At 40.8% G+C, this 121,896-nt stretch overlaps 3 protein-coding genes across 3 annotated transcripts; all 3 read left to right on the forward strand.

Moving 5' to 3' along the window:
* Window positions 1-52,673: 52,673 nt before the first annotated feature.
* LOC115036163 (ALK tyrosine kinase receptor-like) lies at window positions 52,674-76,224 on the forward strand. Its single transcript, XM_029494300.1, has 5 exons — window positions 52,674-53,043; window positions 68,765-68,896; window positions 73,717-73,851; window positions 74,564-74,667; window positions 76,219-76,224. The coding sequence occupies exons 1-5, from the start codon at window positions 52,674-52,676 to the stop codon at window positions 76,222-76,224; spliced, it is 747 nt and encodes a 248-aa protein (XP_029350160.1).
* Window positions 76,225-76,858: 634 nt separating this feature from the next.
* LOC115036165 (ALK tyrosine kinase receptor-like) lies at window positions 76,859-99,950 on the forward strand. Its single transcript, XM_029494301.1, has 10 exons — window positions 76,859-76,891; window positions 79,087-79,181; window positions 84,161-84,277; window positions 91,867-92,032; window positions 93,444-93,591; window positions 96,397-96,507; window positions 97,188-97,329; window positions 98,435-98,602; window positions 99,241-99,339; window positions 99,784-99,950. The coding sequence occupies exons 2-10, from the start codon at window positions 79,163-79,165 to the stop codon at window positions 99,948-99,950; spliced, it is 1,137 nt and encodes a 378-aa protein (XP_029350161.1). The 5' UTR covers window positions 76,859-76,891; window positions 79,087-79,162.
* LOC115035495 (ALK tyrosine kinase receptor-like) lies at window positions 98,588-121,543 on the forward strand. Its single transcript, XM_029493343.1, has 14 exons — window positions 98,588-98,602; window positions 99,241-99,339; window positions 103,271-103,426; window positions 104,535-104,645; window positions 106,086-106,272; window positions 106,815-106,905; window positions 107,196-107,260; window positions 107,345-107,474; window positions 107,952-108,049; window positions 110,728-110,820; window positions 117,473-117,574; window positions 117,900-118,034; window positions 119,016-119,106; window positions 119,646-121,543. The coding sequence occupies exons 3-14, from the start codon at window positions 103,273-103,275 to the stop codon at window positions 120,753-120,755; spliced, it is 2,367 nt and encodes a 788-aa protein (XP_029349203.1). The 5' UTR covers window positions 98,588-98,602; window positions 99,241-99,339; window positions 103,271-103,272; the 3' UTR covers window positions 120,756-121,543.
* The last annotated feature ends 353 nt before the right edge of the window (window positions 121,544-121,896 follow it).

The raw sequence follows: 121,896 nt of genomic DNA on the forward strand, positions 1-121,896 counted from the left end.
GGAAGACCCTGCGGCTTAGTGGTTACTCGAAGCAACAGAATCCTGCAATTGTTTTGTGAGAACATCTCTTCACTAAGAACACCTGTGAAGGAAAGATATCGTTTTCCCTTCTTTTTATGTTATGGTATCTAAAATGATGTAGCATTGACATGGGCAACTTCTGTATATGTTTTCTAAATTAAAGATGGGTTCAAATTAGTGCTGTGAGACGATTAAAATTCTCAATTGTTTTATTTTTTTGTGATTAATCACATTTTAATGCTCCAAATTCAATAACGAATTCAAAAGCAGTAAATTACAGTCGTGCATTGAAAGTAATGATATATGAACAAAAGTGCAATAGCATTTGGTTTCACAACAATTTAATAAGAATACAATATTAACAATTGTTAATAATAACAATTTCAAATGTTTATTTATTTATTTATTTATTTTTTGCTTAGCAGCGGTAATGATAAGAAAATGCACCCTTGCAAAGCGCTTTGATGCTATCAAAGCCATCTGGGAGAGATTTAAAATGGAAATGTCCATTTAGTGCCAGATGAGTGATGATGAGGCTGCATCTGTAGTATTGTTACCTCTGCAAGCACAGCCCCCCCCCCCCAAGTATGTGTGTGTTTAGAGCCAATGAGCAATGGAAGCTTCACAAAAAAATAAAACAATTATCCACATTAATCAATAAATGCGTGAAGGAAGCAATAATGTGCGAACCTTTGTGCCAGCTTTCGTTTAAATGTGAACTGCAGAGGGATCATCATCTGTCTACACATCTTATAATTCTACCAATGCAACATGTAGATTTAGGAAGACAGTCAATTGAACCAGGCCTTGTGATGCAGTAAATGAGGGCATCAAGCTCCATTAGGCAGCACCGTTCACAGGTGAAGTTGAGGCAGACACCTGCTAATGGAATTACAGTCGTTACCTTGCATGGTTTTGTCATTGCAATTTTAATCCTTTCCAATGATTGCTCGAAAACAGTTATTTCTCCATCTCATTTTGAATGATCCCAGTTTACTGCTGGCTGTGTACAAAATGCGTGCAGTCCGCAATGCTTGATAAACATGTTGCAAGTACAATTTGACAAGGACCATCTCAGTCAATTTGTTTGGAACCTCTTCGTAAGAAGCATGCAAATGTGGACGAGAAAGCAAATGAGACGTCACGGCAGTACTCCAATTCGAAAGCCTCCAAACTCACTTGTTTTTCAGAAACCTCTGTGGCCATGAAAAAGCAGTGGCTCGCAGGGAGAGTATGTTGTGAAATGCGTATCTAATTATCCAGGTTATCCAACATATAGATATGTATAGCACAAGCATATTAATGTTTTATTCAAGGCTGAATAAGCATCCACATGCTCTCACCATGCCAAGCAACGGCACTAACACACCAACTAAGTACCCAACACGCATTGCATATACAAATGGCAAAAGTCTGTTGCAGATAGCTTGCACAAGCAGACATGCCCCAGTTAGAAAAGTAAACCTTAATCCAATGTGACCCTCTGGAAGCTGGTAGGACCATTATCTAGAGGCAGGAAAGCACCCGGGAAATGGAAACAAACTAAAGAAAAACAGCAGCTCTGTTTTCTGGTGTATTCTTGCAGCAGCGAGTACTTCTCATGACACTTTCACTGAACAAGATAAACAGTTTCCTGAGGATCCTGAGAATAATGGAAAATCAATTATTCTGCAATATTTGTGCTTTGCTTTTTTTTTTTTTTTGCTTCCCCTCATCAACACTACTATTCTTAACTGAGTACATTAAAAATGGATTTTCTTTCTTTCAAGTTGAGATTCTTTATGCGCCCACCCCACCCCACCCCACACACACATACACACACACACACACATACATAACTTTTAGCTTCAGATGAACTTCCTGCTTGAATGAGCGCAATAGGTTTGAAAGTGAAATGGAACGTCAATTCAAAGCTGCTTTGATTTTTTTTTTTTTTTTTTGCTTTCCACTCGCTACCCCCCTTTTTTTTTTCTTTTTCATGCAAGGGATGTCATCAACTACTGTTTTATTTCATCCTTTTTCATCAAGTGAGGCTCTCCGCCACTGCCTCAAGACTATACCATCCTTCATTTGGCCTCTCCACATACTGTGGCAGCACATCATGTTCATGAGATTATAATTTGGGATAGTTGTAAAGATCCTGATTAGGGGTGTTTAAATTCCTAAGTGTCTCCTCTGCCTTTTACACTTACATGTTGTTTTGTGTACTACAGTTCGTTTTATTTTTATCTTCTTTCTTCAGGTCAGTTCCTCTGGGTAAACAGTTCAGCCTTTGGAGGCCCCTGGGTGCTCAGTCCTTGGCTGTGGGGTGGGGGAGGTCCCTGTAGCCTGGACATGGCCCTGTTTCTCCACCCCAAGCAAAGTGGGCAGTACACAATATGGCTCATAGAGCGGGACAAACGACCACTGGCACTCTTCTCTACTGACACCCTCCCACACATTACAGGGTAAGCATATAACTGAGTTATGATTGCCTCTATGCATGTTGCATTATGACCAAGAGCCTCACTCTTCATGTGCTCTTCTCAAGCCTGTGCAAATGTGCTCAATTAGAAATAGAAGATATTCAGCAGAATCAAATGACACCCCCATTGAACTCCTTTTTATAAGCAGATTGTCTAAGACCAGGGAGAGCTGGCTGTGTCTGAAGGGAGGGTAGGTTGTTGAAAACACATGCAATTAACTTCTACAACAGCTGGATTCGAATCAACACTTTCTTTGTATTGTATAACTTTCCTGTGGGTAAAGCTTTAATTAACAGCAGGAATGTGCTTCTCTGCTTTCCCTTCTAGAGGTCTGTTTCACGCTGAGAGTAACAGGGTTACAGAGGTCAGCTAAACACTCAGTCCAAAAACCGCTCATCTATATGCTTAATATGTCTGGTCATATGTGGTTTGCTGCATCACCTTAATTAGGTGCATAGCTGTGTTGCTATGGACATGTTTCATGTTGCCCGTGTGTGTAATGTCTTTTGAGCTCTCTAAGGCCATTAGAATCATATGAATGTCACGCTGTATTTATCTCCCCTGTCTCTATAGCTGTCTGCATATGGGAGTCAATGTGCGTTAATATGTGTGTAGGTTTATGCAAAGACTCACACTGGTGTGTCATCTTAAAGGAGCATAACAGGGATGCACTCATTACATGCGTGACAGATTAGTCTGTGCGTCAGTGTGCTCTCATTTGTAGTCAGACGCTGCCACACACCCACGCCATCTCTGCCGTTGCCTACTCGCACAGCCAAACTGCCCACATTTCTGCTGTAATGGGAGGGTACTCATAAAAAGAGAGGGCAAAAACAAAAGCGAAAAGAGCCACCTGTAGACATGGGGAGAGTCAGTCAGTGTGCTAATTGCCAACCAGGGCCTTTGCCTTTGAATTTTATTGTTGTGTTTTGACACAGCTACTCATCTCAATGGTTAGGACATTTAGCACAGGGATGAGCCCAGAGGGAGACCAAAGCTCCCTTTACACATTAACTCGTTCCCTTAATGTGAGGGGAAACTTGAAAATTGCAAAAGGAAAAACATAGCAGGTAAAGATTCAAGCTGTGGGTCAGTGTGACATTTTAATTGCAGGCTTCAAAAAAATCATTCTCTGCTGAACATGGTTTTGAGATTCATGATTAATAGGCTTCACCACTGGCATGTCAAAATCAAACATCCTATACAGCAACTGTGTTACAAATATAGTGAGAATATGGCATGATTAAGAAGAGAACCACAAAGTCTTACAATTGATACCTATTATTTTCTCTATTGATGCTTTTGAACTGTGATCATATCAATCGAACTGTCAAATCTTGTCCAAGCGCAAATAGAAATCTTTGAGTTAGTTATCAATGGCCTATGTCTCATTCTCAACAGATATTTTTTAAGAGCTTTAAAAAATGAATTTGTTGTGGATTGAGAAACTGTGTGCGTGGGTTATTTCCAAGTCAATCAGCTCAGCCTACTGTGCAAGTCTAATATTTCACTTTACAGTTCTGCCCAAAATTTCCATTAAACCTGATACCACGGGTCTTTGGTCAAGACTAAAACATAAAACCTCAACAAGGGTTCTTTTATAGGGAAAGAGTCGCATCGGTTTACCCAAGAAAACTGAGCTAACCTTGCTGATTAGGATACTGTTAAAATAATCTGTCTTCTCACTATGATGCAAGTTGAATTTTATGCTGAGCTTTATTACCCATTCCCTTGAGTCCCTGCCTCAGATTTCATCAGATGGTGTCTAACAATACCTGAGGGAAGAATATTTGAACCTCTGAATGCAGCCAGTTGACTTGACTCATCAAACAGTGTCAGCTCTCACTGTGAATCTGGAAGGGATGTTCTTTACTGTGGATTGACTTTAAAAAAAATAATGAAGGAAGGAGTGTAACAATGGCTTACTTTTTTGGGGGGTTTTCATGAATTAATAAGGAATAAATCAAAACGTGCTCATTATATACAGGTGCAGATCAAAGCATAAACTAAATGAAACAGGGGAGCTCGGATATGTAGATTGAATGACGTGATATGACAATGATAATCAGCTGGTGACTAACTTTAGAACTTAGGCGAATGAACGGAAGGTTGTTTTTCAAATACAAGGATTTTTCTGAGGAAGGAGAGCTTTTAAAACTAAAATTTGGGTTAGCATTGTCTAATAGCCATGCCTCGCACCACTCAGAACAGCCAGCTGGGGAGCAGATAAACACAACCTAACTTTGGATTCAGTGGCCGCTCCGGACAAATTTTTCAGGGGGGGGGGGGGGCAACTGTTCTGATGATGACCAAGGTGATCCGTTCAATGGGAAAATTAATAGGCAGCAAGAGAACAACATCTTGTTACTTTCTGGTCAACTTACATAGCAATACCAAATGTAACAGCTACAGTGAAAAGTTACATCCAGGAGTCTTCAATCAATACAATTACCTTGGCTCTATAAATGAAGATCAACAGAGAGATAAACTGTGAATCAAAAACAAAAGTATTTTTTTTACAGTTCTTTAAAGTTTAAAATTACGAATATCTTATATAAATCCAAATAAAGGGGTAGTGCATTCAACTTACTCAACATTGCACAAACAATACTTTGTATTTGCAGAAAAATAGTAAATAGAATAACTGCACAGATTGCCATATCAGTGACAATATTTTAAAGATTTTGTGCAGTTTAACTGTCTAAAAGTGCAAATTAAAGTGCACACATTCAACAGTGAATTAGATATATAAATATCTCTGGCCAATTGTAGATTTGCAAAAATTAACACAAAAAAATATAAACAGATGAACATATTGTCTGAAATCAGCATTTGAATGAAAAAAAAAAACCAGCAACAACAAAAAAAAAAAAACAATTGAAAACCAACATCAACAGTTGCTGCCATCAGGGTGAAACAACGTTCAGGGGTAGCAGAACAAAGTGTTGGTTGCTTCACAGCCTGCTAGCCAAGTTTTCCGCTCATACCAGCTCCGCTCCCTCCCTTTGTAGAAACCTGTTTTATGTTTAAACTTGTTCTGGGAGGTCCTGATTCTTCCATTGCCAATTTATCTTCATTACTGCAACGACTGAAAGGGACTTCTTTCAGGGAAATGATCGAGTTGCTCTGTACACTTGCCATGCTGACTTTCATTGCGACTAGCGCGGTGGCTACGTGGGCTATGCTCACGTTACGTATGACGAAAGCAAGTTAGGGTGAGCCCTCCCGGAACCCATAGAGAATGCATTGTAACGACTGAAATATGAAAAAAACTGACATTACATGAGAGTCGATGAGGACAGGATTTTCATCCTGACTGAAATCGCCCAAACGTTGTGGTACTTCATGGAGCACAGTCCTTTGATGGTTGGATAATGTCATACAGAACAACTCCAGCTGTCTAGAACTGTCACAACCACTATAACACTGTAAGGAATATGATAAAAAAAATCCCCTTTGGTGGTGCGTCGCCTGATCGCCCTTATGAACAAACCGCCTCTGCTCCCAAACTAGACTGGTCCTCGGCTGAAGTGGCTGTCGGTCTGGCTCGTCCCTCTTCAGCAGCAGTGTTGTCTTTCGTGCGATTGGCTTGGTTATTGAGTCAATATCCGAATTATTCTTCTCTTTCCTGATGAAAACAGACTGGAGTGTGGGCAGCACAAGCGGCCCTGGTTACCACGGCAACTCGAGACGCTGGAGGCTGAGTGCTGTGCAGCCAAACTTGTTCCGGTTTCCAGCAGCCTGTCTTCAAATTGGAACTTAGCCCTTGTAGCTTAGCGGCTAAGTTCCCGAGTTTCTCTTTTTGTTGTTGTTGTTGTTGTTGTTGTTGTTGTTGCTCTTATTGCTTCGTCAGATCTCCTTGCCATAAAATTTAATTTGGACAACTTTCATTTGGGGGCCGACCCACGGGTGCTTTGGTCCAATCAAATGTCTCCCTTTAACCTCAGGGCATAGTTACTTCGGTGGACATAGTTTTATCTTATTCACTATAAAACACAATGAAATGGTTCTTTGTTAATCACGACATCACAGAACACAAAAAAATCATGCATGTCAGAATTGCAAGACTACGGACTGTGTATGAAGTTTATTTTTCTTTTTACAGAACAGCTATAAGCAACAACCGAGCACATAGATTACGGTGCTCAGGGAATATGCCACCGGTTCCGGTGGTTCGTCATTCAGGTGGCGCTGTTCGTTGTTGTAGATTCTGTCTCTGCCAAATGATCTCGTAGGAAAATGTTTCGAGCAGCTGTGAGGCCCTCTTCTCGAAGGGGAATCAGTTCGGCATTCTTACAGTCTGTTATTTGATCGGAATAGTCTTTTTTTTTTGTATATCAATCCTTGTGTCCTGTTGGCCTGTATGCCTTCCACAGCCTTCACCTGATAATGTTATCGGGAGGGACAGAGAAAGGTACCTTTCTGGGGGGTTAGGCAGGTTTTGCTGATTTGTGGCATGAATTGCAATTTATTTTTTGGGAAGGCAGGGTCTTTCGATGCCAGAGTCAGATAAGAGTCCGGGAAGGCACTTGGCAGAGATCTGGGAAATTTTCTTTGAAATCTGAAAGGTGTGCGAGATGGGAATCTCCACCCCCCCCCCCCCCCCTCCTCCCCTTTCCGGACTTCACAACACATGTAAACCATGACAGTATCAATTCATTCATTCAGTATATATCAGTGTATGACGTTCACACCTCCACTGCACTACAGGGATAATTTATCACTGTTTATTGGTGGGGATCTGAACAATACAGAAATGGAACAAGAAATAATACACAACAGCATGCACACATAGCTACACCTCTTACGCATTTATTTGCTTTATATGGCAATCAATACATGTGCCAGAACCACCCAGTGTGACAGACGCGTTCGTGCGTTACCGCTAGATGTGTTGGATGTCATTTAGAGCAAACCATTAAAGCTGTATCATCTTCAAAACTGCTCCATAGCCGTAATGTGGGAGAAGGAAAGGAAGCAAGTGGTAATGCAAAATCCTCATTTACAGTAGGAACATTATGGCAGTATAAAATAAAATGAACTGCAATGCACATTCTCTCCTACATCAAATCTACATATTCAAGTAAGTAAAGACCCAGTTTACTAGAAAAGAGTTTGATTAGCAACACTAAATCCTGTCATCACCAAGAAATTAACTGAGCTTAATTTGCCTGCCGCACAGCATGCAGTAAAAGCCTTTCATTGCTTGTTAAAAAAAAAAAAGAAAAAAGAAGGTATAAATACATGATCCAGTCTGTATGCACATGGCCAATAAATAGATTTAATTTTAACTTTCATGGTCATGATGAACATGGATGAACAATGGAGACAGTTGGCAGGAATAAAAAAAACAGCTGCATTCTTTTCTTTCTTTCTTTTTTTTTCAAATTGAACCAGCCATAATCCCTGTAAGTAAAAGATTATTCTTACCACTAATTTAATTATTGAATTTACAGTCCTGTAAGTAAAACAAAAAGCAGCCTCAACACTGACATCATGTTCGTCTGTGCATTCAAAGTAGATACACTTAGCAATTTGAATAATGGCCAACTGCTCCATTACTTAGCTTCTAAATGAAAAATAAACAAATCAATATATATTGTGTGTTACTGTAGATTTTTGGATTGAAGAAAATATTTACCAGTCATGTGTTCAAGCCCTACATGTGATAATGCTGAGCACATGCTCTTAAATGAAATTAGTTATACTTGCGTGGTCCAATCAGGCCTAACTTTGTGGCCACTGACAGGTGAAGTAAATACTGTCAATCATCTTTCCATCATGCCATGCGTTAGTGGGCGGTATATATTAGGCAACAAGAGAATATATGGTCCTCGAAGGTTATGTGTTACACGAAGGAAACATGGGCAAGTGTAAGGACTTGAGTGAGTTTGACAGGGGTCAAATTGCCAAATTGGCTAAACGACCAGGACAGAGCATCTCAGAAGCTGCAGATGTTGTGTGGTGTTCCTGGTCTGCGGTGGTCAGTATCTATCAGAGGTGACCCGGTGACAGCGTCATGGGTGGCTAAGGCTCACTGATGCGTGTGAGAAATGAAGGCTGGTCTGTGTGGTCTGATCCGACAGACGGGCTACTACTGATCAAATATCTGAAGCAGTTCATGCTGGCTCTAATAGGAAGGTGTTAGAATGCACAGCGCATCACAGTTTGCGGCGTACGGGGCTACATAGCTGCTGACCAACCAGGGTGCCCACGCTGACCCCCTTGTGCACCAACAATAACTACGTGAGCATTAGAACTGGACCTTTCTCCATCCATTTGCGTTTTTTCCATCCGTCTTATTCTTGTAAACACAATGTCTCAGGAGCACTTCTTCTACTTTCAAATTAAGTACAAATCAAGTCAATTTTTTTCTCAAACTGATAATATTTTGAAAGTGCTAAAGTTCATGGTAATAGTGATTTCAAGTTCTTAGCTGTGCCGTACATCAAGTCCACCAAAGGGGAGATTTTTATTACATTCGAGACATAATGCCAACTCATAATACATATCTGTACTCATAATTCACAGAATTTGATTCAATTGTTGAAAAAAAAAAAAAAAAACTAATAATGGAATGGCATTTTATTTCAAAATGTTCAAAGGTCAACTTCATAGTCACCTCATAATGTTTTCCATAAACACTTCTGGCCATTATTGGCAGGGAGTGTGTGGGGAGGTTGCTTCTACTGAAAGGCTCCTGTTGGGAGGAAATCTGGGAGGAAAAAATAAAACGAGATGATGATTTAATGTCCAGGGAAACTTCAGAAAACTGTGTGACACACTTACACTGGCAGGTGGGGGGGTGATTTGGCTGTTAGCAAATCAGGGAGGAAGAAAAAAAAAAATAAAAGAGATGGCCATGTAATGTCCAGGACTCATAACAAAACATTCTGGGCTAAAGCTCTGGAGGTCGAGGGCAAAAAACACCTTTGAAGTGTTATAGTAGATATAGATATAGATATAGTATTTTTTGTTTACATCTGCAAAAGACAGCTCATTAATTTTTCAGTTTGTTGGATGAATATCTATTTTGAGTTAAAAAAAAAATCAATTTTATGTGAAGATATTATATTTTAGAATTTTTTTCTCAGTGTCAATATTTACCGTTGCCGCACTACAGAGTCTCAGCGAAACTGGAGTAATAATACGTCCACTCCACAGAGAGTCTCTAAAAGCCATTTTGTGGTTCCTTCAATGAATGGAGCTAAACTGGAGTGAGAGAGATGGGTCACCTCGAGGCCCTCTCATTGGCAAAGCAGTGCATTCATCTCTGGCATGCCTTTCCAATGCCTCAGCTCTTCTACTTAGGGCTTGCCAGAGCTGACCTCCAGCTCTCGGATTGTGGTTGCCACAGGCTGATGAGATCCTCATTGCTCTGCATCTGGGAATGCTGCCAGCAAAAAAAAAAAAAAGCAACCGCTAAAGATCCTATTTTAACTAAGATTTTCTGTTCTTTGGCAAATAGTGTTGTACATAATGTCTGAAGGACAGGGAAGGAGCCCTAATGTGCCATATACAGTGGGTGATATACTAGTAAATCTTAGGCTGAGTCCCAAAGCTCTATGGATATTCCATAAAACTTCATGCTCTCTTTAAAGATGAAATTGTTCTAAAGTAGAATAAAAACTTCACAGATCTATCTTGTGAATCAAGCGCCCTGACGAGAAGTAATTTAATGTGAAACGCCAATCAAAAAAGTCTTCCAAACAAAACGATTTTTTTGATACATTTCGGTTCTGGACCTTACTGTGACATCAGTGTTCTGAAACCTTTAAGAGGAAATCCCCAAAAACATGTAGTCATTTCATCAGCCGTTAATCATTTATGTGCTGGCAGATCAACTTAATGAAGGACTAGGCTAAGTGGGCTATTTAAAAAATAAAACCATTCGCTAGTGTCACAAGCTCTGCTACAGTCAGCCATACACTGACTCTCTCAGAGAAACAAAGAGGAAAGTTCTAATGCCACAGTCTACAGTATACATTGAGTCATGGCCAGTCGGTGTCACCCCTTCCCCTTACCTAGTCACAAGGCGACGCCTTGTATGGATGATTATTCCCCACTTCTGTTTCAGTCCTCAAAGAATTGACTGATTGGATGTTTTGTTTTTGTTTTTTGTTTTTTCTTTTTCTTTCTTTTTTTGTCTATACAAATTTGTTTCTCTCAGTGCCTTTATAAATAGAATATAAAGTACGTCAGCAAATGAACTGACAGTACCCTTGCACAGGACAAGGAATAGAAGAAGGGAATCCGGAGGCAGCAGAAGTGAGAGACGATATGCTCATTTGCTTCCAATAGCAAATGGAAACGCTACTGGAAGTCAATTTTTGGATTACCATGGGAAGAAGCTGGCTACCCTTCTGCAACAAAAGCAGGACTTGGGTTTCGAATGAGGTTTATTGGGACTGTAGATGAGAGACCATTAAGGCAACTGCATGCAGAAATGGCAGCAGTTTATACTAATTGCATAGTCATGGAGGACAGATGGATGAGGTTCAGCCAAAGAGAAGAAGGTTTGGAAAAACAAAAGTTGAAAAGGAAGTTTTGCTGAAGCTTTCTCATGGTGAAGAATCCAGAGCTGGACTGGGAAGTCGAGAGATTCTGTGACAATCTGAGATTTGTCCCATGATGTTACAGAAGCCTCAAGTTCAGGCATGAAGTAGGTTTGTTTTGCATTTAGGTCAGTATTTTATTACCCCATTTTCAATGATGACATTGGCAACAGTTTGGCAACAATTTGTTTTGTGTATCATGGCATTTGTAGCACTGAAGACCTAGAGGCACGAGTTTGTTAAGTCCCTTTATCTGGTGGGATGTTAGAGTAAGTAGTATTTTTCGTTCTTGTTAGCACAGTTTTTACTATTGTAAATTTGGATGCTGTGTTTGAGAGCTCAGCCATGAGAATACGTGGGTGCCCACAGTGTGAGCTGATCCATGAATCTGGAGGGCAAGGGCAGAACTTGTGAACGAGGGACACAAAAAGGTGAGATGTATTTCTGTGGCATTAATTGCAGCAATCACCAGACCTTCTCCACAAAAAAAAAAAAAAAGTATCACGTATCATGGTGTAGGATAAACATTGTCTTGTGATCCATTTTCTTCGGCGTATGCTGTGTGCAAGGTAAGCATCGCGTTTAGCTGTTGATTTGATTGAATGCGAGCTGTGATGCTATAAAGCCAATATTCATTGTCACAGCATTGTAAAATCCCAATGTTAATTTGAATTTTGTTGTTTAAAATTTAGTTGAGCTACCAAAGTCAAATGTCTTCCAAATATCAACACCATCTGCTCGCAGAACCTATCATCTGCTAAATGTTTAAATGGCTAGCAGCCAATGCCTCGTTCTGTTTTCCATTTGTAACCGAAATTTAACACTGTGTTATTTTCAGTCTTTCTGATGTTACGTTCGTAGTGAGTGGCGCACAAAATGTTCCAAAAGGGTTAAAAAAAAAATCATAAATGAAAAGCGAAAAGAGTATTACATCACACGTTATAAATATACATTATAGATTTCTTTGGAAAATACTCTGTCTGGAATATTATATATATTATGAGCATCAGATATGACGACAGGACAAATTTAGATCCTTGTGTACACTACATCATATGTTTATTTTACATTGAATGAATCATTTGTATTGCATACAGCCATGTTTCAAATATTTTGAGACTACTTATTTTCTACCTTCATGTCTTTGTGGGGGCACGTACCACCATCTCCTTTTTTTTCCCTCTATCTCAACAAAATATTTAAAGTGTCTTTGTAGTGTATTGTTGACATCCCCCTATGAGATTTCTTAAAAAGATTCAGAAAAGCCACACTTGAGCCTAATGTAGTCTATCCACAGTTGAGTTGTAGCTTTTCTTTCACAGCTGCGTACACCACAGTCCTCTCCTCTCATGCACATTCTCCTCCTTCTTCTCCCAGACAGGTTTTTATTCCCACCCCTCTCCCCTCTGTTTGCAGGCCTTCTGTCTCAACCAAAAATCTCTAATCACATTTCCTCAAACTTGTGCTGTACATTTCTGACAGCTGAAGTTTTACACAAGTGTAGAGGAAGGTGGAATTTTGGGAAAGCAACAATGGCCTAGTTTTCATGAGGAGACTGAATTTCACTTTTCACCTATGGCAAAGTACTAGCAAAATTCAGGCTCAGACATATAAAGCTTAGCGCCTAAATCACAAAAGCCTTTTGCTGTGATCGGCATTTTGCATCGGAGCCACTGCTGGGATAGAGAGTGTTTTCTCTATGTTAGCCCTCGCCGCCCCCGCAGCTTGTTCTATGAAGCTCATGTCTCTCAGGCGTATGGTGGGGATTCAATGCTACATCACTGTGAAAATGGTGGCTGTTTAGGCAGAAACAACCACCACTTTATTTAAAAATGTTCGAATGATGCATCAATACATCAACAGAACCGCTGAACTCTGACTTGTTGCTTAAAACGTAGCTTCATATCACAAAGGTCTGACTGATTTTGGGTGCAACATAAAAAAGTGACATTAAACCTCCAGTGTAAAAAGTATAGAAATGTACGGTAGTTGAACGGTAGTCATATTTAAAAATGATGCAACCATATTTGGAGTGTTGCAAGTGGTTTGGAATGCAGTGTGGAGGTGGTCTTAAAGGTTTTAAAAAAACATCATAAAAACCTGTATAAAAGTCCAGGAAAAAAGAGCTTGGACCAGAAAATATGAAGGTTTTTATTTCTTATTTAATATGTAGAATGATTTCATTGGAGTTCCTCTTGTCTCTTTTTATGTCTTCTCATCCCACAGCAGGATAGCTGGTAGCTTTTTATAGTTTCATGCAGCAACCTGGAGTTTGGCTAAGTCAAAAGAAAACTATCACGCTCCATAAAAATCAACACAGCCCATGGATATGCAGCCATGTGTCACGGAGTACTGAGTACACTGAAGTCACCTGGTTGATTTTTCAAAGACATATTTACAAATAAAAGCATGCAGCATGCAGGCTCACTTTTTGGAGCACGGTATTCTGTTCTCATTGCAAAAGGCTTCTTTGCTCTTTGGAAATGGCAAAAATTTTATATCATAGCTGTAGATACAGTACTACAGCTTTGGCAAAAACCCAAACTGTTCTGGCCTCATGAAAACTGCAGTGAACTCAAATCAAATAGTGAGACTTATATGTTTCAACACTACCGCTGAAGTTCATAATATATAATAAATGTAAAAGTTCTTTGTTTAATGTGGAAGGCAGTAGTGTAGAGATGTGTAATGCAGAGCAGCCTCACAAAATAGATGAATTGAAATGATGAATCTTTATTTCTCTATTTCGGTAACTAGCTTTGGCCTGGAGATATGAGGGATATCTGTCAATATTTCAGCACAGGATGGAAATGTAACATTTTGAAATCCTTTTGACTTTGACTAAATGTCCAGCAGTTTAAATGTATTTCACTTCAGAAATATTGAATAGTTTATCCATAGCTTCTAGGCATCCTCTCAATGTGCCATTAGTTTAGTGTCAAACTGGAGTGGCACTCCACTGGAAATACAAAGCTCCATAGGCTACAATTGCTGTAGTTATATGATGCCATTTGAGTGTAATTACACAGGTCAGAAGAAGCTGGGCATTCATCCAAGTACAAATATAAAAAGGCAAGATTAAGCCATTTGAGTATGTTTCAAATTTAAAGTTATATGTAGTATTTCACTGTAGTGTGTTCAAGACTTGTTCAAGAGCCAGGGTTAGCCAGGCACTGGTTTAAAAGCTAAAAGGGAAAAATCCAAGTAAATACTAAGAATAATAATAATAATAATAATAAAGACATGCATGCATCTGGACTTGCTCTAAGATTTTAGAGATCAACCATGTCAGCACTCGTGACACCACTTTGAGGTTATTAGAGATGTGAAGCCAAATGTCTGTACGAAGGCCAATTTTAGCTCATAGCTCCGACAGTGGCTCAATAACTCAGGCCATGGCGAAGAGGAAGTGTGACCTGGTCTCCGGACCAATTTAGAGACAATTACTTGAAAAGACTTTATCATCACACAATCTGCTGCGACCCTCAGATTGTCCTTGTGGAGATGCATTAAAAGGGTTGGCTAAATGATGATAAAACCAGTAAGCATTTACATTTATGTATTCATTGGGGTTTAGTATTTTGGGTGGGTTTTAAAGTTGAGCTGATGGTGTCTGCATTCTTTTTTTACTGACAAAAAAAAAATAATAATAACACCTCAAGCTGCTCTTGCAAACCCCAGTTTACTATAATCTATTGACAATTACAGTGTTTATTTATTTATTTTGCATTTCTGAAACAATATGTTTTGATTGTGATCAGGATTGCATGAAGATAGGTTGTTTGTAGGACCTGTCTGCCACATTTGGTGTTTGCGGTAACAGCGTCATGGTTAGAAAGTGTTGACCAAGCAGTAGTGATTTTATTCAGTGTGTTAGCAGGACCTGTCATAGTTCAGTTAAACCCCATACAGCGGGTGAAGCTCTCAGGCTTGTTAAGCTTCTACTTTGTCTCACTCTTCATTCCCTAACAAGGCCTGGGAGCGCAGTGACACATGGTTGGGAAATATTCAAGTTCAAAGTTTATTGTCATTTGCATTTTTGCAAATGAAGCAAAATTTGTAATCAGGCCAGGAAGGATACTACATAAATAGAAAAACATCTAGAAAATAATTAGTCTGTCAGCAGCACACCCTACAGACTAATTATCAAATTAGTCTCTTCCCCGAGGGGAGGGGGGCAGAGAGTCCATGGGCCGGGTGGGTAACGTCCCCGTGACGCAGGCTGCACCTGTTGATATGGAGGGAAGGATGTTGCCGGTGAGCTTCTGGCTGGTTTGCGGTCCCCTCTGCAGCACTTTCCTGTGCTGGTGGTGATGGAGGAGGTGAGCGCACTCTAGACCACACAAGCAGCCAGCACTGAGAAAATAAATTAGGTGGTGGGGCTAATTTAAGATGGTGGAGGTGTTTATGGTCCACTTCAGTTCCCTGGAAAGGCACTTCAAACTGTGGACCATTTACACAGCTGCTCCACTGATGAATCCAAACTTTTAACACTTCCAGATAAAGGTGCAACGGTACGTGTAGCCGTACTGAACCATTCAGTCCAGGGCGTTTGGAGCAAATACACATGTACCTAACGTCGCATTCCTTTTTCTTTTCTTTTCTTTTTTTGGGTTGTTTTTTGTTTTTTGCATATTTCTGTACTGAAAATATATTGAACCGTGATTTTAAAACCAAGGTACATCACAAACTGTGTATACTGTTACAGCCCTACATCAAAATAATGCTTTATGTTGATTAGTTTAATTTTGACTTAAGTTTCATTCCATTTCTTGCTCAAAGAAGTGAATAACTCTGGGAGAATTTAATCAGTTGTAGTAATTTCCTATGACCAAACTAAATGCAGAGCTGTAACTGCCCACAGTTTAGCTACGTGTCCATTGATTGTTTCACTTCAACTCATATCCAGTTGGGAACAGCAGATGGTTGTTATGGCCATCTCTTCCTGAGGTTACTTCCCCATAAGTAGTTTCCACTTGAGCAGCACACACACATATGTTCATTATCTCCGAGCACACAATTGCTTCTCCACTACATGGCCCCTGGCATCCATACCGCCCATCCGTCTCCACCAGCAGCAAAAGTACATGTACATGAACTGATTTCTTATTTTTTATTCCCATATCCACCAAAATAATGTTAATAGCGGCTTGTAAATGTATTTAGTTTCACCCAGGAAATAAAAACTCATGGATCCAGTGTGTTGTTTATACTAATCTTTTTCACTATCACGTCTTTCATGCCTTCTATATGCAAACCACATTACGCAAGTTCGTACCGTCTGGCACTTCCACCTATGAAGTATGCAGACAGTCTTTTGCATTAAGATTTTCCAAAAAAAAGTAAAAGAAATGAAAGAAACTGATCCACTGCAAAGCAAGTGGAGGGTTCTGGTTGTACTGTCTTCATTATGGATATTTGAGAAAGTACAAGACAAAAATAAGTTTTTTCATCCAAAAGGCCCTTGTGGGTGGGTGAGAACACGCCATTTGTCCCCATATTTATTCATTTCTATAGTGTTCTAGGGTTACAGCTACCATGTAACAATAACTTTGTTAAAATAAAACAGACAAGTATCATTAAACTTAAAGCTTATTTGTTTAGTGATGTGATTGTGTTAACTAACCCTAACCCTATGGGGGGGGGGTTGATTATTTGATGTGTTATTATGGATTGCAGTTCCATTATTTGTGGTTGAACAGCTGTTTTATTTTATGTGGTAAGCTGTGTGTGTGTGTGTTTTAACCGTGAATTAGTGGGCACAAATAACATTTTTTGCTTTTTGTATTTTGTGAGCTGGATGCTCCTTTTCCTTTCTAATTAAAACGCCCTGTTGCTACCTGGACACTGTTTCCGACTCTGCCTCCTACCAACATCCATCCGCGTGTGGTAAGGCTCCCGCCACATCCTTCACTAGATGGTGCCTGGATATGCAAGTCTCACTTTTTAAGTTGATGTATCCCAGCCTTTTCATAAGTTCGTGTTTCCGTAATTGCTGATTTTGATTTTTTACTCTGAGCTTCATCCTCGAGGAAACTCATTTCATATTTCTGTGAAAACTGTGCACCTCTGCACAGTTTCCCTCCTACTTACCTGGAACAAAGTTAGGGGTTCAAAGACTGATATCATCTCATATTCCAGTATCTGAAGTTATTATATTATGTACAATACCTGTGCAATTATGGCATCAAGAAAAGAGATAGACACCCATCTTGTTTGATGATGTCATTTATTTCAGTGGCAGATGAGATATGTACAAAGGGAATAAAGGGATAAGGGTCGACTAATTCTTTAAAGATGAAGTAGTGCTTTCATTGGACTGATGACATGTCCCAGTTAAGAAAAAATGGCAGAAAAGGAGTAGATGTCTATTGGTTGTTGCCAGTGAAATGTATTCATTATGTGAAAATGGGTGGTAGAAGGCATATGGGTTGGTCCTGTAAATTTAATGTCTTTCGTTATTTTCAGCCCAGGATTCTCTTTCTTGTAAAGCTTGGGAAATTACTTTTGATGTAAAGTAAGAATACGGCTCATAGATTAGTAAAAACTGTTTAAAATGAAATCCAGAGAATATTGTGTCGCAGGCCTGAACATCTGACAATTTCTACCAGTACCACCGCTGCTTTGTCATTTGTGCTCGTTGGTAAATTTAATATAGCAACAATAAATACATACATGTGATGCTTGCCATTGTGATCCCTGGGCCATATTGCCTATTTCCTTCAATATAGCTTACAGAGCTGCAAAGACATTGCTGTCTCATAGTGCCACATGGCAAATATTTTTAGTTGATCTGTCTTTATTAAAATTTAGGCAAACATGAAATGACATAACACAAAACAATTCACAATCAGGTGTCTTTGTGGCCAAGTGGAAATTTTAGGTTAGAATGGCAAAATGACCTCCTAATAATATATGAAGTGATGCATATTTTCAATGGAGGTATTAATGTGATCAAGAAGACAGCTCCAGTTTTGTTTTTCTGCAACAGCCTGAATTACATGGTGTCTGTGGTCGTAAAGTAAATAGTAATAATAAGAATAAAAAAAAGACAAATGACTAAAGTTAAACTAAAGCTTGTCTTTGCAGAAACAATAGCCCAGTTAGAACTTCACATCCAGACAAGTACATGAAGTCCAACGAGAGCCTTTCCGCTGGAAATGACGACACCCCCAGAAAGCATGTTTCTCTCTGGCACTGTACTGTAACGCCTGAGAAACATCTGACTGGGACGTAAATTTGAGAGCGCTATGTTTAATTATTTCACAGACACAAAATCTGAAAGGGATCTGGCGATTATAAAAAAATATTTTTTGAGCTGCCGGTGTTCATAAAATCGAAACAGAGTTCAGACAACTCATCCTTGTACATGATTCTTCACTTAAATGGCCTTACCAAAGCCCACATAAACCAACAGTCAGTGTTTTTTAGCTATTATTTTTCTTCACAGAGGCATAGTGTACTGTAAATATCAAGGTTATACAGCACCTCTCTACATACCGCAGTAATAAGGTCTCTCATAGGTGTATGGCTATGTATGAAGTTTGTTTTTGTCCTGTTTTACTCTTCTTAAGCTTTCTTAATCTTTCATTAGACCATTTGGAAGTTGCCTGTAGGCTGCTGAGGTTGTTCATCATGAAACATATCGCAGAGGCTTGGCACAGGGACTTACCGTGGGCAGTCTGGCAGTTTTTTCGGCTTTGCGATTGAAGAATTGGCAAGCTGTTTGTTTTCTATCAGGCTTTCATATGGCTGCCTTGGTTCTGTAAAACAGGGGTGACCTTTTTTTTCCGATCGAGCCCAGGTGCAAAAGAAGCAGGCTTGTGATCATAATGCCAGTTAAGCAATTTTACCACATCACCATGACAGGCTGTGAAAACACCTGCCCACAAAGGTACGCTCTGCTATAGCAAGCTGTGGACAAGCAATGCTCGTGATCATAGCCAGCCCGAACAGGACAGTGCAGTGAACATAATATTCTCATTGCACACTCTCACTCTCATTGCCTCTGCTTCTCTCTCCGCCCCCCCACCCTGATCAGCCTGGTTCTGCCTGAGGTTTCTGCCTCTTAAATGAAGTTTTTCCTGGCCACTGTCGCCACTGGCTTGCTCTTGGAGAGTTACGTTGGGTTTCTTGAACAGCTCCATAAAGAGTTTGGTCTAGACCTGCTCTATGTGTAAAGTGCTGTCATGTAACTTTGTTATGACTTGGCGCTACATAAATAAATTTGATTTGCATAAAAATATCCAATTGCTCATCAGTACACCTTTACAATATTCCGTTTCAATCCGGGCTGAGTGCTCTGTAACGAATCTTTGGCATGGTAGGAATGACATGGTTTGACTACCTGAACACAGCAGACATTGCATTTAGATTTAAAGAAGCACGTGCAGTGTTGCTGTGGCACATTTTCAGGCACAAGGCTGATAATGTAACACAGCCATTATGAGAAGAGACTAGATTTAGTTTCAGAGAGAAAACAGATGGAAGGAAGCTCAGAATGAGGTGATGCAATTGGATGACATGTCATAGCTTTGATGGTTCTGCTCCTTTAATATTGGAGCTATACTTTGTTATCCGGCTTTCAGTTTATAATGTGTGTGCAACGTGTAATGCACTACATGAACACATAAACAGTGCATCTAATTGCATGGGTGGCACTCCACACCTAATATGCATCATCAAAATAAGTAACGATGAATTTTTATATTTTATATTTTATATTTTATATTTTATAATGATGCACATCACATCATAGTATAACAGGAAATAGCAGGTGAAAGAAAGCAGGGTACTTTTGGGAGTGATATACCATCAACAACTGACCAAAAGCTAATGGACTCCATGCTTCAGACTAGGAACAGCGAGTTAGGCAGTAATAGCAACATTAGATAATAAAAAAAAAAAGCCCTTAGAGCACTCATGCATTTCTTGAAATATCGGAAAAAGTACAATTCAGGTATTTGATGCTCAAACTTTTGTCCATTACTACTACTACAGTCATAAATAACCATCTTCAGTGACAAGTACAAGGAGTTTTGTAACAGTTAATGGGGACCGCCAAAGAATTCAGAGCTCAACATTATCGAGTCAGATTTGCCTGAAGAGACAGAAAGCACTTAGACAACCTAAAACCACAAAATTATGGTGACTTATTCAGTGTGTTGTAACTCTACACAGGTGACTGCACAGGTGCGCTGAGGAGAACTGATATAACTATATAATATAGATAAAAGGCTTGTCACCCCCAAATAGTGACTTGGTTTTACTCTGTGCAACTTGTATAAAACATTAATAGAAAATTATGTGTGTGACATTATTTTTACAAAAGCATTCTCATTTTACTTTTCCTTGTGTATGTTAACACTGAAAAAAGAGAAAAAATGATGGGAGTAGTTGTTAGTTGTAGTTATTCTTTCCTGTGGTGACAGCCTGTCCATCTTGGTTATCATGACAAAGTACATGGACAATGTGGACCGCTGTGCATGGACACAGCACATTAATGCAGCTTTATCCACCACTGAAAGTGCTGCTCACTTGATCCTGCTTTGGCATTTATCTTTATTTCAGAAACTCTGCATTATTTATATGACATTCTTGATACTTTCTCATCAGAATCGAAGCAATTAAAAAGGCATTTGTTCCATGCAAAGTTGTCAAGGTAATTGACGAAGTAAGTTAGATTCCCTACATAGAAGCTTTGTTTGCTGCAGACAAACCCCTCAATCTCGTCCTCTGTGCCACCATGTGCGTAGCCAAGTTTCAGTCCTTGTTCTGCAGCAGTTAAACAGTCTGAGAAGACTTCAAATTCCCTATAGTCCGATCATTTTTCCTTGACATGAACAGAGAGGAACTTTCTTCCTTTGTGTTATTTCCCACTAATCCAGGCGCTTTTTCTAAGTTACCGCTCAGCTTGTTTTCAAGGAGCTATTCAAATTTCAGAGTGAAGAAAGATCAGTCCACTTTTGTGTTTCTTTGATGTTCATTTTGCAATAAACCAAAGTGTCACATAAAAGTATCTTCCAGACAGATGACAAAAGGAAGACATCCAGGCCCTCTAACGTCTGAACTCGGAGTTAGCCACGAATACAAAGCAGAGTCTACTTTTTTTGCTTTATTTTTAAAGGATCTGTCTCCAGTTTTTGTTTTTCATGTGCAACTGAATTACTGATCCAAATAAGTAGGCTGCTATTTTCTCTGTTTTCCGTCTACGTTGTGTTTTGGGCGTTGAAAAACAATGTAAAATGGAATAGCCATGTTTACTATTTACAATAATGGAAATATTTCCTAAGTTTTCTGCTCTAAAGATCTGTTGAGTTTTTCAGATTTCTACTTATTATTATCACCTGATGACGACATTATATTATTTCTGTATATCCATTGTGGTCATCAGTGGAAAAGACTACGGAAGCAATTAATTACACTCTCTTCTCCGCAATTATGCACCTCTGCTGTGGGTATACTCACAGGCCTCCTCTGTTTTTGGGTTAACCCTCCATCACCTATCATCCCCGGGGGCATATTTTACCAAAGATAAAAGCATGGCAACTCCTTTTGATAGCACAATTTATTACACGAACCCCCCAATAACTACAGGGGAAGATGTGAAGGAAAGCCAGGGTATTCACCCTGCCAATGCTGAACGCAATTTTCATTGTTCAAGGATGCTTTCCAGGTTCAAATGAAATTATTCTTAACAAATTTTAGGTTTGTGAAACAGCAATAAGCCTGGTCTTCTCATTGACATCGTAATGTGTTGTCCATTTTTCTGGATTTAGTAATAGCTTTATAACAACCCAGAATTTAGTGTCATGGATTATATAAAAGCCTAACGGGGTTTACAGCTTGCATGTGCAATAAACTAACAAAAAAAAATAAATAAACTTCCATGAAAACTCAAACAACTGGAGGAGTGGCATTCTCCTGTCAAGCGACATGCGCTTGACAGGAGAATGCCACTGGTGCTGAGAATAACAATTTGATGCACAAGTAGCTTTTTTTCCCATCAAGCACAGAATTCTTCACTTCAAAAGTCAAACCTAATGTGAATCACATGAATCATCCAAGAAGCATGAATCACGAAAACTCCCACATTGGAAAATTGAAAAATCCATATGAAAATAAATGCTGACATATCGCGTTCAGCGTCCCTTGGAATGCAGGCCAGTTCATTTAGGCCACTGGCCAGAATTTAGAGTGATACCTGTGGGGGGCTGTGGCGGCTCTCTGGGATTGGTGCCTCATGCGCTCACCCACACGGTGTGGTGGGCATGGGGAGCTGGGGCCCCTGACTCGACTCTGGGCCCTGGTGACAGTCTCACTCATATTTAGGGAATGCCCACATGCATGTGTGGTGTCACTTGCCAGCCATCCTGAAGAAGTTTTGAATCCTGCCTGCTCTTTCATTCTATCACTATCTTTGACTCAGCTCCTCTTTTGGGACACCTTCACCTATCTGGACGCTCTTAATCCTGAGCGAGGGAGCAGGAAAAGCACAGCATCCTTCACTCCACCAGTTTGCACCAGCACCACCTGCTTCCCTTCCCCTGTCCATCCTTCTGCATCTTCTCTGTGCTTTATTCCCCCCAGTATTCACTGAGGTGGAGCACTGCCCTCCCTGCCACACAAAGATCATTCAATTTAATACAGATCCGTAATCTAGCTTCCAGGGAGGGCTGCTGATGGTCACATACACACACTTTAATTACACTTGAATTAATGAACTATTAAGATGCAAGACTATAAGTGCATCAATCTCATATAATGTTGACACCCTGCGGTGCTAAACTATGAGGACAAATACAGACAAAAAAAAAAAAAAACAAAAAGATTGATACCTGCATCATGCACTTCCCCTTCCTGATCTGTGAGTGAATGGCCCTGCCCACCGCAGCCTATTTAACAGACTGGACGAGCTCTCTCTCACACACACACACACAAAGCAGACTTTGGACTCCTCTTTTTTTATGTTCTGCCTCATACAACTGTAACGCCCACAACAAGAATGATGGAAAAGGATGCGTGAACAGATATATTCAAATGTAACCACTTAGAAAAAACTTAAATCGCGGTAGGTGGGGTAAGTGTAAATATAGAATGTTTTATTGATAGCACATTTCCAATTGCATGTTTGAGCCCTGTCTATTTCAGTGTGTCTTGCTGAAATAAATTGAAAAGTAAAGCCACAGGGTCGTTAGATCAGTATTCATCCTGCTCTACATCATGTTGTTTTCCCACTGTAAACACACCCACACAGACATTTAATCATTCTATGGATAATAACACTACTGATTAGATTTTTATGAGTCTGATCATTTTGTGACATTTTAAAGTGAAATTACATGGTGCACATTTGTAGTAGCCATCTGGAATGGCTGTGTTCATTGTCAGTAAATGTACAGTAAAGAAACATGTTCACCTGTACAATAAAATTCTTTTTTTGCCGTCCACAATGAACATGCGCCTATATAGAAAATAGATAAATAAATAAATAATAATAATAATCATAATTAATGTAAAAAAAAAAAGATTTAAAAAATAGAATAAAAACAGCAATAGAAATGGATAAAATAGAGATTGGTGTAAACAGTTACATGAGGTAGTCAATGCAATTACTAACTTTTGTTCAGGAGTCTGATGGCAGCAGGAAAGACGTTTTTAGTTTGGTAGTCCTACATTACACACCTCTGTACCTCCAGCCTGAGGGCAGAAGTGTGAACAGTCCGTGTTGGGGATGGGTGGGGGCAGCTCTCCTGTGGACTCTGTGGTGGTATATGCTCTGCAGGGAAGGCAGTGGAGTCCTGCTGATCCTTTCAGCAGTCCATGGCAGCAGTGCTGCCGTACCACACGCTGATGCAGCCGGTCAGTATGCTCTCAACAATGCAGCTGTAGAAGCTGCTGAGGCTCTTAGGCGGCATGCCAAACTTCCTCAGCTTGAAGCTCCCAGATGAACAGTGGCTGATGAGGTCCACTATCATCTCCTTCGTCCGGTCCGTGTTGAGGGTGAGGTGGTTGTCCCTACACCATGACACCAGACAGGCCACCTCCTTCCTCTAAGCTTCTTCGTCCCCTTCAGTGATGCGTCCTATCACTTCGGTATCGTCTGCGAACTTCAGGATGATGTTTTCCTCGTGGGAGACGACACAGTCGTGGGTGAACAGGGTTCAGAGGATGGGGCTGAGGACACATCCCCGTGTGGCGCCAATGTTTGTGGTAATGCTGGCTGAAGTTCAATTGCCAATCCTGACAGGCTGGGGCCTGCCAGTCAGAAAGTCTAGGAGCCAGTCACAGAGGGTGGGGTGCAGACCGAGGGTGGACAGGGTGTCCGACATGCTGCTCTGAATGTGGGCCAGCACCACTCTCTCAAAACAGTAATATGAAGTTTGTTGATGAGATAGAAACGTTTAATATCGTGTCTGCTGGTTTTCCATGAAATCTGTTGCTGTGTTGTGTTTTTGACCACATGGATACCATCACCTGAGTGATGATTTCGCATATTGCCTGTTTTGCTTCATGACGGTGATGCAGCAGTCTCTGGCGAAGGCCTTTGGAAGATTGAAATGTGACTTGGAGCTATCAGCACAATGTGTGGATCCTTCTATCTGATTCGTGGACTGTATGCAAATGCTAAAAGCACTACAGGCCATTCAACAAATAACAAATGCTCAGATTATTGTAAAGCCGGAGGTAAATATTTGAATGAAAAAGTGTATTCAAACCACCCTTTCCAAAAACAAAATACAAGGAGTTGAGGGTGCCTTGAGGCAAAATTGCTGTGAAATAGCAAACCTGCAGAAAGTTTCAGCAGGAATTCATTTACTCCCTTCCCGAAACTGCCTTAATCACACTTGTTTACCTTTGGCTGTTGATACATATTACTTCTAAAAGGACTGGTCTCAAACACAGCTTTCCCCAGGCTAACTGACTCACTGTTAACACCGAGTCTGGATGTGATCTGCAACTTCATTCCATCTGCTGGATGGTAATGATCACTGTGGAATCACCAGCTTGGTATGCAATCACGAGACCCCGAAACAAGATTAAGTCGATTTGAACCAGTAGGATCGAAATATCAGTGTGAGGGCCGGCCTGGCATAAAACAAATTTCCCTTTTTGCAGCCTCTGGCACGCCCTGACTCATGGAGCAGGTCCTGTTTTTTGTCAGTCGTCTTTGTGGCTACCACAATTAGATTACGAAGATGTGTAATTCCTCTGACAGAGATGTTTCAACAGATGGGAACCTCATCATTTGCAATTTGCAAACACACACCTGCCTTCTTTTTCATCATTAGGAGCCGACAGATCTGGTCCGCCGAAAGTCTCAGCTGCAGACCCCACCGAAAGAATCTGAATGCTGTTTTCCGTCATTCATTAGCGAACACAGAGACCTATCACTCTTCATCTCTGTCGTCAGGAGGGTTTGAAAATTCCTTTGGAAATCCCGAATAATTCTTCATTCTTGTTATATTTCAGTTATTTCATTTCCCACCACCCTTATGGTCTATCATCTTACAGTCCTTCCTCAGGCGCACTCACACGCTGACCTCTTTCAAAGCAGAGATGCTCCCTGCGTTTTGACCATGCTAACCTCTCAAGGCTGGCTTAAAGAAGTCTAGTGTTGTGTGAAATTCTAGAGGCCGTCTCCCCTGCTGTGAAAACCTTAGCAACAGAATCAGCTCAGGGAACATACATCTTTTTCTTCCCCGGTGATCCTTTCATTCTACTGAGCCGCAGGATGCCACACACAACCATGCTGTTCCTCCATCACCTATTCTGACCCACCGTGTTCATTCCTGCTGTTCCCACCATCTATGCACTCTCTTTGTCAGTGCTTCCTTTAGCTACACCCTGCCTCAGCGAAGCAGATGTACCTGTCCTCTGAGCAATATTTGGCGTCTGGACGTCTCTCCTGGTAGATGCGTTTGTAACTCATCAAGTGCTCTTTTGAAGCTCGCTCAGTGTTCAGGCAGTGGGGCATGCCTGGGATCATCAGAGGTGAAACTGTTTCAAGCGCTGGTCCGATTCAAAAGGTTAAAGCTGCCACAAGCACTTTTACTAGTCAACAATCTTTAAATATAGAAAAGCACACCGTTCTTCACCATCTACTCTATCAGGCATCAGAGGGACGACTCTGCTGCAGCACTGTTTGTTCTTTGACATGTCCACGTCTTTGCCACTGCACTCCCACTGCAATGCAATCTGCAAAAGCCTCATGGAAAAACTCTTCCACTGAATACTTGTGATTTCCCCAACACTTATTCTTCCTCAAAGAACTGCTCATTCATAAAATCCATTCGTGGTTTTACACGCTCACTGTCATCCTTCATGCAAATGGATATAGTTATGGGCCTGGCACTGGCCATCAGCAAATTCTTCAATATGCCTTCAGGTTAGGAAGAATAGAGATAAAAACTCAATTTCCATAGTATATAAAATTTGAGGTGGCGACAAAAGCAGAAAGTAAAGCCTTAACCTGAATCAGAGAAGATTTTTGTGTGAGTGTGTGCATTTCACATCAATCATCGATCATTTAACAGCTAGTTTACCGTTCCATTTGTGGAGCTGCTTAGTTACAGTTTGCTGTAAGCCACATAAGCCTGAATGTACCTATCCGGCTTATGGGTTGTTTGAAAACTTGATGTGCATTAGCAGTGAAACTGAGTAAAACAATATATAACATAAAATCTGTCCCCTACTGATGTAAATATGCATGTTCATCTCTCAAGCATATTGCAACAATTTTCCAAAACTTTCATGCAGTTATATGAAAATACTACAAACAAACAAACAAACAAAAAAAAAAAAAAGCAAACAAGAAATTAGCAATGATTATTACTACTGTGACCAGAGCAGGAGGAAGTTGCCGTCATACAGACCAATTCTCTTTTTAATTTAGGATATTTTTTGTCGTTGTTTGAACAGAGGCATCAGATAATTTGGAGGCAGCAGGCTGTTGTGTCTCGAAGCTGGACTGACTACTCGCCGTAGCGTTAATACCTTACAATGTTCCATTAATGAGGCTTTGGCTGCTCAAGTGGAGAAGGGAACATCATTTTGTTGCAATTTTCTTTTACAAGCGAGAACCCAAAAGTCTTTGAGAGGTCTATAAAAAGGTAAACAGTATGAGGTTTTTTAGGCCCCACTGTCAGCTATCAACATCATTTCATTATACTCCTGCATAATCATCCTTTCTAAGAATTTACTCTTTCTTTAATCTGTTCGATCAACATTTCTCGCTGTTGCTTATTTTATTAATGAATTCAATACATTGACTCACCTGTTTATGTTGTCTTTGATTTTTTTTTTTTTTTTGCTTGTTTCTCAATGTTCTTTATTCATCTTGCATTGTATTTCCTCACTTTTAGATGACTCAGAAGGAACTGGTTTGTGTATTGGTGCATTGCGCTGTGTGTGTCTTTTTTAGAGAGTGTTGCTTTGTTGTCAAGGTGAGTCTGCAGCAGCAATGATTTCTGTCTTCCGTCCGTGTTTTCAGATGTAGGAGATGTAAGATGTTGCTAAGATGTCTCATATGCTGTTGATATTCTGCTTGCAGTGTGTGGATCTGCAATAAGTTCAAAGTCAACTGTAGAGAGGGGGCATGTCATAAGAAATTTAGAAGTACGTCAGTATACAAGATGTACTATTTCCAAATATTATTTCTCTTGCTTGTAATATTAATCCTATGACTTTGAGTGAATTCGTGGCATTAGCATAAGGCGGCAACAAACTGAACCAGTGATGATTTCTGATCAGCTCTGGGTGCTTTGTCACGCCATCAACATGTTACCTGGCTGTTTTTTCATAGTTTTTCCAGGATATGTGAAAGTGTAAAGTCGATACAGCTGAATAGTGCACCTCCTCACCGCAGCATTGCTATGTTGAAATGAAGCCATAAACCCCTGCGTCTTCCTCAGTCACCATTAAAGCAACCGCACCTGATTGGGCTGAATGACACCCTGCACTTAACAATGTGTTCTGTCTGTTAAGGCACAGTGTGCGCACTCACTGCCGGTTAAGAGTTTTAATGCTGCCACACTGTATGTGTTTTAGATTAGCTTTAAAAAACATCATGAAAATCAAATCTTGGGAACTGTTATTTACCTTAATAGCACTTCTTTTACTTATTTATTTCTTTTCTACCATGGAGCACTGAAGGTCAATCATCACCTGATTAACTTGTGATCATATATATGATACATATATTGTCATCCAATACATTGGAAATGAAGTAAGGTTGAATAAAAACCTCAGGTTAGTTTTCTGCCCTTTCACCTGAAGGGATCACAGACAACAGCCAGAAGTTCGGACTTTGAAACCAAATCTTCTTTTTTTTTTTTTCTAACCAGACATCTGTCCACTGCTGTGGAAAATAACTGTGCTGTATCTGCACCATGACTGAACAGGCAAACTGCAGGCAATTTATTCTCTGTGAATCAGCTTCCAAGAGCAGCGTGGCCAAAAGAAAGTGAAGCACAGCTATTGGTGCAGAATGCTTAATCACAATGTAAAACTTTTTTTGTCAGTACACAAATACAACTCTGTGTTCAGCGGTTGGTGTACCAGTGAGTCTTTGGTTCTATTAGAAACCACAAAAAAAAAAAAAAAACTAACTAATATTTTTCAACCTCGGTATTTAGTTGCGAGTCCAAGATGAGTTTGTTTTGAGTCGAGCTCAAAACCTGAGCAAGAACTGCATCGCTGAGATGAGACCCATTTATTCTGTCTGTGCAGGCAACACAAGGAGATTAATTGGATCTTATCATCCGTATTAATTACTTAATGGGTAGATTTCATCGGGTGCAATTAATGTCAAGCTGCACACAAAAACATCAGCAGGTATTTGGCTTTCGTTTTAATTTTGTAGCTCTCATGCACAGGACTGGTTTTGCTTCATTTTCATTGAAACCAAACATTTCATTACTAATTGGTTTGCACAGACCATATAAAGGCATTGTTGAATTCCTGTATTTCTGTAAATTAATTAGAAACATGATAATTTTCAGGGTTTATTTTTTCTCTTCAGATTCGGCCATACACCTTCTTTGACTTAGAATATGAGCTGCTCCGTCAGTAATGCAGGAACCAAACCAAGAGAACAGATAATTAACTAATGCAGCGTCCCGATAAATGGCAAGTTGATTCATACTGCGCCATTCAGAGTCAAGGCAATTCAACGTGCTGTACATGGAAATATTTCAAGTACACATCAGTAATAGCTCGCACGAAAGCAGAAAAAAAATCCAAATACAGCAATAAATTAAGCTTGCACGAACTTCTCTTTTTCTCTGAAGTAAGCACTCCTCTACCAAATGGTACCTTGGATCTGATGAAAACAGCACTCCAGATTGTTTTCCCAGTGGACGCAAATGCGCCATAGGTTTTAATTGCACTGGGGTAGGCCTCTCTCAGCTGCCTCACAACGTTTTCCCGATGGGTGCAATCACACTGTGGGTTTTATCAGCACTGGGCACGGCCTGAAGCTGTCCCAGATATAGCCACCCTCTTTGGTGGTGCTGTGGGGCAGAACATAAATATGCGCACATACAGTAAACCAAGTAGAAGAAATAGCAAGAAGTTAAGTGTCTAATGAGTAAAAGATGTGAATTAGTTATTGTTGCGAAGTCGTGGCTGATAAAAGTGAAGAAGTGTGTTATTTATTGGTGCTGCAAACTGTAACGATTGAAGCCCTCATGGAGAGTTTGGCCAGATATCAGATATTAAGGTGGGCTGTTCCACTGGTGGAGTACACAGAAGCTGAAAGCTGTTTCACCTTAGTTGATTTTGGTTCCGGGAATGCTGACCTGTAGGGACTGATCTGACCTGTTCCATACAAACTGAGGTCTCTGCTGTTGCTTCACAGCACACAAGGAGATTGGGGAAGCATTTGGCCCCAAGACCATTTAGCACTTTGATTAACCAAATTTCTGGCAAAGGTTGAGGTGCAGCTGTCTACATTTTTTCTTTTCACCAAGACCTCTGAAAACATGAAAAAGTTTTTATGTGGAAGCTTTCGTTAATATTTCTATTATTTTTAAGATGGCATTACACTTGGATTGAGCATGATGGTAGACGTAATATTCCATAACCTGAGCAAAGACTGGGGGCTGGATAGAAGAGACCCATGAAGGAACTTCATATATGACCATTGTTTGTTTAGACTCTACTGCCTAATTACTAATTGCTGATTGACAGAGCATAATCCCCATCTTATAAATGTCACTTGAAAGGGCATCATTTCCCACACAGCATGATTATACAATAGTGGTTGTTCAATTACAGGCAAATATCATACTTCGTTTTTTAATCAACATTCATGTCACCGTTTAATTCCCTGCTACATTGATCCCTGTGAGGAAAACCATCTACATTTTTTTAATCTTCGTGTCCAATGTGGAATCTTCTCACAGAACAGAATAAAATTTTCCCCGACTAATGACTAGTGCCTTCAGACCTTCATATTTCGTTTGGGGGTTTCGGCGATGTCTGAAGTTGACGGCTCACGTGTCAGTCGCTCTCAGGAGAGTGAAAGGCAGCAGGGCAGGCTGCGTGATTGATTGCGGCGCTAATCTAAGATGGACTGGATTATAATGCTGCAGTTCTGCAGCGGCACCAATTGTGGGCATGGTATTTAAGGGAGAGAAAGATGGAAAGATGGCAATGCAGGAGCGATGTAGAAAGAGAGACGGGGAGGACGATGGTGAGTAACAGGGCCAGGAGGATCAGTCAGGTGTGAAGGGCTGTTAACGGCTGAGCTTGAGCATTGATGAGGAGCCTATGTGAAGAAGAGGCGAGCAGTTGTTGCTGTTTCAAGAGTTGATGCAGGAGATTAAATGATGATGGCAGAGAATAACAAGAAATCTGACGTCTGATTGGTTTGTAGGACTTTTAACAGTTGTGTGTCACAGTAAATTGCAGGCTGCTTTGGGAAAACAGCAGCTTAGCCTTACTACAGTGGAAACATAATGAGTGTTCTGTGTTGGTTTCATTCATGTCAGTGCACTGAGGGCCTCTTTTCAAGTTTACATTCAAAACACACGTAATAATAACTTCAAATGTGACAGTAAGTTTGATAAAACAGAAGCTCGTCAGGAAAGGAAACGCATTTTTTAATATGCACAGTTTCACACACGACACGTTTAAATGCCATGCCGTGGAACAGATAGTCGTGCTCAGATTGTTCCACCTCATCTAATTACACACTAATATCTGGGATCATTTTGTCATACAATTAAAAAAGACAAATTGTTTTCGCCTCTGTGAATTATTTCTTTTTCTGACAATAACCGCATTAACTTGAGTTTAAGTGTAATCTTAATAATGAGCACATAAATGAAATGAAGAGTTTATGGTGGGTTGGACCCTCTGGGTGACCTTCAGGCCTGGCATTCTACCAAAAGAAACAAATGGGCTTCATTATGAGTGTGAATGAAGACTTATGGTGAAACACGTTGTTCTTTGATGAGTACATAAACATTGAGAGTTAACGTGACAAATTATTGCTGTATTTTTCAGGACATTGGAAATGCCACTATTGTTTTGTCTTTAATGGATTGTTTGGTAAGTGAAAATCACACATTTTTAATTTTAGTATACTGGTAGTGTAAAATGTTCCAATTTTCAGCCATTTTTAAGATAATCATAAATATATTGTATGATTCTCATAATTAGAATGAACATTTTATCACAAACAATCAGCTAATATAGATTAGCTGTTAAATTAAATGTCATTGTGACATTATTCTATTGACTATTGAGCAGTTATTATGAAGTTAATGTGTAAATAAAAGCATTATTCACAGGACTGTAGATTGACACGCATGGTAAAATAGCAATAGATTTCTGTTGTATCGTACATACATGAACCTCATCAAGAACACCAGTGACCACACACCAATACAGCCGTCATGCTGTTACTGTGCACTCAGGCGTTTCATTTACGGAAAAGTTGTTGGTTCGAACGAGCAGTCCTCGTCCAGATTCAAGTGGACGCGACAGACAAAGGAATCATATTGATCATTTCTGGGTAGGCTCAAAATACAAGCTTATGCAAGCTGTTACAAAGAAATAGCACATTCAAATATAAAACCTGTTGCTTTCTGGAAGAAATGGATACAGGGATTCAACAGTGGTTCGTAGCTCATGGCCTTGGGTCCCTGCTGCCTAATGTGACACGACATGGAGAAATCTGGGGGGACTTCAGAGAGCAGAGGCAATACTGTAACTGCAGGGCTGTCGCTGCGCATCAAATACATGAGTCAGCACTGGTTCTCAAAGATTGGTTGTGAAAGGAGCCCTTTTCGTTTAATGGCAAGTGACAAGCCGAAGAATTTCCACAAGAGAACAAAATGAACAACTGCAGCATTGTAGCTGCTCCCACAGCAGAGCTAACTGAAGCCTGATATCGGGCTCCTTCTTTTTAGGAGGCTGCTCCTCCCATCAGCCCCAGAAGCAGGCGGCAGAGGCTCTTATTTATGGCAGCAGTGTTGATTGTGGCTTAGCTCGCCAACAATTAACATTTTACTCAGCTTCGTCTGAGAAATGAAACCCAACGGTGATAGATCTGTTCTGGGTACAGTTTCCTTCTCCGGGATCTTATCTAGGAATTGAATGCATAACGATCCGTCCTATATACATAAAATAACATTGCAGTGAGAATGTTAAAAATGTTTACTGCTCCTTACTGAATGTTTGATGAAATAGGGCTTTTGATTTTCAGTTTTTCGGGAGACATGCAACAACACGGATAGAATTACATCAGAAGTTAGGTCAAATCCATGTCTAAACTTTGCTTAAAAGTATTACTTTTATAATTCTAACAGATAATGAGACACATGAGATAAGAGGTATTTAAGAGTTACCTGCTTGTCTGTTGGATTAATGTGTTCTATCTTTGAGAAAATTACATTTTCAGCATTTTTTTTTTTTTTTTTTAGTATTATTTTAATTGTGGCCGCACAGTCTACAATGATCGACATACCAAATCTGTATACATTGTGTTACTGAGAATTTTTTTTTTCCTTTCATCAATTTGTGGGGTGATTTGTGTGCTATACTGTTGCTTTATTTTTTTTTACAGCGGGATGGAAACCATCTCTGCAGTTATGTGCTCACTATGTCTATTTCATCCCTCAGGCTTGTAATCTCTTTTGCCTCTCCTATTGCTAAATTTCACCTCAATGATGGCAGGCAGGTTTATGGTCAGCCATCACTCTTAAGAACAGCCGGATCAAGGGTCACCCTTAGCCTTTCTCTCAGCAAGACAGTGCAATACCGCTCTGGGGACGAGTCCCACTCTTCCTCCACCCTTGCTTATTGGCTAAAATATCTGCTTGCTGTGCCACTTTTGACATGTAATCTACTGCTGGCTGCGGCAAAGAGGGAGCCTGATGATAAATCTTCTCTGAGACTGAGTGTGTTTTATGGGTTTCACGTTCTTAGCATTAAACTTTGCTTGAGCGCTACCTCAACACCGAGGCTGAATGTAAAACAGTCCCGTATGCAGGGCCGTCTCTGAGGAGAGCCATATGTTTTCTGGTACCCACCAGCTGACTGGAAAATGAAGTCTATTGAACCCAGCAGGGCAAAGTAAGCTGCAGCCAGGACATCAGCCAGTCAGACAGGAGGCAATCCAATTACAAGAAAGAGACACGGTAGTTTATATAGCATACGGCTGGTATGTCTGAAGGGGCCATCTGTTGTATAAAAGCGATTCATACTTTGAAGAAATGTCTTGGAGTCACTGTTTGTCACCAAAGGGCCACTTGAGGAATTTAGTATTTGGCATCTTAAAATGGGTTATTTTTTCAGTATAGAGACTTTACTAAGGTCCTACAGACCCAGGTAAACCCCTGCACAGCTGCTTTCATGGACTGTGCATTTGCAGCCATGCAAATAAGTGGAAACCTCCTATATTAGATTCTAGTATCAAAATGAAAGTAGACACATAGTGTTGTAGAAAATGTCTTAGTTACCATAATGTGGTGGGTCTACTGAATGCAGCTGAGCCAATAGGCTGGCAGAGTGAAGGGCAGTGAAAGGCAAATGGGTGATGGTGGGGGTGAACTGTATGTAGATATAGCAGATCAGTGCATACAGATGTAATCCTATGAACGTAAGAACAAAAGGAGTATCACTTTCAGTTGTCAGAGGTACCACAGTTTGCAATTTGCCAAATGCATATATTCTTCCTGAATAGATACACAGTACAGCACACTACTCATACTCATACGCTCTCCTAAACCTTTCTTCTTTTTCTTCTCTTCCTTTTTTTTTTTTTTTTTGCAATAATTCAACTTTTAAATATACCCAAGAACTATATAAAAAAAATAAGATGTACACAACAAACAACCCGTTTTGACCCCATAAAGAAATTCGTGAAAACACTGCGGGATCTGTTTTTCACGCTGCATGGAGGTTATACTACTCGCTCTCGCTAGCAGAAACACTCCAGCAACCGACTCCAAATTTTCCATGCGTGAACAATTCCCTTCACCAACATCAACCTCTGTCTGACGTGCATCAAAAAGACACTGAAGATGAACTGCCTCTTTCTTTTCTGAAAAGAAAGTGTTCTTGTTGTTTTTTTTCCAGCCTCGAAAGCCCTGAAGATGTTTACATTTCCTATCATTAAGTTCTATGCAAATCATAAACATGTGCAATTGCAGGCACGCACACTTTATGATGAAAAAAAATTATATTTCAGCCTTTCGAGATGAAGTTAGATTGTTTCTTTTCTTGCAAACACACAAGGCAAATTAGAGAGACAGAAAACTGTCGCGCAGTTGTTTGTAATGACAAAGGTTATAGCAAAATAGAATTATTATTCCTTTCATCTTCCCACCAGTTTCATAAAGTTTTCATGACAAAGTGCTCTCAGTGTCTATTTACAACAAGGTTTCCTTTTTTACTGCGCTGCATGTCACTCACCCTGGCCCAGTTTCATTGCATTTAAATGACAGAGGTTTTTGGGATATTGGAATGAGAGAGTGTGGCGATTGAAAATCTAGTCTACATGATTGCTATTTACCGGAGTGTTTACGCCAAACGTGCAAAAATGATTTGAAGTGAAGTGAAACTGCACCTTTTGCTTAACAGCAGTAACACCTCTGCAGCAAAAAACTCTTGTTAACCTCCATTGGTAAAGGCTTCTGGAAGCAGTCTGTTCCCGTCAGCCAATAGCTCACGTTGGGAACACGCAGCCTGTCAGTCTGTCAAACGTCGTCTCAGTTCAAACCAGCTTTCCATACAAATCAAATCAACGTATGGCAAATCTAATCATAATGATGGAAAAAATCTGAACTTTACGGCGGTGTCATGAAATGTATTTGTTAGTTTTAGGACTGACTGTCTTGCAGCTTCTGTAGCCGTTACTGAAGCCTAATATCTAAATTCTAAATCCATCAAATATTCGTAGAATCTGAGCTGTTGTTCTTCCCCTTATGAAATGAAATCACAATTTGATCCTCTCACCTCTGTGACGCCAATGAGCCTGAACGGTGTTATTGTTGAACTCCGCTCAGCACATACCAAAACACGTCTATGGGACTGAACAATCTTACTGAAGTCAGTAATCAAATTTGTTTTACCACACAGAACCTTCCGGAGCAGGGTAATGAAATAATAACCAATCTACGGTCTATTTTTCCTCACAGTTTCTTTCCGATGTCTTTATGTACTGTACCATGGTGTTTTCACGGCGCTACCAGGAGCTGCTGGTGAAGCAGAGCGGGAGAAAAACAGTGAACTGCATTTAATGAACTGGTCTGAGATCCTCGCTGCTCCTTTCATCCAAGAAAGGTGGAACCAAGACAAGCTGGACTTGGTTGTGGATACTTCGAGTCAACGCAATGCATTGCCAAAATTGCGTTTGTTGTGAGCACTTCTAAAAAGGCTTGCATTCCGTGCTACCGGCTTCATGCTGTTGTTTCTGCCAATATGTGTGAAAGTGCATGTTCCCCGCACACAAAATAAGCTGCCAAAATCAGATGACGTCCCGCATTTAAGACAAACGTATATGTCTTTGCACATGCAGTGACGCATGCACATTTTGATTTGGAAGACAAAGATTCTCAATAATTGCATGTGCAGTGGCAGCAAAACTGAATTACAGATTATATCCTACCAATTATTCATCGCAAAGCATACTGATCAGTGGTTTGTGCGTAATTTAATGAAGGTACATTAAAGTAATCATTTTTGGCCTGTTGACATGCAGACTTACATAAAACAGAATGTGACTGTGAATCACTGCTGAAAGCCTTCGACAATAAGAATAACATGTACTGTTTGGCACACACGAGACTGCTGTTGTTACAGTTACTAGTTACTTCTCCCAAAAGTAACTAAATTAGTTGCTCAGTTGCAAATGATAAAAAAGTAACTAGTAACTATAGAGTTACTTTGAAGTAAACTTTGAAATGCTCAGATGTGTCTGAACGTGGAGCCACCTCCACCTCCTCTAACGAAACTTCCATTTAGAGAAGGCTACCTTTGGATCATTTGGGCTCGCCATTCCTGCTTCTCGCTCCCTGACTCACTTCATTGTGTGTCCGACTCTGCGTGCTTTCGAATTTCTGTAAACAACCTCTACCTCTGATAGGCTCACCATGAAATTTTACTCCACCTCAGCCAATCGTCATCATTCATGCGATTGCCTCGTGCCCGCTAACCAAGGAAGAACAGTAAAAACAGTCTTTGCCTATCAGCTCAGAGATCTAGTTGGTCTGATTTAAAAAAAAAAAAAAAAAAACCTGCTTCAGTTATAATAACAATGCTGCATTTTTTGGCAGTAACGGTAACTGCGTTATAAAGATGGGAAGAGTAATCAATTAGATTATTCGTTACTGAAAAAAGTAACACCGTTATTCCCATCACTGATGCCATCCAACAAACTCCACACTTTGTTTCTATGTTTCCCTATACATTAATTTAGTGACCACAATGCTGAGCTTGTGCTGCAGGGAGGAACAAGATTAGTGCTTAGACACCCAATATAATGACCATAATATCATAAAATCAGTTCCATGCTGGCTGCCCTGTCACATCAAGTTTTAATAATAATCACAGCTGTATCTCTGCTGGGAGATGCAGCACTTCTTGATACTAACATGCTGTATGTGTCTTCAAACTGCAGCCCCGAGTTGAACCAAATTTAATCATGGTACCCGCATGAGGTGAGTGTAATTGGGCACTGTTTTGGTACGCAGCCTTTGAATTAGAAACTATAATTGCAACAAATATACTTTCCTGTTGCCTTAAGACTGGCTGAAGATACTCAACCCTAACTGAAAGCTTCTCCATTGTATGGGACATTTTAGATCACAAGAACAACCCCTGACAGAAGAACAAAAACGAGCACAGGCTGCGTTCCTTTTTATCGTTGGCTGATATTCCAACAAATGTAGTCATTTATCATGTTGAAATTTAAAAAAAAAAAAAAAAAATCATACATGAAAGGGATTTATAGGATCTCAGAGCAGACGATGTTTATTCGGTTCCACCTGCTCAAGATGTCCCAGCAGCATACTGTAGGCCTAGCACATCTGCATCTGTGTGTACAGTAGCGCCAGCATATTTTTGGAAACTAATATAGCTGTCCCACTAAATTGTGCGACTCTACATTCCAAGAGCTTATTAACAACTATATTTCAAACAATAGAGAAAAACTTTGAAATAGGTGAGTTGTTGAAGTCCGCATACAGTCACTGTGTTTCCAACTGTCGTTCATTAAATTATCATCACAGAAAGTTTCATTGTCATGTGAAATATGCAAACATCTGTAAGGTTTTGTGCACAACAAGCTCACGATGGCAAGCAAATGATCATTTATCTTTTCTGCGTGGTTGCATTGATTATTCATGCACAGTATCATAGTTCCAACAAACAAAGCTCCAATATGCATAAAAAACAGTTCATGTTATGTCTCTGGTTTTGTACGGTTCTTCCTTTTGTTATTTTTGCGGTTCACAACAGTTTATTTTTCCTTTCCTTTTCATTTCTTTTTTCCTTTTTTCTTTTTTTTATGTTGTTATGGATGTCAGTTATCCAGGGTGGTGTTTTTATGCTTCCACTCAGGTGGGTTGTCTCGCTGTCTTTTCCTTTCAATTCTTGTGAACTGCAATATGACATCTGCATGAGGGATTTTTGTCAACTTTAAAACAAACATTCACTTGCACACAGAGATGAACTGTTGACACAGATAAAGGTCATTATTTCCAAATGATGTCTGTCCAGTTTTGTGAATGCAGTATCACTTCTGGACAGACTAAAGTTGATGAGTCTGAAAAAAGAACAAGCTAAAAAAACAAAAAAAAATACTTTACAACAATTTAGGTAACAGTAATAACAAAATGTTGAAGGAATTGTTTTAAAAAACTGGAAGTGGGTTTGAGCATTTAGGCACCTGAACACCTGGACCATAAGAAGTATTCACCTGTGGTGCCTAGAATGTGAAACAGTATTTCTGTGATAGATTTCATGCATATTGTTTTCAGTTATGTGCATTTCATATGAAGTTAGTGATGAATTTTTAATCATGTAGGTTCTTAAGTGTCACAGATAAATTTCTCTCCACGTATCCAGAAGGGGCAGTGGTTAGAACTGGTGCCCCACAGCTAGAGCATGGGTTCCTCTATGTGAAGTTTGCATGTTCTCCCTGTTTGTTTAGGCTCCCTTGTCATATCCTTTAATAGTATTTTGATGGAGATCGAATGTTTCACAGTTTAATGGCTGGTTAGAGCGGATTATTCATTATATTGATTTTGTTGTAGGTATCAGAAAAGTTGCTTTGGATCAGATTTTTAAATGGGATAAATTAGTTATTTTGGCTGCCAAGGACTTGAAGCAGGGAATTAATTTGCTCAAAGTGCTTTATCAATTTGCATCTGTCATTCTGAAAGTTTAAGTGGAGCATCTAAAAAGTCTGTTATCTTTGGTTATTAGGGGATAAACACAGATTATCTAACAATATGTGAATAGATTCAGGATGGTGGGTGGCGGGGGTTGCTTGTATATTAATTTATAAAAATATGTTCTTCGCCCATGCCTGTTGAAATGTGAGGAGCAGTGAATAGATGTGCCAACATATGTCCATACGTACACATACTGTATACTGTCGCCAGCTTCATCACAGTAGCACCATCAAATTTCCTTTAAACCAAGTCTGTGTCAACTTTCTAATTCATGTACATTTCAGTTAACTAAATGAAAAAGAAATAATGATATCTTTTCATAGCATGTCACCTGCACAGAAGCTAAAATAAAGCCCATGAAAAATTTAATGAAAAGAGTTACAAAATGTACAAAAAACAATTACTGAAACCTGGTTGGATCAAAACATCTCAGATTCCTGTGTGGAACTAGCTGGCTTCACTCTCACACAGATGGACAAGCTAGTGGAAAGAAGAAAGGAGGAGGCGTGGCTTTTTGACTGTCAAGGAGAAGATCTGCTGTCCAGATATTGAATAATTGGCAGCTGGTATGAGACCATACTATGTACCAAGAGAATTCAGTCGTATCATTACAATCAATACATGCGTACATTCCACCCAAGGCAAGTGCTGACGTTCCATGTCAAGTTCTCCATGAAACCACCACCAGGATACGGACTAAACATCCTGAGGCACTTGTATTAATTTCTGGAGATTTCAACCCCTGCTGACTGGATAATGTTTTGTTTTATATTTTTTATTTTTATTTTTATTTTGATGAACTCCTGCCGGGTGAATTTCCCCTTGGGGATTAATAAAGTCATATAGTAACATAGTTATATCTATCTATGACTATCAGATAAAGTCATCACGCCTTGATCAGGTAACTATTTACCTTTGGCCTCACAGGCTGGCATAAAAGGAAATGCATTCTTTTTAATGATAGTAAATGCATCCCACTCCGTCACCAATCTCATATCTCCACGTTGCTGTCTGCTTTCTAAACTTGCAGCCAAACAGCCATTCCCTTGTGGAAACTATTTAAACATGCAAAACATTCCTTTTACACAACCCCAGGCCCAAGGTTTTCAAGTAAACACCACTTACATATTCTGTTTTAATACACTGCTAAAGACATGAAGTTTAGAGGGAAAAGTGCTGAATAATTTTGGCTGTCAATTTAATGAAAACATAAACATACATGTAAATGCAGTGTCTTTGCCATCATTTTGCTAACAGGCTTTACCGATTTAAAGTACACCATTCTCATGAGACACAGCTGCCCATTATCCAATTAAAAGAAATATCCTTTCTTTCTTTGACTGCAACAAAGAAAGGTCAAAATCCATCCTACTGTACGGATGCATCATTTTTTGTCAATAATGAATGAAGCTCCTTGAGAGATCCCAAAAAAAAAGAAATGTCCTCTACATAAATGCAGATGTTCTTCATTTGGCTGACCTTTTCTTCTGTCTTTGTCGTAAGCTAAGTTATGATCCACTCAAGGACCTTCTGTGGGTCTAAGGAATTGGACAGTGATTAACAGCTGCTACAAAAAAAAATCTGGGTTTTTTATAGTCAATTGTTGCTGCATTCACCTCATCAAAGTGCAATGGTTCAGTTGAACAGGTAATTATTGCTCTATTTAACAGGTTGCACCGCTGAACGACAACATGTTGAATTATATGTTTTAAACAATCTTGATCTCATATAATTTTATGCTCAGTGTTGTTATGTGCGTTATGCTCACAAGGTTTGTACTTTCCCTTGGTCCCGTGGGTCTTTCTTTTCATCAGTGCCAGCTGCAATAGTCTAGATTACAACAGTGGTGACATCTCAGCAGCACAGATCCCTAAGGCTGCCAGCATCTTAGCATTCATCTCCTCTCAGGATGATTAGTGGTCTGTTGTGCCTCCAAGCCTGGTCTCCGCCAGGAAGAAAACATGGATTCAAAGACCATTAAAATGGCTTCCTTTGCTATAAGAAATTTTCAGAATGTGATTATCTTCAGGCTGTCTGTACCGTTGCTTCGTTTAAATTCGCATTTGTTCTCGTTTACTTTGCACTGGCATGTTAGCGATACCGTAGATGAGCAATCTAATCTTAGAACTCTAAAGTTTCTTCTATCAAGCTTTCTTATTTATAATGTTTGCAGTGGAATACCCAGAGCGACCAAACTTTAGATCTTCCCCATGTTCTGGGTGCAGGGCAAATTATTTCAATCACACGTCTAACATGTGATGTGATCTGCTGACATGATGTCAGTTAGTTGAAAGAGGGGAACTGTTGCCTGTTGTCTTGAGCTATTATCAATTTCCTGTAACCTCAAAGCTTGAACAGCGACATTTTTATGTCACAAATTTAACATGTTTTAATCACAAGTGCTGTCACTGGATTGAAGCAATTTCCTGTGGCTCTGTAAAGTATGAGGTAGCAAAGTAATTGAATTTGGGTCATAATTAAAAAGTGGAAGGGGCCATGTGATCTCTCCTCCTATGCCTTTCATCTTTGTAATAGAATAGCAGTTTATGTTTGAGAAGCAAAGATTTCCTCACTGACATTTATAATTTATGAAGGTTTGCCGCGCTTTATGTGCCATGTAGGGTACAGCCGAAGCCATGCTTAATTGGATATGCAGTTTAATTTGACATTGATGAGAAGAAAACATAAATGTGTTGATTGTCAGTCACGGAGGAAGCCTTAGATGAATCACACGATCAGTAGAGACTCTTTGTAAGCGATGAAGTTTTCTAAAGTTAAACAAAATTCTGTTTATCGTGTGTGAAGGGAAGGTTGTTTCCATCCCTCTATTTCCTTGGTGCTGCGATGGCCCCAGCCCTCATATTTCTCAACTCAAAACTGCAGTGATAGTTCAATCAGCACAATATCATTACACAGTGCTGCAACTGTAGAGCCATAACCTCTGAATTATTTAGAACAGTATTATAGGGGGATAACACATCTGATTTTAGAGCTGTATGAGAAAGCAGACTCAAACAGTCAACAGGAGAGAGTAAATATTACAGAGGGTATGAAGCAGTGTAACAGACAGTGGAATAGATAATGAATGGCAGTATGGGAAATGAAATTAGATGTGGTAAAATGAGAGAGAGAAAGCACCTGCTGTCACAAAAATGTCAACATGTAACAGTTAACGATCATACATGACAGGATCATTTTTCATGTATGCAGTGTTATCTAAGCCGTAGCTTGAGCTGGTACGTGCACTGTTGTGACGATGCATCTGCGTCTGTGTTTACACGGTTCATCTGTCTCTAGTTCTGTGGTAAGGACACCAGACCGGGACAACCTAATGTCTCATCATTTTCTAGCACATAGCTCTATTTGTTTGCTGTCTACCACACTGTTGAACGGACTGACAGTATGTCCAGATACTGAGCTGACATAAATATTTCAACAACTTACCGAAAGGTGTGGCACAAATTCGTTCGTCCATTCGTCTTCAACCGCTTTATCCGCTTCCAGGTCGCGGGGCGCTGGAGCCAATCCCAGCTCACTCTGGGTGAGGGCGGGGTTCACCCTGGACAGGTCACCAGTCCATCACAGGGCCAACACACAGAGACAGACAGAGACCAACAACCACTCACACTCACACTCAGACCTACAGACAGTTTAGAGTCACCAGTTAACCTTTGGACGTTGCACAGAAAGGCCCCAGGCCTTTTGGGAACTGAACCCACGGCCTTCTTGTTTTGTGGCAACAGTGCTAACCACTATGCTGCTGGTTGCTTGGTTTTACTGTGTTGTAATTGCTGTAGTTAAAGTAAGGCTTTAGCATACAGTATGTGGTTTTTAATTATTGTAACCAATTTCTGTGAGAGATATATAAGATGAGGCTGTTAATAACTTCATACAGTTGAGCAAATCGGTTAACAGTCCTTCCTATTTGGTTGTGTTGCGTCAGTAATATGACGTATTACAGCCTTAAGTTGGGCTGCGTCTGAAGGAATGACAATATTTCAGCCCTGTTAAGATTTGAGACTGCTACAGGAAATCGTGCTCCAGATTGGTTCTAAAAAGAAAAAAACTGTATGTGAAAGCCTGCTCTGTGGTGCACTGTCCTGAGTGCGGACTCTTTGGCAGCCAGGCACTCAGATAAGCTTATCTAGGAACAGAGAAGTCAGTATAACACCACCGAGAGACACTGAAATGTCTATAATGGAAGGTTAGTCTTCCTGTAACTGCTGTTCTCTAATAGCATGAGTGGGTTTCACCAAACACACCAACCTTTCACGCACTGAGGATCATTCATTCTTATTCTGAATATTACACTGCGTCAGTCATTTAAGAATTTGCTTTGTGATAATACAGAAGCTTCTGAGGACCATTCAGTGCCGTGAAACACCACGCGCGGATGAAAAAAAACGTGGGGTACGGGACAGATAACCTCATGTTATCTCTTTTTTAGTTTTAGTACTGAAATACAAAGTAAAAAACAAAGCTCAAAGGAGGATCAAGTCAATCACAGACTCTCTAACCTTTGTGTAACACAATGGCACATTTAACCCAAATTATTATTATGAATGTATTAAAGTAAAGTGAGGGAGATGCATTCACTCATAAAATGTGAGGAATCTATTCCCATGTTACACACAAACACACTTCACTGGAGCCAGCTGGTCAGTTTAATCAAACAGAATGCAACATTTGTTTGTCTTTTGGGTCAGTATTGCCTGCATCGTACATGGATGGACATTTAAACTCATGCTGCTCCAGATGGCGAGACTGCCCTGGTTCTTAAGGTTCTACAGACTTCTGCTGGGATTTCTGAGGGAAAAAAAAAAAAAAAAAAAACTAAACATGAAGAACATCATGTCGTAGACCCAAAGATAGTTTGGACTTCATGTCGAAATCGTATTTAAATTCCCAAAATTGTGTCAGTGCTGCCTCTTAATCCCTCCCTGCTGTATTCAATTCCACTTACACAAATTATCTACTGGAGGATGCTCATCAGCAGATGCCAAAGAGCTCACCTCATTACAGGACTTTGTCAAGCAATAACCATCAAATCACAATTACAATGCTTACTCAAAACATACCCACATTTTATTAGCAAAAAGGAAAAACAGATTTAGTTGATAGCTTGTCCTTATTTTGATGCATGGTTGTAATGTACATGTAGTTCCAAGACTTCTGTCATCTGTTTCCATCCATTTTGGCATCGCGTTCAATGCTCCTTTTTTCATTTCTGTTGAATTCTTTCCCAGTTTCTGATGTAAGCCCTGATGGTCAGCCAATATTCTCTGTTAAGTTCACCTCTATTAATTTTTATTTTCATTCTGATTTGGTCTGAGTGAAGAGTCACATATCAATCTCATAATAATAGGAAAATCGATATTGTGTCCCAAATGAAGCAAAGGCGCTTAAGAAAAAATGCATTCACTTGTGTTGTAGCCCCCCTGCTTGCTCAGACCACATGTTCATTTTCAACCCCTCCATGTCAGTAATTAGTATCACAACTATGAATCTCTGTGGATTCGATGCGTTCCACTTTCCACATGAGCACTGCAATTTTCGCCACATTTTCAGTTTTGTTCTTCCTTTATAAACAAGTTCTGTGTCAGCACATGAGGAGGCAGAGGGCTAACTACTGCGCAGTACAGACTTTGTGCGTGCCAATTCTCTCCTAAGTTCTCCACAATGTGCCATCTGTGGTTATCTCTTTGCTCTAATCACCAGTTTCATGTCAGAGAACCTGGTTTATATACTTCAGTGGGCAGCAGTCCCACGATTTAAAAGGCAAGAGTTTGAGTCAAGACCCAGTACATTATCAATGGCAGCTCGCTGGTAACATTAGCCTTGTCATTAAATAAAATGTGCCTCGGTTATGTTCAAATAGCCATGTACTGGAGTTGCATGTCCTCCTTAGGAGGTTAGCATCAAAGGGGGTGTGTCTCCCCCTCACCGCTGAAATTACACACACGGTCCAGGTTCACGGAGGACTTGCATATTTTTAGGGCATGTTAAATTGCCACACTGACACGAATCCCTGGTGGACTCACTTGCATCTCATTTTTTTCATTTAGGTTTGTTTATGTGACTGGGTTTGCTTTCATCCTCTGCAATTTGCTTTTAGCAGATTATTAATTTTTTAGTCACAGAATAATTTGTGTTGCACTGAAATTGAAGATTGCTATATTCAGGTGTGACTCATCTGAATATACAATGACTAATGCTCGCCTTCAGTGCAATCCCAAGTTCAACGTTTTAAAGTCAGGTAAAAGGTTTGTCGTCACTGTTGGCTTATCCACCTTTTAACATTTTGTGTGGAAAATGTTAATAGTTTTATCACTGATTGTTTCGGAGGCACTTGTTTGATGTAGTTTTCTGAGAATGTGATGTATCGTGGTTTCCCCGTAACGGAACATTTCAAGTTTGGATCAGTCTATGAAAAAAATTGTTCAAGGTTATTTAACCACTTTGGCTAAACAAACACTGAATAGTGATGGGAATAAGTTCCCGATACAAGTCAAGCCTGCATCCTCATTTCACCTCATCTAAACTATATCATTACAGCTGCATGAGAGCATAACAGATTTTGCTCTCAGTGGATAGCATTTAAATGTGTTCTGTTTAGTTCAGGGACGTGACATTCATTCTGCCAGGCGGTTTCAGGCCATTCAACCTAATCTGCACTTCCTTTGATATATTGGTTCACACCTATTATGCTCTATAGCCTACCATTTGACAGGCAAAATCAATGTGGCTCAGGTGGAACTCCTGATCCAGCAGCAGCCCTGGCAGTACCGCCACATTTCCCATTTTCTTAACCCTTACTGCCTCTACATCTATGCTACATTCATCTTTCAGCTATAAGAAAAAGCCACTTCAATTTAAAACAGCTTACATATCCTATTTTAGTAAAACAGTTTCCATTTCTGTCCTCTCCTTCCTTCAGTTTTACAGAGCCATTCGACGGGGTACTTGAATTCCGCTACGATTGAAAATCTTTTCAATTTCATGCAGTTCGGCTTTAAGATCTTACTTAAATGGCTTTGTCAATACCATAGACTGTATTTTGTTGATACCTTGCACGTTACAAGTCCGTAGTTTTGCTATAGCATCAGCAGGTTGTTTTACAAACAGCCATTTGGACAGAACAAGAAGACATGTTGACTTTGTATTTGGGGAGGTCCTTTTTTTCTGGCGTGAGCGTTGAAGTTGTGGCATTAACCAGAACGGACCCAGAGGGCCACAAGAAAATGCTAATTTTACATTTCTGTCTTTCTCTGGTTGACTTAGATTAATTCAACAAGTGCTATATGCAATATTTGATCAATGAAGCATTTTATAGATTAGAATTGTTTTTGAATAATCACTAGCAGTGTCTCATATTAAATAATTTATCTCACTCATTTATAACAGACCTGGGCATTGTAGGGCCTGCAGGAAGTATCCGGCCCTCATGGTGGTTCTTTCCAGCTCGCCAGGTCAAAGACAAACCACACCATTTCACTTATGAGGATAAAGAGACAAATTAAATCATCTAAATCAGCTTCTATTTGGAAATGGTTGAGTGGCACAAGTGCTCTTCTTCCTGCCACAATTGATTGGCATGACCGATGTTTGCGGTCACTGCATCATTTGCTGAGGTGACTGACTCACCCACGGCTGGTTGAGCTTGTGGGGATTTTCATTTTGCTCCTGGAACGCAGTTAGCAGAGTAATAGATTAGTCATTCACTACAAATTTCAAAGACTTGTATAGTTAAATTGTCTTAATAACACTAATAACGATAATATTTTAAGTGATTTTTAATATAATAAATGCTGAAATAATTGCACTGTATGTTTTCTATATTTAATCTTCGCTATTAAATTGAGGTACAGATTGGCAAAAATTTGTGCGGCCCAGGGCAACAATCAGGGTTTGTCATTTGGCCCCCTGTGAAAAATAATTGTTGCGTTATGGTGTTCGAGCAATTCTTTGTGACTGCCACTAACACGAGATGCTCCACAGTAATTTGGTCTAAAGCACATGTAGCCAGTGCATTTAGAGCATGTCTATATCCACCTTTGTAAACTGAAAAAGCCTGTTCAGAGGTCTTTTTTCTACTTGGTGGATTGCTATTATAATGACCCAACTCTCCCATAGAATTCCACTGTATTTGAATCTGTTCTGGAGGGTTGAGTGACCAGTGAGTCCATTCCCAACTCTGCACCCAAAGGGGCAAATGTTGAAGGGATCAATCTGCTGCACACAGTTCAATTGTACAATTTCCTTTTGTTCCCCCTCCAAGTAAGTAATGCAGCAACATTGGCACTGACTGCTCATTTGAAGACCAACACACTCATGGGCACGCAGATTGGCGCCAGTTAATTTATTATTTAATCTGTTCTTGGATGCTTTTGGCAAAACTTTTCACAGTGTTTAAAACAGGACTCATCATGTCAGTGTCAACACTGAAAAACGTGACTAAAATGACTGTAACCATTTGCCAACTGTTGCCTGCTGTGTTTGCCAGAAAACGGGCTATAACCGGCAGTGTTTTCTCTCCTTCAGTGACCCTGTCGCTTTATTCAATGTACATCTTCTCTTTCTGTCTTCCTTTCTTCATATTAGTTTTCCAGTTTTCTGATTTAATTTGCAGTCTGTAATTGTTTCCGGACCAACGGACAGTGACAAAAACTAACCAACCCAAACAACATGTGATGAATCACTGAAGCAGAGCCAGTAAACACACAAGGGAAACACTTGATGATGCGCTCGGTGTCATCTTTCAGTTCCAAATGAATATTCTTCATGAAGACATTTGTTTTGAATGGAACTGGTTTCTGGCCTCTGTCATAGTTGACACATTTGCTCATGCACACATTCAACTAGACTAAACATAAACAACATAAACAAGACCCAGTTTCTGTCTCACAATCTTCTGTAACATGCTGGGCCCAGTATTTTATGATCTAGTTCAAATCAAATCAAATCAAATCAGATTTATTTGTATAGCGCCAAATCATAACAAAGTTACATCAAGGCACTTTACATATAGAGCAGGTCTAGACCAAACTCTTTATAAAATTTATTTAAAGAGACCCAACAGATCCCCCGATGAGCAAGCACTTGGCAACAGTGGCAAGGAAAAACTTCCTTTAAGAGGCAGAAACCTCGAGCAGAACCAGGCTCAGGCTCAGTTAAACATAGGAACTGAAAAATAAACAATCAGTGCAAAAGGAAGAAATACCCATTTTTTTATGGCTTTTATTTTGGCGTCTTAGGCCATTTTACAAAGGGGAGATTGTTCAAAGGTGGGTGATAATTTTCTGAATAACACTGATTTGTACTCAACTGCACCACATTTTTCAAAGAAATGCCTAATCATTTTTAAATAATATTTTCATGAATAAAAGATTCATCTTTCACATAGACACACACACACACACACATGCATACTGGAGGGCAGGTAGAAAGTTGCATACTGGCATCATTGGGGCAATGTGTTCATTACCATGATGCAATATACTTATTCATGCGTTGTCCTGATGGATGAGTCTGACAGCTAATGCAAACCAGAACCCACAAGAAAAACAAACCTTAATGTGGTTAGGACATAGGCATCCTATGTCTCACCAACAAACTCACACACTCACTCTCTCGTTAAATGAAAATTAAAAGAGCTACATGAACCAGAGCAGAGCACTGAGTGAGCATAAATGAATAGCATTATGAAATGAGAATTGTCAATTGGCAACCGAGATTAGTTGGCCTCAGCTGTTTTTTGTTTTTGTTTTTCAAAGCTGAAATAAACAAACCATTCTCATCATGGGAGAAGCTTTCACCAAACTGCATTCTGAACAAAGGTCAGGTGATTTTAAATAGCAAACTGTCTGTGAGGACACAAAGGACCATAATGAGAATTATTGGCATTCGCATTTGGATTAGTCATGTATATCTAATTCCTGCATGACTTTTTATCATTCATTTTCATTCTATTTATTTATGTGCTAGACTGGGCCTTGCATGGTATGGTACTAATTATATTTAAATGCTCGAGTGATGTGTTCTGGCAGCCCTGCTCTGATCCATTGCGCTGTTAATCAGTCCTGCGTGTGCCGTTGCAAACATAGCATGATAATACATAAAAAAATAATTCAGCAGTCCTAGAGATGAAGATTAGGTTTGAATAGATCACTTTAGAATGCACGTGTTACAGTTCTGTCCATTTCATTATCAGTCTATTGAGTATTTAAAATGCCAAGCACAAACTTTGTTTGAACTTCTGCACCTCTGAAAATCTGGATTTCGCTGATTGTTATTGTTTCATATTTAAACTCAAAGCACTTTCATTCCTGTTTCTTTGTGTTTATGCAGACACTGGGTTGCCTTGCATTTGCTTGTGTTTATCTCACATGTTGGGAGACAAACATTTCTGCACATTTATCATTCCGTCATCTTCACGCTGCGTAATCATTGAACAGAAAGGGCATTTCAGCCCTAAGCTGGGCTGCTTGTGAATTCAGACACACCATATGTATATTAGCAATTTGGTGAATCATTTCAAGGTTATCGAGCAGCATGGTGGCATACTGCTTAGCGCTGTTACCCCACAAGGAGAAGGTGGTGGGTTCGCTTCCTGGCCTGGGGCCTTTCTGTGTGGATTTTGCATGTTCTCCTCGTGCCTGCGTGGGTTTCCTCCCACCATCCAAAGACATCAATTTTGGGTTAACTGGTGACTCTAAACTGTCTGTAGGTCTGAGTGTGAGTGTGAGTGGTTGTTGGTCTCTGTCTGTCTCTGTGTGTTGGCCCTGTGATGGACAGGTGACCTGTCCAGGGTGTACTCCGCCCTCACCCAGAGTGAGCTGGGATTGGCTCCAGCGACCTGGAAACAGAAAAGCAGTAGAAGATGAATGGATGGATTTCAAGGTTATCAAGGAGACAGTAGTAGCCCTTATCTAGAGCTTCATTTCCTTTCTATTATGGGATATGGCAGGGAGCAGGTCCCACACTGCACAAAAGTGTTGTGTAACGATGTTCTGTGGTGCTATAAAAAATCACTTCCCATCTGGTCAACACCTTTCCTCCGCTTGGAGCAAAATCGTGGTGCAGGGGACGGTCACTGAGATGAAGCGAGGAGGGCTTACTGAAAAGGGAATTGTAAAAAAGTGAAAGAAGATAAAGGAACAGGATAAAGGTGACGCAACATTAATAAATAAAAAAAAAAGAAAAAAAAAAAGGTAGTAATGCAAAGCCTGTTGAGACACAGATATTGGGGGAAATAAGAAAATCTCAGAGACTCTTTGTGTTGTAGACATTGTGTGTGTGTGTGTATTTACGTTCTTTTACCTTTACTAGCTCAGTTCCCTCCAAACGAAGCACAAAATAAACACATTTTCCCAGGATACTTGTCATAATCAATCTGAGATCTGCTAGAATAATGTTTTATGAATACCACAAACTGAAGGGGATTCACTATAGATCTTAAGCAGCCACACACCCAGCCTGATGGAAAAATAAAACAGTTGTGAACACCCATGTGCAGTACTTTTATATAAAAAAAAAAAAAACACACATTTTTTTTAATTCATCTGCAGAGTCAGTCAATATATGCAGAATTAAGAGGTTAAATAGGTTAATTAATAGCTTAAATACAGGCTTCAAGTGGTGACACCTAATTTCAGTTGAGGCTAGTCAGTTTTGGCCTGTGTCTGATGTCTCCACATGATAAGAAATGCCAGAACAAGTAACCAGACTGTGAGGCTGCTGCAGCAGTCAGATGGTCCAGGAAGAGCCACACAACTAATAACAGCACCACAGCTGTCCTTGACAAATGATGGTATACAATTGCTATTCCCGCAACCTTTTATTTAAAATCAGACAGTTGAGTGCCCCTGACATGGAATGAGCTTTGGTGTTGGTGTTTCCCTGTTTCATCAGTTTAAAACACACCCAAGGAGAAACCCATTAGACAAAAAACAAACAAACAAGCAAAAAAAAAAAAAAAAAACAACTCACCAGGTCAAACTGTAGATGAGGATGAAGTTTTAAAAATGACAGAATTTCTTTTGCTTGGACGGACCTGGTCAGAAGTAGCACAACACAAAGGTGGGACTGTGCTGTTGTGGCCTTTGTGAATCTCAAAGATGTAGGCCAGATGACACTTTAAGTGCAAAAAAAAATTAAATAAACATTCTTACTGAATATGCAATTTACTTTTACAATACAAAGTTAAATCAGCCCACCTGTCACAGGCAGCCTGTGAGCCCCCTGCTGTGGGATACCTGTACCTACTGCAATGTAACAGGCAGCGGTGGCAAATGTTGTCAGAACCACACACCTACATTTACAACCTAAATTCTAATATTTGTTCAATGAAATTGTATTAATTTATCCTAAACAGTCTATTCTCCTCATTTCGTAGCGTTTCTCCTGGCTGCACAGCTTCCAGCACGTGTTTGTGCATATTCAATGTTTTTGTCCAATCAGATTTCAGCGTCTATGTGTTGCCATGTCTAATCTGCCCAGAGCCTTCAGAATCAGTATGGCCAATGTAACTACGGCTATATTAGTAATGGGACTGTGTCTTTACACAATCAGATTTCAAAAACGTCAGCCTTTTCCCGTCCTCTAATTGGTTGTTCAGAGCAAAGGTGTTACAGCCAAGTTCTACTTCAACACTTCTGCCGCAAACATTTCAGGTAGATTTTTTTTTTTTTTCCTCCCACAATGACTGACGGAGGAGGAGAAATTGATTTGGTCTCGGCCATAGTTAAAAATCAATTTTCAAGGCGGACAATTTCAGAAAAGCCAGACATTGTGAGGAGAGGTTGGCCAACCCCGAAGCTAGCTAGCTTGTCTCAGCCCGGGAAAGGGTTTGTTCGCCACTTCCAGAGCAGTGCCAAGGAGCGGTGTCACTGCAGGTGATACTGCGGGGTAAGTCCCCACTGAAGGCCCAGGTGTCGAATGCACGGCCCACCACAGTTAGGGCGGAAATCTGATGCCTCAAACATCTGCCTCAGGCCAAACTCCATTAAGATCAGTGGATCACATGCAGATCCACCTGACAACATTGTCTATAACTTTACAGGTGACTTGAAATACAACCTGTGTGTTGATGGTGTGACTAATTGACTAATGATTGTCTAAGTTGTCAGGACTGGAGAGAGTTGCATTTTCTCTGTTGCAAAGTACACCGTTTGCCAACATATAATTTGTGTTGTGATGGGGTTGTTTCACGTTTGGGTATGTTATTGTGTCCCTTTGTGATTGACTCTGTAACTTTTGAGTAATCAAGCATTGTGTAAGGCTTCCATAACACTGTGACATTGAACAACAACAATTTTACAGTTCCTACAGATTTGTCTAAATGGATATCCGAAGAAAAAAAAATAAAAGAAAAAAAATATGGACATCATCAGAACAAAAGCGTTATAACTTGCACGTGAAAATACAGGGATGGGAAAAACACTGGGGAGGGGAGAGAGACAGAGGGAGGGAGAGAGAGGCTGTTGATGAGCTCTGAGCCAAAGAGAAATCAGCACAATTTGCTTAATAAAATTAGGTACAGTTGAACTACACAAAGCCAGCCACTGAGTGAGGGAGCACAGCATTTACAACAGGACTGCAGTCTGCCTCCACACAAGGGTTTGACCTGGGTCTGCGCACACCTGCTCTGAGAAGGGCTTTAAAGTCAAGGCATAGAGCCATTTCCACACAGAGCTCTGAACTGAGGTGGGCTCAAAGGCTGGGCCATGCATCACCAGACCAAGGAAGAGGGCAGCCCTCCCAAAATGGAAGAGAACGAGGAAGCCCTAATGACAGCTTCCACTGAAGTCCTGGACAGTCCCTCCTTACAAACCTCGGGAGCTCCGGCAGAGCCGACCCAAGCCGTCCTGACACCCAATCCCCACAGTGGATGCGGGTTTTTCTGTCAGCCATGGTGTCTGCTCCTTGCACTGATCATGCTCCTGCTTTCTCTCCTTGGCAGCTGGGCAGTGGTCCATCTCACTCTGGGCACCCACGGTGGATCGCCTTTCCGGGTGTCAGCCAGCTACGATCAGCGTATCCCACGTGATGATACTGCCACCATCGAGCCCCACTTCACCACCAACTGCACTATGGGTAAGCTGGCACATCTACATCAATTTGTGGCGCTTATCTGTGTTTACTATTATTTTTTCCTTTTTTTTACGAGCCATGCAATTCTTCTTTAATACAGTGATTTGTAGGAATTTATAAAATGTTGCTCGGTAAACACAATAGTTTTTAGTATTTTTTTTTGTGCGTGTAAATTTAAGTGTGAGTTTATGTTCAAATATTCACTGGTTGGACTTTGGTAATTGTAAATTGCTGCTTCATTTAATCTCTATCATTACAAACTGAATATTACCCTGGAACTGTCTATTATCAGTCCAGTTTTATTTAAATTTAACATCAGTTTGGCTTCTGGTTTATCTGATCAAATATAAAGCTTTCCAAACCACAGTTTTAGGTAACAACTGAAAATTAGGATTCTTTTCGGTAATTTCATGTGGGGTTTTTTTTTTTTTTTTTATATGTGCGTTTTGTTTTTGGGTTTTTTTTTTTCAATGACGGTCTCTGATACAGTGTATGCATTGACAGACTAAATCTGTGTCACATGCCTGCAGCTCAAATATGTCAAAGTTCAAATTGCGCAGCTACATTCTATGATTTTTAACTATATTACACCATGTTTTGGAATGAAATGTGCAGACTGCTCGAGACCAAAATAATATCGTTCTCTGTCACCCTCGAAAGCTCCTGAAATTGGATTAATGTAACTGATTCAATTTCCTCTGAGCTAGATGCAGATGTACAAAAACCCTCACTTGAGCATTTCAAGGGTACATTACTGAGGAAATATGAATAACTTCTTTGTTTCCTGATAGAGATATTTTTGCTTAATGTGTTATGTTGGTGGGATTATGAAATGTCACACCAAGCAGGTGATGCTTTAATGGAACTGACTGTTGTTCTGTGTGTTTTGTTATGTGTGAAATCCTGCAAAAGTATTTAAAAACAGCCAATGTCATCGTGTTTAATGTGTTGAATGAAGCAGGATTTTGTGAGTGAGAGACTGATATCAGACTTCTGTCAGTAAGGCTACCTTGTTTGCCAGACGACCCTAGAGTCGCCTGAACGCAAAAAAAAATAGTATTTAAGTAAAGGTTGTGCAAGAGAGATGTTTTACTGCTAGCTGCTTCTCAAAGAATAAGAAATAAATTAAATATTAATACCGGTGGCAGCACTCAATAAAGAACATTTCATTGATAACCATTGATATACATAATACGCTAATGAGACACTTTCTGGATAGTTTCATTTTTTCACAACTAGGGCTGAATAAACTATAGATACCCCTCTTTGAAAAATAATTCCCAGTCTCCAATAAATGCTGGGACTACAACTGCATTTGTCCTTTCAAAAACCAGGGATACCAAATTTATAGACCTTGGGGGAGAATGTGGTCCACAACTTCTGCTAGCATGTATAATATGTTACCTCTTTTTGAGTCCCATTATTATTCATTTGAAACTCTCCTGGTTATTTTACAAAGAAAACATATAAAATTGAGACAAAGTTTGGCTTGGTTTGTTTTTCCCATTTATAGGACAGTGGTAAAGATTCCGCTGCTGGACACATTGGACACCTGGGAATATTGCCTTGTTAAATGAACAGTTCTTCACCTCCCTGTCAACTACTGTCGTCCTCACTTGCCCTGATTTCTGGCTACAAATCCTGGGCGGGTCACTTAGAGAAAATACTGCCTCTGTGTACTGTATGCCATCTTAAAAAGTCCTTTTTATTCCACTGCTTGTTATGCTGCACACTGAAAGCTATTGAAGTAGACTATCGCTTGTATTTTTCTATAAAACCATACAGAGTATCTTCAGGAAGATGATCATTCCCCAAGGCCTCTTTTAAATTCAGACAGATGCTCACAGTCCAGCAAATTTAATCTGCCCTGCCTTTATAGAGGGGGGTAGTCTCTGTGAGCTCTGCAACAATGAAATAGCTTTTATGCTCAGTCAATATTTAGCTGCAGATGAATGAGGAACTTAATTCAACTGGAAAGATTTGTCTATTTCTAATTCCTCAAATTTGTTTCAATGAGATATTTGCACTTGAGGTGAGTTTCACGCGGCTGGCCAACACTGGCAGTCTGATAAAAATCAGCAGCACCTGACTTTGCTATTACATTATCTGGTTTTGGTCATCAAGTATGTAAATATGTATGAGTGTGTGAGCATGAGAAAGATATAATGAAAAGGAGAAGGAAATTCAAATTGAACTGTCCTGGTCCAAATGCAATTCTTCAAGTGATGACTGAGAAAATCAGTCATTCTTAAATTATCCTAAGAACGTATGAGCATGAGCGGAAAAGCTGCTGATAAAAACAGGTAACGCTAACTCACATACACACAAACAAATCAGTTTAAGTTGGGGATTTGCTTGTCTAACTGTTGTTTCTGTCACTGTAAAGACCGAGCAGAGTGAGTGCTGTTGCTTATGCAAATCAAGGCTCTGTTAAACAGTGCCTATTTGTTCACTGTGTTCACTGTGTTCCTCTTGCCAGGCAGCACGTTAACTGTGGCTAGTAGAGAAAAGAGCATGCAGGCGTGCCGAGCTCTCCTCCAGCAACACCTGGGTCGCCAGCGCAACACCCACTACACACATCCCACTACCAAACTAAGCCCTAATCCATCTCGGCACACTTGCGGCACGGCCTCTTCTCATTTTGTTGTACTTTAAACCTCCTCCTCTTTCCCTTGTAGCACCTGTCAACAGGCTGCGCTCAAATTACCTTGCTTCCTACCTGGCAGAAAACATGAAGCCAGGAAGCTTGATTAAGGCTCTCAGATGCCATCCCTGGCAGAAAGCAGTTTGTTTGCTTTATTTGTTCCAGTCAAAATTAGTTAAGTGCAGCTATTAATGTCCAGTATTGTCTGGCTATTCAGATGGGTAGCACAAAGACTGATCCAAACTTGATTCCAAACTGTTTTGAGGTTGTTCAGAAAAAATTTCTGTATTTCACACTGGCATGGTTGTGTAATGGTATCGCACAGACTTAAAGAAACTGTGAACATTCTCATATCAGTCAGGGGAAAAAATTGAAGGCATTAATTGTATTTCCAACAAAGTGTGGTGCATTGCATCTTGTCTCCCTTAAGATATGAAACACAAAAATAATCCTCAAGGGCTGTTGTCTGATTTTAGTTTCCTAAATCTCATAGATAAATTCTGTTTTGATCAAATTTGACAATGACAGCTTCCATGTCCTCCCTCCTACTTTTATTCTATATATATATATATATATATATATATATATATATATAAATAATTATTTTTATTATTATTATTAATTTTTTTTTTAGAAGAAAGGCCACAATTACTCAAGCCAGTGAAGTGCAAGGAGATATAGTCAATACAGGATAAATAAATGGAGCAATGTCTGACTTCTTTCTGCTTACCCCTCCATTTTAATTAAGTCATCAGTCACAGGGCCAACAAGTAATCCAATTTGTTGTCCCTAAAGCGACTTGTGTGGTTATATGAGCCCATCCTCCTGACAGGAAGTTAGAATTCTCCTACTTCTGCTAGTCCTTCTGTGATGACTGTGGCATTGCTGTACAAAAAAGCTAATTATTCAGGTGCAGCATATCTGTCAATGACACTCTTAATGCCCTAAAGTTCCTCATCCAGGAAGTAAACACAGACTATTGTGATGACTGAAAATCTCATTACCAGATTGTGGCAATAACAGATTTGACTTCTGTTTCTGTCATAAAACTGTGGCAAGGCAGGTCACATTTGCCTTTAGAGTTACAACAATGTTTGTCCACAGAAGAGCCTATTTGGTATTTGTGCCAATGTATTAACCTGCAAATTGTCACAATTCATTTTCCAATTGGACATGCTGCAGAGACAAGGCAGCAGTGAACCCCCTGGGAATTTGAACTAGTGACCTTCTCCTCCCTGGCCCATTTCCCTAACCATTACACTGTGCTGCTGCAGGCTCCTAATGGAGCGTTACAGCAAGTCTATACTTTGCGATTAGGTACACAGCAGAGTGAGGGTGTCCCTGGGCCCATCAATCAAACACGGCCCTGTGGAGCCAATGAGGGAAATGGGTTTGGAGAAAGCTGGTGGAGTGGACAGAGTGTGGGACATGTGGATGGATGGGTGACGGTGATTTGGGGAAAAGTAAGGTTCTGAGACTCACCTTTAAACACACAAAACATTACTCAGCATAATCAAGTTTTCAATTTCACTCTCACTGCTTGAATGACACATATAGTTGTGTGGTTGTGTGTAAAACACATTTCCCATACATTCTCCTTGTCAGGTTAAGCCGTTAGAATTGATTTTGTTTCCAGGATCAAATTTAGAAAGATTGCTAATTAATGCTGATTAATATTAATATTCACTTTTAACAGCTTCTACTTTTATGGCTACTAATAGCTTTTGTGAAATACAAGCATTTGTATATTGTATAGGTGAATTCATATGACCATGGTATCATGTAAGTATAGTGGAAACCTTTTTGTACGACCAGGGGCTAGATAATCACTACAAGCAAGAGAACAGATTTTTTTTTTCTCCTTTATTTTTACCTCTCATGTGGATTTCAATCTGATTGGCATTTGTATATTTATTCCATTAATAGAAACTAATGCAGGAATCCGCAACCTGTGGCTCCGGAGCCTTGGGCTCTTTCATGCTTCTGCCGTGGCTCTCTGTGGCTTTGAGAAAATAATGTGAACAAATAAATATCGATCAAATATGCGTCCCACCTTGTATGCGTTACCTGATGACTTACTTTGAGCTCTCAACCCCTCCCCCCCCTCCCCCGGTCATATAACCATGGATACATCCAAAAACAAAGAAACATTTCTGAAGAAAATAGATTTTAGTTCATTTAGAATCAGAATACTTTCGCTGAGGGGAAATTGCTTATTTCATAGTGCAACAAACTACAGTTCTTAGATACATAGCATAAATGTAATGAAACTATCTTCGTTGTAGCAGTCAAAACCAGGTAGGGTTTATTTGTTGGGAACTGTGGCCAAATGGCTCTTATAATGCTTCAGGTTGCCAACCCCTGAACTAATGAAACAGATAGCTTCATTAACACGAGCAGAGCAGAAACAAGGACACAAAATCACTCACTGAGCCATGATGAAGATATCAAATGACTTGAAATTGCACACAGCAGTCTCATGTAGCCGCACATACTGTGGCAGTCTGGAGAAGAGAGCCTAAGCGTATGGTGGCTCACTCTTGGTTTGTTTTTGTTTTTTTTCTTGTTGTTGTTGTTGTTTTGTTTTGTTTTTGCTGTTTTTGCTATGAATTGTCTTGTCTTGCTCAAAGGTCGTTGACAAATATATGTAACATAATTAGCACAATTCATTAATAAGATGAATACACGTTTTAGGTTAGAGTGGTGCAGAAAGCGGAGAGACTTATGTATGTGTGGAACAGTCAGGTGAGGCATTCCCTACAATTTTCTGGACAAGTGGATGTGCTCGTGCCGTGGACACCAAAAGTACACCAACAGTACAAGCCTGAATGATTGCCCCCTACAGTAGGGGCAATCTGGAGGCTCTACTGTACATTGGGTGGGTTTAAAGAAGCCCCAGGTTGCACCTGAGACACTGAGGCACTTCTGTTGGAAAGCACCAGTCTCCCTCAGGTGCAACTATTTCACTAAATTGAAAGATTAAATGTACTGCCTTCCTTCTCTTTGTTTTTCTTTTTGAGCCAGATTATGTTGCTCCCATAAAGCATGAACTGCAAACATAGAAAAGAAATGAAAAAAAAAAAAAATATGCTCATGAAAATGTATTCCTGTCTGTCTCTCTTCTCTCTACTCTTTTCCTATTCCACTGGCATTCATACTTTGCCTTTATAGTTGAAAGTAACAGAGGCATTCACTGCCATGTTTTGGGTACACTTTTCAATTGGCAGTTTTTTCTCAAGTACATTTAAAGACAGCTTAAGCTGACCAAAGTGTAAAGCATAAAGTGAAACAAATAAAACTAAGACAGCAAAAGACAACAGGAAAAGCCGAATTATGGACAGAGGTCCAAAATACAAAAATGTACCTTAAGCCTTTATTTAAGAACAAAGATAAGATAGCTACTCTCATCATTGATCACATTTAACAGTAATTCCTTCCACAATTGTGCAGCACTTGTCTTACACTTTGTAGGTTTTTATATTTGTCTTGAAAGTCTTTATTAACTTTGACATGTTTAACAAACAGAAGAATAATTAACAGTACAATCGCACAGGTGAACAGAACTGAGGGATAAGTTTGGAAACACAGCTATAGAAAGAAGTAAACACAGACAAGGTATTCATTCAAAGAATAAAAGTCCATTTTATGTGGTGACTGGATTAACATTGGGTAGGAATCCCCTCAAGGTACAAGACGAGAAATAGTCAGAAGAGTTTGTCCCAACTTCTTTGTTCCCTCCTAATCTGTTTAGCATGGGCATGTAAAATGCATTGCATAAATCCAATCTTTCAAACTGGTGTTTTTATCAGCTTTCAAAAGATATAAAATAATTCTAAATGCAGTGATCCATCTGGCCATAACAACAGTGAGATATCTGGTATTTAGGATATTTATCACCCAAGAGACCACAAAGTCTCTTTGACTTGTCTTCATTAATAAATAATATTACCTGAATGTTTAGGGGGCTAGGAAAGATGTGACCTGCTTACATTTTTAGCACCTGTCTGCAGGTGAGGAGGGAAGAGTTGGGACAGTCCACATATAGGGTAAGGTTTATGATTTGAAGTGCAATATCACTATTTGCTTGATTTAAGGAATAATTTGTCACTATTTTAACAATAAATGAGATTTACATGAGGTTTCTCATCCATCCACCAATCCATAGATATGGTTGTAAAACCAGTTCATTAGAATTGAATAACCTAAATAGAGTATTTGATAATTTTTTTTATCTTGGCTGGCAGCATTATATAACAGACCATATGTGTTTGTTTGTTTGTTTTTTCTTTAGGTACCTTTAACGGCTTGCATTTCATTTTTCTGTCAATGGCAGACATGATGTGCTTCTAGTCATTGTAGTGAGAATTCTGTTCCTGCTCTGTTATTTACTGTGTGCCAGAGGGCAGCATTAAAAGAACAACTAAAGCATAATGGCTGATCACAGGTGCATATTGCATCTTTGCTTCATAAGTACCTCAAGACATGAATGTTAAAAATGAGGAACTCTGTAGTTTAGACCAAGGCCTTCAGGAGCCTTTGAGGCAACCAGCATTTCAGCTTCCTGCCAGATCTGTTCTTTATTTAGTTTCTTTAATTCCTATTTTCTTCTTCTTCTTGTTGTGTGCAGTTCCTCTGATGGCAGTGTAGTGTACTTTCAACACCTTTGCAATCTGACTGGAAGTCACACATTATTAGCCCAAAGAGAATGCCCAATTACAAATTAGCAGGCAAAGCAAGTAAAAACAAAAAACACAGCTCATCAATTATCCAAAGGTACAACCTGCCAAGAGAATGCCCTGTCTGGCAGTACTAAGCTTCATCACATTTTACCTCTAATCTGTTGCCTCAGGGATTTCCCCCTGCAACATCCCCTCAACAAAAACTGGGTTTCTGTTGCAGGCGCCTTTCCAAGGCAATCTAAACAGGTAGTTTCATTTTAAGATATTGAGCAAGTGTTTAATTGCCTAGGGCACCAAGCAGTGTTCCCTGCCCACGCACGCCAAATGAAGCAGATGTCTAAATCAACCCTGACCTGGCAGGGAGGAGACAGTTTCTGGACAGTATGGACTTGCAGCATTGTTGACAAAAAAAAATTCAGTCTTTAAAATACAGTAAGCTTAAATCTCATATTATCCTGTAGACACATGTATCCTGAGGATTCGTAGATGAAATCCTAACTAACCATTGTGTTACTTCAATCCATGCAGTTTCAATTGACAGGTTTTATTCATTCATTCATTCATTCATCTTCTACTGCTTATCCATTTCCGGGTCATGGAGGTTGAGGGAGCCAATCCCAGCTCACACTGGGTGAGGGTGGGTGACCCTCACCAGTCCATCACAGGGCCAGCACACAGAGACAGACAGAGACCAACAACCACTCACACTCACCAGTTAACCCAAACATGATGTCTTTGGATGGTGGGAGGAAACCGGAGTACCTGGAGGAAACCCACATGCAAACCCTGAACAGAAAGGCCCCAGGCTGGGAACCAAACCCAAGACCTTCTTGTTGTGGGGAAACAGCGCTAACCACTGTTCCACCGTGCTGCCCGGTTTTAATTGTGATTGCTGTAGTTAAAGTCGGGTTTTAGAGTGGTTTGTGGTTTTTAATTATTGTCAACAATTTCAGAGAGATATACAAATTGAAGCTGTTAAGCGTACTCACCAACTATTCTCCGTACCTAACTGCCTTCAAATTACAACTAAAAAGCAAACTTCAACTAGGCAGAATTCACACTCACTGCACACTTCATTAGGAACACCTCCACATTTGCTTATTCATGCCATTACTCAATCAGCCCGTTATGCATTAAAAGTGTTATAAATTAACTCCCGTAGATACAGGTTAGGGGCACCAGTTAATGTTTGCATCACTCAGGTAGGAGAAGGTGGGGAGGTAGGAGGAGAAGTGATCTCAATAGCATGATTGTTCCTGCCAGATATACTGGTTTGAATATTTTGTCTGATCTGCTGGCATTTTTACAAATGCACTGGAATTTTCTCAGAGTGGTGCAAAAAGCAAAATCCATCTGTGAGCAGCAGCGGCTCTGCAGACAGAAAAGCCCTGGTAGTGAGAGGGGTCAGAGCGGAACAGTCAGAGTGGTTGGAGCTGACGGACAGGCTAGGCTAAGTTACAGTAATAACCACCTTACAGCTATGGTCAGTAGAAAATATGAACACCAAAAAAACTGAAGTGGATTTGCGACAGCGTCATAGGTTTCATTCCAATCAGGTTCACCAAAACCAGAGAGTTGAGTCTTGTGTGATGAAACCGGTAAGTTCGGAATTTTAACAGCATGAATCCATAGAGCCCACCCGTATTATGTCAGCAGTCCAGTCGTGTGTTAGTGGTGTAATAGGGTGGGTGTTTTCATGGGACACTTAGGGCCCCTCTACACCAGCCAATCATCATGTGAATGCAATAGTATAAGCTTGCTAACCCTTTTATGCACCAATCTTCGATCCTTCAATAGCTAACATTGTGATAAATTTGCTTCATGTAAGGAGCAAAATGTATTCAGACAATTTCTGTGTTCTTATTTTGCCAACGTTTGACCAAAATGTAACATGAAAAATGTCCGTCTCCATGTTCCATGTCGACTAATTTCTATTTAAATGGCAGAATTTTATGAAACTGATATCTTTAAAATCGAAAGGGTTTAAAGCTCCTTAACCTCATTCCTCCAGTTCTGCTCTACAGTGCCCACCTATAATTGACATAATATTAGACACACGGTCTGCTCAAATTAACAATCAGTCATTTCCCAGCACAATCTAAACGCCTGTGGTTTTCATTTTATGTGCAGTGACTATAACTCCCGCTTCTATCATCTATTTATAACTGATGTTACTTTAGGGTTATTGCTGTTTCAAACCCTTCCCCATTGAGCACATTAACAGTATTCAAGTCATAGTCCTGCTCCATCACCACTATTAAATGGAATTTTGGACCGCCATCCATGTCGTTCTCATAAAAGCTGTGGTTAGTTAAAGCTGGCTGCATTATTATAGCCAAATTAAAAAAAAATAAATACCACCAAAGCTGGTGACTGAAGTACCTGCAAATTGCACGACATTCCCATCACTCTCACCTGCACTTTGTGTTTGCTGCTAATTAGCAAAGCGTTAGCATGCCACCATGTTACACTAAGATAGCAAACATGGCATTGTACTTTGGAAACTCCAAGTTATCACTGTTACAGTGAACATGTTAGCATGTGGGGAGCCTGGCGGCACAGTGGTTACACACAATAAGACACAATAAGAAGGTCGCGGTTTGGTTCCCGGACGTAAGCCTTTCTGTGTGAAGTTTGCAAGTTCCGCCCGTGTCCTCCTGGATTTCCTCCAGGTACTCCGTTTTCCTCCCACCATCCAAAGACATCATGTTTGGGTCAACTGGTGACTCTAAACTGTCTGTAGGTCTGAGTGTGAGTGTGAGTGGTTGTTGGTCTCTGTCTGTCTCTGTGTGTTGGCCCTGTGATGGACTGGTGACCTGTCCAGGGTGACCCCGCCCCCACCCAGAGTGAGCTGGGATTGGCTCCTGCACCCCTCCACAACCCGGAAACAGATCAGTGGTTGAAGATCAATAAATGAATGTTAGCATGTTGATGCTAGCATTTAGCTTTAAGCAAATTCCAAAGCTGTTAATATGGCTGTAGACTTAAGCTCCAACTTCTTCGACAGGGAAGTCACTGAAAAACATTTACTCAGAAAGGGGCAATATGATAAAGTGTATTCATTTTGCCTGATTCAATGAAACAAAATTGTATCTTACTTTGCGGCGTTAAAAAACAAATCCACATAATGTGGAATGGACATTAAATGTATTATTTTCTTTCTGTGCCAGTAGGCTCCTTGTGTGCTGAGGCCTCTTCCGCAGTGACTATGACAACTAGCCGTAGAGATTGGGCAGAGCTTTGACCAATCGAGCATGACTCTGTGCACTTAATTGAATTCAGGAGCGAATACTTCTTGTCCTGTTGACTGTCCTGTGGGAAACCTGGCTGCATCCATCTTTGGCAACCCAGCCGCTGTAAATCTTCAGGAATATCCCGGAATTTTGCAGTGGGATGTGTGATGGCAGGAAGCGGTGCATCCCTTACTCTGGCCCCTCGACATTTTTACCCCATGACAGAGGACCGGTTAGAGAATGCAAATTACCGAGTGATCAAAATTGGATAAATGAGACCAAATCTCTTCTGAGTCATTATGGCTCTGTCAGACCTCCTGAGGTGTTTCTTCTTCTGCATTTTCCGTTCTTGTGAGTGGATTCATTCTGTATACAAAGAGCACAAGATGGCATTTCTTAAGAGTGTTTTTTGTTGTTTCTGAGCACACAGAGATTTCAGGATTTCAGGATGACTGACATGCTTGCTCATCTGTAGGAAAACAAAAGCTATATTAATTTCTCTACAAGTCTACCCTCTGCATGACTCCAGACAGTGTTTTTGCAGCTCGACTTTAACAAGGACGCGTTTGTCTATATTCAAATCTATAAGTAATCTCCACCAAAGCATAGCAAAAGTTTTATTCAAATTGGGAGACAAACTACTTTGCATGATTTTATGATACGCTCCAGAGTGAGACCTCTCTATCAGTGGAATCTTAAAAACGTGATACGCATGATGCGGTTATGCAAAAACTTCGAGATAAGTGCTGAATTGATTTCACTTAGTGTGTAAAAGGGGAACCACTACCTCTAACACAAAGCACCGTTTTTTGTTGTCCTGCATGCATTAATACCCTGACACCTTTGAGCCAGTCAGGAAATGTAAATCTGCTCCAGTGACCTTACAGCATGGCACAGTTAGAATAAAACTCATATATCATATATCTGTATCTCTTTTAGCATGTGGTTTCTGCCGTTAGATTCAATGGTAAAATGTTTCCTCATTTTAATCCTGTCAACAGATGGCTTGAATGAAAGTTGGAAGATGTAGGCCAACTTGGCTGATAGACTGAAAATTTTTATTCTCTGAAGAGAAAAGGAAAAAACAAAGCTTGAAAAACTTGAAAACACAGCACATCTCTAAAACGTGCTCAACTTTTTTTTTTTTTTTTGCCAATTCAATTTAGACAGTTAGTCACGGGAAGAAATCAAATGGGTTTAATTCCCCTTTATACTTTAAATGATAACGGGAGCCCTGCATGAAATTTATCATAGTGTTGTCTCAATAGAGCAGCACAAAAAACTAAATGTGACCATTACTTTATGCCCATTGTATCTGTTCATGTGACTGATTTGATTCCTATTTTAAGAGTTTTTACAGAAAAATTCCCTCTAACATGCCTTTTAGCAAAATGATACAGCATAATAACTGGGGACACCGTCATGCATAATCAACCCTGGAGCCCTCTTTGTAAGCATCTTGTTAACAATGACACGCATTTGAGCTCTCATCTGTCCAAGCACTGAATATCACCTGTGGCCATAATGGCCTTCGATGACACATAGTGATAACACATGGATCCTAAATGATTCTCTACATTTCGTGTCAACAGCGACTCCTGGTAACCTGAACATTATCTAGCAGAATGTCACGGAGGACTCTCTTCCTTCCTCTCTGACATTTAGACAAAGGTGACGAGGGTTGGTATAATAAACAGCAAGGTGCCTGTGTCATCTGCATTCCTGTTTCATCAGCTTTGCAATAGAACATCAGTGCCACTGTGGACTTGCAACCCTGGCTCTGAAACCCAATGGCACCATAAAAAGATATTTTCATAAAGTGGAACCTATTTGTTATGAAACCTTGAAAAACTGATTTGGTGACTGTTGTTTAATATTATTTATTGTCATTTACAAAATGTTTGATTCTGGAAGCTGCGTCTGAGAAACAAATTTCATTCTCTCATGTTTTCACAAACTGAACCTTGGACCTTGAATTGAATTTGATTACAGAAATAAACACTAGAAAGTCTGAATTGAATTTGTACGAGTACTTCGCACCATGTGTGTTGATGCATAAAAGTTTTCCAAGACTACAGGATTGATTTTCTGGTGACTGAAATATATTGTCTTTGTTCCTCTCTGAAAAGGTGGGCTCTATTGCTGCATGTTTTCCTTTTAATGTCTTGCCTTGTGGGTCTATTTATTTTGCCTTTGAACATTTGTTGTAAACACCTGAACTAATATTCCCTTATCAGCTGTCAAAGGTATATCAGGAATAACAGCTTGAAATGTGATCTAAATGAGTGCAACGTAAGTGAAGTGTGTATACCTAACGCCCAGTTGTTTCCACATGTGATAGAACTACGCCAATGTGTTGTAGAAGAAGTAAAACCCAAGCTCCCTTTGTCCAGCTTAGTTAAGTACGCGGCTGTCCACAAAGTACTAATTGTTAGCCATTTACAGTATCCAACAAACACCTCATTTATTGTGTTGATGTTCCCATTTTGTCATTTATCAGCAGCTGCTGTGCCCTTTGTCATCCGTCCAGCTCCTCACCACTCATACATCATTCTCCTTGCAAAGACAACCCAACCCCCAGAGCACACAAATAACAAAACTCACTAACTCCCACGGGCAGTAGATTCCCCACTGACCCACTTGTTTTCACATTGTGTCAAGTGTGATTTAGGAACTGCAGTAGACCAGAAGTGCACCAGCCATGTCTGGCTGGATTCAGCTGCTGTGGGAGAGGAAAGTTCAGTGACACTGCAGCTTTGATACTTTATATTTAACTGTCATCACAGAGGATAAATCAATGAATTTACATACCTGCCCAAAGGGTTCAGTGAACCCTAGCTACTTTTTTCTGTGTTGATAAATCTCTCTGCTTGCAGTGTCAACATTATACAAGGAAGAAGCCACTGAGCACAACAAATGAATAATGTATGTGCTGAGCATGACTGAATACACATAGCAAGACCACATCTATACCCAAACAGTTGGTCATAATCAAACAAGCCCCTGTCTCACCTCATTAGAATACAATTTTATATTTGCCCTCTCGTGAGATCTTCTACAAATGTGTTATGACAGTGAGACCATAGTTTTGTGTGTGCAAGGAAACCGTCTGTTCACTTTCTGTTCACTTCACCTGCTTTTACTCTTGTTGAAAAATGTTTGAAAATGTTCAGTACAGCACTGATGGAAGAAGGGATATTCATTATCGAAGGCATTTATCTAACATGTTTTCCAAGAATTTGAAGTCTATTACTCACTGACATGTTAATATGGCTCTCTGCAGCCATTAAAGCCCTGCCACAACAGGGCACTGTGGGTGGCCCCTGACTAATGTGTTTTTGCCCAACAAGAACTGCCGCCCCCTCTTTTGAATCTATAGAGTTGACTATGCCAGTTTATCTCTGGGCCCTAAAGTTTTTCACCCACAGTGCTGAACAAAGGAGTGAAATGTGCTGCAAATCAGGCGCAGCTATGAAATTTCCACTCTCTCCTGCAATATAATCACACAATACTTTCTGTGCACCTAACATGCAAGAGTGGCGGTAGCAACTAGTGATGGGTGATACCATACTTCTTAAGAATCGGTAGGATACCAATTACTTTTTGCATAAAATAATCAATACCGATTACTGGTCATTTCTTATCTGTGAATTTTTTCTCAATCATAATATTATTAGCCTTAAAAACGAATCGTGTCAAATACTGGCCATGTAACAACTTTAATGTGCACAGTTCAAATTCTAAAAGTTCAACAAATAACATAAATGTGAATTAAATAAAACAAAACACATTTGAGCTTGAAATGAATGAAATGATCCTGACAGAAATGTAAATCAATCAATTTACCATCAATGCAATACAATACATAATATTAACATAAATATGAATGAAATAAAGTTGTAAAAACCAAAAAAGTGCACATTTGAACTTTTACTTTGTCAAACTAACTATACTTTTGATGACCAGCATAATTCGGTCCTGACAGAGAAAAGAAAGAACATTTCTCAAATATAGAACTGAAAAGGCCGACAGAAAGTTGCTCTTTCTGTCAGTTTTCTGATTTATGGAATATTTTACCTGGTCCTCATACTGGTCTGTAAGTCGTTTACCCTGACGGAGATCTGAGATTGAAAAAAATTGTGTCAAAAGTACATCAGAGAAAATTATGCAACCTGAAAAACAGTACAGTCTTTACAAATGTCATGAATTAGTTTATCAGAACTGTACATCTAGTCAGCTCAGCTAACAGTGCTTGTTCTACACCGACTCTCCTATCGTGGACTCCAACGTTATCAGATTTCTGACTCAAGTTTGACTGCACTTAGAATAAATCTACATAATAGAGATCAAGGGCAAACTGCAGTGAGCAGCGCCAGTCACTTGTGATAAGGATCACTTCTCTCGTTTTTTTTTTTTTTTTCCTAATAAGTGAGAGTGAAAACAAGATCCTCATCAGAGGAAAGTTCTATTTTTCTTCACTTCTGTTTTATTCTCTTCACTGTGATCAGTCGCAGGTGATTAAGGTTCAGGTGAGCAGGTAGTTTCCACAGTGCCCAGATATCAGCTCACTGATTTGCATAGGGATGCAAATGTCCTGGGTTCCAATTGAGTTGTTGGGGCGTGGGTGTGTGTGGTGTGTGTGTTCTCTACCCTATTACAGTATCTAGGTCATTGTTCTTGCTTCTTGTGCTCCTCTGATGGATATGTACTGTATTCAAACCCAGATGCTTATGCAGCCTGGGCCAGGTTATTTATGATGCTACAGGCAGTCTGTGGGTGCCATGCAAGGTTTATAGTCGGGTTTTATATTAGTCTTTGTCCCTGACTGATGTACTTTTGTGTAGTAGCTATTTATTTTCTGCTATTTGTAAGTTATATTTTCCCTAAGCTACAAATTTGTGTTGTTTTTTTTTTTTATTATTATTATTTTGTCCACATATAAATCTAGCCATGGTATCCAATGAGTGAGCTTGGAACATAATCTCGGCTTTTTTACCCCCTTGATTCAAAAGTGGATTTTTTTGTTGTTATATTTTGTGATTTCGCTGCCATTATAATTTCTTTTCTAAGTTCTGACTGAGCTGTGGAAACAGTTTGTAATGGCACGTTTACAATTTCAGTTAAAGAAATATTTTCTTTGTCTACTTTCTCTCATTCTGTTTTACCAGCATCGTCACCCGGCCCAAACATCACACTGGAGGGTCAGTACCATTGTCATCAGGGCCCTGGGATCCCACTGGACAAACTGTGTGACTTCAGTACAGACTGTCCCCTTGGTGATGATGAAGGCGACCTATGTCGTGAGTACACCGTGACACAAAGGCACAGCTGTTTGTAAAAGAGTGTGAGAGCAAAGCTCACGTGTCAGCTGTCTGTCCTGCACTCATTGCTCGATCAAAACAGCCCAGTTGTGAGGTTGGTCAGGCGTTGTGAGTTGACAATAATGAAGCCATTGCATCCTGCCCGACACAGCAACAACTGAGCGGCGGCGTGTGCTTTCCTGACAGAGAAGCAGGGGAAAGGTAGAAAAAAAGGCAGTATAACTATGCTTGGCTAGCATATCTCACCCATGACTTATTCCATGGTTGTTATTTATACCTCTTCGAACATTTGTTTTCTTCTTTTCCTGAGGCCTAAAAGGAACACTAGCCAAGTATGCTGACATCTTATTTTCAAGTGAAGTCCCTCAGGCCATCTGTTTGTAAGTCTGTTTGTGAGCGTGAGTGTCAAGGATCTTTTTTTAGTCCTACCTGAAAGTGTGCATTTTTAAATTGTCTTTCCTAAGAGTTCAGACTCTTACCCCCAACAGTGTTTTTAAATGTTTTAGTTTGATTTCAGACTTCACCCATATTACACTGACCAGAAATAATTTGCTCCTGCCCACAGAGCATGTCAGGCTCCCAGATGGTGCTTATTAAAATGACGGGTGCTCCCTTGCGTTCGTAGGTTTGCTAACCATGGTCGCTGAAAGTTAAGATGGTAAAGAGTGGATGAAAATCCCAGCCCAGGCACTCAGGCTCACTTTTTACTGCAGGAGGACTCATCAGTGCTAATTGGCCAGAGAGGCTAACCCAATGGTATAATCTCCATTTGAATGTAATAAGTGTGTATGTCTCACATTTTGATTGTGGAAGACAGCTGTGGACATGTGAGTCAAAGTGTAATCAGTGAAACACAGCGAGCCTGAAAACATCACTGATGTCATTCATTAGCCATCCTTAGGAAGGACTAATGCATCAATGTTCAAAGCAATAGTTTGAATGGTGTTTTATGAGCCCCATCATATATCAGCAGCAAACAGGGTGTGTAAGGTGTGCTCTAATACTTGCTGTGAGTTTTGTTGGAAAACGTTGTACTCCACTCACCCTCTGTGCTGTCTGCCTAAAAGCTGAAAGTGCACGGAGGCATGAAGGCCAAATGCTATTTGCTCTGAATGAAGGTGTCTCCCTGTAAGAGTAGAGGACAACACATCCAAAGTTCATACGTCCACTCTGACACTGCCACATGTTACTTCTTCCTCTCACACAAGTTGTCTACTTCTGGATTTCATATTTCTCAATCATCCATCACAATTAGCCCCTGCTACTCAAATCACAGTGTTCCCCTTCTGACATTTCAATTTCTATGATCTATGCACAAGTTGTCTTCATCTGAGCTGATCTCCTTTATAAGATGTGCCAAGGCTCATTAACAGGAAAAGCAGAGAGGGGCAAGAGGAACAAATTGAGCTTGCGTCAATCACAAAGATTCCTGACATATAAGGATAATCAGGTCCCCAAGGCTCTCCTTCACCATCCTTCCCCAGCATCATTATGCATAAACACACTCTTCAACTCGAGAGACGCAGCTTCTTCTGGTCAGTGTAAATGCTGCACATTAGTGCTTTCTGACACCACATTTTCCCCACAACTAGAAAGAAGTGCTGCTTGGCATCAAAGATGAGTGTTAAGTGTCAACATTAAGTGATAACTTACCAGATACTTTTGGTTTTGTTTGTCTTGGAATGTCATCTGTGTCAACAGGTCATTGTTTTTTCCCAAATATTACTCATTGTTAGAGAGTGAGGCCGGGTTAGCTGTGCTAAGCCTTAAACTCCTCCTGCCATCACTGTGCACCTTCATTTCAAAGATTCACATCGCTTCCTGGGTATTTTCCTCTATACAGACTGACAACACACCCTGTAATGATTTAAATTGCTCAGGATTTATTTAATCTTCATAAATTTTCAAAATGCTTAAATTTGATTAGGAGATGAAAAATATAATTTCTGATATATCATAGTATTTGCTACTGTGATCAAGCTTTATTAAAAAAATCCTACTATGGCGTGTTTTTCACACCTTTCCCCTTGTTGAGATGTCATGACACTCCACTTGCTGGTCATAAAAATGAAAAAATGGCCATGTTAGTCTTCATAAAAAAAACAGTGATGCTCTTTTATCAGCCTAATTCATACCTCATAATATAGTTTATTGTCCGTTGATCTTGGTGTGAAGAGGCATAACAAGACTCATAGCAAACAGGAAATGAAGGAAGAAAGAGCAACATGGAAAAAGCAAAATCTGACAGATCTGTGCATGTTACATCCTCACATACCTCTATTCATATCATGATATCGAAAAACATGCACAAAAATTCTCCCAGATAATCCAGATAACTCTACTTGATTGAAAAAAAAAAACACCTCAAAAGAAATGTTGTTCTCCATGTTGTTTTAAGAGATAATGATCATTTTTCTAGTTATATTCAGTACTTTTAGGTGTTTGAGACCTTTTAAAAAACCCTTTGTGTTATACAATTATTTCCAATATAAGTGTCACTGAGAGAGAAAGCATTTTGCTGTTGCCTTTGTTCCTGAAGAATACCTGCTTTATGATCTCTGCTCCAGCCAATTTCACCTCCATTATCTGGATGATGCCATTTCCAAAAAGCATTGTTATCAGGGCCTTTACAGATTCCTATTGGTACAGGGCACTTTCAGTGATAAAATAAACACATAGAAAACTTGGGGTGAAAACTTCAGTCAGATATAAACTTTAAAGCCAAAATCATTACACTGGAGTTGTTTGACAACAGCACTCAAAAATGCCAGAGAATTATTGACTAAATATATGTAATCACTACTCGAAGGGGTATTTGGCTTTCGGGTGGAATTTATGGAAAATATAGAAACCCTACAGTGATATTATAGCATGAAAGTATGGCATTTAAGTAGAAGCATGCAATGCTGGTTTCCTCATCTCAGACAATGTATTCAAACAAAAGCCAGCAACAGTGGGGGGTATGCACAGCAAAAAATGTCTCAATAACGTGTCATGTGCACTTGAACATCAATTACAGCTTGACAACGACGACTCGTGCTGTTCACGAGTTGACTTATTGTCTGCTGAGGCACGGCATCCCACGCTTTTTGACGGGCGGCGCTCACGTCATTGAGGTTCTGGGGTACAGAGTTATGAACCTCTACACGCTGACTCAGCTGATCTCATAGGTTATCTATGGGATTCAGGTCTGGAGAGGTGCAGGCCACTCCATTTGAGATACTCCAGCCGTTCCCTAATGATGCAGCCTCGAGGGCATTGTCGTCCATGAAGATGAAATTAGGCCTGTGTTGTACATGTAGGTGCACAATGACTGGATTGATGATGTTATTCAGGCAGTATGGGCTTGTCACTGTACCATTCACAAAGTGTAGAGCAGTTCTGTATTGCCTAGACACACCTGCCCACACTGCAACACCACAGTGACAACAGTGGCTGACGCACAGCGCTCTCCTTGATGTCTCCAACATCGTTGGCAGCCATTATTTCTGCTCAACATGAATCGCCTTTCATCAGAGAACAGCACTGAGGCCCACTGGTCCCTCGTCCAGCATAAATGCTCCCTGGCCCATTCGAGATGACGTCGCCTGTGCCTGGTGGTGTTGTCAGGTACCCTTGCAGGCCACGCTGACGTAAACGGTTTCGAATGGTCTGACGTGACACTTGGGTGCCTCTCACCTCTCTGAAATGTGCCTGGAGTTGAGTGGCATTCATCATCTGGTTCCGCAGGGCACTGTTCACAATGAAGCGCTCATCTGTGTGGGAAGTGGCCGAAGGACGTCCACTTCTGTGCCTTTCTGTGACAGATATATCTTTGTTACAACCTGCTGATGACACTCTAAGCTCAGTGGCCACCTCCGTCTGAGAACATCCTGTTTGAAGCCTTGCAACGGTGAGGTACTGTTGATCAGTTGCTAGGTGCCATCTTGGTCTTGTGATGTCAAAAGGTGAATAGCATAATGAGGAGGAATGTTTAGAAACCAATTCTGATTGAACCAGGAAATGCATTGGTCGAATATCCCTAACTTTCTGTGAGTAGTAGATATGTGTGTGTCTTATTTAGCTTCATATCACAGAGAACACATAACATCTAATGTGAACTGTGCAGAGTGAGTGGCACTCTTAAACAACTCATGCTATTTAAATTATTTATAAGGCAGGTATTCCCGGGGCTGTCATTTCTGCACCGTGACAGCAGTTTGAAATTTAAGAGTGAGATGGAGCCCCATACATAATTGTACATCTCTGTTATCTGGAAGTGTAAATGGACTGGAGAAGAGGACGATGGGACCTTAGGAAAAGACTCAGTGTTTAACTATTTGCACCACTTGAATTGTACTTGATTTCTTCTCAGTTGCTTAAATCTAAAGTCTCACTTCATATGCCTCTCTTTTTGTGGTTTTGTCCAGGGCTCTGGTCATTCTTTCACTGTTCCTATCTCCCCCTTTACATACTTCAGCCCTTTTCCATTTACCGCTTCTGTCTCAGAGCCACTTTGAGAGTCCCCCTCCTGCTACACCTCAACTCTAATTTTCACCACCATGTTGAGTCCTGTGAGTCATTAGTCTTGAACCCCTGCGTCCCCCTCTCCTTTCAAACTACTCGCCTTTACTGTCACTCAACTCCTTTATCCCAAGTCCCCACCCTACCCCTGTCCTCTTCCTCCTTGGCTTTGTGTTCCCCTCCATTCTCTCGTATTTCACCCTTTTGCTGGTCCTGTCTGCTCATTACATGGTCCCAACACCATACCAGCTTCTGCCCTCCTCCATTGATATATGCTCTCTCTTGTCTCTCCCCAGGCCACTTTCTCAATGGGAGCTACTGTTCTTTTGAAGAAGGAGAGTGTGGTTGGCAGTCAATAATGGGTCGCGGTTTCTCCTGGAGACGAGTCCAGTCTCCAGCCAAGGGTACCAGGCAGAGCTGCCCATCTTCAGGTGTCTCACGCATATCGCTTAAAATATCATAAACTCTGTTCTGAGCAAATGATGAAAGACAGCATCTCCAACACTGTATGTAGTTGTAGTTGTTGCTTCATCAAAGTAGTCTTTCAAGAGGAAAGCCTTATAGTTTATAGTTTATTCAGACATTGGGATGCGGAAATATTATCAGAATCAGTGATATTTCAGACACATTTTTCTTCGGCGCTCCCTGCACCTCTACAGGCAGCATTCAGTTGGGTATAAAGGCGGCAGAATGTAGACTCTGAGCCCTTGAGGTTCATTGTCAGCTCAGGGTCTCCAGTGTGTCTCCTGGTTTTAAAGTCATGGTTTGATGAGGCTTGCTTTTGAAATCTCAGCCGTTGTATGGAGAAACTAAAATGGAGCAGGCTACTTCTTATGGCACATTTGGTGATTTCCTATTTAATTTTTGTGTCGCTGTTGCTGCAGTAATTTCCCTAAAAGGACAGAAAAATCAATATGAAGTTTGTTGTTTATTTCACTGGCTTTGTCGACCTGTGATTTTCTCGGACAGTATATTCTGGGGGTTCAATTAAGTAGTGCATTGAAGTGAAAAATAGAGAAAATAGAGAAACATGCCACTCACTGAGGGTCACATGAAAATGTATTTTGAGATTTCCCTTTTGATTTTACATGCATAGTTTTTATTCTGTGTGATTTAATGCGTGCATATGTTTGTGTTTTGAAGGGGCCACATTCAGTGTGGAGGGAGGCCAGTCCAAAGGCCAGCGTGGCTCAGCGCTACTGAGGAGCCCTCTCTTCCCCCCACCTCTGAGAAACTCCCCATGCACGGTGAGCTAAATACAGAGAGTGTCCCTCTATTTACACCATGAATATAATCTTAATTTTCAGACACACAAAGGAACACTTAGCTCCGTCCTCCAGAGTTACTGTTGTTAAACCTTTCAGTCTGTTTCCTCAGCAGTAGTGCACAGGTGGAAGACATGCTATTCAAATTTTGCTGTGCTTTTTGAAAACACAAAGGGGAAGCGGGTTTCTCATTTCAAACTCATAACTGTAAATTCGGTCCTGAAAAGACAGCGGTCACTACCAGATTATATCATCTTGAATTAGCTGCCACAGTCAAAAGGGCTGGCTTAAAAGCTAGCAATAGAAAAACATAGGCAAGCAATTCTACAGTCAGATTTATTGTATTGTTAATCGATTTGCCTCACTTTTACAAAATTAAATGTGTTGAGGATGTGAAACAAGTAATGATTTGGGCAAATGTAATATTATCTAATGCAAAGCTGGCTGGAGTTTAAACTTGTCCCAATAAAATAATTCAAATTCATGTATGATATACTTACGCTGACTAAATAATATTATAGCTAAAAAAAAGTCATGCTATTAAACTTAACCATGAAGTCATTGCACTCCAATTTTCACCAGAGAAGAAACAAGGCATTTACTGATTTTTAAAAGTTCAAGATTTTAATTGCTTTCGGAAATGAAATTTTGGTGTATCAAGGCAGCATGTTAGCAGTGAGCTCGCTCTCTGCGTGCCACTGAGAGACCTTGACAGACAGCAAGGGTGAGCTTGTCAATAGAAGGTTGTATCTGCTGACCTGTTGTGAAAATATTAAGTTGTGCTCTGTTCAGAACAACAAGCTCACAGAGCAAGTCTGAGGGTAAAGAGGTCGCATCTAGACTTGTTAGTAATTTTAATCAGTCAGCAGAGCGATCTCTGAACCCTTGCTTGTTTATTTTGTGCAGTTAAAGTGGTGGTGAGGAAGGTTTCAGGTGAGACAGAAGTGAGGGATGGAGGTAGGAAGGTGATGTGCAAGTGAAGAGGTCAGAAAACAATAATGCAATAAGCGAGACCAGAGGGAAACAAAGCCAGTCTCAGCATCAGAAGGAAGATAGACAGGCGAACAGAAAAATGAAAGAATAAAAACAAAGGCAGAGGATGTTGTCTCTTGGGTGTGAATTAAATGTGTTTGATATTTGAGGGCAGGAAAGGAGCCAGCGAGGCACTATGGGTAGACCTGGCCTCCCAGCACCTTGGCACACTGCCAAAGATTAGCCGTGATTCCAGATTAACACAAAATCCTTTTCTCTACACTGAATTGGTGCTGTTAAATCTAGCCTGTCTGCTCCTGGACAACTACGTTTAGGATATTAGTTTTGGGTGTTAGCTACAGAACACATTCACTTTCATGTCATTCCCGGTGTGTGCTGTGCAGCGCCTGTAATCTTGATGTGTAAATGGTCACCATGTGGTTTCACAGTTGACGATAAGGACCGCAACCTGCTATCAACAAGCCCAGTGCAGGCACTCAACACTAAAGTGGTGAAATCAGTTGTCTCGATAGCATTGTGTCTGTGTGTGCTTCTCATCAGGCCTAAGCCACATCTGTTCCGCTTTAATGGCGAAGCAAGTATTATGTTTTTGGCCCCACTGAAACGCTGTAGAGGGACATGGTAACATCCCATGCTTGTTAACAAGCTTTAGATGGAGACTGTTTAATTCCTGCTCTGGCCTGTGTGTTTAATTTTCTGCAGGTTTACTCCCTTCGTGTCCCTCCTGGAAACGGTGAAATGAGATTGATTTGTGCTGAAGCATGCAGGAGCAGCATAGATAGCAAAATAACCCAAATTACATCCTGGTTGAATTCTATTAATCTCAGAATAATTAGAACTGAACAGATGGCTGTTGCTGATCTCTGTGCAATTTTAAATGCATCTTTGTCTTGAGTAATAACACCCTCGGCTGGTTTAATTCAATTAAAAAAAACGGTGTAGGATCTTATATACGGATATACATTTTGCACCTCAAAAATCAACTTGCCAACTTTGTGTCAACCTACACTGAATGCTAAAATTCCAACTTCCCTCAACAGGTGAGGTTCTGGCTGTGTTCTGGAGGCTTGCAGAAGGGGTCACTGTCTCTTTGGATGGTGGGGAACAGCACAGGCCCTGAGGAACCGCGTCCCCTGTGGCATTCAGCCAGCGAACCCAAATCTGAAAGGGGTTGGAAACTCATCGTAATTCCCCTTTATGCACTGGCAGACTGGTAAGATAAACACTCACCTAAGCAGTTTCCTCTGTGTTCGCCGAAGGTATCAAAACTGCTTTTTCCTCTTTGAAATGTTCAGTCTGATCAGCCCTCCTGCTTTCCTTCGTTCGACACAAACCTTCAACATTTAAGCGCTCCCACAAAAGAGAAAATGAACAAAGGGGCTCTTCCTCCCTCTTTTCACCTCATACATGCAGATTTTCAAGATTAACATCCCATTTTCTGGGAAACATTTCCTCTCAACTTCACAAAATTAATGAATCCCACAGGGACTCTAATCTTATACCATTGACCTGCCATGTGAATAGTTCAAAGTATCTTTTTTTCCTAATTCAATGCATCTGTGATAGAGTATAAATCAATACACTAGGCTTTACCCACCCTTCTTGCCTTCCAATTAGCTATGGCCCTGATTTATCCCTCAAAGAAGAGAGAAATTAAAACAAACTAGAATGAAGCCAGAAAAAAGAAGAGCACCAGATAAGATACTTTCCTGACTGGGGTATTCTTTGCCATTCGAGCTTAGATAATCCTTCTCTATTGAGAGTGATACATTTTTGAATCCTGGTTTATGTAGACAGCTGCGCTTTCTGTTTTAATTAGAATGTCACGTCCATAACAGGGAGGTGAACCTGCCAGTCTCTGTGTGGTGACCTTTGTAGAGCTTAAGTAGAATCAGAAACACAAAGTGCAGACCAGAGTCAGGACACAGCAGTCAGTATATGCAGATTCTTTGGGATTCTCCTGGGTGTGTATGGTCTAAATAATGTTTGCATTGACAGGGAAAATGGACATGCCGTATGATTACAATCAAATGTAAGCAGCAGTTGTTAAGTTAAAGGTTGCAATTGACTGATACAAAAGGTCCTGTTACTCCAGCAACCAGAATGTTAATGACTAAGCGCTATAGGCAGCACAATCACTTGTGAGCATCATTGTTCTAAAGCTTGAAATAAATCAAATGAAATTCAGCCACGCCTATTTACATGTTTGTGAAATATCTTTTTATTCTTAGAATGTGTGCATAATTTCTGGCTAATTTACCTGTTCCTTTCTTTTCCCCTAAGAGTTAGATCAGAAGATTGATGCCTCTCTGGTGTGACTGCAAAGCTCTTGAGCTGAGCTTTCAATAGTGACTGGATATGCAATTAGCTAACCAGGATCAAAATCCACATATCTATCTTGTTCAATCCATTATCTTATTTCTTTTCTGTCCCAGCAACGGCATTGTAATGCTCAGGAAGCTTCAGAGAGGCTCGGGACTGATTTTGTTCCTATTTCCTGTACAGCAAGTTATGCCAACCAGCTATCAACTCCCCCTTACTATTTCTCAGATATGTGGAGTTGATCTTTTTGTCTGAATCTCAGCAGGAAATCGCAGAAGCAAATTTACGTGTTGTTCCTTTAAAGGTTTTAGACATATTTCATGTTTGTCCTGTCTTGCGTCTTGGCTTGTGTATAAAAGAATTTAATGTGGAATGAGAAAAATGAGAAAATGATTCTGCCCAGTGCTCTCTTGTCTCTGCTAAAAGAGATAGTGAACAGTTCTTGACAGGACAGACTGAGCTGTCATGAGGCACACAGTGCGCAGCCTCCAAAGCCAAACCTCAGTGGTATTTTTCTTAGAGCACGATAAAGTCTTTGTTATGTCCTCAAAGTAGTCCAGGGGGAAGGGGACCAACAAAGTAAGAAATAGCCAGGTGGAAAGAAAATAACAGGAGCAAACGTGGTTGTCAGGCCAAAGCCCAGAACAGTGTTTATTAGCCACACCTGTGACAATTAAAGCAAAAAGAATTGAAATGGAGAGAACTTAAAGCCTACCAGAAAGGCAGGCAGAAAACTAAAGATGCTAACAAAACTAAAGTCAGGTCACAAGGTCCCCCTCTCTGTTAGCCCAGGAGACATCTGGTGAGCAGCACTCTGCTCCGGTGAGTGTGTCCTCGTCTTTCCCTTCCCCCTCAGCCTTGAGAGCCGGCTCAATTGATGATTACATGCAGGTGTGAGGGTAGGGACAGACGGACACGCACACACAAACACACACCTACAGGTAACAGAGAGACAATGGGGAGGATCATCTCAATCACACACATTCATATGGCTCTACAGCCAAAACAGTCGTCTTTGCATCATTTCTGTCAGCGGCTGTCCAACTGTTTTAAACCATTATTAACGCAGTTCTGTCCCACTCCCAGGTTCTGGCTGCAGTTCAGCACAGAGGATGGTCCTGGACCTGGTTCAGCCATCTCCCTTGACAACATCTCTTTCAGTATGGACTGCTTCCTGGCATGTGAGTACAAAAGGAAACTTGAGCCTCTTGATTTTTGTCTCTTCACTCTCAACCCTGGGTGATGTAATGGAATTGACAGATTGCCTGATGAATTGATTTCATGACCGCAGAAAGCAGTATTGGGGGGTGTCTTGAGTAACAGAAGTAAACACTGAAAGTGACCCAAAGCAATTAAATAATCACTAGCAGTATGCCTCATGTTCATGTTTTATAAACTTAGAATTCTTCAAGAACCTTAATATGTACAGAGCTTTGTCTTCTTTTATGCCACTCTGAGTCAAGATTATGTAAAATAAAAACAAAATCACTGCATATCTCCACCTCAGCTTCTCTCAGCACTAATCTTCATTTAACGTAGTGTGGCTTTTCTCAGGGAGATACATTAATCACACTATATAAGAACCATTGCTGGGTAATTAAAAATCTGAGAACCGTCCCATTCAGCCATAATGCCACTCGCAGACTGAGAGAGGTTTATCGATTTCTGTCTCATAAAGGTCAAATCTTGCATCATCTTTCCAGGTATTTTTATGTTATTAGTGGGATGGTTTATCGGTGTGAAAACAGGTGCAAGATGACAACGTCTGCTGTAGAAGAAAAAAAGAGAGGTTTTGAGTTCAGTGCCCCCCCCCCCATCTCCGCCTACATGGTGGAAGCTGTTTGAACAGTGACAGGAATAGTAATGTTTGAGCATCTTTATACATGAATGCAGCGCTGACAATGAAAGCTGTGTTAAAGTGACACACTGTGGACAAGAGTTAAACCCATAAGGAACCTGCTTGTTTTAATGTGATGTTTTGTGATACTGGGTAGATCATAAAACCAAGCCTGTCATTTTTTTTTTTTATCTGAGGTGCCAAGGTTTTGGTTTAGTATTGTTACTGCCTGGATTGAACCAGAAAATGGCAATGAAACACTACTGTGACTGACGACTGTTGAACCACAGCGTGACTGGCACACATAATGTATTCTCCATTCCCTTTTAAAAAAAAATGTTTAGATTAAATTTCAGGGAACATAAGTTCATTTGGAGAATAGGATGGGAGCATTTGCTGTCTAATCACTCTGCATCATATTAATGGATTAGGGACTTCATTTTAAATAGATGACATTTTCCAGGAGATATTTGCACACCACTTTTTGTTTGATGTCCTCTGGAGCAGGAGCCACTGGTAGGGCAGCTCTGAAGGATCATCTCTCCACACTTCGCTCACTTTCCGTGTGGAATATTCTTGATCTGGGCAAGGTGTCCGTTATGTACAGCCCCACTTCACACAATCACATTTTATTGCCGATCAATCTGACAAACTGATGGGAGTTGCTCAAGCACCCCAATATCATTTTCAAGAGTGATCAATGTGAGTGATTAGCACGATGAATCTCTGTGCATTATGACACAGTCCTGTAATATGTTTAGGTTGGAAAACATACTTTGAACACATTATGCAGAGGTTCAGCCACCCGTGGCCCTTTTCTTACTCTTCTGTAGGCTGTAATGTGATTTATACTTTAGAAGGCATGTGAGCCTGATGATGCATCCATTGCCCTTCTGGTGTGGGACCTGGCTGTCAGTTTTATCATTTTATCTTCACTGGCATCATTAAATTACTTTATTAGGTTAGACAGCACAGGAAGTTCATCGTCTCTCTGCCACGTACCATCACTTCATCCCATGCTCTCTGGTACAGTAACAGCAGTATCAGCTGCTTCTGTAGAGACCGCTGTTCGTTGACATCACTGCATAGTCAGTGCAATGCTTCTCAATTATTCACCACACAGAAGAAACAGAAAGATTTGTGTGGAAATAATTGGATATACTGTACAAAAACAGCCTTTTCAATCCGTGTGTCACTTAGAAAAAGGTATAACAAGATATTTTTCCACAGACAGTGAAGATCCGGCTATTCTATCCCCACTGTGTGCTGTGTATGTGTTGGCTGGCTATTATATTCGATTTGTTTGTCATGGTATTGTGTGTAGTACACCTGAGAAATAATGGCACACCATGGACCGGTTCTCTACACTGCCTTAGAGTTTCCCAGTCATGGCGTATATACAGTACAGGCCAAAAGTTTGGACACATTTATTGTGGAATGAGAAGGCGTGTCCAAACGTTTGGCCTGTACCGTATATGGCATACATTCTCAAGATTTTTTTTTTGGGATTGTGACTAGGTGGTGACAAAGCGCCCACCGCCCTGCACTGGCCTCTGGTGGGCTTCAGGTACGTTGCCCTGCTAATGAACAGTGACATCCATGCCGGCTGTTCCCTTCCTCCTCTGGTTCATGCTGCTCTATGGTGAACCGCTTCTTGCTGCTGCAGCATACCAATGCTATTTGCTCCAGCTCTCTCAGTTAGATAGCCCTTCTGTAGCATGTTCCCTCATGATCAGAATAACAAATAAGGGAACCTTATTAGTGACTTTGTAAAAGATATAAAAAGTTGCTTGTGTACTCGTAGTAAATGTGAGGGTCATAGAGAGGCAGTGTTGTGTAAATTGCTTCTAATGGCACAAACAATCAATCAACATTACGGTCAGTCTCTCCTTGTATGTGATCCATCAAATCTGCAACAGAGCCCTATCTATATCAAAGCTCCCAAGCAGTGGAGACTTAGAAGATCATATTTATTTGAGGATTACAGGACTGGGGAATGGGCTATTGATTTTTTTTTTTTTTTTTTTTTTTTTTTTTTTTTTTTTTTTTTTTTTGCTGGCAGCTTTTAGATATAGATAGTATTGCTAAGGTTTTTTTTAGCTTTGAAGCCAAATTTAAAGATTACTTTACCCCAAAGAAAGTTCCAGTCAGGACCACCAGCGAAAACTGTCAAACTCGACACACAGCTTTGATTAGTTGTTTGCTCCAAGTCAAAGAAAGAAGGTTTCCTCTGACCAAATGAAGCGCTGCAACATAGCGGTTCTGAGGGAATCCCCTGCCATATTGTCATATTCTGTGAGTTTTCAGCCTGAGGTGACAGGGGAGCAAAGATGGAAAAGGGGGATTGTTTTTGAGGTAAAATGATTACTGAGATAAAGATGAAAAGCCTGTTTCCATCCCCCAATACTGCCAGAATAATGTCAATAATGGGAAGAAAGCCATGAATTGTCTTCAGCAAGGAGGCTAGTGACACAATATGGGCAGGACTTGTCACGATTAGGAAACTTGTACTGTACCTGATTTCTGCTTCAACCCCAGCTCAGACTACTCTTGTCCAAGATCTTTGGAACAGCACCTGTTTATCAATATAATTCAAGTAGTAAAATATGTAGCTGAAAGTTTTAATTCCAGGAATAGTTCCTGCTTTGAAAAGCAAAGAAAGTGAAATCCTTTGACACTCTACTGCTGTTGCTACTCCAGGCTATCAGGCAGCATCAGTGTAAACAAATCTATGCTAATCTGCTGTTATACAAGACATTAACTCGGACCCTTCTGCTTTCTTCTGTTTGGTTTAATGCCAACTGGCCCTGAAATCTTGTGATTGTTGTCTCAACAGTCTATTCCATATGCATGGTTAAAAAAAAAAAAAAAAAAAGGATTTAATGTACATGTCACTCGCACATGGAGTACGATTTACAATTACTTGTTAGCATGCCTTAAGTACCTACAGTGAGCACATTATAAGTATTTAATAAAAGGATTTCAGTGCTGTTGATAGACTGGAGCATTGTTGCGGTGTGGCTAAAACAAAAATGTGTTCTACTCTCTTACAGCAGACTAGGCAGTGCCCGCTCTTTGGGCATCACGAACCGTGTCTTTTGTTGTGAAAGTCATAAATCAGAAACATGAGTAGTAGAATGGCAGCAGGGCAGCATCTAAATCTATACCCTTGTTTATTGTCATGCCTGTATGTCTCCATAAAGGTAGCATTATCAGCTTTGCAAACCACATTGAATTTTATCAGATGTTTTCACAGCAGCCATCAAGGGTCATTTAGCAACAGAGGGGCTGAGAGCTTTTTCTACAGAACAAAGCATCACAGAAATGAGACACTGGACAGAACAAAACATGGCCTTTCTTTTGAAAAAGAACAGAGTTGCAGACACATTAATGGCAGCATAGCTGAACGTGTCTGTGTCCCTGGGCTGATCATTTTAGATGCAGATCACACAAGTTGAAAGAAATGATGCACGTCTATGGTAACAAATAATAAATAATAATTTAAATATTAGGTTTTAATGTATTTTTTTCTTCTTCTGGGGTGTTATAAGACTGTTGTTGGACATTGATTTTGTCATCTTAGCACTTCCCCACATAATACTGGAATGGTATTTTGTTATGTTCAGCTGGCAGGATTGCATTGATCGTTCCTGTAGCCTCTCGAGTCCCCGTTCAAAAGTGGCAGCAGATTTCACCGTTCAAGGCAGTTCTTTATAGCACTGATTGCAGGGCATGGACCTAATCAAAGAAAGTCAGTCATCTCTTCAGTGATTCAATCAAGCAACCAAGAAATCTCCTGTTTCTCCACCTCTGCTCAATAGTAGAGAATAGGGACAGGTGATCCTTTATTCCAGGTCAACATCTAAAAACCTCATATTTCAACATCTTTAAGGGGAAAGTCACTCCTCAAGCTTGGGCCATAGTAGCCAATCAGCCAGTCTCTTTGCCTGGAAGACTTAATTCTGGGTGAGTGTTTGACGGTGAAGGATCAGGGTGCCAGCAGCTTGTGAACGTACGCCTGAGGCTGGTGACTTGAGTGACTGTTGCAAAACACTGAGACTGAATGTGCTTGCAAATCTGTGATAGAAATGGATAGGGAGCGATGGAGAGGAGGTGAATGTGTACATCCTACTCACCATACATCCATTAATGGTATGAATGCAAGAATGACCACTGCTGGTCGTTTCTCATCATCTGTGCCAGTAAGTGGTCAGTACACGCTGTTTTCACTCTGGTCTTCAGTTCTAGAGCAACAGGATATCACTGCTTCCCATGAATGAGAGACAGCAGTCTTTGCGATAAATGCACTTTATATCATTTCAGCCAACGGTGAATTCCCACCAGTGGGCCCCAGCACAGCCAGGCTTCCGCTTAGACCAACCACGAAGACCACAGCCACTTCCATAGGAACAACTCCCACCTCCCCCACCACAGACTACTGTAAGTGTGAGCATGGTTGCCACGATTTCACTGAAAGTGTGAGCGAAGCACAGATGTGAATGTCTTCCATCCTCAGGGCGTGTCTTCTCCACATTGACATTTTCTCTACGTGTGCCTTCAGGCTCTCTTTGTCTTTCCTGCTCTCTCTTCTGCTCACACATCAGACTCCCACACTTACACTTGCATGCATTAATGATTCACAATTACTGTACACATGCAGAGCATGGCATGACGCATGGACTGCAACAAAGTAAGTGTGCCCCCTACTGGTCTCCACCATATGACATCTGCATGAGTGCTGCTGAGATCTCCTTTGGCATTAAATGGGGCAGGACAGGCAGTTTTGAAGTGTAAAATCCTCCAATTTGTCTCCTGAGAATGTCAGTGAAGCCAGTTACGAAGCCTTGACATTTTCCACCTCACACTCCCCCTCTTCTCCTCTTCAAAAGGGTAAAGACAAGCACAAGTTCAGTTTCTATATTTAAAGTCATAAGTTAGTTACTATCATATCAAACCTGCGCTAAAACACATTTCCTAAGCTCATAACTTTGAAGTGCCAGAGGTACACTGGACTTGTTGAAGCTTCTTTGCTGTAAGATATCAGGTGCGCTGTGCAGAATAATGTGCAAAATCTTCTGAGAAAATTTGCCAAGCATGTAGCTTTCATACTTCTTATACAAATATCTCTTTGGGACTATTTTCCAGTGAACAGATATGACTGGTGACTCCAGGATGGTGATTGCATTCATTAATATCTTATTTTATATTTAGGCAGCATAGGCAGCTTTTGACATTTATTGATCCTGGCAACATTTTTTTTCGGATGCAGAGACTGGCCTTCAACTTGAAGCTGGTTAGATAAATCACTCACGTACTGCGTCTTGATGCAGCATCAGCTTTGCATCAAGCTTTGCAGCTGAAATTCTAAAAGCCTGGGTCTAAAATGCATAGAACCAACTCTTGCAATTTTTACGCGATCATTAGTCTCAAGTTTTTATCCACCTTGTAGAAAAAGAAAATGTATTTTTCCTGACACTTGTGCGGTCTAAGTTGGAGTAAACACTGATTAACTAAGCCTGAAGTTCTCTCACTGCCTGAGCGAACTGCTGATTTAACATAGAGAATTAAATCTGCTCAGCAGCTGCTGAGCAAACTGTGCCTGACACACATCACAAAAAGTAGGATGATAGCCAAACACAATAACGCTTAACAGCCGCCGACAGTGATATTTGTGTCTGTCTTTGTGCAGAAGCTTGTCTGATTGAATGTTTTTGATATGAGTCACTATTCACTTTTGAACCAAAGGCATTCTGTTTGCCTCTAGCGGGTCAATGAAAGATTATAGTGATATTTGGTTGGGTAGGACTGGTGTCAACATCACCTGATTCAGATTCAAATATGTTTTATAAAGCCTATGTTTAAAAAAAAAACAAAAAACAAAAACCATAAAGCTGGTCCAACTGTGGCCTTGCATGCAGCCGAGTCTCACTCCAATTCTTCGTCAAATATAATTTGACTCAAATGTACATCTCATGATCCAAGTGTAATAACAGTGTGAGTCCAGTTACCTCATCTCTTAACACAATGCCCGTCACGTTTACTTTCATGTGGTCGAGTTGACCATTGCGACTTTCAGGACAAATCCCAGGGGGCGGCCACATCAGTGGGACAGTGGACCATAAAAAAATCCATTAACTTTTTACTGTCCCTGTTGGTACTTTTAGCGGTCACTGCGTGCCTGTTATTTGGCATGTGCATAAAGCGTGCCTGCTACATGTCTCCAGCAGACAGGTCTAGGGCATCACACTACCACCAGTAGAGGTTCCTTCCATCATTTCATGGCTGCAGAGAATCTGCAGTCCCATTCAATGTTATTTTTAAAAAAAATTTGGTCTGACGAGGTAAGAATGAGGTGAAAAGGCTGCTCCTTTACTTGGTAATCCATAAATTGTCGATCCATGTGTCATACATGGACACAGGGCTGACTTTCTGTGCTTGTCCAACCGTCTTTTCACGGATTTTGGCTAGTGTCCAAGATGTCTGCTCACGTCCAGATTCACAAAATGCGAGCAGACGGAAATCGGATTGTGGCTGCTGTTCACTTTGCAGCCAGCTTAAAGTTAACTGCAACGGTTTTGTGGTTGTGAAATAGAGAGCCTGCGACGTGCTTATACAGGTAATAGTAGTATGGTCACAATGAAGCCAGCAGGCTTCAGTGTCCTCAGAGAAACATGGCACTTTGAGATCATGACGTTCTTGCCCTTGTAATTATCATAGATATTAACTTAGGGGGTAAAGTTGAATACTCAGCTATATGTTGGTCATTTCAAAGACAGCCTTGAGTGGTTAACATTCTCCAGGCATCTCCCTTTTCCCCATCTCCCCTTCTGCAGCTGATGCTTTGACGTCTGTGGGGCAGGACGTCAGCCCGGATGAGAGTTTTTGCTCAGCAGACCTGTCACTCCAATAAGGCTGTCGTCTTCCCCCGACACGCTCAATGATTAACCCCAGCAAACATCAGTGATCTCTCACTCTCGCCACCATATCTAAGTTTCGCACATTGACTTTTGTTACCATTTGTTACCTAACTGCATGGTTAAAAAACTGTTAGACTGTTACTTTCTGTAGCTGCCCTTTTAATCTGTCAGCATTCACCCATATCTGTCTGCTGCTAACCCCCCCCCCCCCCCCCCCCCCCCCCCCCTTCACCCGAATTTCACCTCATACAGTATCTTGCCTTTTTTCATGTCTTTTCCTGTCATCTCCATTGATTCACCACTTTTCTGGCAGTGGGTACTTTTAATTTCTCCCCATTGCCCTGCTGTGTGGCATCCACCCTTCTCTGCTGACTCATCAGCTGCTTTGGGTGGGGAGGGAGTGAAAAAGTCCACCTAAATGACCTGGCTTCCCTTTCTTTCAGCGGTTACCTCCCGTGACCGGAAATGATAACGTTGCCAACTTGAAAATCAGCTGCGGATGTACTTTTCTCTGACTAAGATTTGTGTTTTCAGATGATAAACAACACACAATGCACTTGCAAATAATAATGCAAATAATAAATAAATAAATCTAAAATCGTTACATTTCCTCATGTACTGAAAACAATGTAGTGTGAGGTAGAAACATTAGCTTCCTGTATTAGACAGTACATTTTCAAATAAGTGTTGTACTTCTGTCCACATAACAAAGAATAACAGAAAACGGTATCAGATCAAAGCTAATTTCTCACTTTCTAACTAACTTCTAACTTTTACTACAGTAGTAGGCAGTTTTTTTTTTTTTTTTTTTATTGATCTGTAGAATTTTTATTATACTTAACACCTTCAGTAGGTACAACAATGCCAGTTTAGCTTTTAAAAAGCAAATGGTATGTGCAGACTACTATGCGCCCTCAGAACAGGTTTAATGTTCCTATGCATTGATTATACAAGTTTCTCAACTGAAGGATGTCCACCATTATTTTCCCTGATTTGATGTCAGTGGTGGTGGAGAGCACTATCTATAACCTTGCTTCAAAATCTGTGACTAATGAACTGAGTTAAGTTCTGGAGACCTGAAGGCCACAGCATAACGTTCACACCATTTACTGTTAACGGAGGCACTGAGGCATATATATGTCAGGCCTGGTGACTGCAGCAATCTGATTGGCTCTTGAAATTAAAGGACAGCAGATGTCAGTCCTTGAATGCCACATGCAGGAAGAGTGTAGGCCATTACGTGCTCGCTAATTAGTCTGTGCTTCATTGTTTACTTGTTCATAAACACTGGCCTGTGGCAGTCAGTTAGATGGTTGTTGTTACTTTGGGTTTTGGAGGAACAACATTAGTCACTGAGACAGATATGAGAGCGATAACGACCACCGCCACACAAAACGGGCTTTTGTTATTAATTGGCATTGGGTTCACTATAAGCATAGTATTCAGCATTCAAGTCCATTGATGGCGTGCCAGCTTTCTAATGGGCAGCCCGAGGAGGACGACTGTCACTGGGTAAGGTGGATACGCAGTAAGTCAAAAAAGCCGTGTAAAATGGGTAATTTACTAAAAATAGTTTTATATCTGCAGCAAGTAACATGTAGTTTGTAGTAGAGACTGATGTCTGATATCAGCTCAATGCATGGTTTGGGTTTTCAGTGGCTGGCAATACCACGCAACTCAACACTGAACTTGTGTTGCTTAAAAGTCGGAATAAAACCTCCAATGTCTCTCCCTATAAACTCTTAAAAAAAAAAAAAACATGAAATAAAATTAGTAGTTCTTGTTTGTACATATAAGAATTTTTTTTTTCTCAGGCAGGTAAGTGTTGTCCTCATTTGTAGCAGCCATTGTTTTTGCTGGAGCAATTCTCCCCTGCCAGCTGCATGCATTGATGGACTGGCTGTGTTTTTTTTTGTTTTTTTTTTTCCCCTCCTCCCCACCTGGCTACTCTTGGTCTGATAGTGGCGTTAGCCCAGCCTGTAAAGTACTCCAAATAGGGAATAACCAATGAGGAACTAAGCTAACGCAATCATAGTTAAAAACATAAGATGTAGAGGATTTTATAGTCTTAAGAGTTGTCTAACACATTGCAGCTTCTTGCGCCGAGCGATGAAGGTATCGTCCATATGTCCATTTGACAGTCCATCTGCCAAGTGCTCCCCGTGATATCTTCAGACATTTCCCACAACACTGAAAGAATCTCATTGTTTCATTGTCAGTTTAAAACCACTTGGACCGTTGGCATAATTGGCTGCTTGTTTCCTTGCTACAAACTGGCCAAAGCGCTGCCTTTGTCATTCATACAGAATGATTTTACTTTTTGTTTTGTCGAATAATCTTAGCAAAAGAAATTAAGACTGCAAGAACATTTTTGTCAGTTTTACATATACAAAAAAAAAAAAAAAAACCTCCTCTGCGTGAGGGGAGAGAAGTGACAGTTGTAACATGGGATGGTTGAAACACCTAAATAAGCTCAACCTAAAAGAGTGTTTCTATTCATTGGCACATTCCCAGTTAGACTGTCTTCTTGCTAACAAAAATTAGGCCACAGTGAAACTAGCAGATAAAGTTATCCCAGAAGTGTTTGTTTTTTTTGTTTTTTTTTTTTAATGGTAAAATTTTCAACCTTCTGTCAAATGCATTTTTTTATTTTTTTTTGATGGCAAATAAGTGGTATCAGAATCAGTGATGGGAAGAATGGGCGTTACTTTTTTCAGTAACGAGTAATCTAATTGATTACTCATCTTTATACCACCGCTACTGTTACTGCCAAAAATGTACAGTGGGACAATTTGGAGTCACCCCTGAAATTCATTGATTAAGTAGTTTACATCATGAAGTTGTATCGAATTGAATGTATCAAATTGTCTGTTCAAGTGTAACTTCTTTTTGAATTATTGTACTAATAACCAAATGTGTTACAACCATCACTGGTCTCCCCTAGTGGTCATACTGAACTTGTGTGTACTAATCTTCATTGATGGCATGGCCAGCACAAAGGGGTCTCCACACGCAGATGCACCAGCAACATGCTGGTTTATATGGTATATTATACCCCATATACCACTTACAAGACAATCAATGACATCACCTCTTCGTTCTGCGAAATGCCTATCACAGAGTGATTCATTAGGCCATTTGTGTCGTGTTTTGTGTGTCTGACTGTCCGTGTGAGTGTAAGAAATGTCTCTTATTGATGGCCCAACAAGATCAATCAGCTGAGTTGAAGTGTGAAACCAACTGTACTTTAGTGGGGCCGGAGGGAGAAATCGAACCTGAGACTTTGCTACTTTGAACACCAGTGATGCTAATGTCAAAAGGTCTAGCTCAATTTACGTGACAAGGATCTCATTCATATCAAATACTCAAAGATAATGTCTGGAAATGAGAAATAAACTAAACTGATATATGAAATTCACAGTATATTTTACATTCATTGTTCTCTTCAGCATGTCCAATCATACCTAATTGCCATTTTACAGTCGCCCGTGAAATACGGCAAGAGTTGCGTTTAAAGCGCTGTTTGGTTTTGGGGGCTTTTCTGCTGTGGCAATGGATTTATTCCCAACTGTCTGAACTCTTTTTACCTAGCTGAGTTTTGAAAATACTGACTCGGGGGATCAATTTACTGCTGCTGGATGAGAGCCAGGCAGCGATCCAGTCACCCCACAATTGTTTTTTACAGTGGGAGTGCATTTGCTAAGACCAGACTTAACTGCAAATCGTTCTGTTACATAGGGGTGTTTCAGAGTGTTTTTCAAAGCATCAGGCTGCTTAAAATTGTCTCTGCTGGCGCATTTTACCAAACTCAAAATAAATGCTTGTGAGGAGACTGAGTGTAGCTCAGTATGAATTACTGATGGTGGATGACTTACGGTGGGCTCTTGGACCAAAGCAATCAGCAGGATCAAACTGACGAATATGCTGCTCGACATACAGTCCATCCAGATTTCAACAACAATACCAGTCATCATTTGGACTGGCAGTGATAGAAACATCCATTCAGGATGAATGTTTCTCGTGTCTTTACAATCATTCCATCCCAAACAGAGTTTACTCTTTGCTGTAAATGCACCATTGCGGGCTATAATTCTGCTGGAGATAATTGGTAAGAAAGTGGTGCATATTTATAGTTTATTTCCAGGTAAACACACAGGTAAATATTTGCCAGCTCGCTGTCACTGTTTCCCCAATCAGAGGGAAGGTTTTGGTGATAGATCCTGGAAAATACTGAGATCTCAAGTCACAGGGTTTGGCTCTGCACAGCAAATAACTTTAGCAGCGGAGTATGTTGTGGTGAGAACATGATAAAATTAGGTCGCACTCTTGAGACTTGTCCCAAGTTATCTCCTCCCTTAAAAGAAAAAAACAATCAATGCCAGTGTCTGCCTATTCTAAAAGTATCACACTAAGCAGCAAATCTGAAGTCACAAAATCCACCATTCGAGTTTTTCTTTTGCTCTGACTTTTCTGCTGGTATCAGATTTGCCATAATCAGCCAGGCTCTGAAATGAATAAGAGTTCGTCTCAGAGAGTTCACAACTAGGCCAAAGGAGAAAGAAGTGAGAGTGAAAGAGGTGCATCACTCCCCGGTGTCCTTCTCGCTGATCTCTCTTCACAAGCCTTAAATCAGGGTTTAGCACTGCAGTGTTAAGTCCTTCCACGTCCATCTGACAAGACTAATCTTGTGCTAACTACAATGAAAGGAACACCAATTAGCACTAACACACGGGATTACACAGAAAATGAGGAATAATGTTTTTCACCTGTGATCTTGTCATACACCCTGCGGCAGTTGTGAGTGCGCTGATGGTGGCGTCTCATACAAGTAGCTTTCGGTTTGGCACTTGCCCTCCGAATGTGTAATAATTTGCCTCATATCTCTATATTTGGGTTTATTGACGTGAAAGTGGAGTGGTGGGGAATGTGAAGTGGAATGAATGGGAGACAAATGGAACTGTAATGAGTCTGTGGTGCGTGCTAAATTTCAGCCTCTGTGTCATCTTTAAGTTTGGATAGAATTCATGTGAGACTGGCTGCATAGTGTATGGCTATTCCAGTTGCTCTGTGAAGTGCTAAATATTATTTAATTTTTTTTCTCTTCATGTGCAGCCAGAAAATGGATTTTTCATACCTGTGGGGCTGTGGGGCCAGAAGGCCCAACTCCCACTCAGTGCCTCAACTCCTACAGGAACACAAATGTCAATGTGACAGTTGGCACCCAAGGGCCATTCAAAGGCATTCAAATGTGGCGTATCCCGGAAACTGGCACTTACAGGTAGGACCGATGCCACCTCAGAGGACCTGAACACACCACCGTCAAACCTAACCATTCTTTGTAAAATAAATGTATCTCTTTATGAATCATCTTGTTGTGTGGAGTTCACATCTCTGATTTTGAGGTATCAGCACTAAGTGCAACAATTTTTATTTTTTATTTTTTTTTTTTTTTGCACTAATACAAACTCTTCCTCTCACCCACATCCACTGCTCTGTGCATCAGCATTGCATCAATCCTCTACAAGCACTATCAGACTTTTTCAGAGGGGTGCAGAGGCTGTTATAATGGCTGCTAAATAGCATGATTCACACCTGACTCAAAAATCCAAAAACCATCCACCTCCATACTTAAGTGGATGGCCTTTAACGTTTGAAAATACCTAAATAATCATCCGTAGCACCTTGACCTCAAGCTGTGCACTGTTCCAGGATTAATCCTGTAACATGCTCTACCTCGTGCACGATCAATATTCCTCCTGTGGGCATTCATGACAACACGGGGCGTTTAACTTGGATTTGACTTGGATTCTTCATAGAGCAAGCTGCTAACCTCCCACATCAACACAGAAACAAACAAGCATGCAGTGATACATGCACACACAGTATTAAGCTCAGCCAAAAGCATAAAGTCTTAAAATACCTAGTGAACAACAACACGGACCTTACTATCATAACACATGTCCCAAAGTTGTAGGAAAAACACCTTCTGTCTCCACACAAACTCATAAATGTTGTCTTCATTCGGCCTGGTTTAGCTGGCAGAGCCTGTGAACAAAGCTGACAGACGGCCACAGAGATGCATATGTGCTCTGTATTTCCCAAAAGTCATTAGGCAAACAGCTGAGGTAGTTACTGAGCACCGGGCAACGTTTTCAACCAAACTCAACCACGAGGGAAGAGAACTATCGAAGCTCTCCCAAAAACCAATCAAGCTGTTGTTTGGTTTTTTCGTGTTTGTGTTTTTTTTTTCCCTTGGCAAGAAAACTGGAGCATTTGAAATTAAGCATATTCTTCTACAATGATGTGTATTTGTAGGTCTGTCTGTACTCTTGTGTTGTAGTCTATAAAGGCTTTTATGTGCATATGTTTTTATAGTGTGTCACGCTAGATCAAATATCTTTGTGAAGAACACTCATGGTGAAAGTATGTTTCAGTGTTTTCAAATGAACTTTTGCCAATTATTCAATGTACACTCATGAAACATCACCCTCATGTCAGGTGAAACATCATCCATAAAATAATCATTTTAAAACCAAACATAATCCGAGAATCCCATTTCTTATGTCATTAGGATGAAATATGAAGGTAGGTATGTATGTATATATATATATATATATATATATATATATATACACACACACACACACACTCACATTTTTAAAATGCATGTTTCTCTTTGTTAACACCAGGATCACAGCCTACGGTGCGGCTGGTGGTCGTAGTGTAATGGCCATGAGCCGGTCACACGGCGTTCACATCATTGGAGACTTCCCGCTGAGGAGAGGCGAGCTCCTTTATATCTTGGTGGGACAACAAGGGGAAGACGCATGCCCCAATGTGAGTGTTGTTTCCTTCTTTGTGATTCAGTAAGTCAACTATCATCCCATCAACAGAATAGAAGAATGTGTAGAATAGAAGCATGTGAAAAGCAATAGTCTACTGTTACAGCGAGGTACAGCAAAAAAGAAAAATTAGAACATTCAGCTTATGGGTCTATAAAACTGTGAATGCTGCGATGATTCACATTTCTGAAATAGTCCTATGTCTGGAAATGGAACAATAATTTTTCTTTTTAATGGGCTCACAAACGGATGCAACTATACTTTGTGTGTTTTGTGTTTTCTCCAAACAAAATTAATGTAGAAAAATTCAAGTTGCTGATAATCTCAACTAGTCTAGCCTTGTCTATGATGCACAATTAGAGAGTAGTGGAAGAGAATTTTCCTATGAGACTCAGCATTCTTTTACTTCCTACAAACAGCATAACTTTCAGGGACCTGCCAGTCTTCCTCATGGATGCTGAAGGGGCCCCTGGACCATATCCATTATGCACCCATGCCTTAAGTAACACTTTATGGGCACCAACGACTCGTTAAATCAGCGACGAGGACTCGTGATCTTCTCGTTGTCTCTTAAGCTTACTTGTGCGCTTTTGCCAAGGGTGGCTGTCATCCATTATGCTTTAGAGTTCCTTCGCTGGCAGCAGCACGGCGTGCATCCTCTCACAAGTCAATGTGACAACACAGAGACTAAAACCCTCCCAATCCCTCTAGTTGCCAGTGAAACTATTGACCATCCTCTATTTAGATTGCTAAAAATTTTGTTCTTTCTTAAAAAAGCAGAACTTGCAACAATCAGAGAAAATTACCAACAGCATCAGAAATGTTTGACACAGTGAAATTGATCATTTTGTGTAGAGCTTGCATGTGGTCGATTTCTGGTTTGTATAGATGTGCTTGTGTCTTCATACATGGCAAAGGCTATATAAGCTGATATAGTCTATTCGTAGCAGGAAATTCATCAAGATATATTCATTTACTGGTTGAAAATTCATAGACAAATAAAAGATAGCAACCCTGTTAACTGTCCTGATCTGACTGCTCGTGTCCGATTTTGGTGCAAAACAAACTCAAAAACAAAAGAAAGAAGCAATCTTTTTACTTTGCTGTTTAAAAATCTACTTAGCAATTTTAAATAATGATGGCATCTGATCAACAGCAGATCTCTAAGTCATGGAAAATAATTAGTTTGGTTGTGTGAAGGGGATTATCTATGCATGTGGATCATACACACATCTGCTTATTGCGAGCAGCTGCGGTCGGCAGGTCATGAAGCTTAATCCACAATTCCCCAGTGACAAAGGGAGCAAAGATATGCTTTAAACCAAAAATGTTAAAATATCAGTCATAGCAGAGTACCTTTACATATTTCATAATGTGTGTGGCGGGGAACCTCAAAAGGGCAAGCGTGCCATAAAGAACATCAAACAAGGAACCCTGACAGCAAAGAAGTGGAAATTGCAGGAAAAGATGAGAACCATTACAGAAAACCCTTCAAATGATGCATAAATATTTTGATTAGCAGTCGAATAATAAGACGGTGATGTAGCAGCCATTTTTGTGTAACAGGTCACACTTCAAGCGCCCATTTTGTGTTGTGGCTTTCAAGGGTCAGAATGTGAAGCTTTACAGGCGGGGGTCCTCACTGCTGTCATCACTGTGATTAGGCGTCTTGGGCTTTTACCATAACCCTGAAGTTGTTTAACCCTTTAATGTCCTGCTCAACCAACTCAAAAACGAAAAGAAATAATTTTCCCATTGCTTTTTTTTTTTTCCTCGTGAGGACATTAAAGGGTTAAGGGTCTGCTTATTTACCCGCACTACTGACAGGAAGGGGTAGGAGCCTTCTCCAAAGGGTCGCTGTGATTTGTGCTGAAGAACAGTATTCTCTCTCCTACATTCTTCACCCTGGTGAGGGAAATGACACCTCCATTGTCCTGGCAAATACTAATTCTTTGCATACATGTCAGTCTTTTTCTGCTATAAACACACGCCTTCTCTGTCATTGTCTTTCTCTCGCAGAAACAAACTCAATTTTGAAGCGAGAAGCTTCTGTCACAGGAAAGGGCTGAGAGGGAGAGAGAGACAGGAATACTCTACCAAAATATTTGAATGAGCTCCTTTTTACCCCTTTTACCTGTCAATCACAGACCTAAAGTACTAAGGTCCCGCCCCCTCCTCCCTAAAAACCCGTTAGACTCTTGGTTCAGATAGATGTGGGAGTTGAAGTGAGTGTGTTTGTGTGAGGTTCAGACAGAGTGAGGGGAGGGAACTTGTGCCCTCTCGCTCTGAGTAGAACTGGCTCCAGGCAGTTCAGCAGGATAGCATCCACAAGCTGGGCGCGTCATTGCACTAAAGCTCAGCTATGGCAGAGTCCCTGCACTTCACATCATTTGCCAACAAAATGTCCAATTTTGCTTAAAAATAAAGCAGTATCTCTGTGCATTTGTGTGGAACAGCTACAAGCTAGCTGGCATTGATTACTAGTTTACAAAATAAATATTCTAAAACAATAATGCTAATGGAATCATTTTAAGGTATGCATAATGCATAATTTTGAGGTCTTTTAACCTGCCGCATCAGGGACAAAGATGGCATTGTTATAGTTACACAGTAAAGAGACCATCAGTCAGCCAGGGAACATGAAAATGAAGGTATCCTAAGTATAATAGATTAACAGTGACACAGAGTAAAGAGTGCATTTCCAGTGATAATGAACTCATTGTAAGCAGTTGAATCTATAACCATGTTTAAATTTGGCATTCTCAGTGTACTGATAAAATATCACTCTGCCTCCTTGCAGTCCAACTTCATGCTGAATAAGATCTGCCTGGGACAGAGTAGTCCAATGGTGAATAAAACTCAAGTAAAAGGGGGCGGAGGAGGAGGAGGAGGGGCCACATATGTTTTCAAGGTAAGAAGGTGTTGTAAGAATGATACAGTCAGGGAAACACTTTTATACCTAATGGATTGTACATGATTTCTAGAGATTTGTATGTTTTGTTTTTTTTTTTCTTTTTCTGTCGCATATATAAAATTAGACAAATTCCTATCGCGTCACATAAACTACATTGTAGGTGTTTGCAATGTTGTCAGCTCACTAACCCAGAGTAAATTCAGTTTCTTGCCAAGAGTCATGCTGCAATCAGCAGCTGGTTAGCATAGCTGAGCACAAAAAAATCAGAGGGAGAACATCAACCTGGCTCTGTGTGGCGGCAAGTGAACTTACCAACCACCAGCAGTACAGCTCACTATACATGTCAAGTTGTGTTAATCAGCTTAGTATTTTAAGGGGCATCTGTTGGACTGGCTTTTGGGTCTCTGGACTCTCGTGGTTGCATGAGAAATGGTTCCCCAGCAATTTGAATGGATTAAAAAAGGAAAATGTAACATCTTAACTTGTTAGCTTTATCTTTTTTTTCACACCTTAGAACAAAGTCAAGATATTTGTTTCCCACTGTAGTGATAGGCTAAGCTAGCTGGCTGATGGATGTATTTTAATATTTAGTAGGAAAATATGACAGTCGTGTAAATAACTCTCATATAACATATAACTCTCCATATAGCTAATTTCCCTGCTGTAATTTTAAACAGGTGGAAAAAGGAGTGTACATACCCCTTGTTATTGCTGCTGGAGGAGGAGGCCGGGGCTACAGCAGCCAATCAGAAACCCAGCTAGAGCAGATGGACTATGACCCCAGCCAACCAGGACGCAATGGGAAATCAAACGCAGCAGGTAAACTGCACAGTTTCGCTGCGTGTGTTGGCACGGTTTGATGTGCAGCTGATGCATGGCGGTTTTATGTAGAATACGATACAATATGCTCAGTATATGGTGTGTAACTGCAGTTGTGTGTAATTACAGGGAGAATCTTTTGCACACTCAGTGTAGTGAATGTGTTAGAAACCTTCAGACCATGATAGATGATAGCAGATGACTAATCCTTCTACAGCGCTGTAATGTATGCGATTTATCTTGCCCAACTTTAGGATGAGGAACACTTCTTATGTTCTGTTCCACACTTCATGCCACCACAAGAAAAAGCCCAGTTTACAGATAGCCTGGAGTGGAATTGGTTATTTGCAAGTCTGCCTGTACTTGTAAACACATCCATTTATCCTGAAGGTTTTTCACTGCTGTCCTAATGTATAAGTTTCAAAGACACTTCGCACTTAACATCTGTGTGTGTGAGTTCACAGTGCAGCTCTATTCCAGATAATTCATATCGAGGACTTTGCTGGGCAGAGCAAGCAGTGTAGTGTTATGTCTGTGCACAGTGCAAGTTCCATTATTCATGTACCTGAAGTTGACAGGCATCCCAGAAAAAAAACAAGATATTGATTTTTCACATCTTGACAAAGCCCAGCGTTTACTTTTGAGGGAAGTTGTGAATGAAATTTTTAGCGTGTCTTTTTCTATTTGTTTGTTTATTTTGTTTGTCATTTCTTTATATTTCGCAGGCTTCATAAGAGGAGGGGAAAAAAGTAAAAAAAATAAAAAAAAAATTGGCTATGGAAAGATTATTTTTAACTTTATCTCTGTTACCAGGTTTCTATGAAGGGATTTTGATGTTGTGGTCTCTGCTTTAACCCATGCTGTTATCATAAACTGGGGATTGCTGTACTTATGCATCTCATTAAATGTAATACTGTGTGTGTGTGTGTGTGTGTGTGTGTGTGTGTGTGCGCACGCACGCACGCTTAAAGACATCACACATGTATTTTTGCAGTTTAGCACTTTTAACATATTTTGGCCTACGCTCACTCTCTTCCTTTGCCATAATCACACACACTGTGATTCTAAACATGTTACTTCTCTCCATATCAAATGTGTTTGACAGGTGGAGGCGGCGGTTGGAACGATAGTGCTACTGTTAGTCAGGGTGGCAGACCACTGCTGCTGGGGGGTCAGGGAGGGCAGGCCTGTCAAAAGTTCTGGCAGACCCACGGCGGCTTCGGGGGTGGTGGGGGAGGCTGTATGGCCGGAGGGGGCGGCGGAGGCTACAGAGGTTAGTCTAAGGCACTTCTAAGTTTTTCTTCTTGATTTAAAAAAAAAAAAAAAATGCTTTAAGAAATAAATTGTGTTGAACTATGGAACCCAGATGTGTGTCGAATTGTATTTTTCACTGGGCAATAAGGGTGATACAGAAAAAGGATCATGCTGGATTTAAAAAATATCTGAATGGTCAATCCATTCTCATTGGGATCAGAACATTTAATATGGAATATTGGAATATGACTCTGTTTATCCCGTCTCACTTAGCTTCTACAGTTAAGCTAAGATGATAAACTTTAATTATCCTTAGTAAAAATTAAACGGGGTCATTACAGCAATGGTTTGTACACAAGTAATGAACAAAAACAAACTAAATTATTAGATATAAATAATTCAGGGAATGGCGTGGTGAACATTACAGTATACTGTTACTGTATGGAAGTGGTAAGTACAAGGATGAAATGTGTGTTTCAAAAGAGAAAAAAAGGCTGATCAATCGATGTAACGTCGATTGATCACAACAGAAGGTATAGTAGCTCCAGGAATCCCATGTACTCTTAAATGTTTTTGTTATGTTGAATAAAACACAAGTTAATTGGTGAAAGTGTGACACTGAGGTTTTGCTGCTGTTAATTGTTCCCTTCATTTTAGGTGGCAACACCTCCATAGATAACAACCCCAAACACGATGGTGATGATGGCACGTCTTTCCTGGGCCCAGAGGGCGAGCCCTACCTCTATCCTCTAAAAAGTAATGTGAAAGGATTTAATACTTTTTTTTTTTTTTTGGAAAACCCTTTGTAATGTCTCTAGGTGAGAGTTAATATATTTGTATTTCACAGAATAATGAGAATAACAGTTTTTCCAATTCACATTCTAAATCCGTTTTTGATGTGGCGCATCTGCAGTTTTTCCCAAAGCAAGCAAAGATTATAGAACAGATTGTTTTATTGATTAAGCTGCCTCCAGACGGGGAGTGGGAACCAATCAGTAACTTTACCTAATACTGACCCTACTCACATTTGAAATTGGCAGTCATTTAAAACGCTATAGTAGTTAAAGGCTTATTGATCTGCCATGCATTATCAAAGATTCCCTTTTCTCCAATGTGTACAAAAAAAAAAAAAACATAGAAAAAAATAAGAAGCAAAATGACAGATGTTTGTAGCTTCATTTTCAACTGTTTATCTGGTAGGGAAGCCCACACTCCTCTCCCAAGCCACCTCCACTAACTCATCTGGGAGAATGGTAAGAGAAGTAACTTGTCCGGGGGAACCTGGGTCCCCTCGCAAACGTTTTTGCCCAGAACACCTCTTCTGGGAGGTGTACGGGAAGCATCCGGGTCAAAACCTTGAACCTTGAATTGCACCCTCTCAATATGGAGGAGGAGTAACTGTATTTTGAACCCCTTTCAGATGTTTGAGCTCCTCATACTAACTGTAAGGCTGAGCCTGGCCACCTTACAGAGGAAGCTCATTTTGGCCGCTGTATTCGCAGCATTGTTCTTTTAGTCACTACCCAAAGCTTGTGACCATAGATAGACCGGTGAATTGAGAGCTTTGCCTTGTGGTTCAACTCTGATTTCACCACAATGGATCGGGATAGCATCTGCATCACGACATATGTCAACCCAATCTGTGTGTCCATGCCCTGCTTCATTTTCCCCCCACACACCGAGATACTTGAACTGGACCGTGGCCTCAGTCTTAGAGGTGCTTATTTTCATCCTGGTCACTTCACACTCAGCTGGGAACCCTCCCAGAGCGAGCTGGAAGTCATTAGCCAATAAAGCCATGGGGACCACTTTGTCAAACAGCCTCGCCACCAGACCTGACTCACTCAGCCACTTGGATGTACCTAGAATTTCTGTCCTTCCTGTCAGAGTCCTATCCTAACAGGGAATGGCTCTGCCTTACTGCTGGCAATATGCTCCAGACTGTGAAACCTGTCGTACGGGACTAAATGGCCTGCAGCAGTAGGCCATCCGCCCAATAGTCCTGGAGCTCCTTCCACTGGACACCCAGAGGGACATGGTCATACTCCCCAGATCCACAGACCAAATTTAGACTGATTAGAGAAACATCCATGCCCCTTCAGCACACCTGTCAGGGTATTGTGCTGGTCTATCACCTGATAACCTGGACGGAAACCACATTGTTTCTCCTGAATGTAAGGCTGGACTAGATGGATTCCCTTCTTGTCACCTTGGCATAGGCTTTCCCAACGAGGCTGAGGAGTGTAACGCACCTATAGTTGGAACACACCCATCTGGTCCCCCTTCCTGTAAAGGGGAACCACCACCCCAGCTTTTCACTAGAAAAGGCATTGACACCAATGTCCACACAATGTTGGAGCAGCTCTACAACATCCAGAGCCTTGAGAAACTCTTTTCTTCACTCAGGTGTCAAAAGCCCATGGTTTCAAAGCAGCTGATAAAACAAAGTTGATCACGGACCTGCAACTGGTGCCGGATGAAGTGACGGACATCCTTATGTTTGAACATGGTGTTACTTATGGACAGACCATAGCTGTCCATCAGTTAAACACCACTCGGGTTCAGATCAGGCAGGCCATTCCTCCCAGTCACACACCTCCAGGCCCCCCTGGGTATTCTGATCAATCAATTTAATTTCCTCTTGGAGAAAAGTTTTCAGAATCAATTTCAGCTGAAAACGAGATATTTTACTAATACAGAAGAAAGTGGTTTCTTAATTAGATTACACATTATCCATATTCATCTTCATTATGTGTGTATACAGTGACTTTCAAAATAAAGTTATAAAGGTTGGTTAGGAAGTAAAGAATAAAAGTAAATCAGTTTCCGAACAGTAGATATAAAGCAGGGAGTTTAACAGATAAGGCTCTGGTCATGAAATGTTCTTAGTCCAATAATTCCCAAATACCTATGTAAGTAAGGTAAATGGTAATGACAGATATTTTTCCTGTATAACAGCCTGTTTATCCTTTGAAAGCATTTTTGTAGAGATTTGAATGAGAAACACCAGCATAATCTGCCAAGACCTAAATGTCTATATTGCATCATCTTAGAAAGTACAAGGTATCAGAATCTAATATCTGTGATCTAATCACTTTGAAAAATATCATCATGGGAAAGGTCAGGTGTAATGGTGTCTGTGGTTTGAAGTTATAATCACAAAGGGCTTAGCCGGTAATTACCGTCTCATCTTGAATCCACAGGCAGGATGTTGGGCTTAAATAAAAACAGTAGGAAATTCAGGACAACCCGACTATGTTCACTGAAAGAACTAAAAATGGATAAAAAAAAAATAAATAATAATTTCTTACTGTTGACAGAGGAAACTGCTTTGCAATACAGTGCACTAATCCACTGGATGCAGGCTTTTTAAAAGCCAGTGAAATAAGAGGCAGGGCTGCACCAGTCATCCAGTCACATTCCTGGTACGCACTGGAGAAAAACATGCATTTAATTGGAGGGCAGGAGACTCAATGAATTTCACTCAATCTACCTGTGTGACAGAGAAAATGCAATTTTACACAAGTACGGCAGGGATGCAAGATAATTATTCAACATGCTTGTGGATTGGAAAATTACTTATTTGTACACTCCTATTTGGCTTTGATAGTTGAAAAATAGTTTCTTGGCAAATACAATTATATGATTAAACAAATCATGGAGCGCAAACTGAATGCCCTGGGAATATTTGTGAAATTCATCAGAAAAGCCAGCGTCACCTTGTACACCCCAGTAGATAAGTAACAAGGCTGCGTGTAGAGATGAATACAGAACGCCGCCGACACATTAGTATGGGGTAACCATCTGTTTTGGCAGACATTTGCAGTCTTCCTTAGAACCCTTTAGGTATTTTGAGCTTAGATTTATGTATTTGTGCTTATAGAGCTGATAACCGAATGATGGAAGAAAATAGATTCTGCAGATGAGGGCATTTGCTTGGCTTACTAAACAGAACAAGCTTCCACAGCCGCCCCATGACTAATTCATGATAGACTGATTTGTCGCCACTTGCTGTGCTTCACGTTCAAGTGAATTGATTTCTTTTAAATGTAAATAAAAGTAAAGGACGTTGTAAAGTCTATTATCGATTTATGGCAGTAGAAGCATCTGTGCCGCAGAGAACAGAGTCTGCAGATGTTGATGATAGTTAAACTAGTGAGATTGGGGTGGAATGAACATACGCAAGATTGTATGATGACCAGCGCTGGCTTTTCTCACCTCATATAGTTTGTACCTGCTCGGTCGCACCGTTGTTGGAATGGAATCATGATGTTGATGAAACAGCGTTGCTGTGCGAAATTACGCTGCAGCTGTAAATCTGTTGACTATGAACAGAAATTTTACGCCATGCTGACTTCAGGTCTGTCAGACCACATACCTGAAATGGACTACACTTTTCACGTGATTCAAGACACACAGAGTAGAAGAGCAGGATGCTGGATTTTCCATTAATACAAAGTTCAGTGTGTCCTTCACTGTGATGTAAACCAGAGTATTTTAACACACCCACACATTTGGCTGGAAGCATCAATTTATTGATCATTGTCTTGAATAAACATAATACTCAGGCTCATCTGCCTTGTCTGCGCTGATTCCTGTGGAGGTGATTCTTGTTTATGCCTTCTTTGTGTGTGTGTGTGTGTGTGTGTGTGTGTGTGTGTGTGTGTGCACGCATGTGCCTCTAAAGCTATGGAGGGGGACGGTGAGGTGATCATCAGCCCGGTACAGAACTGCAGCCAGTGTGAGAGCGGTGAATGCCACGGAACCAAGGACAGCATTGTCTGCTACTGCGATGACTACTTCATCCTGGCAACAGATGGAGTGTCCTGCATCAATGCTACAGGTCTGACACACGGTTTTATAGTAGTATATTGGGAGTAGTGAACCGTAGTCTATCTCTTTCTGTTCCGCTGAAATATAAGAAATGAATTCAGATGTGTGAAGTAGTTAACCTGAATGTAATTGCACCTGTAACAGACAATGACTAGGTGGATAGATAATGAATTAATCTTCAACAGTAATTAAGCCTGGGAGGCTCCGTGCTTTATCGGAGCTTTATCTGAGGAAATGTTTTTCTATAGTGCATTAATCATTGATAATAATTATCAATCCCTTGGATAAGCTAACCCATTAATGAAAATGAAGGCACCTATAACACTATTAGCAGGTGTTTTGAGTGTCGATCTGTGTTTTGTAATTAATCTCTTTGCTGCAGTCAGATAAAAGCTCCTTATCGTATTGTGTCAAAGGTTGAGGATAAAATGCTTCACCTGGTTTCACAATGTAGTGACATGGACAAAAGATTTAAAGTGCATTTCAAAATGGTATGAAACTTTCTCTAGTTCCCTCTGTATATTAGACCATGTCAACCTTGATTTAAAAAAAAAATAAATAAAATAAACTAGCTCTCACTCAAGTACCTTGTTTTCTGGCAGCCTCAAACTGTAACGAAGGAACGTAGACAAGCCGCCTGTGGATACATAATTGCCTCTCTAATTATGATTTGTAATCTCGGATGAATAATGAATACCGAAATGTACATCTGAAATGAATGAATATGGTGGAATATCACTTTATAATTTGAGTTGAATAACAGGGCTAGCATTTCAATTATATCTTCATGACCCACAGCTTCTCCTTGCCCTACGATTTAAAACTCTTCTCATATGCTCTCAGTAGATAATTCTATAATGCCAGGTCATAAAAGGTCCCAATCTCAATATGGTCTCTCTCAGTGTGCAGGTTTGTTCTTCGCTTTAGACAAATGAAATGGGATCACTCCATGCCACTGAAAAAGAATTGGCATGCACTAACTGTCGCTGCTCCTAAGCTCTGTTGTGTTATCGCTTTCACATCATTAATTAAGTTGAGGATCAGAGTGGCAAAGCGAATGTTAATACTCCTGGGGAGGATAACAACTGTGCAACGCTGTTGTTTTCTCTTGTCAGCAGTGTCCCCGCTGTCTCCCCAGCCTACTCTCTCCTCCATGGCACTGGGTCTGTCTGTGGGCACCTCAGCTCTCATCGCGGCACTGCTGCTAGCCGTGTCAGGAGTCATGATAAGTGAGTTTGACACCGCACCACATCAGTCAGTAGCTCTATGGTTCTAAGACACTATGTGGTTATTGAGCAAACATGAGAATAATACAGCAGATATTTTTCTGAAAAACGTAATATCTTTGATTTTTTTTTTTTTTTTTTGTGGTATTTGAAACTGCAGAATGGAGACAATCGTTGTCAAATAAGTTGCTTCACGGGTGACCTTCAAAAGCCTGCATGTTCATTCATTGACATGTCACATTGAGTACAGTATATTTCCACCTTTTAAGTGAAAACACTGCAAAATAATTTTTAAGATGCCTCTTTATGCAGAAATCTTACTCAATCTTAGGAATTTATGATTGAAGGCAGCATGGGTTGGAGATTAAAAAACGTACCATTCTTTCAACCCCTCTAACCTTTATCATCAGTCATTGTCAATCATCCCTGACAGGTGTAGTGTCGCATATTGTTTTTTTTTTTTTTTTTAACACATCTGTAAACAAGGACCTGTGTCTTAAGAAATAACAGCTCAGACAACGAGGAAGAAGTGGAAGTTCTTTTTCGTGGTCCCTCTGACCACCCTAAACAGACTGTTCTGAGGATGTGAAGTGAACCTCAGACGTGCTCACACATCTATCTGCTTTAAGGCTGTTACAGCCAGACATATGCACTAATTGAGTCATCGTCTCCTCCACGAGAACCCACGCACCCATTCACACTTACAGACCAAGTCACATGTCCCACTCCTAATCCCACCTACACATTCACACCCACATTGGTAGCCGAGCGAGAGCAGAGGATGCGTGGGACTATGTCTGTGATGAATGAAGCACATTAATGATGGATGCCCACTTAGCCAGTGGCTGGCAGCAGTCATACATTAGACAGCACTTTGTACATAAATAACTCACTTACACTCATTGAAACATGCGCATACAAACACACACAAGTGATTCTCCCAGGTCTAATGTATTCACAATTGAAGTCAAAGCTTCTTGCACTACAAAGTGTGTGTTTGTGTTCACAAGAGATGGAAAGAGGAGTAGGTCTGCTTTTATACTGTGTGTTATTCTGCATAAAGTTTAATATGAAGAGGCAGAGCGTCGGTTATCTCGGTTCTGTTCTATGTTCCCATTTTACACCTACACTGTGTGCGTAGATGTTTGCATGTGATTGTGCAAGATCAATTCCAATGTCGAGGATTTTATTCACACGTTATGAATATTTTATAAAAAGACAGGTCTGACATCAGACAGAGAACGAGCAATAGTTCATATTCACAAAATAATGCAATTTTATAAAAACTGCTCTTGTGCAAGAAAAAAAAGGTGTGTGTGTGCGTGCACGCAAACTTCAGCTATTGACAGTATTTTTCTACAAGAAGATGAGTTCATTGTTTTATTTGTTTGGTTTTTAAACTGTGGATATCTCAATGACGGAATGAAACGTCTTTCATTTCAGTGTATAGGCGTAAACACACGGAGCTGCAGTCCATTCAGCTGGAGCTGCAGAGTCCAGATTGCAAACTCAGTAAGCTGCGGGCCTCCACCATCATGACCGACTACAACCCCAACTACTGCTTTGCTGGCAAGACATCATCTGTCAATGACCTGAAGGAAGTGCCACGACGCAACATCTCCCTCACAAGGTAAAAGATGTCACACTGGAATCATCCACCTACATCTACGATGAACTGAAGAATCCCGACTAAGGACACAGTACTCCAAGTGTAAAGTCTCAGAGTGCATGGGTGTACTGCAGTGATCTGAGTTCCTGAGAAATCATTTTTTCAGGGCTCTTTTCCAGTTTTAAAGCATCTTTCATGAGTTTATAGTTGACTAGTTTATAATGCTGGTTTAAACCTTAAACCCTACATGGAAACATGAATCTTCTCCGATATCCAGAGCTGTCCAAGCTCCGAATCACATCAACCAGTTAGTTGCCTTTACGGACTGAAAAGATAATAAACTAATGCAATGTAATGTAAGGGACTAGCATCTCTGCACAGCTGTGTGGAAAAAGATCACTTGTATTGATTCAAGCAGCGTTTAATTCCATAGGTCATCAGGTCTGGACACAGGCACATGTAGGACGTTCTCAGGGGCGAAACCTCAGAACATTGGTATTGTTTCAGCTTGATACTTCAAATATAAATGTAATTGTACATAATTGATGTTTGTGTCTCTCCAGGGGCCTGGGTCACGGGGCTTTTGGGGAAGTGTATGAGGGGCTCGCTGTGGGGATACCTGGTGAGCCAAGTCCGCTGCAGGTGGCAGTTAAGGTGAATTTTCCAAAGCAATAACTTTTGTTCTGTCTTACAAAGGTCAGACTTTAATTGAATTAAAGCATATCCTGTAGGGCCTTTAATATAATTACACATCCAATTTGTACAAGGAATGCTTTTGATGATGAAAGTGAGCTAAGGGTATATTTTTCATAGCTCTTTTGCAGTTAAAGGCTTTGTACTACCGACACTAGAGCACTTCTTTCCATTAAACACTGCTTGTAAACAACTTCATGTTTAACTTCTAATCTTTCCTTGCACTGAGAGTTGGGTTCTTTTTACAATAGACCCTTCCTGAGGTCTGTTCAGAGCAAGATGAACTGGACTTCTTAATGGAGGCTCTAATCATTAGGTGAGAGCCACTCCAGTCAGTTTTTTTCATCTAATGCCATCAATTCCGTTTCTGACACATGTCCATTTTGTTTTGTTCCTGCAGCAAGTTCAGCCACCAGAACATTGTACGTTGTATAGGAGTGAGTCTCCAGGCCATGCCCAGGTTCATTTTGCTGGAGCTAATGACAGGAGGAGACCTCAAGACTTTCCTGAGGGAGACCAGACCCCGACTGGTGAGACAAACTGCTGGACTGTATTCAAGTGCCCATTGATGTTAGATAGTTGACCATCAGAATTGAACTTGTTGTGATCCATCTTAGATCTCTTTCTCGGCAGCCATCTTGGCAACAATAAGATAAGGCTGATAAGATCAGGTACCTATTTAAATGAAGCCAAATAAGAATACTGATGTTATGAAATCAGTTTATGCCTGATGTTTAAAAAAATAGGGTTGTTGCAAAATGTCTTTTTTTTTTTGTTTGTTTGTTTGTTTGTTTTTCATAATTTTCCCTCAAAAATTGGTACACTAGCCCAGAACAACCTAAACTGTGTGCTTGCATCAGTAAGACTGTGTTTTGCTGATATAATTATTTTGTGAGGGGCACAAGATGCGCCCTACACTCACCACCTTTGGGGTAGTTTTCTTTCCAGGATTCTACATGTGGTTTGTCTCTCAACCTCTCTGCTCATACATATATTTCTCTATTCAGGAGCACCCATCAAGCCTAACCATGGTAGACCTTCTCAATGTGGCCAGAGACATTGCTAAGGGCTGCCAGTATCTGGAGGAGAACCAATTTATACACAGGTACGTCCACAAATGACCACTCACTTAGCATATTCATATGCAAAATCAACAAGGTGGGTATGCATAAATTCATTTCATTATTATGAAAGCATGTATTGTTCTCTTTGTCCCTGTAATTTTCTTGCCGGGGCAGATACAAGACAAAAGCAGCATAACACATGGTATCAACAATATACAGCACAAATGAATATGCATACATAGGGAATGAAGTTACGCAAAATTAAATAGAAACTCAACAAACACAGATATGTCCACATTTACCTCCTGACGCCTCAGAAGTAAGAGCCGACTGCTTCAGTTCAAGCGTAACATATGGACTCTGCATGCCTTTTGCCTTTCGATGATAGCAGAAAGGACAAGTGATGAGTCTAGCATCAGAGCAGCCAGATGGGGTAGCCGGCTTGCTTTTTTACGGTCTGTATGCAAGGCACAAGTCAACACAGTGCCAGTGCCTCTCCATATCAATATTTACAGCAGTTGGTGAACCTGAGGTTGTGAGTAAGAAACTTGAAAAGCCGCCTCTTCATCTCATCTTTCAAAGAGCTCCTCCATAGACACCATTGATATGCAAGACTTGGCCAAGGTCAAGCCTGCTCCTGTAGTCAAACAATTAAAGCACCCCCTCCTTCCTTCATATCTGTCTTTGACTTCCTTGGAATTGGTCCTGACAGAGTATGCCTATTAAACCTTATTTGCCCCAACACGGCACAGTAAATCCCCATCAATCCATCTAATGGCTGATTCTTCTCTACGAGCTCATGAGCTTTCTCTTCCTTCCTCTCTGCCTTCACATCTGTGTTAAAACTCACTTCAACGCTGTCCTTGAAGTTCACTTCAGTTTTTATGGAGGGTTGAGTAAAGGGAATGTGAACGAGATATGAGGTACTACTCGTGGTTGCTTAAAAAAAACAATGCTTTTTTTTTCTCTCTCAGGGATTACTTGGTTTGAAAATTAGTTTTGGTTAAATTCCAATGTTACTCCTGAATGATGACATCTTTCTTTCGGGTTTCTGTGTTAGTATTTGTATTTTACTGGCGGATCCCATGATGCTCTCTGGCGACATTACATTACGTTAGGCTCGGTGCTCATAATGGAAATTATAAACACTGGAGGGAAAAAAGCTCTGTGTTGACAAAAGGCTGATATTCAGTATGATCGCAGATGTTAAAAGAGACTTCCACAGAGAAATGGATCTTTAAGCTGCAGTTTAAATGTACTGTAGATACAGTATGAGCACTAAACACTGGGACCACAACTGTTTTTAAATAACTGCGCTGCGTGTGCAATAGCATTGTGTCCTTCCCCTCAGCCTTCAGCTAGCAGTTCATGACAATTGCTGTATTTCAAGGCTCAACCTTTGCCTGCAAGCAAAAGAAAGTCATTTCCATGAATTCTTCCAATCCATTAAACAGGGACTCCTTGGATTTAGCTTCAGCACCTCATCAGAAAAGATTTTGTGAAAGTGTTTTTGTGTCATTGTATGTACTCTCCCACATTTCGATTGCAGTTGCACTGTAATCGAAATGATTCAGTCTTACTGAAGAAGCTGAAATGCCCTGAAATGAATGAACTGAATATCTGGCTTGATAACTCTGTTTACTGATATTCATTTCACACCCTCTGTCCAAATTGCTAGAAAAAAACTGATCATCTTAGGTTTAAAACGAAAAGCCAGTGCATGCTCTAAATGCTGTTGTTTTCTTTTTTGTTTTGTTTTGTTTTTTTTTTTCATGCTAAATTATTTAATGGCAGATTTGAAGTAGTACTGTAATATTAGTTGAATAGTTCCAAGCACTTCTGGCACATTGAAGTGGGGCAACCATGCACAGTGCAGTCCCTGTCTGAAAAAGCCCTCAGTTTAAATAATTCTGAACTACCACTTTATCCTCATTGTGTCATCGCTCATCTAACTTAATCAGTGTGGAGTGTTGAGGCCAAACATCAAAACAAAGTATTGCTGTCGACACACTCAAAGAGCTTAGTGCGGTCATTTGTATTGCTGCTTGTTTTTCATTTCCTGCCCTGCCCTGTCTCATGATTGAGCTGGAGCTGTGTCACATGGTGTTATTTTGATATTAAATCCTGGGTATTTATTGGCCATGGTGCACAACTTGTCTTAATCCTGACAGCAGCAGTGTGCTCCCAATGTCGCTTCCTAAGATGGTATGAAAGTGAGATGCCTGGAGAGCAAAATGCACCATGCAGGCTCCATTTCCTTCTCCCCAGATAGGAAATGCTGCATGCTGACTGCTCTCTACCGGCTTGGTTATTCTCGAGAAAATATAGTAGTTCAAATATGAATTCTATGAATTTTCTCTTCCAACCCACTCATCGGCATACACTGTGCAAGATTTCTATCTTTCCTCTGGAAACACTGCGTGTCATAAAGGCGCTGTAAAAATGCACATACTTTGCCAGTTCGCCAAGGGCAACTTGGTAGTTACACTGAACTTCAGATCCAGCGGGGGAGTGTCTGTAGATGTTTATATGTGAAGCCTCTTATACATGCAAATATATGGAAATCTATGGCACTGGCCAGGCAGTGTGAGTGTATATCCACCTCAAATCAAGTCATTTGGACTTACAGTGCCAATGATCATTAGTGTGTTTTCAGTAAAGTTCATCAAGCCAAGCAGCGTGCAGATGCAGTGACCTTTTGTGTTTTTTCTTCTTTCAGGGACATAGCAGCTCGGAATTGCCTACTGACCTGTAAAGGAGCAGGTCGTGTGGCCAAGATCGGAGATTTCGGGATGGCCCGAGACATTTACAGGTACAAGTCCAACACTGGTCAACGATTTTGCCAAGATGAGCAGGTTCAACCTCGGAATTTTTAGCATACGTGAGCAGGAGAAAGACAGCATGTCATCTGAGCTGGTATGATGTGCTTGCATAAATATTCATCCTCAGAATTAAGTAGATGTTATAGCTTTGGCTACAATCACTGCGCTAGATCTGTGGAGATAATCAGGCTTCTGGACACATTTTACTATATTTTTCTTTCCAATTAATCAATCTTTGGATTGCGAAAATCCTCTCCAAAATCATGGCTCCCATTCGGACTGAATCAGATTGTCCTGCATTACTACTGCATTCATTTTCCTTTCAATTTTGTTCTTGTCAGACAAAAAACAACCTTGTGAGTATGGACTGGGTCTCCCCCCTATGTCTTTGAGTGAGCGAGAGGTAACATGAGGTTCTTGGTTTCCTCGTTAGTAGTCTTCCTACTCGCAGAGTCACTCAGTTTGTGAGGACAACCTGTTAATATGTGCCATATTACTTCTATTTCTTAATGAGAAATTGAGCTGAGAGCCAGGGCATGTTCAGTGGCTTGGACATTTCTGTGTCCATTCTCTAAATTATGCAGAAAAACACCTGACAGGTAGATTTCCCCTCACTTTTATGTTGTTATGTTATGTTTTGCTGACTAATTCTACCTGTTTATGGAGATAGTTACCTCTTTGGTCTCTAGATATAAAACCCGAGCTAATGTCTGGATCCTGTCTTGCACAAGGCTTGATCCTCTGCCAGGCTCTGTTGATTTTGAGCTTTGGCGGTTTTTCCTTGATTTTTGTGCTTCTACCTTGAATTGATAGTGAAACTCTGCTGACCAGTTGACCCATGGCCCATCAGCTATGACATTTATTTAGTAATGTGATGTACAATCAAGAGTCTGTCCAGGTTATTTTATTTTGAGAACCAGTGGGGTGCTCTATGCTGCCCTTGTGTCTGACTTCCCGCCTGGCTTGATTAGCTTTGTGCAGGCCAATATGGTTTCTGCCAAAAACAAAAACAGTAACGATGCATCTGCCTCCAGTGGAGTCCTGGGGTTAGACCAGATTAGACAAGATTCCAGATGGGTATTTTGCCCATGTGAAACTCTGGGCACAAAGTCTTCAGCCACATGATGTAACAAGGTCGCTTCTCTCAATAGCAGTGAGTGAACAGAAACCAGGGAAAGCTGGACTTTAATCCTTTTGGTATCACTTGTGAGAAACTGGCTTCACTGGAAATTAGCTTGCTGCACAGCTGATTGATTCCACAGACTTCATTGATACCTGAATGTTTTCCTGCTGCATTTGCAAATATGAATTGCAAATTTGTCTCTGTGCATATCCTTGACAATTGCATTCAGGATCCCATTACTTTGTTGAGAGCATGACAACAATCAGAGACAAAAGTCATGAGTTTGTCTTCCCATGTGATTGTAAAGGCTGTGGCACTTCATCATGGAGACTTTGAAACTGGTAAATGTTGAAGCTGAGCTGTGTAAGTCTTTTTATCCTCCATCGTACTGGTGTGCTGAACCCTTCCTTTAATCTACATCAGCTCAGCGGTGGCCCCAGTGGCATCTCATTATTCTTAGCTCAAGCTTTTTATTATAGCTACCACAATTTCACGTGACACAATTTAAATGAATGCGCAATCCAGCAGGGAAATCTCCCAAGCCTTTCATCTGCTAAGAAATTAGAACAGGGGAAATATGTCACAACATCCAGCTATATGAACGCAGCACTTTTGAATATCTGATGGAGAGTCACACAAGAGCAAAGTCACTCTGAGAGCATCCAGAAACAGGCTGTTGCACAGTTCCCCTGAGGAGGTGCATTAGGAGCGCTTGATTTAAATGCTGATGTCAGTTTTTCAGGTGCCTCGCTTTGATTTTGTTTTTATCCCTCAGCCTGGAGCTCTGGTGCTGGCCCTTGGAATTTTTTTTATTATTTTTTTTTTTCCATTGTTGTTATGTTGAGAGGGAGGGGCGGCTGTTTTGGCCTCAATGCTGTGCCATTGGTGCATTGTTTTTGCTGTTTCATGATGTGGCCCTCCTGCTATGTGACGAGGGACATGGGAGTTCTTTTGGGGCCGTCACAGGGGACGGATGTCACAGTGAGGGACTAGGACAAGGCTTAATGTCATCTGTCTACATTCTGGGAAGGGAGCCACAGGCACACTTGTTCCATTTGCTTCCTCTCCCGCACACAAATTTTACTGACATAGTCTCACACACGAGTGGTGTGGTGGTGAAGGAAGAGATGGGTAAACAATTGCTGCCTGAGTTAAACACCTGATGCTGTGAAGAGGAGCACACTTTGCTTTCAATGACCACATAAGGAGGCAAATTTATTGAGGATTTCTGCATTTTGACAGAGCTTTACTATTTTAACCTGCACAGCATTTCTAACTTTAACAGTATTGGCTTATCATCCCACGTTATGCTCTCAGCCAATGAAAAGTGTGCGAGTTATTCAGTCAGAAGGGCCAGACAAAGACGAATCGATAGCGTCGGAGTCACAGTTGGAGACTAGCATCGAGTAATCAGGCCAGAATAATTATTTGCCAATAAATGCATCAACGAAAAACTATATTATTTTCATATGTTAATATTTTCAAGGTTGACTGTTAAAACAAGGCTTTCAATCTGGACTGGACATATTCCTTCATGTTCATTCCTCCCACTGGCAGTTCAAACCCGTCTGTCTTTTACGCTCAGAGTCAAATCGACTTAAACATTTGTTTGATCTTCGTAAAAAGAAAGTGCTTCATTTGAATATTCACATTTTTCAAAAATGTGTTTATGTATTTTATATTTTGATGTTTCCCTGGTTTTACTTGAATTGAGTTAATTATTAAAACAGACTTCAAACATTGTTGAAATATTACTGAAATGTCCTTCGTTTGAGTTAAAGGTAACCTGTTGATCACATAGATAAAGGGAATGATAGTATACTCAACTTTCCATGAATGTCGTGCATTAACACAGCAACTTGAATTATTTGATAGAGAGACGCAAGGAAAGCCATATTAATGAAATGTAGGGCATAAGAAATGCACATGCATCATCAGTGGACCTCAGCTTGAGGCCTTGTTATCGAACTGGACCTTGTTGAATTTTACTTGAAATCCCTGGTGTACAGCATGACTTGAGGTTGTATTTAATAATGTATCCACCATAAACAAAGTCATTCAGCACAACGAACAGAGAAGTATTTGGCTTCACATTGTGTCAAATGCATTTTTTTCCTTTAGTTACCACTCAACGCAGTCCACTGTGTGCCTTTGTCTCTTGCTTATTCCCTCTAATACTTTTCTATCTTCCAGCTTCCGGTCCGCATACAAAAACACCCAAGTTTGTACCACAGATTTCCAGGAACTGCGTTTAAGCCTCCCTGATCTGCAGCGTTCAGTTTGTTTTGATGGTTTTAGCAGTAGTAACAAATATGTCCATAAATGTTTTTGTTAAATAAATAAATAAATAAAAAAGGGAGATTGATCCACAGATACAAGGATTATCAGTCTTATGCTCTACATTTCAGTATTCCTCCATTTTTCAAAACGTTTCAGCATTTTTTCACGGACAGATAAGACACTGAATAGCAATGTACAAAGGTTTTTCTCTCTCAGAGGTCAGAGATAACAGACATTATAAATATACTGCAAGAAAAGAATGTGGACTCTGCGAGTCCTTCTTGTAAACGTCTCTTCACAGAAACTAGCATTCAGGCTTTACAGAGCAACGAGTGTAACAGCAACTGAGCACCACAGCTGTTTCATCTAATTGAATCTCTTGATCCAGACCTGTCCACTTCCCTTACTATTTTCTTTATTGGAACAGACAGAAAAATTAGCAGTGTAATATACTAATGGGAGGGACTACAGTAGAGGAGACAAAGCAGGACTCAGCTATCGAATTCTAGGCCTGAAGTGAAGGGGGTAACTGATTACCATCATTGAATTGATCGCGCTATTCTAAGTGAAAGATTAGGGCGTCGGGGCAGTCATCTGTGTGACTACCCTGCAGTGGATGTCGGCTAATCTGTCCAGCAAATGCACTCAACTGGTAATTGTTTTTCGGCTTCATTGATTGTGTAACTTTCTTCAAGGCAAACTTCTCATGCCAATAGTTTTCTAAGTATGTATTTCCCCTCTGGCCATACGATCCGACAGCGCGTCATCTACATTTATCTCTCCTCACTGCTTCCCTGAAGATACAAAGCTACAGCTCTGAGCCAAAACATCCAATGACTCTTGGTTCTGTTATTTGCGTTGTATTTATATGGTGGGAGATGTGGTTGTCTCTGAATTTGGGATCACAGCCACATTCACTGTAGCAACCATCACGGCTTAAAAGGCAACAAAGAAGCACCTTAGTGCAGGCTTACATGGCATGAGTCCCAGGCCTTCAACCAACTAGCAGCCTCATGAGACATGATGTTCTTTTACTTCTTTTTTTTTTTTTTGGGGGGGGGGGGGGCTCACAAGCCCCCTGACTTTTCATCATCATAATATTGCTGTGTGAAAATAGGACAGTTCCACAACAACAGCACATCACAACACCGTCGCTGTGCAGCAGAGTTATTCTGACCATTTGGGAGACTTTTAAAGATAAATGCAGATACGCTATCTGCAGATGTGTGATGTTGTAATTTATCCCCATGGTGCTCAGAGGAGTCGGGGACTCTGCTGCAGCAGTCTCTCACTCTCTCTCTCTCTCTCACCTCTCAGGCTGGTGTGTGACTCGGTTGCCGCTTACAGCGACACTCTGTGTCTTAGTCTCTCTGAAACTTTGACACTTGGGCGCATGTCCGTATACACAGGACGGTTGGACATCAGAGCTCAGTTTGTGTGCTTTATAGCAGACCTTGACCTGAGATTATGTCAGTTTGAATTAGCTGAAGCAGTTTGGATTGTTCATTCCTGCATTTAAAAACAAAACTACAGTAGCCCCTAGAGCCTGTATTTACAGTAAACAGGTGTAAGCAGGTATAGATAGCTGTTGGGAATGTTTGTCCATTGATATAATCACAAATCACTTATGGCCCCGCCAGACCTTTGGACCAAATATGTATTTAATTAATTTCCTTCCCCACTGTAAAATGTACTCCATGTACTATAGGGACAGTGTCAACCATGCACATACCCTTTGAAGCACAATTTAGCTCAAATTTATTTACATATACACATATTTTTTGTGGGTTTTCTTCTGTCATGGTGTCATGCTTTTTAGTCTTTTCTAAAGATATCACATTAAATCCCAGGGCCAGGCCGGGCCAGCTCGGGCCAGGTCAGGCCCGAGCCCTGTGGCAGTCTCTGAGGCGCAGAACCAGCTGGCGGCGGTAGCAGCTGGATCAGCAGCTGGAGAGCATTGCAGTGCACAGCCCTCACAATAGTGTTGCTGTCAGAATGCAGTAAGGATGAATTTCTTTTCAGGTCCAGGGAGTGAATTCATTCATTTTAGGTCTCCATGCCTAAGACATGATCATCTGCTGCTAGTTATCACATTTTGGCCCCAGGTGAGGAGCAGCACCACCTGAAATCAACTTGAAATCCTCCTTGCACTGAGTCAGAAAGTGACGAGAGTGTCCAATTTTTTGGACTTGAGCTGCGATTACCTGGAATTCTTTCCATTTGCGTTTTCCATTTTTTTGCCACTCCTTTTCACCCCTTTAGCTTCTGTCTGTTTAGGAAACACCTGATGAGCACAGGGCCTCTTCTCACGCTGTTTCACATTCACACCTGGGAGCTGACCACTGTAATTACAGTCCTTTCCTGTTCAGCCATGTGCAGCCCAACGGTGCTTCATTTACTTGTCTAGTTTTTGAAGGCAAAGACAAAGAGTGTTAAAGCTTCCCCTTTAGTCAAACGCCTGGGGATTTGAAATGGAAGCCTTCCAGTCACAGACCTATATCTTCTGCTTATTACACGCCAGCATTTTATAACGCTCTGCCACGTTTACTAACAAGTGCTTAGGGAATAAAATGAAGGTTTTATGACAAACTTATTGGCAGCAGAGAGTCGCTCTTCTGCAGCGGCAAACTGCCCCAAATTGTGTTTTGTTTTGTTATTTAGCGTAACACCACTGACACCACTCCACCTGGATCCTAATATGTGCCTATTTCTCTGCGTGGACACAATGATGCACATGGAGCCAGGCTGCACTCACATTATGTCTGTCCTCTGTGCGCGCCTCATGCAGGCTGAGGTGAACCGCACTATAACCTCTGTCAATAGCCACAATCGGATGGAGCACACATCTGATAATTTCTCTACCGAACAGAGTGAGAGGTAGCTGTAGAGGCGACTCAGAGAGGGCTTGACCCATCAAACATCTCCGCCTGTCCTCTCCCGCAGATAAGGAGCTCTTACTGTGTCTTATACAGCCGCTGACAAACAGGGAGTTATTTGGTGAATGTGGGACTCTTTCCTCTTTTCGATCCTCTGCTTTGGAAAGCATACGTGTTGTCATGGTAACCATGGTGCAAACGATGAATGGTGGTTTTCATTTAGCAGTTGTTTTAATTCCAGTGTGCAGACAGAAATCAATATAGTCATGTCAACAAGATGGCTGGTCAAAAAGTACTTTACTATGTATAACTTGTACATGTCTGTGGGTGTACACGTGTGCGTGTGTGTGTGGGTGTGCATAGGGCAAGTTATTACAGGAAGGGGGGCCGTGCCATGCTGCCAGTCAAGTGGATGCCCCCTGAAGCCTTCATGGAGGGCATCTTCACATCAAAAACAGACACGTGGTGAGAATCCTCCACATTTTTCTGCAGGTCCCAGAGAGGACAAAGCTTGCATCAGTGTGATGTCACTTCCTATATTTCATAGATGTCCACTGTCCCTACCTGTTCACTCTCTCCATCTCTTTTCACATTCCTCTGTGTCTTTGATCTGTACCAATGATTTTGCCTCAATTTATCGTCTCCTCCTCGTTCCTGTCCTCTGCTTTCATCCTTTACTGATTCAGCTCTGATGATGCTTATAATTTATGACATCATTGTCCTCAGTCTCCCTCTAACCCTGTTTCCTTCTCTGTAACTAATCTCTCCGCTCATTATCTGCCTCTCTAAGGTCATTTGGCGTTCTGCTGTGGGAGATCTTCTCATTGGGCTACATGCCATATCCAAGTCGCAGCAACCAAGAAGTGTTGGAGTTTGTAACCAACGGGGGAAGGATGGACCCACCTAAAAACTGCCCTGGGCCGGTGTAAGTACAGATCCTCACACAGGCTGAATGCGTTCATATGCTCCACATGACCTCAACAGAGTTGTGATCCTACGTGGTCTACTTAAGCTACTCCATTATGTAAACCACGAGGACGCGTGGTTGTATGTGATTCATGCACTTTGTACACATGCATATATGTGCATGCAGCATCTAAAAAAGATGCAGAGCCAGACATGAAAGGTGTTATTGATATGTGAACAGTTTGTGACGCTGAAGGCGATAGAAATTTAACAGCAGATTGCTCTCAGTATTTTCAAAAGGGAGTGCACACAATGATTTCAATATTTACACAATATTGACTGAAAATTTTAGAAGTCATGGGGAGCTGATAGCAAGCTAAAAAAAAAAAAACATTTCCAAAGTATTCTGTGTTCCTCACTAACACTTTATGATACTGCCTCTCATGTGAACCGATGGAACACAAACGGGCAGATGTACTCATTCTCACCTCTCTGTGATTTACCAAGTTTATCCTCCACACCTGTTGGCCATATCTTTGCCATTTAGCCTGTGTTGCATGTTCTTTAGTTTTGTTTTGTTTTTTTTCCCCTTCAAAAATGAACAGGGTCACGGGGGTGTTCAATGAATCAGAAGTTGTGAAAAAGCAGGGAACACCGGTTCCTGAAAACAGCAAACTCTCGCTGGAGTCAGTTCGGCAATTAAAATCATAGCTCAGGATTTGAAGTCTCCGTCGGTTGCTCCTATAATCCGCGTTGCCCATTTAACACAATCACTCAAGCTGGTGGGAGCTTACACTTTGCTTCTGCCTGATGTGATCAAAACACACATCAGCGATGAAAACACGGGAAGCTGTTGTCACAAGCGATAAGTCTGGCATTTGTCAAATCAGTGGTGGAGATGATGCTCATCACTGTTTTTTTTTTTCTACTGTTTTCTCTTCTTCAGCATGGAATAAAATGTCATCAGTGAGTGTTTTATGCCCGTTTTGTTTATCTTTAGGTACCGTATCATGACTCAGAGTTGGCAGCACCAGCCTGAAGACAGGCCAAACTTCTCAAGTATCCTGGAGAGAATTGACTACTGCTTGCAGGTGATGGGGATTTACATTGTTATATTGTAACAGATAAATTGTGACTCTTTTCTATTTTCTGCGACTGCTTTGGAACAACAGCTTCTCTTCTTGGGCCCCATACATCTAAAAGCAGCAATAAAATGACAATGGATACATCAATTCGCATCCCTAACAACTTGTTTATAGATTGCCCAACATAAGTTTAGTTCTACACCAAAGGGGGAAAAATTTTTTTATTTTGACAAGTCAGCCAGGCATTAATGAAATTAGTACTAAATTTGTAAAATAAATAAATAAATAAGGATTCAGACTGTGTTGGCCTCACTGACGAAGGCTTTGATTTAGTTTTCTGGTTAACTCAGAACTGATGTTAATCAGCTCTGGTTCACTAGATTTGACTGAGCAAACTGAGTTGTCACCACAAGCTTGTAGTTTAATCAAAAAATAAGGACACAAGAAATGAATTGTGGATTTTGTACATTGGAAGATTGGAATTATTCACCGATTATCTCCCTTATGTGAAGAGCAATGTTAAAACGTACAGTTTCTCCTCTCAGGACCCTGATGTGGTGAACATGCCCCTGCCTATAGAGTATGGGCCCATCCCTGAGGAGGAGGAGCGTGTGCCCATGCGCCCTGATGACGCCTCAGCTCCGACTGTGTTGGTAAATCCCCAGGTGCCTGATGGGGAGGCTCCTCAGCCGCCACCCTCCTACCCCTCAGACGAGAACCAGCGAGGTGGGGAACACAGTGTTGTCACAAGCACAGCATTGGAGGCCAAAGCACAGACATCAGCCGCCCAGCCATACCTCCACCAACACAAGCAGCCTCACACACAGACCTCAGTCACCCTGACAACCACCAACACAGTCACCTCCACAGCCACCTTAACGCTCACTGCCAAGGGACCTCATGTCACCACCCAGCCCAGTGCTGAGGGCGGCCACATTAACCTGGCCTTCACCCAGGGCCACCCACCAGAGAAGGAGGGCCACAACGGAAAGAGCACCAGTCTCTGGAACCCCACGTACGGCTCGTGGTTCCTGCAGCAGCAGCAGAGGAAGCAGCAGCAGCAGCAGCAGCAGCAGCAGCAGCAGAGGCAGGGAGGCGTGGGGGGCCCGGGAGGGAGCGTTGGAAGGGTCCCCGGTGAGGGACAGGAGCACGTGGGCCGGACGGTGGCTGAGGTGGCAGGAGCGCTGGGTCTTCAGCACCAGCACAAGCAGTTCCAGCATCAGTTCCAGCAGCAGCACCAACTCCAGCTGCTGCAGCAGCAGCAGCAGGGTCTTTGTAGACCTCTCTTACCCCCACCCCCACCCTCTGCTGCCCAGTCCCCTCTGCTTCTAGATTCAGCCGCCTTGGCTCCAGTTCCCCTCTACAGACTGAGAAGATTTCCTTGTGGGAACATTGGCTATGGCTACCAGGAACAAGGCTTGCCTCTGGAGGCCACCCACGCCAACCCCAACCCTGCCCCCCCGCCACCGCCCTCTCAGCAGGGCCCCTCCATGACCTCCTTAGCACCTCACCAGAGAGGGGCCCCTATTCCCACCTCTGTGTCCCTCGGTCGGGCCGGAATGTCCGAGGACAGCCGTCCACTGCTTGTCACCATGGGAACAGTGCAGGACCCCAGGCTGCCCAGGATGGAGGGCCACAACGCCACTGTGCTTTAGCCCAAATGTCTGTACTGCTGGTCTTTTTTCAGGTCCTGTCTTTGGAGTGTGTGTGTTTAGGACCCACAGCAGGAAACACTGTGCCAGGACAGATCGTTTTGCACCACCCCCACAGTCCCACGCTTTGGTTTCTTCCTCCTGTTCAGACAGAACGCATCTCGCTGAAGGGGAGCAGGATGAGTCCATCAGGCTTTTCTCATGAGCACTCTGGAGGTTTGGTAAAGCACATCAGACAAATGAAAACCTTTGGGAGGCTAAATGAAAAGTAAAGGATAGTTTTAAGAGTTTAAAAAAAAAATGTATATTTTTTCAATGCTGGAGAGATAATGATTGAGTGAGAATGAAAGGATTTTGTGGGCGCTGACCACAGATGAGGCGTCGTCATCAACAGCCTGATTTCCTGTGTAAGAGAGTGGACTATCAGGAGGATTCAGATCTCTATATGTTGCCAGACTTAAAACTTGCAGTCACAAACTTAAGTGACCAGTTTGTAGCACCTGTGAAGTCTCCTACAACCGCCAGCCACATGTGTCAGTTCTACTGCGGAACCTTCACAATGTCCCTCCTCCACATCCTTTTGGAAAAACAGCAGTGTGGTTTCAAAAAAAGAAGAAAAAAAAAAAAAAAAAAAAAACTTGTACTATTTTTCAAGAATATCACTGAATTGGACGCTGGATTATTACCAGAGACATTTATACTAAAAAAAAAAACAAAACTGGGAGAAATGTGTTTGTTGATGTTTGCTTGCCTGCTTGTTTATTTATTCATTTGTTTATTTATTATTTGGAAGTGGCTCTATAAATTATTAAACTCAAACTCATTTTACATCCACTGGTTTTCACTTTAGTTTTTTTTTTTTTTTTTTTTTGGGGGGGTGGGGGGTTTTTTGTTTGTTTGTTTGTTACGTTGAAGGATTTTATTTTTAGGAGAATATCCCTAAATGAAAAGAACTTGCACAAAGGAAGTGAGTTGTGGCCTTTAAGGTGTGGAGGTGTGGTGTGAGGTGGTGGATTATTAAAGACCCACCCGCAGCAACATTTAAGAGTTTGTCTTCTTGTCAATGCGGATGATTTGGAATAATTGGTTGATCCTGGTGCGACTGATAGCACAGTCTGTGGCTATCCTTGCGTTCATTTTAGGG

Source organism: Echeneis naucrates, chromosome 22 (assembly GCF_900963305.1).
Source record: "Echeneis naucrates chromosome 22, fEcheNa1.1, whole genome shotgun sequence".
Lineage (NCBI taxonomy): Eukaryota > Metazoa > Chordata > Actinopteri > Carangiformes > Echeneidae > Echeneis > Echeneis naucrates.

What these genes read in the sequence shown, in the direction of transcription:
- LOC115036163 (XM_029494300.1), top strand. Translation starts at nt 52,674, where the DNA reads ATGCATCACCAGACCAAGGAAGAGGGCAGCCCTCCCAAAATGGAAGAG. An exon ending in CACCACCAACTGCACTATGG is followed by an intron (nt 53,044 to 68,764) that starts GTAAGCTGGCAC and finishes CTGTTTTACCAG; the next exon opens with CATCGTCACCCGGCCCAAAC. An exon ending in GCAGAGCTGCCCATCTTCAG is followed by an intron (nt 73,852 to 74,563) that starts GTGTCTCACGCA and finishes TGTGTTTTGAAG; the next exon opens with GGGCCACATTCAGTGTGGAG.
- LOC115036165 (XM_029494301.1), top strand. An exon ending in CCGGAAACTGGCACTTACAG is followed by an intron (nt 92,033 to 93,443) that starts GTAGGACCGATG and finishes TGTTAACACCAG; the next exon opens with GATCACAGCCTACGGTGCGG. An exon ending in GGGCGGCGGAGGCTACAGAG is followed by an intron (nt 98,603 to 99,240) that starts GTTAGTCTAAGG and finishes CCTTCATTTTAG; the next exon opens with GTGGCAACACCTCCATAGAT.
- LOC115035495 (XM_029493343.1), top strand. Translation starts at nt 103,273, where the DNA reads ATGGAGGGGGACGGTGAGGTGATCATCAGCCCGGTACAGAACTGCAGC. An exon ending in GTCCTGCATCAATGCTACAG is followed by an intron (nt 103,427 to 104,534) that starts GTCTGACACACG and finishes TCTTGTCAGCAG; the next exon opens with TGTCCCCGCTGTCTCCCCAG. An exon ending in GGGAGACCAGACCCCGACTG is followed by an intron (nt 107,475 to 107,951) that starts GTGAGACAAACT and finishes TTCTCTATTCAG; the next exon opens with GAGCACCCATCAAGCCTAAC.